The 119416-nt window shown below is 42.2% G+C and overlaps 3 long non-coding RNA genes across 24 annotated transcripts, besides 1 other annotated feature; 1 reads left to right on the forward strand and 2 right to left on the reverse strand.

Moving 5' to 3' along the window:
- Nucleotides 1-9358: 9358 nt before the first annotated feature.
- Gm30515 lies at nucleotides 9359-63912 on the reverse strand. Of its 17 annotated transcripts, none has more exons than XR_001780580.2 (7): nucleotides 63643-63911; nucleotides 48843-49060; nucleotides 27320-43985; nucleotides 26373-26944; nucleotides 18881-19034; nucleotides 18103-18490; nucleotides 9359-10937 (listed from the first exon to the last, which is right to left on the reverse strand). It is a non-coding gene; the product is annotated as a predicted gene, 30515 (long non-coding RNA). The 17 variants fall into 17 exon arrangements; XR_001780587.2 differs by lacking the exon at nucleotides 9359-10937 and having other exon boundaries at nucleotides 14389-18490; nucleotides 27320-27375; nucleotides 34970-43985; nucleotides 63643-63912; XR_001780584.2 differs by lacking the exon at nucleotides 9359-10937 and having other exon boundaries at nucleotides 14389-18490; nucleotides 27320-27375; nucleotides 34762-43985; nucleotides 63643-63912.
- Nucleotides 40440-43465: an enhancer, noted in NCBI's record as "VISTA enhancer mm1609". NCBI's record gives its function as "enhancer in: midbrain (mesencephalon)[3/5]" and the evidence as "EXISTENCE:transgenic organism evidence [ECO:0001131][PMID:17130149]".
- Nucleotides 63913-63915: 3 nt separating the features above from the next.
- On the forward strand, nucleotides 63916-106630 carry Gm30401. Of its 6 annotated transcripts, none has more exons than XR_872605.2 (6): nucleotides 63916-64985; nucleotides 65102-65283; nucleotides 67575-67688; nucleotides 71594-74780; nucleotides 75742-75870; nucleotides 76519-79455. It is a non-coding gene; the product is annotated as a predicted gene, 30401 (long non-coding RNA). The 6 variants fall into 6 exon arrangements; XR_872604.2 differs by having other exon boundaries at nucleotides 63916-64427; XR_872606.2 differs by lacking the exon at nucleotides 71594-74780 and having other exon boundaries at nucleotides 63916-64427; nucleotides 76519-76710.
- Nucleotides 70603-95361, reverse strand: Gm20187 (predicted gene, 20187). The gene is made up of 3 exons (NR_045052.1): nucleotides 94864-95361; nucleotides 77083-77277; nucleotides 70603-71882 (listed from the first exon to the last, which is right to left on the reverse strand). It is a non-coding gene; the product is annotated as a predicted gene, 20187 (long non-coding RNA).
- Nucleotides 106631-119416: the final 12786 nt, after the last annotated feature.

A 119416-nucleotide genomic window follows, 5' to 3' on the forward strand; every position in this document is an offset into this window, starting at 1 on the left:
GCATGTAGATCACTGGGCAGAGTCCAGCTGTCTCCTGATCCCCCTCTCTGGAGCTTGACCTCCTATCCAGGCCAGCCTCAGATGAAGTAGGGAGGCAGCTCAGAGGCAGATGGAGGCAGGGGGACAAAACCTACTCACTGGGGACCTGTGGGGCAGTCCAAGGCAGCCTTGGAACAAGAGAGTCAAGGTCCCTTATCCATAGTAAGCCCCTGTGGGAAATAATCTTGGGTCTGAGCAGCGGGTAATAAAATCAGGAAACTTCCTAATCACACTGCATTTATTGACACAGATCGCAGTCTGTAGCTGGCTGGGCAGTGTTCCCAGAGTCAGGCTCTCCACTCTCACAAGCAGAGTGGGACTACAACAGGGAGAGAAGGAAAACCAAGGTTAAATATGACATGGAACGGAAGCATATGTTAATTTGGCAAATACTAAAGACAAATACATTTCGATAGACTTATATTTTGTCACTATAAAATAAGTTCAACTTCCTTATCACAAAGTCAAGAATAGGAATTATAGAATAGAAAGTACACAGGGAGCAACAACGACAAAAGCAGGAAATCAGAGGTATCATGTTATCTCACACTATTTAAAAACCATGGCTGACATTTTGGTACAGTTACATCTAGTCTTTCCCCCTCTCCCCATACTAAAAGAAACCATATGGGTCATGGAGGGTGCACAGTGTGTGCCATGCTTTTTTTCTTATATCATTAATTTATGAAAAAAACTAATTTATACATTTTCAATATGCATAATTGAGACTATATTTTACTCTACTCTGTCTTTGATGATAACATTTTAACCATTTTAGATTTATCTTAGATTTATCTTTAGATTTCCTCCTGATGACTGTAATTACATGAATATCTCAAGAAATAATATTTGCAGCTTTACCCATAGGATAGCAAACACATTCTGCTATACTTTTCCTGACTTGTAAGTTCGTCCTTGGGAGGCTGTGTCTTCTCCAAAAGGATTGTATCTGATACTGTTCCTGTGATGGGGCAAGTGAAATTTGGAAGTTTACTGTACATGACATTTTTATATTTGTGTGCACAGACTGTAAAATGCTTATATCAGACTAACTGATACACTAGGATGGTTAGCTTTAATTGTGACCTTGTCACAATCAGGAATCACCTTGAAAGAGAACCTCAGTGAAGGATATTTCTACAGTGGGTTGGCTTATAGATATGCCGATGGGGAATTGTGTTCATTTAGTTTATTGATGTGGGAAGACCCAGCCTACTGTGGGTGGCACCATTCTCTAGGCAGGAAGTCCTGACCACTGTAAGAGTGGAGAAATCAAGCTGAACACAAGCAAGCAAGTAAGTATGTGTTCATTCACTCTGCTCTTAACTACAGATGTGGTTGGCCATCTGTCTCAAGATCCTGCAGCTCTGACTTCTCTATGGTGAAGAACTGTATCCCAGAACTGTAAGGCGAACAAACCCCTTCTCTTCTGAGTTGCTTTTATTACAGCAGCAGCGATAGAGTGAGAATCCACATATATCCGTCACATGCTTATTTATTTATTTACTTACTTACTTACTTATTTATTTATTGTACTTTTTGTCTATTCCTTTGTAATCTAGGATGTAATTCGCTATTTTAAGGTCACCTGTCATGGGACCTTTGTCTTAATTGGTTTTCTGTGGTCATAAGCCAATTTCTTTCCCTAGTTGTCTAACACCATTATCTAAACTTTCATGACTTTTATAACAAATATTAATCACATAAGGTAATGCTTTTCTCTGTGACATTTCCATACAATGGCATAACATTTGCTCATACCCACCTCTCTGTCACACTTTATCAATCCCTCTCTCTTCTCTCCCTTTCCACTTTCCCCTTTCAGAGTGAACTTTTATTTCCATGCCTTTCTTTTTTCCCCTCATTTTCACATATGAGACAAAAATGCAGTACTTGTCTCTGTAAGTCTGGCTTATTTTGCTTAATATAGTCTCCAGTTAAATCCACAAACAACAAAAATACACCAGTCTTCTTCATAGCTGAGTAAAAAGAAGTCCATTGTATATACATACATTTTCTTTATCTATACACGGCTGGGCACCTAGTTCTAGAACTTGGCTATCATGAATAGTACAAAGATAATGTGCGCATGCTGATATCTGTTGGTAAGCTGTCATTGACTTTTGGGTATGAATCTCACCATGGTAGAAGATGATCATATGGCAGCTCTAGTTGTAACTGGGTCGTGTCCAGGATGATTTCCACAGTGTCTGGACTAGGAGGCATTCCCAGAAAGAGTTTACAAAGCTCTGTGTTTCTTTCTTTTTTTTCTTTTTTTTTTAATTAGATATTTTCTTTATATACATTTCAAATGCTATCCCTAAAGTTCCCTATACCCCACCCCCGCCCTGCTTCCCTACCCACCCACTCCCACTTCTTGGCCCTGGCATTCCCCTGTCCTGGGGCAGATAAAGGTTGCAATACCAAGAAGGGGCCTCTCTTCCCAGTGTTTCTTTATAACTTTATCATCATCTGTTTGGAATTGTTTCCTGACTTGACAGTTGCCACTTTGCCTGGAGTGAGCAGGAATCTCATCGTACATGTTTCTGGTTTGTACTTCCTGATAGATGATAATTCTGCACACTTTTTCACATGTTTATTTCCTGCTAGTTCTTTCTTTAAAAAAAGTGTCCATTGAGCTCACTGGCTGACTTATCATTTGAATTATTTTATGCATTGATGTTTTAAGCCCTTGCCTTCTTCATGCCATCGCTATCAATCCTTTGATTAGTGAGTAACTAGGAAAGATTCGCTCCCATTTCACAGGTTATGACTTTACTCTGTTGATCGTTTTCTATACAGAAGCTTTTAAATTTAAAATAGTCCTCTGTCGATTCTTATTTTTATTTTCTGAGGAACTATAAACCTTTGCTTGCTCTAGATCTTGATTATCTTTTACATTTTTCCGATAATTTCAAAGTTTTATATCTTGTATTAAGTCATCGTATATATAATTATAATTTTCTTACTAGTGAGAGGTAGTGATCTAGGTTCAGTCACGTATGCGTGAACAGCTAGCTTTCCTAGGACCATCTCTGAAAAGGGTGTCTTTTCATTGCATGCTCTTAGCACCATGTACAGAGTCTGGTGTCTGGGGCTGTGTGAAAGCATTTCTTTGTTCTGCTCTCCTGCATTAACCTATGTGTTTTCATGTCACTTTGTCACTATGGTTGTGTCGTGTGTTTTAAGATTAGCAATGGTGATTCCTCCACCCTCCTGGCTTTTGCTCAGGATCTCCAGTGCAACTGGAACTGCTCCACGAGGGACAGAACCTTAGGAATACTTTTCTGTTTCTAGAAGATGCCAGTAAGATTTGGCACTGACTATGCAGAATAAACATCTTCAGCTCTTCAGGCATTTCAATCTTCACCACACAGACTCATGAACTCTAGGGCTTTTTATCTCCAGGTGACTGCTAAGGGATTGTTGTTGTTGTTGTTTGTTGCTGTTCATTGTTTATTGTTCTGCATTATTCATTGTAGAGGTTACTAGATCTTGAATGAGTTCATCTACCTCTCTGTCCACCTTTTTTTTCAATGTTGTGAGTGGAATTAAATTGCTATCCAAAATGCCTCTCAGCAAGCTTGTTTGGGGGATTTTAGAAGAACTACTGTGTTTTGTGTGTTGTGTTTATATTTTTCTAGTGAGCTTAAAGTATTTCTGAAATCTAAAAGGCTTTTGGGGATTTTTTTTGATCTTTTCACCTGAAAATGTGGATAAGTTCTTCTTTTACTATTTCTACACCTTATGTTCCTCTTTTATGTTTCTGCTATAGCTAAGACGTCAAGAAGCATAAGAACAAGAGTGGCAGGAGTGAAGCCCTCACCTCACTCTTGATTTTCAAGGAAATTCTTGCCATTTCTAACAATTTAATATAGTGCTGACACCAGTGTATAGAGTGTATGGGTATGACCTTTCTAGACCTGCATTTTAAAAATATTTTAAATGGCATATCCACAGTTCTTTAGCTGCAGAAACGGTATCAATATTTTGATGCTTTGATGGAGCCAAGAGGGCCCTGACTGCATGCAGCCCATTGTATTCAATATTCCTCAACTCCGGACAGAATATAGTGAGACACTTTTGTGCCCTAGTTTGATCACCCTACCTTTCCAATGCTGTAATTTCCTTTCCTTCATAACAAGCACTTCCCATGTTGTTCTAAACATTTCTGGTCTTAATAATCACAACATCTAGCAGCTGTACAGTAAGCCATCGGGCACAGAGCCTTCCTTAAATTCAAACAGCCTCTTAAATGGAGGACTTTCACTTCTATTTTACTTTTTCATAATCATTTTTGAGAATTTTATACATGAGCATGCCATCACAACCATCCTCCCTCCTCTGACCTTCTCTTTCCCTCCTCACCCTGCCTCTTAAATTTATTATCTCCTGTTTATAATACTTGAGGCAGCATAATGTAAGAGCACCTACCTTTCCCAGTAAACCACCTGTAGTTCTTCATCTATGGGTAAGGCCAAGCGGATTTTCTTCCCTGATCCTAGTGTGTCAACTGGAGCTATTACTTGTTGGTCTTGTTCATGAAATCTTACCATAAAAATTTCAATGGGATTCTATCTGATAATGTGTCTGTGATGAGCAAGTAAAATTTGGAAGTGTAGTGTACGTGACATTTTGCTATTTGTATGCACAGATCATAACATGCTTAAATCAGACCAATCGATACATGGGGTGATTAGCTTTAATTGTGGTGTGTGTGTGTGTGTGTGTGTGTGTGTGTGTCTGTGTGTGTGTATGCAAACAACTCTTACTAGTGAAATTCAATTAGTGCATATTTCATTTAATAATTTAACAAAATTATAACTATTTTGTTTTAAGTCTCTGCCCTGACCTTGTAGATATACCATTGCCTAGACTCTCTCTCTCTCTCTCTTTCTCTCTCTCTCTCTCTCTCTCTCTCTCCCTCCCTCCCTCCCTCCCTCCCTCCCTCCCCCCTTCCCCCCCCTCTCTGTGTAAACTATGTAGAACCACTATAATTACTGGAATCTTTATTTACTATAAATGATTTTCTAAAGTTAATTTTTAACCCCATATTGGTGTTAGGATTAGTCTCAATAGGACATTAAACATTTATTCAAGATTCAAATCAATTCCATTTGAAGAAGCCAGCTTAAATTTTGCGAACCACAAAACATTCTTGGTCCCTGCCCTGAAGTGTTTCCTTCAAGTATAACAATTACCAACTGATAGTACTATATCCAGCAGAGTTGTACTTTGTAATTGCGAAAAGAAAAACATTCTAATATAAACACAAACTCAGGTTTTTATGATCCCAAATCCAGCACCGGAAAAGATAATTGCAAGGACCCTAGACAATAAAAGAAAAGATAAATACATCCATAAGACCACAAAAAGAATAAATAGCAATTGGACTAAACAAATGAGGATGTGCAAGGTACCAAAAATTCCACCCTAATATCAGTAATTAACATATAACTTTCAATAATAACTATAAATATAAATGGTTTAATTCTCCAACTAAAGGACACAGATTAGTTGAATTAAAAAAAGAGAGAACAGAGTAAAATAAAAACAAAATCCCACAGGACTTACCTATGTATTGTTTTTAAGAAATGCACCTTACAGTCCAAGGTAAACAACCTAGGACAGAAAATACAGAAAGATCCAAGAAAAGGGCACCAGACAAAAAGCAGTTGTAGCTATATTAATAGATTTCAAACATCATTAATCAGAAGATATAAAAAAAGAGGTCATGTCATATTGGTTAAGGGAATCATCTGACAACAGAAAATTACAACCACCAATATATATGTACTGAACACCAAATTTTTAAATTATTTTTAATTAATAGATTTTATGTGCATGGATGTTTTGCCTGCGGTATATATCTTGAGCTGTGTGCATGTCTGTTGCCTGCAGAGGCTAGAAGAGGGATCTGGGCCCATGAAACTGGAATGGCAGATGATCGTGAGGTACTGTGATACTGAAAATAAATTCTCGATCCTTGGTAGGAAAAAACAAAAACAAAAAACAATGGCCTTAAACACTGAGACATCTTTCCAGTTTCAAGTGCACCTTATTTTTAATAAAACAGGCATTATTGGACATAAAAGCACAGGTTGGTTTATACATAATAGTAAGCAACTTCAATAGACCCTTCTCACCAATAGACCAATAGATAGGGCATCCAGACCACCCAAAATTCAACAACAACAACAACAACAGCAACAACAGCAACAACAGCAACAACAAACCATCAGAATTAAATAGCATTCTAGGTCAAAGGGACTCAAGAGAAATCTATAGACAGTCTACCTACTCAAGAAGAGTAATGCACACTCTTCTTGACTGTTCAAAATAGTCTATGAGATACATTTAGGACACTTAATAAAGCTGAACATGGACAAGAAAATCAAAATAATTTTTAGACTCTAGCTGATCACAATGGGGAAGAACTTGAAATCAACACTAAAGGAAACTGCAAAATATAAAATGTCCTGAGATTAAAGAGCATACTTTTGAATAGTAAGTAGCCACTGAATAAATCAAGAATGGATTTTCTAAAATCTTAGAATCAAATTAAAATTCATGTTAGAGTCTGGGGATAGAATGACAGTGATTCTACAAGGGAAGCTTATAGTTGTAAAACGTTAGTTAACAAATCAGAAAAATCTAGGAAATCATTTGATGATGCACACCAAGGTCTGAGAAAAAGAATAAGCTAAATCCCAATTTAGTAGATGGAAAGAAATAATAAAAACCAAAACAAAGCATACAGAAAAGAAACAAATAGGTACAAAGAATTAAGGAAATATAGGTTGTATCTTTGAGAAGAGAAACATGATGCCAAACTCTTCAAAAGAAAGAGAGAAAATCCAAATTAACAAAATAGACTTGCCTTCACTGTTAGAGAGGATGGAGGGGAGTCGGCAAGACGAAAGAGGATGAGAAGACAGGAAAGTTAGATAAAGTTGTGTGTGTGTGGAAGATTAAGATTAATGGAGGAGAATGACGTGGTCAGTTTAAGCAGCTCTGATAGCCACAATGATCATTGACAACATCAAATTTCTGAGCAGCCAAATAGAAAGAGTGAGAGATTGTTGTGCAGAAGTAACAGCCAAAGCCTTTCCAATCCATCAAGCCCTTCCACCACAGGAAAGGAAGTGTTGGACGAAAAAAGACTCCTGCTGGAAGCACAGCATGTCCTTTGATCTTAGAAACATTTTCTGCAACTACACATTTTTTAAAGTTTATTTCTTTTCTTTTGTGTGTGTGTGTGTGAGGGGTTTTCTTTCACACATGTCTGTGTAATGTGTGTGTGTTCCTTGTGACCACAGAAGCCAGAAATGAGCATCTGATCCCCTGGAGCTGAAGGTATAGTTTGAGCCACCACATAGGTGATGGGAATTGAACCTGTGTCCTCTGGAAGAGCAAGCAATGCTATAACTGGTGAGCCATTGCTCCAGCTCCCTTCAATTCTTCTCCCCCCCCCACCCCATCCCCGCTAGAATATGCATAGGATCTTGCTGCTACTTCCCAAGGACTGTTTCTCCCTGAAAGGTGTGTGCCATACTTTGTGAGCTAAACTTGAGAGTATGTGTTGAGCCAAGACAACCTCACAATGGCTCAAAGACATCAGTGAATTCTCAAGCCAGAGTGTGGTTAGCATGCAGTTAACTCAGTAGCATAGAACTACCTCTGCCCCCTGAAATCACAGTGTCACAGAACACAGTAACATGGGAAAAAAGAGAAATTAGCTACAGGAATACTATTAAATGTGTGTCAGTAGAATTTATACTCACCAATAAAAAGAAGGGAACACTGCTGAAGAGATGAGTTAACAGTTAAGAGCATTCATTGCTCTTCCAGATGATGCGAGTTCACTTCCAAGCACACATGCTGGAAGACTAACTATCTGTAATTCTAGCTCCAAGAGATACCACATCCTCTTCTATTCTTAGGCATAAACTCACACATACACATGCACATGCATGTAAAAAGAATTAAAACAAATCTCTTTAAAGTTTTAAGGGAGAAGGGAACACTATACTCACACTATGTACATCCATGCAGGTAGAATCTTGGGTTTGTGAACTTGGTTCTTAGGGATGCCATTTTGAGGAGGAGTGGACACAGTAAACAATCATGCCCACACTCTGCCAAAAGGCAGACACCGGCAACAGGAGTAGTATTTACGGAGACCAGAGAGAAAGCCTCGTGAAGAACATATGAGGCTACAACGCATATCTGGGTTGTTTGTGTCTCTGTAGAAAACACTGGAAAGCACTCTATACTTAGGAAGACAATCATGAAGAAAAAGCCTTGTGAACTTAGGGCTTAATTACTTCTATGTCTCACCCATATACCAAAGTGGTTAGTGTAGGCTCAGGTGAATCCCACTTATTCCCATGTTTGATAGTAACTTAGGGTTGAGATGATGTGAGGGTAGGCAAACACTAAATGGTGATTCAATTAACTTTCAAAACAGCCTTTCGGAGTAGACCAGCAAAGGATCAGCATCGTGCCTGCTGCTCTAACACATTTGTTGTACTTGATCATTTCTGTCACTTACACTTCTTTCCAGGAGGGGTGGGCTTTAGGAATTTGAAGCTGCAGAAGCACTGTGTAATGGATCTGAATCCCATTCATGTTCCTGGCACAAATTCAATTCTAAAGTTTCTAGCTCACCCTTCATTTCCCTTTCTGACACTCACTAATGCCAGGGTTCTTAAAGTATGACTTCACCAAATCCCCAAAATACATGTAAAGCAATAATCTGTGATGTATAAATGTATTAAACAGTAAGTATCTACAAGAGTCTCAAGCCTGCAGCAAATCTGTTTCCCAAGGAAACAGCATGGCTGTTACTTTTGTTCACATCAAATAGTTTCAGATCTAGGTGGGAATGGAAATCCATACACACAAATTAGAAAAAGAAGATGAGAAAGAAAGAAGGAAGGAAAGGGGGAAAGGGAGAAAGAAACAAAGAAAGAAAGATTTAATGTACTTGATTGAAAATCAGCAGTGGGGTATTAGCAAGACACAGACCTCAGCCCCAAGACTTTTAAACTCAAACCTGCCTTTGCTGCTCACGAGCTCTCTGATGTAGTCGAACTTAGAGTCTCAGATTCTCCCCAGAATAAATAGGTCCATTGTGAACGTAAAACCAGTTGGTCCATGTGAAGTCCATCTGAGAGCTTGGCTCACATGCAGAACACTGCTCCATTGTCCATGCCCTTCCCTGGATTTTATACAGGATTTTTAGGCTCCCACACTCCCAATTTCAAACCCAATTTGAGAAAAACAAAACAAAACAAAAAACAAGAAAGAGACCTAGAAATTGAACATCAGGGAATTTATTACAGGTGACCCAATGGACTTGCTAGGCACCAGACATGATAAGCACATGGTCACACTCGGATCTCAGAGTTGCCCCTCAAGAGTCCTCCAATGAGCTAATATCCACTTATCAGTGAGTGCATATCAAGTGACTTCTTTTGTGATTGGGTTACCTCCCTCAGGATGATATCCTCCAGATACATCCATTTGCCCAAGAATTTCATAAATTCATTGTTTTTAATTGTTGAGTAGTACTCCATTGTGTAAATGTACCACATTTTTTGTATCCATTCCTCTGCTGATGGACATCTGGGTTCTTTCCAGCTTCTGGCTATTATAAATAAGGCTGCTATGAACATAGTGGAGCATGTGTCCTTATTACCAGTTGGAACATCTTCTGGGTATATGCCTAGGAGAGGTATTGTGGGATCCTCCGGGGTAGTACTATGTCCAATTTTCTGAGGAATCTCCAGACTGATTTCCAGAGTGGTTGTACAAGCTTGCAATCCCACCAGCAATGGAGGAGTGTTCCACTTTCTCCACATCCTCACCAGCATCTGCTGTCACCTGAATTTTTGATCTTAGCCATTCTGACTGGTGTGAGGTGGAATCTCAGGGTTGCTTTGAGTTGCATTTCCCTGATGATTAAGGATGTTGAACATTTTTTCAGGTGCTTCTCAGCCCTTCAGTATTCCTCAGCTGAGAATTCTTTGTTTAGCTCTGTATCACATATAGCAGAAGATGGCCGAGTTGGCCATCATTGGGAAGAGAGGCCCCTTGGTCTTGCAAAGTTTATATGCCCCAGTACAGAGGAACACTAGGGCCAAGAAGTAGGAGTGGGTGGGTAGGGGAGCAGGGTGGGGGAAGGGTACAGGGAACTTTCAGGATAGCATTTGAAAAGTAAATAAACAAAATATCTAATAAAAAAATAAAAAACAAAGTCCTCCAATGGGAGGTTTGAATCTGTATTGCATCTGTAGGCAGACATGCAGATGTGTCTGAAGGTTTGTCCTATCCTGTCTCTGAAAGAGAAGGCAAACAAAGAGGCTAACTCTGTGCTTGATTGTATAAGTAATTCTCAGAAGTAAAGACAAGAGAAGTTTGTACTTCTTTTCAGAGTGGAAAGAGGAAAGGGTGGAGGAGCCTTGGAGGCCAAGTAGGTAGCAGTCCATGGATCTGGGATGCTGAGATGCTGCGCAAAGTTTCATCCACCATGTGTGTCATTCAAATGGAAATTCTGAGCCAACTTAGCTCAGAGCAGGGCCACTTTGACCTGACTTCTACCTGCTCTACTCTTATAGCTCCCTTGGTATCTCAGCACTCATGCTATTGCTGGCTCCACCCACCCACTGTTCCCTGTGTGTGTCACCCCTCTGCTTTCCATCCTCTGTTCACAGTTAGCCCAATGCGCCTGGAGACTCACTCATGTCCCATCACTCTATCCACTCATCATTTTGTATCTAACCAATTCCCCTCCATTCCTTCAGATTGTAAAAGTGCCTTGGAGTGAAGAAATGGTTCAGAAGATTAAGGGACATGTCATTCAAGTCTGGTCATCTGTATTTGATCTCCAGAATCTAAAAAAAAGATGGAAGAAGAGTATTGACCCCACAACATTGTCTGCTGGTTACCGAATGTGCCCTGTGACATATGTGCTCAACAACAACACAATAATAATAATAATAATAACCTATCCATATTCTATTTTTCTTTACTTCACAATCAAAACTAGTTTAAAATTAATCTGATAACATTATAATTTATTCATAACAGCAGTACAATCCAATGAACCAACATGTATTAAGAGCTGACATTGGGTGTTTTATTAAGTATTTCCTTTTGTGATTTTGTGTTTGAAGTTTTCTTTTAAAAATTTTTTTTAAAAATGGTTTCATGTATCCAGTCTGGTATCAGGATGGATTATCTTATATTTCTGCTCTTCCTGCTTCCACCTCCCAAATTTTGAGATATCGGGCATGTCTGGTTAATATAGCACTGGAGTGGAATGTAGGATTTGATGGATGCTTGGCAAACACTAGAGCAACTGAGATACATTCCCTGCCTCACATGCTAAATATCTGTACACGCGTTATTTCATGGATTCCCCAAACTTACCTAGTGTATTTTGATGTCTGTACTAGGCTCACTAAGGCTTAGAAATGTTACTCCAACCAAGGTCATGGAAGTATGGTCCCTAACTAGACCATAGAAACCATGTACTCTGGGAATAGGGGAACTTGTTTCTGAGTCCCAGCTGGACCTCATTCTTACAAATGAGTTAAACAATTGCTCGAAGGACTGTGGAAACCTTACTTGCATGTCAGGCCCATGACTAAACACCTGTACTATCCAAGAATGCTGGCTAGAAGTGAGGCAACTGGAGATGTACCTTGTAAATTTCTAAGACATTTCCTGTTGAAATCAGCCACTTGGAGCATACTACATATAATACTGTGTTTCCCCATAGTTACTTCTGTGCAATTGAGACAACTGGTATGTTTTGTTTTGTTTTGCATTGTTTGTGTTATGAAATTAGTCTTGTACTCAGCATCAAAATTAGCTAGTTTCAAGTTTGTCAAAAATACAGATTTTTGTGACCCTTGGTTTTCTTAAACTATTTTATTTCTGCCAAAAATGGAAACAAGTTTATCTATACAAAAAAGGGGGAAGTGGCATAAATATTGAGATCACTAATAAACAGTTCTGTATGTGTTTATTGCTCTCATAGAATGATCAGGGAATCAACAAAGAAGAAGGCAAGCAGGAGTCCATCATGATAGGTTTCCACACAGTTCAATGCTGACAAGGGGAGTACAGGGAGGCGTCTCTAAGGGCAGGCTCCACTCAGCTGTAAGACATCCTCTCTATGTTCCAATTTACATCGATAAGGAATGAGTAAATTAATCTTCATTATCAACCCACTAGATAGCAAGACTCAAGCCTGCACCTCCACTACCTGGCTCCCCGGTACAGGAAGGGAACCACCCCCTTCACAGAGTATGGGCTTTCATACAGAGCCAGGTGCACCCCTGACAGTTTTGGCAGGGAGAATGATTTTCAGCCTGCGGGTTGCTTCTGCTTACATTCGCTCACGGCTCTTGACGAGGGGCAACTGCGATTAGACAAATCGCATTGTCTATAATCTGGTCCCCTTCCCCTTAGCCATGATTCATTCTGACAAGGAAAGTTTAAAAGCAACAGGTAAAATATGATAAACAGCATCCATCATGGTACAGGGGAGCCAGGCTAAAAGCTTTCTGTCATTGCTAATAATACTGTTTAGTTTTTCTGCTTCCCCTAGGATTGCATTAGTGCCAAATGGGACCAACTGGGAGTGGTGGACTTTCATAAATGACTACCCATGTGATTTTTGGCTGTAACAGAAACTATTCTTGGTACTGCCTTCATCTTTGAAGCTGCCATGGGTCTGAATAGAGGTCAGGTGTACTGTGAAAACTGATGGATGCAGCAAAGACTGCATTAGTCAGTTTTTATATCTGACTTCTTTTACCTAAGTAGCCCTTGGTGGTGTTCCTGAAAGCTAAACTAAGTCTTCCTGGCACCTGTTCTCACATGGAGTGTCCCCTGGGTCACAAAAGTGACTTTACTTTTCCCTTAGGACATTGATTCCTTCTTTCATCTCTCTCCATGTTCTAGATACCATGGGAAGAATGTTTCACATGGATCAGTAGAAGCTCACCTCTAAGCCCAGCAATGTGGTTTTACAAAGGCAGCAGTAGTTGCAGCCGCCCTTAGACAGAGAATTCTATAGCACATGAACTTTCTGTCTCCAATAAGAAAGGACTTTGCAGGTTATTTACTGAGGCTGTGCTGTCAATCTGCTGAGCATATGGGCTGCCCATTTTTCATTTCTTCATTAAGCAAAATCTCACTTATCATCACCAACAAGCATTTCTATTCTGCAAAGTTCCACTTAATCATCACTTCTGCATACAAGTTACTTTGCTTGCAAAATAATTAACACATAATTACTTGGTCCTATGGAGTGAGGAAATCACATCCAGAGGACAGTGGCCAGGAGTCAGTGCCTTGTCCATCCTAAAGTAATGATGGAAGGTCTGATCCTACCCCACAGCTAAGGACAATTTCCAAGGACCAGCCTATGCTTAGAGAGGGGTTCTGAGAAAAGAGGTTTCTGGGAATGGCGAAACAAATGACTCAAAATCAAATCATGGACAACAAGCTTATGGCCTGTTTTGCTGAAGATCGCTTTCCTGACCCCCCCCCCCCTCTCTCTCTCTCTCTCTCTCTCTCACTTGCTCGCTCAAGACAGATTTCTCTTGCTAGTCTACAAACACTCTGATAGCTCATCACTTGAAGATCAGAAGCCCAGTTTTTTATTTACATTTCAATTCAGTCATTATCCCAGGTTCTCTTATGATTATTCCAGGAACCAGCATCCCATGACCCCAGCCCCTTGATTCTTAGAAAAAAACAAGCATAAGCACATACAATAAAATAGCTTGGTGAGAAATTATCATTTCTATCATGCCTGCGCCTAGATCTCTGTCCCTCTGTCCCCCAGGCTAACACTGAACTCAGAAATCTGCCTGCTTTTATAAACATAAACAATAAAAATTTAGCTGGGTGGGAACTTGCCATGTCATTACCACTCCCTAAATCTCTTTATCTCCTTCCTTAGTGTCTTTCTGACAAGCTGTTCCTAAGCTGTGTAGCTCCTTATACAATTCAAATTGCATCCTTATATTTTGCACATTTGGGAAGTTACATGTTTTTAACTCATGTTTTCAGCATTCTTTTCCACAGCCTTAAGGGCTGTAGTGAAGGTCACAGCTTTCTACCATTTTGCTGAGGCATTAGTCATACCCTCACCTCCCAGATTCATGCTGCCTCTAAGACTCGTGCTGTCTCTGATTATCATGGAGGTATTTATGTTGGCAGAGAGGACAGAAGGATATATATATATATATATATATATATATATATATATATATATATATATATATATATCTTTGATCAAACAAGCCTTATGCCTACAGCAAGCATCGATACTCATGGACGCCCATGCCCTGTTGGCTTTGTTCCAGGGACAGGAACCTTGTCATTCCATCCCTTACACATGGTCAAGCAGGACTCAACAGACACTGAAAACTAAGGTCATAACATCAAGGCTAGTATTTTTTTCGTTCATGTTTTCTCATTTTGCTAATGGAGTCATTGAAGACTAAGACTATGAAATATGCGATATGAGTAAATCTGAGTATTAGAGGATGTCTTCCCACGTAGGAGTTCTGTCCCTCAGGTCTCCTTTCAGGCTGCAGCTTCTTTTTGTTGATTAGTAAGAACATAACACTGGCTCCTTACCACCTCACTTAGTGGTCAGAGAGACAGTTCCTGGCTGCCCTACTTCACTGAGTGTTTTTGTAATTGTTTACTGAAGGAAATAAAATTCCAGGAAACTAGATGTCCATAATGACAGGGGAAAGCATAGTGGGAGGAGCAAGAGACTGCCTATCTCTCTCTCTCTCACACACACACACACACACACACACCTCAACCACACACAGAAAGCAGAGAGCAATCAGGTATGGATGGAAGCTGTGACATCTCAAATCCCACCCTCCAGTGGTAGACTCCTCTAGCACGTTTCCACCTCCAAAGAGTCCCACAATCTCCTCAAAACAGCATCACCAATTGGAGAACAAGTTTTCAAGTGCATGAATCAATGTGGATATTTTTTATTTAAACAACCACAGTCCCCATGTGGTGGTCCTGTTCTGGGAGCTGTTGGAAGCTTCAGGAGATAGACAAGCTGGAAGAAATAGGTCAACAGAAAATGGTCCTTAGGGCCTGTATCTTATTCTTGGGTCTCTCTCTGCCACATATTCTTGCAGCCATGATTTTTGGCTTTGCCATATGCCCCAAACACAGAAACAATTGACCATGGACTGAAAGTACATGCCAAAAAACCAAAACCTTATTGCATTTATTTAATTCTCTGATTGCTTTGATCATTGCTATACAATGTGTGACTAACACACTGTTGCATAAAATAAATATGCTTACATTGTAAACATAGAAGAATGTTTGTGGATTAATCAGATATGGTACTTGTGGTTGTTGTTGTTGTAACACTAGAATTGCCACCAGACACCTCCGTAGGACTCCAGTGTAGAAGCTGCATTGCTCTTAACAGGATTATATGTTTTGTACTATAGTTCCACGGGAGAAAGTGAAAGAGTTAAGATCATTTGACAGCTTGAATGGGCAGGTGCTTCGACTTTTCCTATCTCCAGGAAAATTGATTTCTGTTAATAGCTCTTTCATCTCTCTACCAGCTATGATAGAACCTACGAAAAAATCACCCACAAACTCAGAAGCAAAAACAATAAAGTTATTTCTCACACTTCTCTGGCAGTTACCAGTCTTTCCTGCCTCAGGTTTGGTGTCTGTGGCATGCTTACATGATTTTGGGTTTTTTGGAGAGAAAGGGATGGTTCATGCCACTTCTAACTTTCACATACTAGCCTGAAAGTCTTCCTAAGGTCATTTTTGGGATCCAAATGTAGAAAACTCAGGTAAGTACCAGGAGCAATAAATTCCTAATCACCTTCACCATCACATTTTTTAATGTTCTCTTGGTCAGAGTGAATCAGATCCTGAGCCCCAGTGCAAGGGGCATTGGTAGAGCGGTCACATTTGTTCACAGTCCTAATGCCAGACTACTAAAACACACAAAGAAATACTAAATAGCAAGTGTGAGCTTAAGATCAGGATTGTATAAAATAGCTAGAGTGGTCCATCAAGGTGACTCAGTATGAAAATTGCTGACAAGCCTAGTGACATGAATTCTATCCTAGGGACCCACATGGTAGGAGAGACTCAATTTCTGCAAGTTGTCTTCTCATCTACACACACACATACATGCAAATGAACACACCTACACAAGAGAGAGACAGAGAGAGACACACACACACCATACATGTATGTACAAACATTTGTTCACATATCTACGTGTGTGTGTGTGTGTGTGTGTGTGTGTGTGTGTGTGTGTGTGTGTGTGTGTGTATGTGTGTGTGTTCAGTGTCCCCTCCAAAACTATGTTGCAATTTGTGCTGCGGTCTAACCATATACCTTGTCCCTTTAGATCCTCACAGAGTTCCATGAAGAAAACTCCATCTCCTTTGTGCAAAGGCATCTTGGCAGAAGAGAGGCAGCAGTAGCCAGCTGGAAGCTTGTCTGAGACTCAGAAGAGAAAGAAGCCATCCTTCGAAATAAGAACTGCCAGGATGATGAGGTGGAAGAAATCAGTGTAAAATAAAATCACAGTGAACCACAGTCAGGATCCTCAGCCAGTCTCTTCTGGGCATCTCCTGGGCATACTTGCTGCACTTCAAATGTGGTCAGGGTCTTGGAAATCCATGCATCCCACCAAATAGTGTGAAGGCTGGGAGACTGTTGAAAAGTGCACCAGCCTTGAGATCTTCATTGCCACAACAGAGTTAATGATGCTCTCAGAATGCCAGTTCAATCCTAAGGAAGCCAGCAAGTTCTTGCTTGCTGGACTGGATTAGTTACCAAATGTCTGTCTGTCTGTCTGTCTGTCTGTCTGTCTGTCTCTCTCTCTCTCTCTCTCTCTCTCTCTCTCTCACACACACACACACACACACACACACACACACACACACACATACCTGCACATCTTTGAGACTATGCTATGAGACAGCACACATTCAAAGGCACCTTTCCTGGATTTCTACCTATGGGAATTTTTTCTCTATAAATTACTCACCTTAAATATTCCTCTAAAACCAGAGGAAATGGAGCAGTACTTTCAAATCAAAGACACCTTATCTTTTAATTAAATGAAGGTAATAAAGGACATCATTGTTGAAAGTAATATTATTGAGAAATAAACCATGATGAAGTGATTACATAAGGAATTTTGAGGCTGGCTCTGTCATCCAAAAGGAGTTATGACCCTAGTGACATTGTAAGTCCTAAAGTGCAGAGTAGCAACCACAGTGAATTCCACACACATACTCCTCAAAATGAAATTGTGTGTGTGTGCCTGAATCATTGACTTAACAATGACTTTGGTTCTCCTGTGTGAAACAGAGATGTCTGTTACTGGCCTTTTGTCTCCTAACTTCAGTTATCATTATTCTAATTAAAACTTCTATTTTTTGTTTAGTAGAGGGAGAGACAAAAGTTGGAGTGTAGACAATTTCAGATCAGGACTCTTTGGCTCTAGGTGAAGCAGGCAAGACAAAGCAGCTCACTACGTTACACTGACTTCCAGGCCCTGGATTAGGAAGCAAGATTCCATCTAGTTTATGTAGACCACAGAGGCTATCCACATCCTGCAACACTGACCTGACCTTCCAGAGCTTTGGAGTTTGTGTCTCATAGGAGCACACACTGCTGTCTTCATGTTAGGTTCCTATCACTCAATAAGGCTACAGTTTCAGGCTCACGGGGTGTTTTTCTGCGAGTATCTTTCCATACAAGTAACAAACAAATGTCAAACCCTTTGAAATGGGAATTTGCAGAAGGTAGCTGAAATAAGCTGTTGTCCATCTTTTGTTCCTTATTTAAGTATAAGCCATGAGGAATTGCTTGTAAGTTGGTAATAAGAGGTTCCCTACCAATTTTGTTTGTTTGTTTGGTGTCAAGATGTTCAGTCTGTATCATAGATATTGGTCCCATACTTAACAGTCATCCCACTGTCTTAACCTCCTGAGTTCTGGACTTACATACCTGACTCAAGTTTAAATCCTTTTGAGTTTTACTGTCTGGATTAGACATCTGGGTCTGGGTGGAAGGTAAGGAAAGCCAGGGAATGGTGGTTGAGCTGCACAAGGACAGAAGAAGAAATTCATTTCCTGTGGTCTTGATCCCTATTACAGATTCCCTGGTAGCTGCCTGGCTACCAGTGTAATGCTGTAGGGACTGGAGAGTTTCAGTGCCTGCTGAGGCTGTAACTCTTGACAACCCACACTGACAACTACTGCTTGTTTGGGGGTTGGTCATTTTGGAGGTACACCTCATTCTTGCTTCCAGTGCTTCATGGATTCCTCCTCTTTGGCCTCTTTCCAGCCTGGGGCTCAGCACTCAGGTTCCACCCACGTGTCTGCATTTGAAAACACTGTCAAGTTCAAAGGTACATCAGAGAAGTGAAATGTTGAGGCTTGCTTTGACATTAGGCTTGTGCAATGTTCAAGAAACCATGTCATAGACAGTGTGTGTAATTTAGGAGCTCTGAGGTTTTCACAATGCTGTTCAATCCTCACGCAAATATGAAGTGAAATCAGTGGCCTGTTGACATTCCTGCTCTTTAAGGAAATCACCCCTTGTCTACACAGCAATGACTCAAGGAAGTAAAAGCCCCTTATGGAGACAGAATGGGTTGATGGTATTTTTTTCCCCAGCTGACGGGACACCAGTGTGCTCCTAAGATAGTCATTAGGGCTTTCTCTTAGGCCATTTCCCTCTAAAATGTTAACTTCGTCTAACTGTAAACATGAAGATGACTTACTTGTAGCTCAGTGTCCGCCATCCCAACATGCACATAAAGTCCGTGTCTACCGACTTCTATCAACACATCAGGGATCAGACAGGGAGCAAAGAGTGTTGTGAAGTCCCCCTGCAGCTCCTCGGTGGGATGGACCATGGGGCACCTTAGAGATTCACTGCGGAACAGAGTAGATATTTAGTTGGTACCCCAGAGGGTTGGCAGAGAGTCCTCAAAGATGACAATGAGTTTGCCCTGGAATTGAGAATAGATTTATTAAATTTGAGAAAAATCAGGTAACTCTGTTGGAGGGTACAGAGAATGAAGATTCATAGGTGTAGGAACGAATGGATTTTAGAAGAACAAAAAACTTTGGAATGTAAATGAAGAACATACCTAATTAAAAATTAATTAATTAATTAATTAATTTTTTAAAAACAAACAAACTTTGTGACTACAACCAAAGCTTCTTTGGAAGCAGAGTAAGAAAGGGGTGAGATGGAAATAGAAAAAGAATTCAAAGCCTGTTCTGTCCAGTCATAGAAAGACCTCCGTCTCAGTCTAAGGACTGAAGAGGTTGACTCCTAAAGGTGTGGTAAAGACCTACAATACGAATTTTAATTTGAGGGAATTCTTAACCAGAATTGTGTGAGATTTTAGCATCTGCCTTTGTCAGCAGATTTTGGTTGATGTAAGTGAACATTTCTTGAGAATTGATTGAACAGCTTCCAAAAAATGGGTCTAACTGGGGCAGACAGCCATGGGAGAAGAAAACCCCATATTCTCCTGAGTTGTTCAAAATACTTAATATTTTCTCATTTTCTACTGTTTTGAGACATACTTACGTGCATGTATTGCTTATTTTGTAAATATTGACATCTGACATATTGGTTATGGAATCTGCTTAAGATAAAACGATGCCACAACTGTTGTGGGTGACACTATATTACCAGTCATTTTGCGTATGAGCCACAGTGTGAATAAAAATGTTGCAAGCCTTTCTGTCTAATTGATTATGCACACTGAATAGTCTTACATTGTTGGTTCAGTTTTCCAATAAATTGTACCAGCTTCATGTATAAGTTTATAGTTGTTCAGAACAGGATCTGTAAGCCCACAAAGATGCATATGGATTTGAAGGGCAGATGACAAATTTGGGTGTCATTCCTCACCCTGTCCTGTTCTTTTTTGTTTTGTTTTTTTTAAGTCAGAGTTTCTGGGAAGCCAGGAACTCACAAGTAGGTTGAACTGGCAGGCCAATGAATGAACCACAGGAACGTACATCTGCCCCCACTTCCCCAGGGTTGGGATGCTGTCTAAACAACATCACACCTGGATTTTTTTTCTCTCCTTCCTTTCTCTTTTTAGCATGGACCGTATTCAGGTTCCTAACATTGCAAAGCAAGCTCTTTACTAATGGAGCCATCTCTATCTTCCCTAATATGTAAATGAAAACAAGCTTCCCCCCCCCCTCTAGTGTGGCACATCCCCACATACTTCTCTGCTCATGGGTGTGCTCATGGGTGTGGCCAAGCCCATCAAGGATACCCATCCTTGTCCACACTTGTACCTCTGCGTACCATTTTAACATCTTCATCTCCATTTGCATTAGGCAAGTGGACTGATATCAATAGTGAGGAAAGAGTAGATAAACCGGCAGACTGAGACATTTTCTGAAAATGGGATTATGGTACATTATTTTTATAAAAATATTAAATTCTTTCCATTTTAACCTAATACCACTAAGGCAATTCATAGAATGGGCTACTCTCTCCCAATTTTTTTTTTGTTCAACATATGCCTACAGAACAGACGTTCAGTGTTCTAAACGTGCTTATGTAAAACAGGCAGTGGTTGCCACCGTCACGTTTCAATTTGAATCTTTGTCTCAATTTTACACAGGGTGGGTTTCCAATGTGCTGAACCTAGTGAAGGAAACAGCATTAACACACACCCCTTCCTTGACGCCTGAGGTTGAAGTTATATTTAGTTTGCCCTACATCAAAGTTAAGTTCAGTTAATTTCCCCCCACCCCCCAAAAAAAGCCTCATTCTGGCCATTTCTTTGTTGACTACCATCTTTAGTGGTTATGCTGTGTGGACACCCCTTACCCATATAGTGCTCTCACATGTGGGCCCCACTCTCAGTCTGGGGGAGGATCCTGGGTCTGCTCCCCCCACAGTCTCATAGAGAGTACTTACTCTGTCCTTGAGCAGTACTAAGGAGCCTTCTGTGGGTCATTCTGTCTTTATGGCTAAGTTAAACTTATTAAGCAGAGCTTTTTTTTTTTTTTTCTAAAGAGAACATATGGGGTTTCCTCTACATCCTTTGCGCCCTTCGCCTTTAAGGGGCGTTCTTTTTATAGTAAGAACATTTTTCCCTTGTTGGGTATGTAGTATTCCTGGCTCACTCTTCCTTCCTCTAAGAAATTAGTAGAAATGACTGCATCACCAGACTGCTGGCATCCAGGCACATAGCTAGAAACAAACGTGAAGCAAGACTAATTTCACCATTCTTAGAGAGCTGGAGTTTCCTGCTCAGAGCACTAAAATAATTTTCTTGCCTCCTTTCCTCCCTCTCTCCCTCTTCACTCCCTCTCTCCCTCTTTCCTCCTGTTCTTTCTTCTTTTCTACTTTCTGAATGTCAAGTGCATACACCCAGATTGCAGATTAATCACTGAGGTTCGCAAGAGCACAGGGGTCCACACACAGACCATGTTATTTGTTTGTCAACTTATTTATTTAGAGTCTTTTCATAAGTATGCAGAAGCCTGCCATGAAAAACAGATGCTAGGACTTGGAACACAAGCCAGGTCCCACCATTCCATCTCCTGCTCCTGTGCTTTGCAGTCCCTGTGGAGGCAGCACTCGGGCATCATGCTCACTGTTCTTGGGCGGACTTGCTGGCAGGATTTTAATACATAAATACTTTCATGTGTTTTTATCTTAGTGATCTTAAATTCACAATATATGGCATACACAGCCTTTCAGGATCACTGTGTCTGTTTAAAATGGTATTGCTAAGGTTTAGCTCTATGTCTGTTTATCAATGATATTAACTCAGTTTGAGTGGTACAAAGTGTATTGTGGTTCACTTGTCTTCTTCTTCAAGATTGTTGCCAGGGCATAGCTTGGTGGTAGAGTGTTGGCTGGCATAATGGAAACTCAAGTCAGTAAAAATATGTATATACATATGCGTGTGTGTGTGTGTGTGTGTGTGTGTGTGTGTATAAATCCTTTCCAGATTTTTACATTATTAGAGTCCTGGGGCCAATATACTCTTGTGATCTCTTTACATCGTAATAGAATGGGCAGGATATTTCTGCATCTCTTGACTCAATGTTTTCTTGACCACGACAGACTTGCCTTCTGTCTTTGCAGACTTGTTCAATCTCTCTCGTCTTCTTTAAGATCCCTCTTTGTTGTTCTGTTGAGCTTATGCCTTTCTTATTGGTTTTAGAATTTCCATACAAGCTCTGAATTATTAATTATTTTGTCCACTGCAATTATAGAAAATCTTCCCTCCATGTTGAAACTCAGTTATTCAGCTGTGTGTATCACTTTGAAAGTTCTTTTTTGGGGGTGGGGGTGGTTAGGCTTAGCAAGATGTAGCAAGAAACAGATATAATCAAGGAGGAAACACCAGTTTGTAAAAACAGACTTAAATGAGTAAGAGAAATAGAAATCAAGGCCTTGCAGTGTAAACTTTTATCAAAAGCTTTTACCCTCTTTTCTCTAGAGCTAATATGAAATCTACAGCGAGGCAGTCAATGGGAGAGACAGGCTTACTGAATGGTAGAGCCTGAAAACCCCTTGACTCTGTATACTGGTGTCCATGAGAGTAGATGTTAGAGCTGATGGTGAGGTCTCTAGAAACAGCAGCATCCAGATGTGATCAGTATATGAGCTCCAGCCAAGACATGGAGGTCTGATCATCCCTATCTCTGCCTTGCTATGTTGGCTCTTAGCACCTTGGATGGCGCTCATGTGCATTCTACTGGGATTACAGAATGAAGTATCCATCTCACCAGGAGCGGACACACCCAGAGTAACATTCAGCCAGAGATCTAGACATCCATTACCCATGATGATACATAAAGCTAACCATTACAAACATTAAATAACATGTCTTGTTTTGGGGCTTAGTTTTGTTTTGCTTTGTTTTGTTGAGATAAGGTCTCATGTAACTCAGGCTAGCTTCAAACTCTCTGCATAGCTAATTGACAGTGTCTGATGCTCTAGTACCTTCCAAGTACTGGGGTTACAGGTGACTGTTGTCACAACTAGCATCTACAGCGCAGGAGGCTGAGCCAGGGTGAACACTCCACTCACTGAGATATATTTTCAGCCCACATTCAGTATTTTTTTTCCATTTTTTTGTAGTCTTTTCTCATACAATGCATCCTGATAACGGTTTCCCCTCCTCCACTCTTTCCAGACACCCCCATTTCCCCTCTCTGCTAGATCCACTCCTTCTCCATTTACCTTCAAAAAGAAGCAGGTCTCCCAGTGATATCAAATGAACATGGAATAACCAGGTGTAATAAGACTAGGCACAAATCCTCATATTAAGACTAGATGAGGCAGCATAGTAGGAGAAAGGGGATTCCAAGAGTAGGCAAAAGAGTCAGAGACAACCCAGACTCCCACTGTTTGGAGTCTTACAGAACACCAAACCATACCACAATAACATGAGCAGAGAACCTAGTGTAGGCCCATGCAGGCTCTGTTATTGCTGCTTCCGTCTCTGAGTCCTGATGAGCCCTGCTAAGTTGATTCTGTGGGCCATGTTCTCCTCATGTCCTTGACCCCTCTGACTCTACAATCATTCCTCCCTCTTTTCTGCAAGATTCTCCTAGCTCCACCTAATGTTTGACTATGGGTCTCTTCATCTACTCACATCAGCTGCTGGCAGAAACCTCTTAGATAATGATTGGGCCAGGCACTGATCTATGAGCATGGCAGGATATCTTAGGATTCTTAATATAGTTTTGCAATACAAATACTCAATCCCATGAACACTGAATTTTAAGTTGAACAGAATAATCTGTCTCATCATTTGGTATCAGATTAAAGACTGGGAACAAAGTGATCTGGATAGAGGTATCTGAAGGGACATATAAGAGTGGGCAGCTTTAAGACAGGTTTGCATCTCACATTAACACCTTCCAGAAAATACCTTGAAAGACCAAATCAGCTAAAGGCCCTTTCCAATGCACACAGTTAGTCAAGCCTCCAGTGCCTTCCACATCAGCCCTGACGCATGGGCACATGAACAGAGGGACTGTGAGGGAGCCCATAGCGGTCTAAGGGCTTTGCAACCCAGGACACCTGTCCCAGAACAATCAAGGAATAGGTTAGAATGATTTCCGGCAGACCCTTACACAGGTGACACTGGATTGACAAGCTATGTGTAATCTGGCTAGGCATGAGGCTTGCTTAAATTACTGACAAGCCAGGGCTGTGTGCTATAGCCACCAGCATTGTTGATATAACACAGGGCACTTTGGAGTTCTTCAGCATTGAAATAGACAGATGCTGTTGTACAGTATGCGTAGGGACCTATGAATGCCTTTATGTAGAACATATATAGACTCATGCATGCCTCTGTGTAGCAAGCTTGTAAATCTGTGTATGCCTCTATATTGAACACATGTAGGCTCCTAAATGCTTTTTTATAGTGTGAATGTTGATCCATGTATGCTTTAGATACCATGCATAAAGACCTGTGTGTGCCTTTGGATAGTATGCACATCTGTCCACAGCAAAAAGATGTCACCACTACAGAACTTAGCTCTTGGCAGAAATTTTGACACCTTCCAAAGGGACACAGGATTGCTTCTTGGTTCCTTTCTTCACAAGGTATTAATTAGCCCCTGGGGATCTAAACCACGAAATGGCTTACAGCTTAGGGAAGTCGTGCTTTGACTCTTCCTGTTGGCTAGAGCACTGATAAATGCTTTTAATTAGTCTTATGACTCTCTTATTGAAATATATGTCACTGATACTAAGTACCAATTGTCAGAGAGCCTCCAATTCTCAATGGAAGGCTACTAGGGCACCGAGTTAAGACAAAGCTGCTTAGCCTACCATGCAAAGCCCTCAACTTCCTGCTAATCCCTCTAGCCTCTTCCCTGGTAGACTGATTTCACTTCCATTTCACTCTGGCTGTGCTGACACGGAAACAATTCTTAGGACATGTAGCCCCTACGTTAACAACTCATGACTTTATATTAGTGCTTCTTAACCTCCCTAATGCTGTGACCCTTTAATACAGTTCCTCATGTTGTTGTGACCCCCCCCAACCATAAAATTTATTTTCATTGCTACCTCATAACTGTAAATTTGCTACTGTTATGAATCAGGATATAAATATCTGTCATTTCAATGGCCTTAAGCAAGCCCTGCAAAAGGGTCATTAGACCCCCTCCAAAGGGGTCCCAACTCACATAGGAGAATTGCTTCTCTTATGCTTAGAAGCACATTTCTCCAACACCCCTTTCAGAAAGATGTCCAGTGTCCATCCCTCACCAGGGCATTCCAAAGTTCATAGACAATAGTGACATCACCTTAAGCCTCAGAGAGGCTTACCCCTCATCTGCCCACAGCAAGGCTGTGAGAGTATATTAAAGAACCTACCACTACCTTTTCTTCCAGTCCCCCCATGCAGACCTTGACATCAAGGAAAAGAGGGTCCTAGAAGTTAGGTAGGAAGTTGGTCTAGAACCCAGGACTGGGGTTAAGTTGGACTATTCAGAAGTGTCTTGGAAATCATTCTCTGTCTCCACTTTAGACTACTTCAAGTGTTTATTCTTACTTTTGAGGAGTTTAGAGTAAACCAGTGGTTGGAGTAAACCCAGTGATCCTAACACTCAGGAGCTCCTAAGAGTCAAACTCAGAGCCAGCCTCAGCTTCATAGTGAGAAGGAAGACGAGGAAGGAAGAAGAAGAGAATTAGGTAAGCACTCACATGGAGAAAGTGTAAATATATAGATGTATACATTGACTTGACACAACAATGATAATGATTAGTTGTTATTTATACAACAAAATTAGTTAAGCATCTGACATCTCAGTATCTGCTTTTCTCTTCTTATGATGTTTCTCATGGATGTGCTTAACATTTTAAATGGTATTAAATTATACTTTGGAATTAATACCATAATTTCACAAAGGAAAGGAAGGCTGGCAGGCAGATGGGCTGTAGTTCAGTTGGTAGATTTCTACCCAGCAAGCTCACTTCCCTGAATTCCATCCTCAGTGTGCACAACCTGGTATTGTGGTACACACCTGTAATCTTGGCCCTAGAGAGGTGGAAGCACATATAGCAGGAGTTAAAGGTCATCCTTGGATACATAGCATGATGGAGGCCAGCTTGGGTTACTTGAAACTGTCTAGAAAGCAATGGTATAAGAAAGAAGAAGAGAAGCTAGAGGAGAGAAGTGGGAAGAAGAGAATGGGGGGGTGAGGTGGGGGGAAATACCATGGTTTCTAGAAAGACCTGAATTCTAACCCTACCTTTCTGGATTGTCAGTTTGGGGTCTTTGAAGCATAATCCAAGTCTCTGGTTTGGTTGCTTTTTGCTTTATCATCTTTAGAGAGATTAAGGTCCTGTGCTTAAGCTGGGAAGAGCAAGTGACCAATCAAGACGCATCCCACCTGATCACCGGGAGTAGGCACTGTTAAACAACATATTCCTACTTGTGCTCTTGCATGGGTCACATTGTGCGTGCGTGGGCGCACACACACACACACACACACACACACACACACAAGCCATCAGTCATGCTTAGCCTTCCATTTGTTCCCAGTGTGTCCTGTTTCAGTACCTTGCTCCAACCATGGAACTCCCACTACATGTATCTTTGCTACCTTTATTTGCAAACTCCCAACCCTTCATCATCCTAGCCCAACCTTTTCAGAAGGCTCTTATGTAGTAGTTACCAGTTCAAGTTAATTTTTCTATTGGCACATCTGTACTCTGGGTGTAGGCAATTTAGAGCAACTGGGACTTAACTCATGGCTCTGGAGTCTCAGAAGTCAGAGGTCTATTTGGCATCTCACTGTGCTGTGTCCAGACAGAGGCTGCCCTGTGACAAGACAAGACAGACACACAACCTTTACTTTGAGACAGGATCTCCTGAGTCCTAAGCTTGTCTGGGTAGCCAGGAATAGTAGTAGAATTTTGATCCTCCTGCTCTAACTTCCTGGGTTCTGGAATTATGGGTTTACTGGAGCTCAAACTTGGGGTTTCCTACAAGGAAGGTGAATACTCTATCAACTGAGTCACATGTCCAACCCCACTGCTCTTCTTAAAAGCCACAGATGCTGTCATGTTCACTACCTGTAGGACCCCATCTAAACCCCATTTCCTCCCAGTGGTCCCTCTCTAAATACCTTGAACATTTGACAGTGGGGCGTGATAACAACACATAATCTTTGGGGGTACACCTTGAAACCGTTACCTTTCTCTGCTTTTAGTTTCCCTGAAACATAAAAGACGTTTGCATGTAATTCCTTCCTGGAGTGGAGAGAAACATTTAATGAATCTCAGTTCTCAGAATCTTCCCATCTCCTTTTGGTGCAAGCTCCCATCTCGATGCCTGTTGGGAGTAAATAGGCACAGAGGCGGTCATCTTGTTTTCACACAAAACCCTTCGATGAGGAGAGAGCTGAGTGAAGGTTACCCAGTGAGGAATGGCAAGTCGAAATTAACGTTGAAGGCTTTGTTTTATTCGGGGTTTTGTTTGTGCTTGACTGGCCCAGCTAGTCGGGATACATTTTGGAATGGGAACTTCACTGGAAGGAAATACAGTTTAGCACAGAGAAGTATTTGCTCACCTTCATCCTCCACAAAGCTTGCCCCAAGCTGTGATCCCTCTGTAGGCAATCTCATGTCGATACATATGCAGCAAAGTAAGTACCACCCGTGGGGGGGAGAGAGATTTCATTCCCTAGGGAAGCTGGCAGGAAGCTGAGCTGGGTAAACATTAGACCTCTTTTTTTTTTCCATTATTATCTGAGGAAATGTCACCAAGAAATACTCCCCCGCCCCCACTCCTCTGGACTGTTTCATGTTTTTACTCTGCTGTTTTGTACTTTATGTCTTTTATTTTTATTATTTTATCCTCATTTTATACGTTGGAGATCAGATTGCAGCAACAATAAGAAAATCTATTTATTTGATCCTGGAGGCAAAATTCTGAATATATTTTCTTCCTTAGCAGACCCTAACCATATTGGTTCTTCCCACTACCGGTTTGATTAGATTTCTTGGAAGGAAGCAGCAAAGATCTGCTGAATTATGTCTCTAAACTCAAGAGCAGACAGAGAAGTCATGTGCTTACAGAGGATGTATGCATGCAAAGACTCCATTTAATATACTTCCTGAGACCACCTCAAACCACATTCAAAACGACAAGTCCAACAGAAAGCTCTGGAATATCTTAACCACTTGTTTGTATCTCTAGAATATATCAAATATTAACAGGGCATACGTTCAGACAGACACGCATGTGCCTACTTTTATCAGTCTCCTGGGAAAACCTTAGATAGGAAGGTCCTCAGACTCACAGAGCTCAGGAATATGTGCACTTCTTCTCAGTCGCAGCTGTGCCATATGTAAGTGTCTGATACAACACTGGGTTGGGGGATTCTGGATCTATGAGGTTCTTGGGGATTCTGTCTGTCTGTTTGTCTGTCTGTCTGTCTGTCTGTCTGTCTGTGTGTCTGTCTGTCTGTTTGTTTGTTTTGCTATACAGTCCAAAAGTAGTCACATTGGAAATCTTTCTGGAAGTCCTTGAAGATTTGACCTAATTTTTTAAAAAAGAAGATTTCCTTTTGTGTGAATTTCTAAATACCCACGTGGTAGCTAATATTGATCAGCAACCTCATGGGATATGCTATCTCCTCCTTGACAAACATCTCGGCCTCTGAAGAAATGTCAAGGCTGAGTCAGCACTGATTGAAAAACTCAGTTCACATAGACACCATCCTGTGGGCTGGGGTGCCAGCATGCCCCTTTCTCTGGAATATGAATGCAACATGATCAGCTTTTTCACATGCCTCTCCTGCCCCTCCCCTCCCCCTCCACAATGAACTACATCCTCAAACCGTGAGTCAGAGCAAGCCCCTCTCTCCTTGTTCCCTAAGTTGCTTTCAGACATTTTCTGCTACAGCATTGGAAACGACAAACCTAACAAATGCATATACTTCAAGGCCTTCTTTGAGCATACCCTGTTTAAGTGGATTGTCATAAAACTGTTTGCATCACTAAGGCCATTATACTCTTACTATTCCCCAATAACACCATACCAAATGTCTCAACTTTCACCAACCTCTTCAGTAATTGCCCTCAGCCTGTCTTGGGCTGAATGACTGTGGAGGGATGTTGGGAAGTAAGTGACGTGAGGCACTCTAACATGGACACTTATAATTCAGTGGACAAAAGGAGACCCTGACTTCAGCTAAGCCATTTGATTTCCTTTCTGTCATCTCTGAAGATGTTCCCTGTGGAAATGGAATCAGGTAAAACTAAAAATGGGGGAGGAGCTTGTGTCTTTACTATGGGTTGATTGTGATGACCTCCTTTCAAAAGCCTTCTCCATCCACCCATGTGCAAAAGAACCCAGAGACTTTCTGTAGGAAGCTGTACTCGGACTCTGCTGGCTAATGCTACCAACCACTTGCTGTCTCACTCATGGAAGACTGAGCAGAGGATACCAGGAGACAGGCAACAAAAAAGAAGCTGCTCTGAGCAAAACACATAGGCCCTTACCTTGAGAAGCAGCCATCTCAGCTCCTCTTTAACAGAGAACCTCTTCAGATACCACTTTTAATGTGCTGCCTTCTCCCAAGGACCCCTTTCCTCCCTTCAGAATCAATAGTGGTACACACAAATGGGCTCCTACCACAACCTAACGGTCTTAGCTATGAGTCCAGCAGGGTCCTGCCGTTTCCCACCAACCCCACCTTAACATCAACCCTCATAACATTTGGGGTACAGCAGGGTTGGCCTCAGGAGCCATCTGAATGCAACAGTAGAATACTGAGCCCAAGTAAGCCTTGAACACCTGGTCAGATACAGACACTACAACTCCTTCCTTGCTCTGTCTCTTCACAGTTTCCATATTGTTCTTTGTAGAATTTTTTCTATATATACCCCAAATTGCAGTACTGTGTATCTGTTTGGGATACTGCAACTGTAAGTGAATTTCTTAGGTCAAAAATAAGTTAATGAAGATAAATCAATTACTATAAAAGTAATCATTATCTGCTATGGTAGTCTGTTGGCTCTCTAAGGACATTGGTATTGTAGTCAATGGAATGAAGCTCTGTGATGATTCGGCAGCTGCCCGAGGAGTAACAGGATGTCTCAGCACAGCACCAGGACGTTGTCTTGACCCATTGTTTCTGCTTGGTGTTTTGTTATGTTTTGTTTTGTTCTGTTTTTTTCCCCTCTGCTGGTTTCTGTAATTAATTGATTTCATATTTTCTGCCTGTGTGTACCTGTGTCCCCATGGGTTTAGGATGCAGAGCCCAACAATCTGTCCTCTATAACACTCTGCTATTCCTCTAACAGGAATAACCATTGGGAAGATGTATGAAAATCTCCTTTGCCACCTACTGTGGCCCTCTGAACTGGAGGAAGACTCAGAAGAGGCAGGAACCTTCTAGACGAGCTGCTGCTTGGTTTGTTCGTCGGATGTCACGCAAGACACCCCTACTGCACACATCACCATTTGCCACATGGCTTACACCATAGTCCTTCTGAGATCCATTCCATAAATCTAGACCAATATGCCCACTCTCCTAGGATGACATGACTTTCCCACACTGTACTGGAAGGCTTGGGGGCCCACCACTATGCAACATTATACTGTGGGCTCTGGGACATTTTTGTATCTTTGCCAAGAGTCTTCCTCACACTTGGAAGACGATGTTGCCCATGTCCTCAGCCAGAGGGTCTCAGCTCCCCTGGAGCGGCCTGGGCTACAGACCACACACACAGAGCTAATGCTTCCCGGAGTAAGGAGAGGAGGCAGTGGAGGTCAAGACAACTCTGGATAGCCACTATGCTTCCCCAAGGCCTCATGTCCACTGGGGTCCGTTGACTTGCTCTTTCTCTAGTCTCAGCTCTCACTCATATACCCATATTTCCTGAGCTTACCTGGAAGGGATTCCTTTCTCTAGACCCCTTCATTGTGCTCCGTTGGAGTAAGCCCTGGGAAGATAGGCCTACTCTGTGAGATTCCAGCATATAAAGTGTGCATATATTGGTGAGCTACATGTAGAGATGAAACATTCTAGACTGATTCATGTTTCACAGTTCTGTGCAAACTAAATTTCCAATATAGGCAATTTTAAATAATAAAATTAAAAGTATTTGAAAACCTTATTGAATTCATTACCTTCAGATAGAAACCATGCACTTCCTTAGTTGATATTAAAATAAGAATTCCTGGAAAATTGCCATGGTGATTTAATGAGGGGAAAAATTCATTCTTCGAACACATGTTCCTGGAACAGGTGGAAAAAAATAACCTCCACCCTTTCTTCCATTCCAATTGGCTCAGGGGTATAAATAGGACAGTTGAAATGAGAAAGCTTGGAGGCAAACTGAATGAGTCTTCGTCATTTGAAGGGGAAGAGAGGAGAGAAAAGGGCAGAGACAGAAGGATAGCACATCTTAGGGAAAACCATCAAGTCATGCATGGACGGGAGTACCGTGGTTCGTATTTTTTGTAGCCTTTTGCTATAAAAGAAGAAAATTACATGTCTTTTAAGTATATGTTCACAATGCATGATTTACATTTATTAAAATACTCAGGCTAACTCACATTTTTAGAACTCTTGAGAAACAGGCACAAAAGACCAATAGCATGAGTCCTCTTTGATCTGAGCCCTACCCAGTTCCTCAATATGTTACCATCTGCTGGGTGTGTTTTCCACAACAGTCACATCCAGATGCAAGCTGAACACCATGAGCACTAAGTACAAGGACCACATGGAGTAAGGGCTTAATATGTGTTAAACTGTAATGTATTGCTGTGAATAGCCATTCCCATAATAGAATTTTAGAGTTGGAAACAATTAGGAAGATGTTGGCAAGTATTAAATTTTTGTCCAGGTTCAGTTGGGTAGAAGAATGTGGCTTCAGGGAAATAGTATTTAGGAAAAGTGTTTGGAGGAAAAATTATAGAGAAATATGGGCTTCCATAAATACAAAGTATTATTTCACCATTATTCACAAGGTTGAAAACTGTTCATAATGGCCAATATATGAAAACAACTCTCATACAAGAAGGAGTGGCAAGGTCATGGAGTGAAGACATGCAGTTAAGTATTAGTCACCCTTAAAGAAGGCAGGAAAGTTGCCATCTGCAAGAACATGCATCAGCATAGAGGGTCTCTTTATTAAGTGCAATGAACCACACACAGATTGCAAAGACTAGATTGAGATGCATATGGGATATCAACATCCATCATTACATACATTAAAATAGAGAGAATGTCAGCTACAAAGCTAGGATTAGAAGAAGATGGGAAGATGGTGTCTTGTTGCCGCTGGGTCAAATGGCCAAGCCTAGACTGATAGCTTCTAGCATATGAACTGTAGCTATTGACAAATCATCAAATACTGTGCATTCCTGTGACTCATGGGTACAACAGGAGACCAAGTAATAGTACAGGCATCTCTAGTGCTTGCTTGTCCTAGTGATTTCTATATGTATTTCAAAAGACCACCCTATCTAACTCAAACATCCACAAAAATAAAAATGACTTTTAGAACCAAAAACACATGCTCAGGGATACAGACCATCCCTGGATGGAGTAACGTGTAAAAGCTAGGACACTCTTTCAGTTCCAGAGTCTGAGCATGTTGTTATCAACCATAATTGGGAACTAGAAGAAGTGGGAGATCAGTGGACTATGGATATTGTCCATTTCTTCTTACCACTATATCAGAAATGTTACTGAAAGCTAGCTCTATGTAAAGCACTATGTCATAGTAAGGGTTTCTAGTGATGCAAGGAAACACCATGACCAAAAAGCAAGTGGGGAGGAAAGTGCTTATTTGGCTTAATGCTTCCAAATCACTGTTCATCACCAAAGGAAGTCAGGACAGGAACTCACACAGGGCAGGAATCGGGAGGCAGGAGCTGATGCAGAGCCATGGAGGGGTGCTGCTTATTGGCTTGCTCCCCATGCTCCCTATTGTCTGCTCAGTCTGCCTTCTTATAGAAGCCAGGACCACCAGCCCAGGGGTGGCCCCATCCATAATGGGCTGGTCCCTCTCTCATTAATAACTAAGAAAATACCTTACAGCTGAATCATGTGTAGGCATTTTTCTCAATTAAGTTTCACTCCTTCCAGATTACTCTGCGTGTCAAGTTCACATAAGACTAGCCAGCACACTCTACTAATGACTAAAATTGCTGTGTTTACATATTTATCAGAAATTGAAAGGCCTGTGCCCTTTTGTACTAGGAACACCAGTTATTTAGCTCACAGCCTTATGAAGTTCCTGCTTTAGACTCTGATAGGGAGAGCTGTAGTCATCTAATAATGTATGTGTTAAAAAGATGTGAGAACAAATATTCTGTCCAGACATCCCACTGGGCATATGTGCATGGGAGACCTGAGGAAATGTCGTGTACTCTAGAGATGGCTGCTGAGCCTCACACTTCAGGCTTGTGCCCTGGGTGGTTAGATAAGGGAGTCATTTCTTGTATAGGTAGGCAGGTGTCCTCAAGACCTGTCATGGTGGGAAAAGCATGAACTTCTCTGGTTTTGTGCTGTTTGGGGGCCAGGTGTTGTACCAGAAGATTTGTATGTACATGCTAACTGAATACTTACTTTATTCCTAAAAATATCTTACAAAACTAGTAACCTTTTTGTGTAAGAAAAAAAAGTTCAGGGTATATGTGGTTTAAATACATATTCTCTCATGATTCCCCTACCAAGAACTGGTATTTGGGTTTGAATGTGGACATATCCTCAATTTCTGTGCAAAGTTCCTTTCATGAACTAAAAACCCATTTACATGAATGTTGGGACCATGGACTCAGACTCGGGGAGGCCCAGTGGAAAAAAAATGTAGAAATAAAAATTAGCAAAGAGATAAACTATAGAGTGTGCAGGTCCTCAGGAAAGCTCATGTCTAAATTCTTAAGACTGAGAAGTTTAGGAGTTTAGGTTGGATTATACAGAGAAAATTGGGGGTCTATTATATTTTAGTGTGTGTGTCTGTGTGTGTGTGTGTGTAGTGTGTGGTGTGTGCTTGCTGCCATGTGTGTATGTATAGATTCATGCATGTAGGGGAGTGTGCTGGGGGGAGGGTGTTCCTGTTCATCTGTAGATTCACATGTGTAGCAGATAAAAGACAACTTTGAGTGATATATATATCTCAGAGTTTAAGTTTGTTGCCCTCGTTTTTTATCACCCCCTGAGACAGAGTCTCTCTGTGTCCTAGAATTCATCAAGTTTAGGCTGACTGGCCAGTGAGACCCAGACAGCAGCTGGCCTGTCTCCATCTCCTTGGAGCTGAGGTTGCAAGTGCCCACTTGGAGCATTTACTGGGAGTTCTGGGCACTGAACTCAGATCTTCATGTTTGTAAGACCAGCCCTTTACCATCTGAGCTGATTCTCCAGCCATAGCTGAAGTTCCTAACTCAGAAGAGTTACAAAGTGACCAAGCCAAAGCCATTAAGCAGAGCTGAGTCAGCTACCTCATGCTCTTTCTTAGTTTAATAGAGAAGGAATCTTCCAGCAATTAGCTAAGTGCTTCCCATTCTACCTTAAGTGAACCCGAGGGGAAACTGCTCCTGGAGTCACAAGTCCAATCCTCATAGAGTGTCCTCCTGATAATGGGGGTTTCTTAAAAGGAAAGGGTTTACCAGCAGACCTTTGACTCAGCCATGAGTGGACAGTCATTCGTTGCTGGTGGATGTGGCTCCATCACAATGGGTCACTTTGCAGACTCTCAGTAGGAAATCCAGCCTTCTCAGGTCAGAGAGAAATCTTCCAGATTGCTGGTGGCTCAGCAGGCTGAGCAAAGCATCTCACCCCAGCTGTCGGTCCAGGGAAGACGAGAGTTAGGAACCAATACGTACCCCAAGAGTGTGTTCTCCATTAGCCAGATGGAGCTTCAAGCTGCTGCAGACTCTTGCTGTCTTACACATGATGCTTGCTAGACAAAGAAATATTCATCACCAGTCTAGCTCTTGAAGGTTGAACAGATCTACTGGTGTTGGCACACTACATATTCCAGGAAAGGAGGGAGGTCTGGAGAAGGGCTCCTGAGACCATGACTAGGGCTTGTATCTTACATCCTTCACAGTCATCAGAACTCCTAAGAGGGCTGCAGGGCACATGGCACTCATGACCACGGAGGAGCACACTGGCTCTGGCATTAGTGGTGTGCTGGCAGCAGGAAGATGCAGGGGCAACCTCTGGATAGAAACCCAGCCAAAGAAAATGCAACTGCCTTACATAAAGGCAGTAAGGTGAATGGTGTGGCTCTTATTATATGGAAAGCACTGGCTCCTTAATGGAGCCACTCCAGAAAGGGCTGTTCCTCTGCCTTCCTGGTCAGAGGACCCACCTCACGCTATAGCTGCAGCACCCTTTTACCAGGTAGACCCGGAGTTGTTCTGGCTTCCAGTACATATAGAACAAAGGCTGCTGAGGTTTCCAAGTGCCCCTCAGGACAGTCACATATCAGTGTGTGACTTTATTTTAAGCTTTAAAAAAAGTTTGCAGAACATAGAATTGCTACAAATTATTTAACAAGACAGGGGTGTCCAACCCTCTTCGATCTGTTGCTTTAGTATCTCTCCATTTGTCTGTCTCTGTCTTTACACACATACACATACATATATACCACATACACACATACACACACACACACACACATACACACACACACACACCTGAGCTTTTCAAAGGTAACGTTCAGAGAAAGCACCCCTTTATCAGTAAAGCCTCACTCTGAAATGTGACCATACAACACATAAAGAGTTCTTTGTCATAAATACTGCCTAGGTAGCAGAACTAGAGAATCAGTGGTAATTCTATTATACAGTCGAGAGACCTTGATCTGATTTCACCAGCAGGCCAACTATTTATAGAGTCATACACAATCTGACTTTGCCTCCTTTCTCCCTGGGATGATGAAAGAGATTTGTTGTTGAACGGGCAGGAATACAGACTACACAAATGCATCATTCCTTCTGCATGCTACAGGGAGTCACATGTCCCCACCTAATTGTATCACTAAAGATCGGAACTTTGCTCTTAACTTCCTTTGCCTGAGAGTAGCAGGTAACACCTTCGAAATTATCCTTCAAACACCTAAGCCAGTCAAAGGCAGTATCCTGTCACTACCACCCAGGGACAGCCCTAGGACAGTCACAGCTTCTCCTTATACGGTGCCCATGGGCTTCTCTTCTACTTGTTTGTTGGTTTAATGTGCTTTGCATCAGCGAACATTTTGACTGCTCACAGATCATCAATAGCTAGATGGAGGAGGCATAAATCAAACAGGTACTTATTCATTTTCTACAGCGGACACCCCACGTCTTCCTTCTGCAGTCTTCTGTAGCCTCATCCCTCTCCACAGGGGTTTGCCCTCATTCTAAGACCCATTCCAAAAGGCCCTGCCATCCTTCAGGCTCAAGTTATTCTCTCTGCCTGGAGTCTATTCACTTTTCATGGAGTAGCACAACTGTGAAGTCTCCTCTAAGGCTGCCCTAACTCCACAGGAAGAGTTAGTTTCTCTCAACTGTAATAGTTTGCATGTAGAGCAGAGTGTGCAATCCACAGCACATAGCTAGGTGTCTTCTCAGCAAGGAGGCTGCATGCTTTAAATACCTGGAAAAACAGGAAATGCTTCCTACCTGATTACCCAAGATGCTTAGTGCATGACCTGCATGGTACCAGGCCAAGAACCTACTTTGAGCTTGGAATGGAAACTCCTTGACCTCAGATCCACCTGCACAATATCTGTCCATTCTGCCACCAAAAAGAAAATTCCAGATAAGTCACTTTCTGGCTTAAAGAGTGCTATTTATTTTGAGCAAAGGTGCTAATGGACTTAGCAGTACATTTGCCTTTCATCAGGAACCAAATGCTAACACCAAACAATGTTAGCAGGGCACCATTAGGAGGGGAGAGAAACTAACTTAAAAAAAATACAGAAAACAGAAAAAGACAAAAAGCAACCAAAGAACACCATCTATGCAGCGTCCTGCTGAACTCAGAAAAAAATTGAGCCATCATCTCCTCTGTCTGACTTTTCTAATGATAAAAGTACAATAAAATGAAACAAGGTAGGCACAAATAGATATGATAAATCATGTCACCACACTGTACCCTATGGTACTCTGCTCATCTTTGTCACCAATGACAAGAAAATCCTAGGAGAAGTCAGTCTGTTTGTCTTGCCTCTACTAGGAGGACCAGGGAGAGATCTGACTGCATGCTAGATCACCATGTGTTAGAATGGCGGGTCACGACTCAACAGCACACTAGGCCAAGGCAGTTCCATGTGGAAGAGGTTTTATTGGGGAAAGAGAGAGGAGATAGTTGCAGAAAGAGAAAAGGGGGATAGAGAGAGACAGAGAGAGAGAGACAGAGAGAGAAAGAGAGACAGAGAGAAAGACAGAGAGAGAGAGAAAGACAGAGAGAGAGAGAGAGAGAGAGAGAGAGAGAGAGAGAAGGGTGTTCTCCTTATTTATATGGAGAATGATGTAACGCAGATAAAGGTGAGAGGTGAACCAAGTGAATGTTAGGAATATGGTACCTATTGCCTTGGCAACAAGTCTGCAGGTTGCAGGTAGTGCTGTCACCTATGTGATGTCATAGGTTTGGGAGATCCTAATGCCAACAGATGGAGGGAGAAGGGGGAGGATATCTCAAGTTGAAAAATTGAACACATGCAGACACAAGATGTCATTGACCCTTATGTGGGCTAGGTCTATCTACTGTCAACCTGACATACCTTAGCAAGCCTTCCTGTTGATGGAGATTTGTTTCATCAACTAGTTCTGTGGAAGGACCCTCCCAGGGACAGATGCATGTGACAATCCGATTGCCTACCATGCCTGTGTATCTCTGTAGTCTAATGTTGCAGATCTTTGATAACTGTAAGCTGGAGATGCATTGCCTTGTCGTAGGAGAACAGAACAGAACTGAATGTTTTTGGCACCATGTAAAACCTGTTAGAATATTAAAATAGAATCTGCCAGCTGTGTGAGAATGGAGAAACAGAGGAGAAGTGAGAGTCAAGCTACAGACAACTAAGATGAATAAAGTACAGGCAACCTGGCTCACACCTACAGACCCTCTTATGAAAGGGGTAGGGGAAGGGAAGAAAGGGAGAGAGAAATGAGAGGGAAGGGCAAGGGGAAGAGAGAGGCAGACAGACAGACAGACAGACAGACAGAGACAGAGAATATTACAACTGTTATCTGTAACTTGGTATGGCTCTCCATCCCATCTGGGGACTCAGTCGAGCATGCAAATATGTTTGGATAATTAAAAAGTATGTTCTTTCTTGTTGGTTTATTGTAACTGGAGGTGAACTGAGCAAAGTTCCCCTAATCCCGTCAAGCCCTCTGCAGGAAGGGTCAGAGGTCAGCAACTGCTCCTAAAAAATGCTGTGTGATTGAATCCTTCAGCCCCTGAGCAGCTGATTAGAGATAATCTGGGGGTCTGTCCCCCTGACATCAGGGGCTGGCAACTACCTCCTGAATAGACTTGATCACCTACCAGGCTCCAGAATGCTAGGACATACAGTCACTTTGAAACCAAAGTGAGAATTCAATTTCCAATGGAATTTAAATTCTTCACAAGCATGAAGAAATTTTCATTTCATTGTCATGCAAAGGAGTGGGGAATTTAAAACTGGTTAGTCCAGATACTGTTGTTTTAAAGAAAATTATGGATGTGGTTTCTAATGCAAGGGAAATTGTGTGGCTTGACAAACACAGGCATGAGATGAAAGGTTTCACAGACTGTCCTTCCAGAGGGCAAGGAGAGAGAATGTTGACCTTGTGGTCACATGAGGATGCTGAGCAGGTGTGCGCAAATCCAGCCTCACACTGGAGAGAGTATTGCGTGTTCGTTGCACATTGGAGAACAACTCTTCATAGAACTCTGTCCAAACGTATATCAAACTTCAGTGCCCGCCTGAGTTGGGTCTAGTTGTTTAGAATCTGTTCAGATAGATATGAACTGTGCTCTGTATACACATGTGAACACGTGTGTGCCCAGAGACCAGGAACAGATGGAGGAGTCTGACCTTCCTGGCTGATGGGACAGCAGAGAAGCAAGAAGCTCCAGGGCCCTACACCCATCCATGTGGTTGGGGGAGGGGCCAGAAACTAGTTACAACTCCAAGGGGACTTATTTCAATTAGCCAATACCCAAGATAAAAAAATTGTAAACAAATAGAATGCAAGTTTCGCTTCTATATTTAAAGAGAGTGTGACAGTATGCAATCCAGGCTGGCCTCAAACTTGTGAGTCTTCTGTCTTAGACTCCCAAGTGCTAAGATTATGAGAGTGTACTACCATACTCAGTACTCAAAATCTTAATTTGTGTTGTTGTTGTTGTTGTTGCTTTCTATGCTTCTTTTCTATCCAGAAATAACTGCTTCATTCTTGGGTTCTATTGCTGCCTCTTTAACAGTGTCTCTCCTCTCTCTGCCCACCCTGCACTGTTAGGGATGATCCCAGAACAATGAAACAAGAAAGCCCACGCCTACCCACTTTATGGAGATACACCCTCTACAAACATTTGACCACAAAGGGCATTGCTGATTTATTGTTTATCCAATCCTGTTTTCCAAAATATTTATTTTAAATTGACATTATTGTTTTCCCTTTAAGTGATAAATGAAAACAAGCATTCATTTTTCTTTAGAAAAATACTAAGTTTTATGCAACACATCACAGATGCACTGCCCTGACTCTTTCTGGGCATTTCCTGTCTCTGAATATTTAATACTAAAAATAACCCAAGCTTCATAGCATCTTTGAGTAGTATATGGTGAATTTTCTAGATCATTCTTGGGTGGAAATCGTTCCTGGAAAGATAGATACAACATGTGATTGGGAGAGGAAATATGGCTGGAATAATTGACAAGCTTTGATCATGGATTGTCATGCGACAGTCACTAGCACTGATAATTAACTTTCTGAATTGGAAAGTCCAGTGATAGGAAAGCATGCTTCTGTACTTGGGGAAAGATAAAGATTCATATTGTCTTCAGGATACTATCAAAGTGTTTAAGGCGACAGGGAGGACCACAAACACTCAAAGAGACTGGTGGAAAATGCCCCTGGATCTGAGGGTACTCTGGTGAGGTTTGTATTTTTCTAGAACTCTTCAGCAAGTTTAAAATTATATTTAAAAAAAATTAACTAAAAGGATACTAAAAAGAAAGTCTATTTGACTATTGATATTTAATTTTGATGGAGGACAGGCTACATCCTTCCATTTCCAAATCATGTTTAAAACTTAAATGAAATGGAGGGCCCTGGCCTTTGTGCCCTGGAACGGGGCTCAGGGTGAGCAGCGCCTCTAGAGGGAGAGCTGGTACTGCAGGTGTTTCTCAGTTAAGTTCCAGACGTGACCTTCAAACACCCCCTCAATGAAACATCTCTTCTTCCTTTATTAAATGCACTAATTAAATTATATACTCCTCATTTAAAATGTGCTTTCTTTAGTACTCAAAATCTCCACATGTCACGTTTCTCAGGGGAGGAAATGCTAGGTGGCATTTGCTACAATGAGCCCTTATGAGGAATACACGTCCCCAGCCTCTGCATTGGAAGGGAATGCTGGAGCAAGCTCGTCTGGCAGACCCCATACCCCAGCACACCAGGAAAATGCTTTCTCTTTTTTGACAGTTTCACAGGCGCAAGGAAACCTTGGTCTCTTAGGCCTACTGGATTCAGGCTGTGCGTAAATTGGATTTTCTGTGTGGTATTATTCAGAAAAAAAAAAAACAAACAAAAAACTAAAACACAAAAGCTAGTCAACCTACTTGCAGAAAAAAATTCAGAACACCCGGGCTCTTCCCAACCTGCAGATCCTTTCCCTGTCTGTGTGTGTAGTTTTACTGTCCGGCATGACATCTAAACAGAATCTCTCTCAGAAATCACAGAGCAGACTTCTCTGGAAGCCAAGAGGGGCCCGGAGGGAGGGGCAATATGGAAAATAGAGTCCCGTGTTTGCTTTCTTTTCTTTGCCTTCCCCGGACCCGATCCCCACTTTTTTAAAGAAATCCACCTGTTCTGCTTCAGTTTCAAATCATTTTAAGTCCAAGAGGGCTTCTCTTCCTTGCACACCCTGGATATTTCAAAGCGAGCCCATCTTCACTGCAGGAGAGAGTTTATTCAGGTGTTATGAATCAGACAAGGGCTCAGGGATGCAAACTGGGGCTGAGACAGGGCCCCCGCGAGTCTGGTCCCCTCCCCGATAAAAGAAACATAACAAACCCCTAGAAAACAGTCCTCCAGTAATCTCCCTGCCTGCGCCAGGAATAGGGGTGACGGAAAACTGCCCTCTCATTATAGTCCTGGTCTCAAGGTTAGAATTAGACCCTTAGGGTAAGGAGCTGTCAATTAGAGATAACTCCAGCCTGCTGTCTGCAGCCGGGCTTATCTCCTAGCAACTCTCCTCATTCAGGCCACAGCCCTTGGCTCTGCCTGCAGCTCAAGAGCCATCTTGAAGACAACAAAATAACCTCCTCATTTTGAGCAGATGCATAAAGAATTCTTCTCTGGGTCCTTGATGGAGTCTCGTCCTTGATGAAGCCCGGGTGACATTCGACTAGCAACGGGGCTGGGGAGATCTGCAAAGAATTATGATTGGGCTCCCGTCCAGCTGCAGATGTTTCCATGGGAAGAGCACATGGAAGGGTCTGGCCAAGCAATCAGAGCATCTAAATTCAATCTGAGACTGGGTGCCTCCTTCTTCCAGATCAGAGCCTGGCATGTTTATGCAGGAGCCAGCATAGTCTTTCTCCTGCCTACTTTCTGCTTAGGAAGAATTTGCCCGCAGTTGGGAGTGCAGTGGCTCTGGTTGCCACGGGAACTCGGCCTCTCCTTTATTCACCATGGCAGGGCATATAGAGAGAGCCAACAAGCATAAATCGTATTAAGCGATGCACGGGGTTATCCACCATGGATGTAGGCAACATCACAGAATTTACTACTGGACCCTATACTTGGTGTGCAGAGAAAATGCAGGCTACAAATTCCTTGGAGCTGTCTACTCATTAGAGCTAGGAATCGTGCTGTTGACTTTTCTAATCGCAAGCAGAGTTAAGGGTGGCAAAATGCTGGAAGACTCTTAGGGGCTGGGGGAGAGGCAAGCCTTTGATTTTTTCACTGGAGTGGAAAATGATAACAAAGGGATATCTAAGAAATGTTGTAAAAAAAAAAAAAAAGATGAGAAATACCCAGTGTGCTGTGGGTGTAAATTAGATAGATGGTGTTCTTAGAATTGAAGATTTGACTTAACAAAACTCTCCTGGAGGACAACATCAAGGAGGTACACAGACAAGGAGCAGGGGCCATTTTTTTACCGAAGCGGTTCTCCTTTTGCCCCTCCCCCACTGCTCCCCACTCGGTGTTACGCGCGGCTCTGCAGCACTGGCTCTCCTATCCAGCCTTCCAATCTCCCCTCCTCTTCATCAATGGAGAGACTATCTGTTTTGTTCGGCTGCTTTTATGTTTGTGAAGAACCCAGCACAATTTTTTATCAAGCTAGTTGGGTCAGAGGAAAGAGCTGTGTACAGGGGCAGAGGAGACAGAAGGAGAACGCCAGGCAGCTGCCATGCCGGCTGCTAGGCACTGTGGACACAGAGCTTGGTTTAGCTTTGCCGTGGCTTTCCTCCTGCCCTCCCTCACACTCAGTGCAGGGCTCATTAAGCTCCCCTGCTAGGTTTCCTATTAGGGCTTGTCAATATCCCAAGCTGCAGCATAGCTTCTGAAACAGGGGAGAGAAGGCTTGGGCAACTTTGAATAAATCTTTTCTGTGCTTGTCTGAGTGGGACATACACACAATTTTGTTTCAAAATGGAGACTCTAGATTTTAATTTTAAAAAGCAGACGGATACATCACAGGATATTCAGCATCTTAAAATTAAACGACATGCAGCTTGCAGAAATTAATATTTTCAGGTTGCTGAAGAAGAAACTGGGAAACTGAGCTCTGTTATGTTCTGAATTGTTCTCACTAAGCAAATACACCTTAGGAGCTTTCTTTGATGTTATTTTCTTATGCAATCCAATCAGTTGTGAATATGCACAGTGCCCTGCATCTTTTAAAATAACATTTCTAATGGGCCATTCTTTACAGGGTAGAGGCTACCCCTGCACATAGAGCATGCTGGTTGGCATTACATTTGAATATAGTAACGAAAAAATGACTTATAAAAAGAAGAAATATCTCTAGCAATCAAAGTTTACTTTATTAAACAGCAGATTGGCAATGTCTCCAGGATTCTTATGTGGACTGCCATTGCTGGTTGCCTAGGAGATGAGGGAACTTAACTGCTTCACTGCCACTGGACTGCATGGATTCTTGCAGCGTGGTCTAGAAGCTCACAGAACAGTCCCCGGCTCGGGAACATGCACCCACAGGCAGCACTTGCAAAGGCTTTTGGCCAATAAAAAGATTCCAAGATAGGGTTGCATCTTAAAAAAATTGACTTTTTCTTCTGTTTCTGAATATTTTCATTGCTGAGTTTTATTTGATTTTTGTATATATGAAATGGAGCTATGCTAATTACCTTCAGTGTTTGGTTATTCTTCCCTATGGAGTGATTTTTGAAGAACTATGGGTGTCCTTATTTACTCCAAATCTGGGTTTAAGAAAAGCAGGGATTGATTTTGTGTGTGTGTCATATTTCTGGGTTTTTTTTTTAAATGATGCTTTGAAATAATGTGAATTATTATCATATGTGCCATAGGATTGTCCTCCAGCACCATCCTATCTGGCGTAGGGAAAACTGCATTTCAGCCAAGCATGGATCTTGGGGGAGAGGAGGCCAGCCCTGGTCCTGTGGGCTGAGTGACCTTGGTAAATCACACATTCCTGGGCCTAGGTTTCTGCCTGTGGGGGAAGAAAGGAAGCACAATCAAATATTCAAATACAAATCCTGACATGCAAATATGGCTCTTTCTTGCTATACGTCCATGTGCATTTGGTGAGGCATTAGGAACTGTGCAACTGATCTCATTCAATAGAACTGCCAGTCTTCCGAAAGCACCAAATACAGTACGTAGTTGGCTTTACCGCTTGAAGGTTTATATCTGACTGTTCTTGTGTTTCCATCCAGCAAATCTAAAAGCAGCCATTATTGAAATAATTCTCTAATTTTGCAGGCTGACTTTTTTTTATGCCCTGTAGATGATTCTAACTACAGGAAAGTGCCTGAGATTAAGAACATTATCTCATAGGGAAAAAGAATCCTTCCTTTAAAAATATTTTGTTTACTTAAAACCACAGATCTCAGGCCTTTTTCTCATCATCTTTGATAACACTTTTTTCTCAACCATGTTAGTAACATTCTCTTAACCTTGAAAAAGAGGTCCCAAGCCTGAGAAACTATAGTCACAGCCAGAAAGGGGATCTGGGGTGTGACAAGATTCAATGAGCCAGGAAAACACAGCAAAGGAGGACACTTGACCTCAAAGTATGGCTTAGACTTTGTTCCCCTTTCTAATTTCTCATTTAGAGAGAATTCTGTTCAGAAGATGTTTCCTCTATTCAAGACATGGAAGGAATAGAAAATACAGTTTAAGGAATTGCACTGAGTAGATGGCTATTCTCTTGGGAGGCGTACAAAAGCTATATAATCAAAACAGCAGCAACTTCAACTTATTCTTTATTTCTAGGAAAGGACTTGTGTTGAAGTCTTGCATACATACATAAGTGCATACATACATATACATGCATACATCTATACATATACACATATACATATACAGACATATACAAACACATATACATACACAGACATACATACATATTCACATATACATACACGTACATACATACACACATATACACATGCACACATCGTATACAATACACACACACACACACACACAGTGGGAGGGGGAGAGCAGCAAGCAGATTAGCTGATCCTAACAATATCAACATTTCTTGAAAGTAGATATCCAGACTCTGTCGAGGCTCTGTGAAATGAAATTTTACATATCTCACCTAAATACACACCAAGCTCTAATTTTCCCTCACATCACATGACTCAATGATAGAGTATCCCTAAACAGATCCAAAACGAAGCTTTTGATTCTGACTCAATGCACTAAAGCATGTGTGTGATCAGAGAGGAAGTCTAGAAATAGTGACCAGGCTGCTTCTCTAGTTTAACAAGGCTTCTGCTGACGACGGATCGATGGAGCCAAGCCACCAAAGAACATCTCAGCCTTATACCGTCGATGCTTTGGACTTACCATCGCATCAGAGACTTCTCTGTGAAGATCAATCTTGGTTTTGAATTCAGTGTGGGTGAGGGGGGGCTGCTGACTCAGGGAGCCTGAGGGAACCAGGGCCTGCTGCTAAACAACAGCCCGTCCCCAGCAGGACAAACACACAGAAGGCAGAATGAATGGCCTCATCTACACGCCAGCTATTTGATATGCAGATCGGGCCGCAGGCCTCTTCAATAGCTGAGCACTCCATAGGCAGCAGGTGCAGCCCAAGTGAGTGGCCTTCCCTCCTTGAAAGAGCTGGGCTGCCTCCCTCTCTCCCTCCAGCCCTTAACTGTTTCTGGAGCGCTATGATCTTCACCCCTTTTAAATGTAGACGATCCTTTTACAGGCTGGATAGACCTTCTACTTTTCACTCTGCCCCTATCCGTAAGCCTGGGCATGAAGCCACGGAGCGACAAAGGAAGAAAATCTGCCAGGCTCTTGTTAATGATGGTACAGCAAGGCAGGAGAGCTGGGAGGTCAAGCCACCAGGCAGTTACCAGCCTCCATCACCCACAGCCTGTGCCCATGTCTCCTGGACAATAGATAAAGACTCTTATATCAGAGTTTTCTTCGCCATTTGTGCTGGAACTAGAAATCCATGTTAAAGGTGTGTGTGTGTGTGTGTGTGTGTGTGTGTGTGTGTGTGTGTGTGTGTGTGTGTGTGTGTGTGTGTGTTTGACAGAGACAGTGATACAGAGACAGAGAGACCAATTGCACAAATACCTGAGTGATCCACTGTAAAACCTTCAGTGTGTTTCCTCAGGAGCCGACTGCCTTTGTTTTTGTGTTAGGGTCTCTGAATAACACACTGCACCCTGGCTTCTAGATTAGAGAAGTCTAGCTGGTCATTGAGCCCTGGAGATGCCCTGGTTTCTGCATTTCACCTGCTGGGATTACACACAGGCATGTACTGGTGCCCTCAGCATCTTGATCTGGGCTCTGGGGATAAACTCCGCTCTAACACATTCAGAGCAAGCACTTTACCAACAGAGACACCTTCCAGACTCACCTACCTGCCCTCAGTACAGAGTCAGTGCCTGCCGCCTCCACCCAGGGTGACTGATTGGAACCTAGGGTGAAACTGTGTTGCGGTTTGCCCAATGCACCATTGACTTGCTGGACTCTGCCCATCTCAACTTGCTTTGCTGTTGTGTGCACATTATTATTATTCAAGCTGTCTGCATTGCAGGTTATGTTCTGAGAGTCAGCTATGCAGCTTTATAGCTGCTCTACAGCTATTAGCTAAATGAAAGAGTTGATCATTTCAGATCTGGAATCTATAGAGCGCCTTAGCCTAAATTCTGTAGGATCTATTAGTGTAGAATACATGAAGATATTAAAAGGTGAAAAATTAAATATACTAGATCTTGGTAGTGGGCTAGAGGGAATCAAACCTACCCTATGGTGTAAGAGTGGTAGCAAAAAGTCTACAACCAGACTTCCTTCCTCCCTCCCTCCCTCCCTCCCTCCCTCCCTCCCTCCCTCCCTCCTTCACTCCCTCCTTCACTCCCTCCTTCCTTCCTTCCTTCCTTCCTTCCTTCCTTCCTTCCTTCCTTTCTTCCTTTTCTGCTTGTTTGTTTGTTTGTTTGAGGTAGATTCTCATGTAACCCAGGCAAGTCCAGAACTTTCTATAGAGCACAGGATGGCCTTGAACTGCTGATCCTCAACATCCCGCTGCCTTTGCTAGCCTAACAGAAGTGCACTACCACACATAGTTCATGTGCTGCTGAGCATGCTAAAGGAGCAGTCTATCAACTGAGAAATGGTTCATTTTTGGAGGGAGCGTGTCACAGGTCTGGACCTAGACAGCCCTCTACCAACTTCAGAACTGGAACTGTGCCACCTTAGGCGTTGCTCTGTTGGGGTTGGGTGTGTGGGTTGTGGACTAAGTAAAGGGAGGATGCGCTCAGTCTGGCATATTTTAGCAAGTGTTCTACACATGTAGAGATACACAGAATGACACAGAGAGAGGCAGGCCTGTGGAATGAGAGGAATGCTGAGTGTATGGCTTTAGCTGCAGGTTCCTCAGCTCAGCCCTTGGAAACCTGTTTCCGTTCTGATTGTTAATGCATTTGCTTATTTCAATGCTTATGTTTTTTGCAATTTTAAAATGAAATATATATGTAAAAAATCCCAGCCTTACACTGAGGCTTCTGGGCTTGGGGGTCATGTTCAGTATAATGACATGAGGTGCTTTTTCTAATCTTCATTTGTTTTAGAGAATATTTACCATTATTGAAAGCCACTGTTAGGGGAATATCTGCTATAGGAACCCTAACCTCCAGGGTGGACTTAGGGATAGAAAAGGCCTCTAAGAGGAAGTAGTTATGATTTCTTTGCTCTAAAGACTGCTGTCCTGACCACCATCCCTTTAGGAAGACCTGCTGGAGAGTTCCCCTTCTCCTGCCACACTATGTTCTTCCACCAGAAAGAGGCTGTGTGAGAACATCAGGAGCGCCCATGTCCACATATTAGCTGTCTCCCAGGCTCAAGTGCTAGAAATGATTTTCCATTGAACCTGATGCTTTTACATGCAGCTCCAGATACCCCAGAGGGATTCTGAGGCAAGAGGATTCCTTGAGTCTCGAGTTTGGGATAATCTAAGCAAACAGCTGGACAGTATGACCCTAAGTTAAACATACTAGGATTAGTTTGCCTTAAAAAACCAAAACAAACAAACACCACCAACAACAACAACAAATCCAGTGCTGTCTAAAAGAAGTGTGAAGAAGGTCTTGGAGTCCAAATATCTGACCACTGAGTTGATTTTTTTTAAATAAATAGGAGCAAATATTAAAGAAGAGGAAATAAAGTCAGGGTGAATGCCAATGTGTTCCTGATACAAACATGTAATCTTATTACTCTAACATGTACAGTTACACTTCTAAATGAAGATTGCTTTTTCCATTTTTATAGTTAAGTTCAATATTTATTCACCCATGTAAAATGTTGTCATGTAAAATTATTCATACATAATTACTCAGTAATACTGGAGAAAGGGGACTGTCAGGTAGCTCAATGGGTAAAGGCCCTTGCTGCCAGGCTTAAGACCCTGAGTTCAATCCTTCGAACAGGGTGAAAGGAGAGAATCAACTTCTCTAGTTGTTCTCTAACTTCCACATGTATACAAAACCTCTGCATGACAAGTGTACACATGTGTCTACACAGACATGCACGTGTAGGTACATGAGTGTGTGTGTGAGCACACTCAAAATATAAAAATCAACAAGAACAACAACAACAAAAAAAGAACCTGAGTTTGGTTCTCAACACCTATGGGAGAGAACTTAACTCCAGCTCCAGGAAATTTAAATTCTTTCTCCTGGCTTACATGGGCACATACACTCATGTAGCACATATTTAAAGAGACACCCACACACAAATACATATCTATAAAAATAAAATGAACCTTAGAAACAAGCAGATAAACAAACAAAACCTGAAGGGGTCATGGCCTAAATCACTTTACCATCCCATGTGGCACCTGTTGGCTGCTCAGAATGTGGTGAAGCCTGGGACCGGAGAGTCCCTATTAGTCATGGACTGATCGACTTTGGTTCCTCTGTCTGGTTGAATCATTACAAGGCTACAGAGAGCATTAAACCACCAGCAATGAAAAAAATCTGTGGACAGCATCCATGAACTGGCTTGTCAGAAGTGGAGTAGGCAGGGGGGCTCCATCAGCTTCTGAAAATACAGGAATCCAGAAAGAGCAAATTAGAAACAACATGTTTCCCGGTTTTTTGGGTGAAGCAGGCCAAGTACCTTGTTCCTAGGGAAAGCAGGGGTAGGGTTTGCACACATGGGAGGCTCTATTCCCTTAACTTTCTGTCTTCTTATTTTTGCATTTGTCCTTGAGAGGCTGCAGTCCTCTGAGTGAAGTTGCAGCCCAAACATCCAAACCCACAGCAGGCTCATAGCACCTTGAAAGTCACGACAGCAGGGAATGCAAGCATGGCTGGAGCAAGGTGGCAGACTTTAGGGCAGAAGCCAGGGCTCTTCTCTGTGAGCTGCATACCTGCTTTCACTATGTCCTCTGTGTTCAAGGGAGGTACAGAGAAAGCTTTGCTGAGCAAGTGTTGGAGGACCTGAGTATGGGGCCAACAGGGACAGATTTCCTCTGAGCAGACAGGTTGCATCTGTGGAAATCTGAGATCTTCCTGCTTTGAAGGAATCTGATGATGTGGTCAGATTAGGAGATGGCCAGTAATCCCTGGTAAAGAAAACTACCATTGACTTATTTAAACTAAAGAAGAAAACTACCATTGATTTATTTAAACTGAACCTGTGTTCGTCATGGGCAACACACTGAAATCAAAACAGTGAACATGGTTTCTAATTTGACTGCAAACACACAACTATGTCCTAAAAATCACACCTCAGTGCATGTAATTCATTTAAAATGGCTGCATGAACCCAGAACCAAACTGTTTTAGATAATTATACTTATTTGGACAATATTACCATGAGGTTAAAACCAAGGAAGGGAGTGTATGTTCCTACATTCATCATGCCAGGGGAGAACATTGAAACAAACAGTAGAAAAATGAGCAATGGAGCTTAGACCTGTAAACTAGCACGTGGGAGGTGGAGTCGGGAGGATCAGGCTCAAGCATATCCTTGCCTATTTAGTGAATTTGCTTGAAGCCAGAAGGGGAGCTATGAGACCCTGTCTATAAAATAAAACAGAACAGTGGAGCAGAGAGTGGGATGTCTCCTTGAATCCACATCCTAGAAAAATCATTTAAGTCATTTTTGTTGAATCCAACATCTACGATATGTTCACTTCTTCATTTCCTCACTACTGGGAAAGTTCAGGCTGAAATAAACCAAGGGCCCATGTTTTCAGATGTGCAGCACACTATCCAGCAGGAGTATCAGATGGTGAGAATCCCACTTTGAGGGGTACAGTAGCCAGCTCCAGGTGAAAGCCTTCCAGGGTCTGAAGGGTCAAAGTGAGATCTGCTGGCCAGGTCCACCTCTCCTCCTCCCAAGAAGATGAGGCAGTTTTTGTGCTGTCCCTTAATCCAAACTCTTCTGACAAATTTGGCATAATATCAAAGCATATGTTTTGCCAACAGTTCTTTTTGTCTCTTTTCCTCAAAATCAATGCTGGTGAACTTTAATCAAGTCCACATACTCTCCTCATTTCTGATACTTTACTTCTCCTCTCTGTTCTCCCTGTGGTTTGCTAGCTCTCTCTAGGTACAGATTATAGCTTGAATGCTGATTTGTGGGAATGGTTCAAGACTGGATTGAAATTTTACACATGTCCATTTTATTATTTTATTCTCCAAAAAACCTGCTGAATCTAATCAGTGCTTAAGCACATGGATGTATAGCCACCATGTTGTGCAGGTTTGGTATAAGCAACCACTGCTACTGTGAATTCATGACAGAGTTCAGTCCTGGAGACACTGTCTTGCCCAGTTCCCTGACCTCTGCTTACAGTCTTTCTGTCCCCTCTTCCTCAATGTTCCATGAGGCAGAGAAAGAACAAAAGAATGAAAAAAGAAAGAAAGAAAGAAAGAAAGAAAGAAAGAAAGAAAGAAAGAAAGAAAGAAAGAGAGAGAGAGAGAGAGAGAAGAGAGGGAGGGAGGGAGGGAGGGAGGGAGAAAAGGAAGGAGGGAGGGGAGGAGAGGGGAGGGGAGGAGAGAAGGGAGGGGAGGGCAGGGAAGGAGAGGAGAGGAGAGGAGAGGAGAGAAATGTTGTTATTGTGGCACTTGTTTGTAATCCTAGTATTTAGGAGACTGAGGCAGGGGGACTGTGAGTTCAAGACCAACCGGATCTATGTAGCAAGAACATGTACCCCAACCCCCAAATAGATAAGAAAAATGTTTTATTTGAAGGAACTATAGGAACTAATTCTGTAGTAGAGGGTTGTAAGGTTCTTCCCTCACGTCCTGAGGTAATATAATAACCAGGATGGGACTCATGCAAGCCTATGACTGGCAGTTGCTACACTCTATACCATGAAAATCCCTATCAGACATGATAAAGAAAGAGTTCATCCATCTCCATTCTCTAGTGGTCTCACAGACAAGACAAAAAAAAGAAAAGACCTGAAATGACAGTTCACATGAGCCCTTTCACTTCACGGGCCACACTCCTCTGCCTGATATGGGAAGACATCACCCCGTCATCACGTCATGCCCACATAACTAAGACAATACAAATACAATGTGTGAAAAATCTCCATTCCAGAATATTCCAGGGGAAAACTTTGCTTTTCTCTGAAGAGGGTCTCATACCACCTCCATTTTGCCAGGACACCTCTGATATTCTAACAAGTAATATATACCTGAGTAACTTGATACCTGGATCAATAGACTGGCAGAATCCTGGAGACAGAACCCCAAAGATTGAGACAGGCAAATTAGGCCCCTGCCTTTCTTAGAAAATTTGGTGGATGGTCTACATAGTTGCTATTGAGAAGATGTTGAAATGCTCTATATGGTATCTGCTACAATACCCCCACGTCCTTCTCTGCCTAGGGATCGTAATGATTATTCTCCAGACACTTGTGCTTGAGAGCAGCACAGGTAACATGTAGTGAGATGTTACAATGTTGGAGAACCTGATGCCACGTGGACACAATGAGCTGGGGATGACGTCAGAGAATGTTTACTCTCCCCACTCTCTCCTGGGTTGATGGAATTAAGAAGGCCATTGGGAAAATCATCACCGAACTCCAAAGCTTGCAGAAATCTCTTAGTGTATTAGTGTTTCTTCAAATCCTTTGAAGATTCATAGAGCTGTACCTCTTGCAGGACACCTTATTTTAAGGACTTTGTGAGTTTCTGGTTCTCATCTCAAAAGTTTAATGGGGTCCCATGAGGGACAAAGCCAATCCTGAACAGGGAAGAAGACCTGAGTTGATCTTCTTGCCTCTCAGCTGTACACAGGGAATTAAACAGGCTCATGGCATAAGGACAGGCTCCTGACGACATCATGTGACTGTATCAGTATAGAAGCCACAGATATCCTAGATTCAGTATTTATGCCTCAGAAGTGACTAGCACACACTCATGTGTGATTACTACATGTGTTGGTTAATATACTTTTTGAGTGTGACAGGATCTAGAATCACCATGGCAACAATCTCTGGGCATGTCTGTGGGAGGTTTCCTAGATTAGGTTAATTGATGTGGTAATACCCACCTTAAATGAGAATGGCACCACACCTTGAGCTGTGGTCCTGGACTTGATAAGAGAAAGAATGAGCCCAACGTCAGCACCTACCATCTTCTGCTTCCCCAATATGTGGACAGATTCCTGACAGTGGTATTTGTGCCTATGGGAACCTGCATTTAGGTTCATCCAGGTTGGCCCAACTCCAGCTCCTCTGTGACTGCTCCTCTCCCTGCTCCAGGGATTTGAACTGGAATCAGCAGGAAAGAGTGTATGTACATGTTCGGCATCAAGAGAATTCATGAATTGCTTGGATCTGTGCTTCCAGTGAACGTTCTAATCACCCACGTGCTGTGTTTCAAATGCGACAGTGATTTGTGTAGGTTGGTTTACATAGGAGTGACTTTCAATAAGGGAAATGTATTCCTCGCTCTTTGATTTGCTTAACAAGCAGCTTTCAACTTCCAGTTTTATTAATTGCTCTGAAAACCTACAATTTAGGTAAAACTAATTACATTTGATTTTACTCAGTTGGTTAGCTCTTTTTTGTTGTAAATGGGACTGAAAACAATCACTTTTATCTATATGTTCTGTATATGATATGACAATGGAAAATGTAGGGAGACATCCAACAACTCCCTCAGAATCAGATTCAACTTGATTTCTAATGAAGGGTTTGTTCTTGCAAAAAAATTTACCTTGACAAGTCTTTTCTTCCAGGAATCAATATTTTTTCCCTTGTTTCTTTTTAAAAGCACATTTATTTGCCTTCTGTTAGCTTTTTTCTTTTTAAATCTTCTAAGCAGTGACCATTTTTAATTATACTATGGATGTGTAGTTTGATCACGAGCAGTCTTGTTACCCACAGGAGATGACAAGGCTTGGTAGAGACCACTGTTGATTTGAGAGGATTCACCTAATTTGAGCGGTTCTAGCAAGGAACCAATGTTAGCTCAGCGCCATGACAAGGCATTCTGGACCCTACTTGTTGGAAGACACAATCAGCGAGAGCAAAGTCTGCACATTTTCGGTCAAATCCTAAAACTGAAAGAAGAATGAAGTGAAGTGGAGTGAAGGGAAGGGAAGAGGTCAGCTACAGGGAAGTTCCTTGAATTTTGAGCAGGGTGGCTTTTGTTGGCCTGCTGGATTACAGAAGCTTGCTTCATGAGGTAGCACAAAAACTGCAGTGTCTCTGGTCACTGGTTATTAATTGTGAGTGCATACTACCTGATCAGACAATTTAATGATACAATGTAATATCTTCCTACCCCACACCTATTTGGAGATAGCATTCAACTACATTTATGGGGTAAAGAACAGTTATATCTACCATCACAACTGGAACTATAAGAAACCCAGCCTTACTTAAGGCTGTAGTGAACCACCATCATGAGCCACCACGAGAGCTCAAATGTCTTTTGAGTCATTTGCAGTCATGTCTTCAAGACAATGTCCCATCCCTTTGCACAGCAAGTTGCATAAGGCACTGGCTAGTATGTCTTAAATATGGGTGATTATTTCTTTAAAAGAGTTTAAAGAGGGGGCTGGAGAGATGGCTCAGCAGTTAAGAGCACTGACTGCTCATCCAGAGGTCCTGAGTTCAATTCCCAGCAACCATGTGGTATCTCACAACCATCTGTAACGGAATCTGATGCCCTCTTCTGGTGTGTCTGAAGATAGCTACAGTGTACTCATGTAAATAAAATAAATAAATCTTTAAAAAAAAAAGTTTAAAGAGACTAACCTGCTGTATAACACATACATAAATATCAATAGATATATTTTCTTCCTTTATCTCTTTGAGGATTTTATTTCCAAAAAATATGTCCAAATCCTAGAGAACTGGAGAAGAAGGAAACCAGCTATTTCCGTGCTGCCTGCCTCTCTGACTGAACAGAAAGCTGTATCTTGTGATGTTCTGGCTTGTGTGCCTGTAGCATCATCATCTGACTCTAGTGCAGGATACTCTTGGTCAGATATGACCATCTGCAGAGCACAGCCTTTCTCTACTCTAAGTATCGGAGACCTTATAGGAATCAAGACTTAAATTTCCACTGGCAAGACTTGAGTTAGTTGCTCTTCTCGTGTCTGTGAACAATCCCTGACAGGGATCAGCTCAAGAGAGGAAGGGCTTACCGTCTGTGGTGCACATGTCAAATCATGGTGAGAACGGTGGTACGTCTATAGAAGTGTAAAGCAGCTCCCCACATTGTGTTTGAACTCAAGACTCAGAGACAAATAGTGGTGCTCTGCTCATTTTACCTTTCGTTAACCCAGCTGGTAGAATAGTGTCACCCACAGTTAGGGTGGGTTGTCCTGCCTAAATTAAGCTAATTGAGAAAAAACCTTCACAGAGACACTCGTGATTTGTCTTTCCTAGATGATTTTAGGTCATATTGACAACCAACATTATTCATCAAAAGGTGACTTACATTGAATTTGAAGAAAAAAAGTTTGTCTTAATTCTCTGATAGCATTATATTTATTCCTTCCAATGACTCCATTCAGCCTGCAGAATCACACACACACACACACACACACACACACACACACACACACACACACACACACGTCCACACCTTCTTGCTGGAAGCCTATGCACAGGTCTGAGATATCTTTTCAATGACAAGTAGTCCTCAGTTACTGTGGCTTCACATGCATACACAAGCATCTTAGACTCTGCTGGAAAAGGGCATCTTATGAAATATAGTGGTCACATGGTATCCACCATCAGCAACGGAAAGAGATAAATGCTTGCAGCTGCTCAGCTCCCTGTCTCAACTTACACAGTCCAGGATTCCACAGGGAATGGTATCACCCACAGTGTGCAGCCTTCCCACCATGATTATACAACAAAAGCAATTTTCCTCTGGCACATCCACAGACTTATCTTCCAAGTGATTCTAGGTTCTTCCAAGTTGGCAACACTGACCCACACAGTTGTTCCTAGGGCCTGTTTAACTAACAATATTGTAAGTAAGAACTGTGTGTGTATACTGGGGAGTATGTGTTGATGTGTATATATTCATGTGCTTGCTTGTGTGTGTTGTATGTGTGTGTGTGAATGTGTTGATATTTGTGTTTTGGTGTGTATGTTGTAGTGTGTGTTTTGGGGTATCTATACATGTGTGCATTGTTATATGTGTATGTAAAGGTGTTGGTGTATGTGTGAGTTGAGTTGTGTGTGTACATGCATGTATGTGCTGGGATGTCTATATATGTATGGAAGGCTGTTAGTGTGTTGTGATTGTTTGTATGTATATGTACATGTGTATATGTTGGAATATATATATATTTCTGTGTTTTGTGTGTATACTGTGCTGTGTGTGCATAAATGTGTTGGGGTATATATTTGGGTATATTTGTTCATGTGTAAGTATTGTGTATGTGTGAAAATGAATGTATGTATTGGTGTGTATGTACATTTGTATGTCTCTATGTGTTGGGATGTGTGTGCTTGTGCATGTGTTTGAGTGTGTGTATTTGTATGTGTGTGTGTTTGAATGTGTATGTGTATATGTTTATGTGTGTTATGTGTGTGTGTTGAGGGTATGTCCAGAAATAAGCTCTGGTATTATTCCTTAGATGCCTTCCATTTTGATTTTAAGACAAAGTCTTTCACTGATATGACTCTTTCTGGTTTGTCTAGGTTGGCTGGCCAGCATACCTAAAGTATCTGCTAATCAGATACTTGCTATTGCAAGTCTGTTCGACCATACCTGGCTTTTCACGAGGATTCTGGGTGCGAAGTGAGCATCTCCAACCTTAACAGTTGGTGGTTTTGTGGAGGTAGTAAACCTATCATGGAATATTTAAATATTCTCATTTCCACCAACACTCCTGTGACAGAAAATGTGCAGAAATAGATGTTAATAAAGAGTTAAAATATATAAGCAAGAACTGATAGAGACCTTGCAACTTGGTTAAGACTACATTGGCCTCATCCACCCTCAACACTCTTAGGACCTAGCACGTCTGCATCACTCACAGTTGTGGCTCAGATAGGCCCATTTACAGTCAAACCACATAGAAAAGCCAAAGGCAAGAGTCAATGCAATTAACCCGAAGTGAAATTCTGCTTCTAAAAAATTCTCCCACTCCATTCTTGGATGTATAGTACACGGTTTTCACTGTAATGGCTCTTGTAAATTAATTGCAGACACAGCCGTCCATGGGCATTCTCAGAATAAGTGGCAAGTAGTTAATTGCACCCCAAATTAGCCAATTCTGCCCATAATTAACCATTTGAAGACAATTAATTGAATGCATAATATTTGCACCTGCAACTAATTGGAGACCCGTGTATTGTTCCTTGAAGAAATAAATAAATAAATAAATAGTAACAACAACAAAAGAACCAGTGGCTACTCTTAAAACATAGCCTTTTATAGTCCCAGGTTCTAGAGAGCTGGGGAGAGGACAGAGCTCCGGAAGTGCTCCACTAGCTGCAGCTGCCTGAGTAGAAAAGCAATTTTAAGCTAGAAGGTAAGAACTGTGTGTGTTTCTGACACACAACATAATGCTTCCTCTAACTCACACAGACATTATGCAAGGGCTAATGAAGGTAATTACATCATGCTTTACAAAGACCAGCAAGGTTTGCAAGAGAGCCTGATTTTTAACTGTTTTCCCTTTCTTTCCACTATTAATGCAAACTACCTATAGGTAAAAATTTTAAAGCATCATTTTTCATTTAAGTTAAAGACATTCAACTTTTACTTTTGTCAATATTAAGACGCTTCTGAATTTTGACGTATAGTGTTATTCTATAGTAAAGGTCCATCACTTTGATTCTACTGCTATCTCAACCCATTGGTACTGAATGTGTTTATGAATGTAAAAAGCAAATGTGTCCTGATGTTTACCTGACATTAGAGGACTCACTACTTTGGTGTCATTGTTTCGGATGCAGCAGGATCCTGCATTGATGTTAGTCTCTCTCTGCTCTCTTCACAAAACAAACGGTTAATAATAACAAGGAGAATAATACTGATGTGATGGTAGTGTAAATCACTTTTCATTTAACAAACATAACCTAACTTACATGGTCACATTTTAATGCCTGCTTTACTGGTAAGAAAACTGTCCACAGAAACTATACTAACCTCCGTGTTTTACTTAAACAATAAGCCTTGAAAATATAATCTAAATTTAGATAATAAAATCCACTGGAGGTGAGCAGCACAAAACTCAAGATTCAGTGACTGTTGCACTAAGATCAGGCACCAGACACTTCCATCAGGTCAAATCCTGTTGACTCCCTTGGAAGAGTACTGAAGATGAGTGAATGACACTGCAGATAGAGTGTGTCACGTGACTTATGTCTTAGTGCTCTAGGATCCCCATCCCCAGGAGCTCCATCTTCAAATAGAAAGAAGCCATTAGCATCTTTATTTTACAGGTGAGACAATTAGGGCAAAGCAATGTAAATGAACTTGCTTAAGAATATGAATACGGCAAAAGGTCACGTCACAGAAGAATCCTGTATACTTACAATTCCAGTCAACTGCCTTTGGTACAGGAACCAAGGAAGGACACACCCCAGTGGACCACGGTGTGGTGTAAAAAGTCGATACCCACATGCAAGACACAAGACTTTGGATCCTTATCTCACACCATAGATAGGAGCCATCTCAAAACTGATTAGAGACATGAAGGTAAGAACTGAAGTTGTAAAAAATCTGGAGGACCACACAGATATTACTTTCATGCCTTTGGTCTTTAAAATCATATTTTGGATAGAATAACAAAGCATGAGCAACAAAATAAAAATTAAGAGTTGAGACTGTCCTAAATGAAAATACTTGTAAACTACAAAGCAAACAAACAAACCCCGGAACAACACCAACACAAAGAAGAAGCAACAGCCGAGATAAGCTAACTATAAGAAAGAAGACAGGGTTCCCAAGTTCCCAGTGGCATCAAGTGTGTAAAGATGAGCTCTTCCACAGTGCTGGGAAGATGGGAATCAAAGGCACTGTGAGCTGTAACCTCAGAGCCAATACGATGGCTGTTATCAAAAAGTCAAAAGATCACTCCTGGGCATATACCCAAAAGATGCTCTAACATCCCACAAAGACACTTGCTCATCCATGTTCATAGCAGCTTTATTCATAATAGCCAGAAACTGGAAACAACCTAGATGCCCCTGAACTGGAGACTGGATAAAGAAAATGTTGTCCATCTACACAGTGGAATACTATTCAGCTATCAAAAACAAAGATATCATGCATTTGTCAGGAAAATGGATGGAACTTGAGAACATCATCCTGAGTGAGGGAACCCAGTCCCAAAAGGACATACATGGTATGTACTCACATATAAGTGGATATTAGCCATAAAGTACAGGATACCCACTATACACTCCAAAGACCCAAAGAAACTAAATAAGAAGGATTGCACGAGCAAGGATGCTTGAATCTTACTTACAAGGGATAATAAAATAGTCATAAGAAGCCAAAGGAAAGAGGAAACTGGAAGGAAAGTGTATGGGGAGGAAAATGAGGGCGTTAGGATCAGGTGTGGGGAAGAACAGGAGAGATGGCTAGATGGCCATGAAAATGAATGGAAATGAGCAACTGACTGGTGTGAGGAGGTGAGGTGCATCTCCAGGATGAAAAAGAGACCTGGGATAAGGGAAATGCTCAAGAATCAATGGGGTGACTTAAGCTGTAAGTGACAACACTGGGGATATGGAACCTGAAGAAGCCACCTCCTGTAGTCAGACAGGAACCTTGGTGGAATGATAAAGACACAAACCAACCCACAAAACTTTCAACCCAAAATTTATCCTGTCTACAACAGATGCAGACAGACACAGGGGATGGAGCAGAGACTGAAAGAATGACAACTAATATCCGACCCAACTTGAAACCCTTCCCATGGCCAAGCAACAATTCCTGACAAGATTTAACGGTACTGTGTTATGCTTGCAGCCAGGAGTCTAGCAGGACTGTCCTCTGAAAGCCCACCCAGCAGTTGACTCATACAGATACAGACACCCAGATTCAAACAGTGGATAGAGCTTGAGGACTCTTATGGAAGAATAGGAGGAAGAATTGCAGGCCCCAAAGGGGACAGGAACTCCACAGAAAGACCAACAGAGTCAACTAACTTGGACCCTTGCTTGGAGGCTGTCAGAGTCTGAACCAACAACCAAAGAACATACAGGGCTGGACCTAGGCATCCCTGCTTATATGTATGTAGCAGATGTGCAGCTTGGTCTTCATGTGTATCCTGAACAATTGGAGCAGGGACTGTCCCCAAAGCTGTTGCCTGTATGTGGGATATGTTCTTCTAGCTGGGCTGCCTTGTCTGGACTTAGTGGGAGAGGATGTGCTTAGCCCCACAGAAACTTAATATGCAGGGGTTGGGGGATACCCAGGGTATCCCCACCCACTCATAAGAGAAATGGAGGAGAGAAGCAAGGATTGTAGGAGGGAATGACCGGGAAGAGGGCGGGGAGCAGGATATGAAGTGGAAAAGAATAAAGTAAAATCATAAAAAAAAAACAAAGGCAAAAGGGGAGAAAGGATGTGAGAAAAGAGCCTTAAGCAGTTGGTGGGATTGAGAAGATGTAGAGCCACTGTTGGCAGACAGTTACAAAGGAACAAAAGTAGCAACTCCCACAGGCTCTGGCACACCTGTTTCCCAGCATGCTTTCAGAGAAAATGGAATCAGGATCTCAAAATGTAAAAGTCTATAAGCACATGTCTTTTGCAGCGTTTCTTACAATGGCCAAGATTTAGAAACTCAGGTACTCATTGGTGACGGATAGGGAAAGAAACCGGACCCATACACCACAGAAGGAATACTCTATTGCTATTCTGCCTTCAGAAAGAAAACCATTGCACCCTTTGTGATGAATGGGGGTTTGGAATACACTATAACACATTTTAAAATAAGTTCAAGGGAAAGCAAACTATTTAGAATCTCAATTATGTGGAATCTAAACAAACTCAAAGTTAAAAAGACCACAGTGGTGTTTCCCAGGATCATTCTGTATGGTCCTGAGAATGATAGCAACATCTTTGACTGCAAGTGAGTGAGTTTTTAAAGAGGTTATAGAGTGAGCATCAAGGAACAGACAGAAACAGCAGAGGGACAGTAGAACATTGTCAGAGGAGGAGGTAGCAGCACCCAACAGCAATGACTGGAGAAGCCCAAGGGGTAGAATCAACAGAGGTGATAGCATCAAAGCTGGGCCTTACATCATCTAAAAGACCGGCTGTGAAAGAAGGATGCTGTGTTCCTGACTCAGAATCTCCTCAATGGTGAGCCCCCCCATTCGTTCCCACAGCAGGGGTCTCTAAACCCCAGGATAAGCAACAGTTACCCCTGTTGGAAATGGTTCTTCTTCCAGCTGTTCTCAAGGGCACAGTGCTTTCAACCCTGTTAGCTACTTGCTGGGTTTTTTGTTTTGGTTTGGTTTTTTGTTTTTGTTTTTTTTCCTCTCACCCTGTTACAGAGCCTTAGAGGCAGCCTGGTGCAGGACAGAAGTCTTGTTTTAGACTTACTTATTTTGTGTGAGTGTTTTTCCTACGTGCACGTGTGCACCCTACATAGCATTCTTGGAGTCCAAGGATGTTGGAAGAGGGCATAGTATCCCCTGGAACTGAATTTACAGATCATTGTGAGCTGCCAAGTGGGTGCCAGGAATGGAACCCTAAGAACTCTGCAAAAACAGTAAGTGCTCTTAACGGCTGAAGCGAGAGAAAGATATTAACGGTTAGAAGCTAGTCCTGGAAGTAACATTACCAGTGGCTCCAAAAGCCACCGAACCATCAAGAAAAACGTACAAGAAATGGCAAGAGACCTGTGGTGGTAGGAGCTAGAGCTGGAAAGCTAGGGCCAATTTCTCTACTAAGGAGTCTAGTCTGTGACGGCAGCAGAAGTTGGGGTCTGTGCAAGCAAGCCATACAGGGCAGAAAGGCTGCAATCACTTCTGTAGTAGAGGGTAGGAGGGCTCCACCATATTCAGATAAGTCCTTGTCATCAGAAGCTGGGTTCCTAGTAAATGTGAGTGAAAGTAACTTGGTTTCATTGGCACAGACCGTCCCTATATCACAAACTGAAAAATGCCCAGGGTGGGTTTCCTAAAGAGCTTCAGGTATAACAAACTACGAGAAACATTTCAGAATGGGGAGAAGATGTGGATTTTATCAGGTGTCGGTAATAAAGGCTAAAAGCACCAAGAATTTATAGTCCTTTTCCCCCAAGGAGTCAACCTGAAGCGTGGCATTGTCAAGCAAGCCACTGATAACAACTGTGGACAGGACCAAACACACACAATGCCCTGGGGCACTTGCCCAGCTAGCTTCATCATCTGGCGGACTTGAAGGCATTAATCAAAATATGCAGAGGAAGGATTTACTACGGAGACAAGAGTGGCTTCCAAGGCTTCATGTCTGCACCTAGTCTCTAGTGCTCACCCAGGCGAGGCCCTGTGGAGAGGCAGCACACGCACCCACACCTCTCTCCTTGGTGCTCAGAGGCTCACACCCCTCCCAACTAGCGCAACTCCTAATCAACAATCTCTCATTACGTAGTCAAGGTTGGCCTCAAACTCTCAGCCATCCTCCTGCCTCAGATTACTTAGTCCCGAGATTACAATTGCGTTCTACCATGCTCAGTTTAACAAAAAGACAACTCTGGGTTTAGTCTATGTTCTTCAGAAACATCACACGTGGTAAATAATTCTCTCTCTCTCTCTCTCTCTCTCTCTCTCTCTCTCTCTCTCTCTCTCTCTCTCTCTGTCTCTCTCTCTCCTTTTTCAGACTGTCTGCTTAACCAATCATACTAAATTACTGGCTTTTTTGCCTCCAGAGATTATAAAAGCATGATTTTGATTTGATTTGATTTTCCTCTGCTGTGTAAGAGAAAAGCTGGTCCTGTAGTATCTGAAGGGCTTATATAGTAACTGGGTTTATTCCCCAGGAAGAAAGTCCTTTGGCATCTCTGGGAAGGGAAGAATATCCTGAGGACACGGTATGAGCTCCTCCCTCCAAGGCCTACCTCCCAGAGACAGACAGGACTCTCCACATCCTGCCCCACCTACTGACCCTTTCCCAGAGCTTGATGCAGAGCCTCCCCCGCTGGAAGGATTTGCACATTTCTCTGTGACTCCACTCAGGAGTCCAGCTAATTCATAGATGTTCTAGGAGCAACTAACATTCTTTATAATATTAGATTGTGGCATCCATCTTGGGAACTGCAATGGCTGTCTAGAGCTGCAGCCATGGACAGCAACATCTTCAGCTTGCTCCAAGGCAGGGACAACTTTAGATCTACAATTACAACTACATTGACTTGTTAATAACCTCTTTCCTTCCCAACTGCTAAGGGTCCATTCTGTCCCCCGGGAGAATCTCAGCACAACACAGCTTTGTATGCTGTATTAATGATTGACATCAAGGTTTTGCTGTGGTACCCTTTTCTATATGTACCAAAACTTGACTGTATACCCAGTTTATACTGATGCTTGTCCCTGTCCCTCCAGTCAGCCACAGTGAGGGGCAGTGGGTGGGCAAAAAAGAAGGGTTTGAAGCAGACAGGGGAAATGGGGAAGAGCGAAGACACATGACTCAGCTTAGGTCTGGCTTCCAGTCTCTCTAAGAGTCAGGCTTTCCCCTGAGATTCCTCTGTTCATATGCATTCTCATTCTTCACAGAAGCCTCCCGGATTCCCAGCCTTCCCTCAGTCGGCCCCTCCCCCCTTCCCTCCTCCTCTTCCCCCACAAAGGCACATCTTGCCTCCCGCACACCACGTGAGCAGGGACTCACAGATGCATAATTTATACAGACACATATTGGCTGACGGATGCCACTCCTTTCAGCGTGTACAAAAGCAATGAAGAGAGTCACTCCTAGAATATGAGGCGAAAATCAGATGGCGGTGCCCCCCCTCTGCCCCCCCCAGAATATGAGGCGAAAATCAGATGGCGGTGCCCCCCCTCTGCCCCCCCCCCCCCGTATTGTGGAGCATGTGCTGCCCCTAATATTGCTGAAAATCTCTCCACAGCCTCTGTGAGGCTCACCGAACAGACACCAGCGTCTCGGCCTGCCTCCTGTCTCTTCAGAGCCCAAGCCGAGGCAGACTCTTTCCTCACTCTTTCCTCACATTATTTGCAAGTTGCTCACCTTGGGCTGACTTCAAACATGACGTCATTGCCACCTGCCAGGCAGAGGATGGGTGTAAAATGCTACCCTATTATGTGGAAGATGGTGTGAACCCTGGAAGCCTCCTGTCCCAACAGCCAGCCTGAAAGGAGCAGACGGGGAGGAGGGGGTGGGGTGGGGAAATGGACAGAGAAAGAGCGGAGGATTCCTTTCTCATTCATTAGCAGGCCTCCTCACCCCACCACACATTGAAAGGAAGACAGAAAAGAAAGAAAGAGAGAGAGGAAGAAAGAAAGAAAGAAAGAAAGAAAGAAAGAAAGAAAGAAAGAAAGAAAGAAAGAAAGAAAGAAAGAAAGAAAGAAAGAAAGAAAGAAAGAAAGAAAGAGGCAACCCAGCTATTTTTAAAAATGACAAGGAGCAAAATTTTTCAAGCTTATCAGGCAAACAGCAAATGAATCCCAGACTCAGAGGCCTTCCTGCTCTGGGAGGGGTTTAGGAATAATTTTTCAACATGTGAGCTCTATCTTGTCTTCACGACTTCCCCTCCATTATGGCTGGGCTTGGGAGAGAGTCACTCACTGAAGACACACTTAATCAATGTCACACTCTTCCCCCCACCAAGGCTCCTGCTGCTTGGGCCTTAGTGATGAAATATTAATGAAAAGGGGAGGGGACAAAGAAATGTGTGCTGAGTGGGCTGAAGATTTTTCTTCTGAGAGTGTCACTGGGAGGGGTGGGAAAGGACAAATACTTCCTAGAGTGTCACTGGGAGGGGTGAAGGACAAATAGCCCTAAACTGTGAAATGGTAAGAAGTTACATTTTTATATAAGGACAAGGTAACGGGATGCCTAATGGATTAAAAGCAGTGTTTTATTTTACTTGCAAGAAAGGGCTGGCAAAGTGGCTCATTTGGATCCTCAGAACCCACTGTAGTTAGTGCCTGCATTCCCAGTGCTGGGAGACTGAGTTGGGGGACTCCCGAGGCTTTGCTAGCCAGAGAGTCACTCCAAATGAGTGAGCCCAGGTCCAGCAAGAAGCCCTGTCTTAGAAGATAAGATGGTGACTCAGAGAATAGGAACTCTTACTGCTTCTCCGGAGGGCACTTTGGACTGCTCACACCTGCCTGTATCTCCAATTTCAGGGCCACTGAAACCTCTGGTCTCCAGGGGAGGTGGATTCATGTGCAACACACACACACACACACACACACACACACACACACACACACACACACACACACACACACACACAAATCTTAAGAGAATGAGATAGAAAGCAATTGAGGACCCTTGATGAGGACCTCTAACTTCATACCAATCTCACCCCTGTGCCCATCCCCAAGTCACACTCCACAATGAGTCAGGTACGCAATTCCAAATGCTGCATGGTTCTTTTCGGGGGGCGGAGGGGGGATAACAAATCAAGCAGACTACTAATGTCTATTTAATATAATGTGTGCTCATGTTTTGTGTCATACAGTAAATTTCTGCCAATGAGACTTGAGCTCTGGAGTCCTGCCTGACATCTGTGAAAATTTACCACAGGAGCCTACTGGTGAGAGCTGAGTGTGGGACTCAGCTGGAGGAAGCTTGCCCATGGCCCTGGGTTCCGCTCCCAGAACCAGCAAAAGAAATTGTCAGCCTTCTGCTTGCAAATACTAGGTAATTCAGTGACTCAACTGACTTTTACAGACAGGGTATGGGTGATCACTTATAAAAACAAGTGGGTATTTCTAACTTTAAAAGAAGTTACATGCTGAAAAATGCACATCATTTTTTTTTCTGGCTTTCTTATAAGAATAGCTTATGTCAATTTTGTTCTATATCTGATTTGTAAAATGTCTGTATTTTATGAGCTTACTTGTGTTCAGCTATAAAATGTCTAGGGCATGGGTTAAAGTAGTTATAGGGCATAGCAGTGTTACCTGTGGAGGTGATTTGATTCAGTGACCACTTGGTGCGAGAAGCCTACAGTAGACATTGGGAGAATTATAAAATTAACATTCTGGCTCCTCATCCTTTGTGGGCCATTGTCAGTACTCATTGTGAAAGCAGTGTGGAGCTGTGTGCTCCCTTCCCAGGGCGGGAGCTCTCATTGCCACTGAATCTTGGGAAACATCTAATGGATTTATCAAAAGAATTTATCAAAACACAAGGGTCAGAATAGGCAGCCAGCTCTTCAGTTTCTGAGACCAGGTGTCTGAGATCTTTGTTCCCTATATATCTTCAGACTCGGCTGAAATGCTCAGCACCAGGAGTGCCCTCAGATAGGCTGATGCAGTCAGAGAACTAGGAGTCTCTCTTCTTTTCCAGAAACTTCCCTCTCACTAGAGGAGAGAATGTGCCAGAAAACTTTTATTTTCTCATTCATTCATTCATTCATTCATTCATTTGTTGAAAATTTCATACACAAGTACTGGTTTTGCACCATTTCCACCCCTATCTTCCTTCCTACCCCCACATGTCCCCCAATTCCATCTCAAGTTCATGATTCTTCTTTGCTGCAACCGATTATAGAGAAGGTGACTCCTGGCTCCTGCAAGGATTCCCATCTGAGCACATGGGCCTAGCACAGGGTCCACATTGGCCTCTGGGGGATGAAGAGCTTCAGTTGGGTCAGGCAAGCTTCAAGAAGGCCATTCGATACTGAGGGGAGGACAAGGAGCTACTCTTTCTCCTCTCCACAGTTTCCCTTTTCTGTAGGCACAGAAGGCCACCTTCTCCCATGTGGTATCTGTCAGGTAAGTTTCAGAGAAGCTTTTTCAGTGTGAAAGGCAAATTATAGGACATGGGAAGGAGCCCTGCAGATGATTGCCACAGAGGAAGGTTTTTATTGGCTCAAAACAAACAACCTTTGTTCCCAAAGTAATATGATTAGCCACTAAATGAGGCAGGCGCCCTTAGGGGCAAACTCCTATGGTAATGTGCCTTCAAATTTCCTTTCCTTTTTTTTTTTCAGTAAAACTTTATGACAAAGACATAGAATGCCCAGAGGTAGTCTTATCCACTATCCATATGACAAAAAATAACCATGCCCAAATGTCTTTCTTTCCACTATTTTTAACGTTTTAAAACATGTGATTCTTGACTTGGGGCTAAGCATGCCCCCAAATTTGAATGTTACCTACCTACCTTTCTTTCTTTCTTTCTTTCTTTCTTTCTTTCTTTCTTTCTTTCTTTCTTTCTTTCTTTCTTTCTTTCTCTCTCTCTCTCTCTCTCTCTCTCTCTCTTTCTTTTCTTTCTTTCTTCCCATCTATTCATTTTGTGAATATGTGTGAGAGCATGTGATTATGGGTTTGTGAGTGGGTGACTGTGTGTGTATGTGTGTTTGCACACACACACATGCTACAGCACACTTTCCAAAGAATCAGAGGACAAGTTGTGGCCATTGCTTCTGTCTTCCCATCCTGTGGGTCCTGGGTGGTCAAACTCCGGATGTTGGCGCCACCTTTCCTTCTGGAGGATTGTCTAACAATGTGCAGGCTTAAGGGTGTGTTCCCCTGCAAAACACGTTCTGGGATCAGTGCGTACAGAATCCCTCACTTCCTCTGTTGGAGAAGGGCCTTGCTGTGGACATGATGCCTGAGCTTCCTTGCCTGCTGCAGGTGAGAAATCTTCCTCTGCTTGGGCTTCTTGATTCATGCACCACAAGTGTGGCACCGCTAGACCCAGTTAGAATATGTCCATCTGGGAAGTTAGAAGATCCAGCAGGCCCATCCAGTTAGTTTCATAAGCCACAACTTCAGATTTATTCTCACTGTTGTTTGTTTCATTTATTTTATCCATCCCCACGGTGGAAGGATTACTTTTCCAGAGACCTTACAGAAAGGACACCTAGGGCCCAGCTGTTTGAGGCAACTCACCCAGATTTTCACTTTGTGTGTCATTTGTGACACACCAGTAGACAGGGTTTGAGAGGATCATGATATCTGATGTTGACTTCTTATGCCTAGTGACATAGAGGGTGGTGCTGAAGGTGATGGAGAGGAGCAGGCAAGAGGAGACAGAAGTGCCAGAAGGAGTCTCCGGGAAGCCTCCACTCATACTCTGCAGACTAAAGGCCTAAGGTAGGCTATCTCCATCCTCTGGCAGGATGTGGTCCCAGCCCATTGGCTCACACACTGCCCAGGCTGGGTCAACAATTTCAGTTACTTAGAGTGGAGGGGTTGCAGCCTAAGCCTAGCAGCTTGAAAAAGCAACAATATTTGCCATCTGCATCTTTGTATAACACATTTGCAGAGGCCTGATGATATGCAATGGGCAGCTGTTAAGTCTTAGCTTCCATAAATATTGTGCAATTAACAAAACAGGCCTGGAAGCAGAGGATAATTTTCAAGATCTTTAAAACTCTCCCAGGTCAGTTCTTTGGAGTTTCTCTGGTTTTTGTTTGTTTTTTTTTTGTTTTGTTTTTTGGTTTTTTTTTTTGTTTTTGTGGAAATTGTTTACTCACTAGGTAAGATGGTACACTCCCTGTAATCCCACCATGTGGAAGATTCTGAGTTTATGGGAAGCCTGGATTACATAGTAAGTCCTAGGTCAGGCTGGAAGGGCATAGAGAGGCTCTATAAATAAGTAAGAAAGAAATAAAATTGCTTGTTTAATTAAGGGAGTTAAAGCATATTTCTTAGTTAGTGGAGTATTTTTTTCCTTGACCAACACAATCAATTTCCTTCAATAGGTTTCCATTTGTGATCCTTTATGAAATTCTTCTCAGAGATGTGACTGGAATGTGAGAAACAATTGAGTCAGAAATAGAATGCTCAATTCTTTTGACATGCTGCCTTCGCCTTTACGTTCAAATTGTCAACTAGGACTTTATGTTGTTTAAGAAGGTCTCTTCTATATCTTAACCCCACCCCACCCCAAGCGTGAGCACAGAAGTATTCCGAGGTCTTTGGATTGTGCTTAGGGTGTGAATTTCCCCCAAAGGCACAAATCTTTAAGCACTTAATTCCAAGCTAGTGGCACTCTTTTGGAAGCTTGTAGAACTTTTAGGAAGTGGGGCCTTGTTAGAGAATGTGGGTCATAGGAGGTAGATCTTGAGACTTCTTATCTTGACTTCACCTCCTGTTCATACTCTACTTCCTGACTGCCTATGTAAGGGGGGCAGCTGCCATAAGTTCATTACATCATGCCTTCCCCACGTGATAGAATGATCCCTTTGAAATATGTGCCCAAGTAAGCCCTTTCTCCCTGATGTTGCTTTTGTATCATATTTTATTACAGCAACAAGGAAAATAACTAACAGTTATAAAGCAAATACTATCGGGCTTCACAGTATGAGAATGCTTGCCAGCTATCCATGTAGCATTGACTTGAACTCACAGAGAGCTACGCCTGACTCTTGAAATGAGAAGCTTGTTCCTCCATCAAAGAGCTCACGACTACGCTTGACATAAATAGAATTAGACTTAGCCAAAGGGTTTCCTTTGCCTCTTGGGTTTAGAGAGATCTTGTCCCTTTACTTGGAACTGAGAATTCAACGGCTGTCCATGGTTAGAACAAAGACAAGCAAGGAGAAAAGAATCTGAACATGGGATGTCCTTGGTTCTCCTTTACAACAATCAGCCTTGTTTCCCTTTTCACCTTGCCTAGGGGACCCTGATGAGCCCTGCTTGAATCCATCCACCAGGAAGTAAATGGGTGAATCCAGTAGGAACCACAGTCTCTGTCTCCTGTAGAATGATCTATCCAGCCCACATAGACACCTTGAACAGTGTTACGGTTTTCAGCTCTGGTTCAAACCGGGGTTCAAAGGAACCTGAATCTTCTGTCTTCCCTAGCTCAGTCCTGATGCAAATTGCTTCTAATTGGCGAATGTCTACTAGGTTAGTTTAGTTGTGGCTCACCCCTTTATTTTCCTACTTCAGAGTTGTAGGCTTGTCTCCTATTTGCTGTTGTCTGACCTTGCAAGGCTTTGTATTTATAGGTGGTGATATAAAAGCTGACCATGCTGTCATTTTAGTATGGTAACAAAACAGGGGTCCCGTTAAATCTGCCACATTCAAGGTCAACTTTGTACCTTGGTTTTTGCTTTGACTTTTGTGGAAGGAGAATGGATGGGGTAACCATGGAGACTTTCTCTTCTTTTGATCTTGCTTCCTGCCAGTCTGTTCAGCACCATCTCTAATCCATCAGCAGGTGTCCCTCTGACCAGCCCAACTGGTCCATGAAGGGAACTGAAAGCAGCCACTGGAGGAGCCTCTCTCACCTTCAATGGATAGGGACCAGGCTGGATGCAAGCAATTGAACTGTTCTCTTTCAAAGAAATAAAGGACTTTGAGGATGAGATTATTTTTTTTAACAAAAGCAGGCCTTTATAGTCATTATAACTGTATTAAAATTCAAACTCTGTTATGTGCTTACTATGTAGTCTTTCAAGAGTCTCTGAAGCCTCAATGTTTTTACCTATACAAAGAGGATTTATGAAAATCAATGGAAATGAAAATGTAGAAAGCCTAGAACTATGTTTGGCAAGTAGGAACTCCTAAAAAGAAAAGTATTCGGTTCTTCCTTGCAGTAGCATATTCTCCTGCCCTCCCTCCTAAAGAGAAAGAATTTATACTAAGAGAAAATATTATGTTCTGTTGGAATTAAAATTCAAATAGTTATATCTGATTTTTTTTTTTAGCAACGCAGACTTTGAATTCTGTGTTTGTTGATTCCCTAATTGGTGTGAGGAAATACCTGGTAGAAATGATGACAAGGGAAAAGATTTATTTCAGCTAAATATCTTGGCAAGGAAGCTGTGAAGTTTGTGGTGACAGTGTCATTACAAACCCTTTCTTCCTAGAGTAGGAAATAGCAGGAGGCTGATGAGACTAAAAACAGGTACCATCTTGTCAAAAGCCTGCATGGTGGGTCTGCTTCTGTTAGATGAACCACAAGTCCCCAAAATGGCTCTACCTACTGTGACACTGGTGTTTAAACACAAGAGCCCATGGAGGACATCCCACAACCAAACCACAACAGACGCAAATAGAGAAAGTTTGTATTTATTCATGCAGTAAATAAAACAGATATGTCAAGCAAGGAACTAAATCTAACACTCCATTCTTGTTTTGAAGGCCATTTTGGTCATGAAGATCCAGAGAAGTCAAGAAAAACAAGGTTTTCAAAAATGTCCAATTCTAGGACAAGGCATAGGGAAACACTCATCTGAAAAAGACCAAGATTTTTTTTTCTTTTTGCTTTTATAACATTTACTTATTTGTTGTATGTGTGATAGTTGGGGTGTGGAGGTCAGTGGGCAGTTTTTAAGACTCAGTTCTTCCTGCCTGTCATATAGGTTTAGGGCTCAACCTCAGATAGTCAGACTTGGCAGCAAGCACCTTTACCACCCTCTATTATCCTTCCAACCCCAAAATCATTTCTGAAGCAATTTGAGGACCAAAAATAATCACCCACTAATAAACATAAATCCATAAATCCAAAGCATTAAGAATATATGTCTGTAGCATTAATAGATGCTCTGGCTTGAAGTCAAACTTTCAATGCTAAGTGAAGCTGAGTGCAAAGAATGCTAACCTATAAGTCATTCCATTTCTCAACCACCAAAGTGAATGCCATTTCTGGGATTGATCATTAATTGATTTTCAACTGGTGACGTTAATTTAATAGGAACAGAATATCTGTGTGCCCTTGAGGGGTCTCCCAGAGCTGTTAAAATAGAAAATAGATCAGTAAGTAGGTAAAGGTGCTTGCTGCCAAGGCTGAGATGCAAGTTCAATCCCTGGAACCCACATGGTAGAAGGAGAGAACTGATTTCTCTCTCTCTTTTTCACACACACACACATACACACACACACACACACACACACACACATATACACTGAGAGACAGAGAGAGAGAGAGACAGAGACAGAGACAGAGACAGAGAGAGGAGATGCACATACATGGCTGGAGTGGGAGACAGGGAGACAGATAGAATAATATTTTTTAAAAGCCTTTTAAAAATTTTGTCTCTTCACAGATTGCTTTGTTAGTTGGGAAGAAAAGCTATCAGCATTCAGCTGGGAACATCAGAAGCCATCTTGACATTGATGAGGATATGGGTCACATTGCTCTTAGTACAAGTCCCTGTCACAAACCTATGGTCACCTCTGCCACGGTGTAGTCAGAATGCATAAACCACTTACCCTCAAGAAGTGACACCCGCCAAGCCCCAAGGAGCTAACTCTCTACTAGTATCTTAAAAGTGTCTTATTCCTCTGAATTGTCAGTGTCATAAAAGTCAAAGGCGGCCATGTAAATCTTCTGAACTGAAAAAAAAGATTAAAGAGACAAAATACAAACAAATGCTATATGAGGCCCCAGACAGGAAAAATGACAAAGACAAAAACATCAGTTCGGTTGCTAGAATTGCAATAAAAATGATAGTTTAGATAAATGTATTACATAAATATTGTTTGTTGTAGCCGGGATGCGATTATGTAAAGCATAAAGTAAGACATAAGAGAATCATTAAGATAGATAACGTCTATTTCTAGGTGGTTTAAAATATATCGCAATACCTATGTGTGTTTCTATAAACATTGATATACATAATACATACTTATATATGAGGAAAAGAGAGCGTTCATTCCAATGTGGTAAGGTATAAAAAATGGCTGAGTCTAACTGGGGTGCACAGTTGTACTCTGCTGCTTCCTCACAAGCTTAACTCTTTCCAAATATCAAGTTTTAGAGTAGCCTTTATTTTCCCTTAAGAGGAGAGTGAGCCTGAAAGCAGGGCGTGGCTTAGCCATGGGTATTCAGCTTGGCCAGCACTGGGTTACTCATCTCTTCTTCCCTATCCTGAGCTCAGTGTGATCTTTACTATAAGCTCATACTCACTTGAGTTTCCTCCCACAAACTTAACTGAGGTCCCTTCATGTGACCAATCCCCAGTAGTAGGTGCCACAACTCTCCCCTCAGATTCTGTCTGAACACAGTGCAACAGAGTAAGGACCTTATTCCTCAGCTCTGGACACTGGGATCCCAAGGACGCAGGCTGCCTCTGCTTGACTTTGTGGTATCTCCTGGCCTTTCTTAGGAGAGCTTGCACCCACAGTGTCCATTTCCTTATCAACAAGGACACACAATTCTGTTGGATTGTGGTCCCACTGCTGGGTAGCCTCATTCAACAAGGGTGTTCCTGTCACAGGACATGTCTTCTGATGGTCACTTTAGGCTTCAACATAGGAACTTGGGGATCAAATGGTTAAATCCTAACGGGAGAGTCTGGTAATCATCACAGAAATTGGGGGGGGGGGGGGCAAGGCTGGGTCTTATACCTCAAGAAAATGATTTACTGAGTGCACAGTACATAGAATTCACTCAATACATATCACAGTCATTTCCTAGCAAATTCTGTTTTCACAAAAGCATAAGTGGTGTATGGGGACTCAGAACTATTTCTCTTGTCTATTCATGTAAGATTTTTCTAAAAATCATTGTCAAGCAGCGGGTCAAACATAGACGGGGCACCATGGAGATCAGCACCACTGAGCATCTCCTTCAGTCATCTACTCTGCTGCTCTCACGACCCTCACAGGGTGGGCTGTCTGAAGAAGGCACCACAAAGTAGAAGCAGAAACCCCCGACAGAAAGATGTGCATAGAAAATGTGACTTTGTGGTGGAAGTGATCTGACCCCAGCCCTGCAGGTGGGTCACTGAAGACCCACCCCTGGATACCAGGGCTATGCCTGGAAGTAACTTCTCTTATTTTTTTCATGTTTCCCTATTAATCATTTGAGTAGATATGAGAAGCAATATCAGGCTTCATTAAGAGGGAGGCCAGTGACTTAGAAGCACAGTGTAGCATTAAGGCCAAGTTTATCATGAGCTCCCTGCTTCCTGTTCCTAAGGAACAGAGCACTCTTGCTATGATCCAGCCCTTCTTCTGCATGAGATGAGCATTCTTACGTGCAGAAACTCAGTCCATTCATGAATAGTGAATGCATAGTGCAATCATGAATAGCCAGAAGGCATCATGCAAGTATAAGAAAGGGGACCTGATCATTTGTCTTAGGTGGATGGCAGGGCTAAGAAAGAGAGTAAAACTTATTCAAGTTAGTGGTACCTTCAAAGAATAAGCCACCTTTAAAAATATACTTTAATTAATTCTTTGAGATTTTCAGTGTATTTTGATCATATTCCCTCACAGTGTCCCCCACTAGCTCCTGCCAGATCCACCCCACCGACTTTCCCCCAACTTTGTGTCTTTTTTATTTTATTTAATAACTCATATTATTATATAATAACTCAGTTCATGCTATCCACATACTTGTTCATACATGTACTGCAGTTTAGCTGACTTAACAGGAGCCACACTCATAAGGAAAATGGAGTCTTCCTCCCCGAGAAGCCACAACTGCTCACAGATAGTAAGAGGTGGGACTGATAAACCCCTTTTCACTTTACGACAGACTGTTGACAGGCCCAATGTGGTATGGCAGACAGCCACACCTGGGATGACTTCATGAGTGTCATGGGCCTGTCATCTCCAGAAGATATTGTTTGCTTGAGTCCTCCCCAGCCTCTGGCTCTTACCACCTTTCTGCTGTCTCATCCACAATGGTCCCTGAGACTTTAACCTATGTGTGAGTGTGTGTATGCACAGGGGTAGTAAGACAGATTTCCCATTTGTGGCTGGATTCCACAGTTATTTTTGTCTGCACTTTGATCAGTTATAAAATTCTGCATTAACTGCCAACCACTGCACAAAGAAACATCTCTGCTGGAATCTGAGAGCTGTACTAATCTATGGGTACAGAAATGTGTGTCTAGAAGGTTGTTTGGCATTATGTTCACTTAGCAAAGTAATAATAATAATTAATTCATCCCCCAAACCCTATGAGCACCCCAATCATGCTAGATTTACAGCAGCAAACATGTGTTTCACACTGGAGGAATTAAATCCAAGTAGAAATAGTTGGTTACCCAGATGACATTCATGCCACTATTGCATCTGTAATCCTATCTGGTCATTATTACAGTTCACAGGTTCATAGCTAAATAATATTTCTGATGATCTATTGCCTTCAGCAGCCTAGACAGCACTGATCAAAACTATGAATGCTAGACAGAAGGGAGGAAGCTTCCTCATAAGTCTTGACTTGACTTCCTCATGCCCAGTGAAGCCACCACTTTAAATCCTTTTTCAAATTTGTTGCAGGTTAACATTGCTTTGTTTTTTCAGTAATAACAAAAATTTGAATGGGCAGGGTGGTATAGTTTTTGCTTTCGGGTCTTTAACCCATAATATGTCTAAATTTTAGTTACTTGAAAACAAATTCTCACCAGACCTATTACAGACTATATACATATGACATAAAGTATATATAATATGTTGTTGAAAATATTTAATCTCAATTAGGGACTTCTACTCAGTCTTTGATTGTTCAATTCTCAGATAAAAGGCACATTCAACCTTTAATTTATAATAAGCCTTTACCAGCACTAAAGTTGGGCAGATATCTACCCTGTATGCTATTAGAATCTACTTTCCTATTGATAACCCCAAGTTATTACTTATTGTGTTCCATCTGGGCTGCTCTTAACTCTAATTGGCTAGCCCTCATGGCCATGATTTTAAGAATCTTACTTCATGGTGTCCTTTCTTCCCTCCATCTTTCTCTCTCCTCATGGTCTCCCTGGACCCCAAGCCCTGGAACCCCCAAACCTGCCTATGTCTCTTCTGCTCAGCTAGTCACTGTGGGCATCTTCATTTAACCAATAGTTTTAAATCAAGGAGCAAGGTCACATAGCATGTGCGGATTCTCTCATTCCTGGTAGCAATCTGGCCTTGAGGGGCAGTACTTACCATTATAATACATATCAAAAGATCACACCTCAACAACAATAAATATGAATTATAAATGAATTATCTGCAAAATTTCCATAGTTTGTGAAAAGTGTCCCATGGTGAAAGAGGTTTCATTAAAATGCATTGAATTTTTCTCATGCTATTTGTTATATGCTAAGTATAGGAAACACGGATGGTCAAATGGGTTATCTGCCTTTAATTCACTCCAAGAGCAAAGAAAGGAAAAAAGATATGTGAAACTGAAAATTCTCTTTGCCCTAATTAGCTCTCTTTCCAAATTGATTTTCTTTGTAATTCACTGTTCCTACAGACAGCTACCTACTCATCAAGCCTTGTATCTCTAAAACCACAATCGTCTTTGCTTTCCTTTGTGTGATTTGAGGTTAATCACAAAACACAACTGTACCCCTCAAGGACCAATAGGAGGAATTTCTGTGAGGTAAATTGATAATTAGCATTTTTTTAAAGGAATCTCTTAACTTCTTCCTCTGCCCGGACTAACCCTGCCCAGGAGCCTCTGGCCACCAGGAGCCTCTGGCCACCACGCCCTGTGGGAAAGTGACAGAAGCTTCTGAGTCTTTGTTCAGAGCTGGCTATCAGGTCTGAACTCCCTGCTCACAGTTAAAAAGAACTGAGTAGACTCTAATTAAATACCATATTTCTTAGATAACTCCATTGAGTAAACTGACACTGATGTTATCAGCGGTCTGCTGTCACGTTTGATCAAGACTTCTGCCCAGCTCCATAACCTCTCGTAAACCTAGGAGTATGGCTGGGTTTGGAGAAAACTTTGAAGGGGTTTGTCCTAGTCAAATCAGTGGCGGGGGTGGGGGTGGGGGGGTGGGGGAGTGGGGTGGGGAGGGAAGTAGGGGAGAAGGTGGGGTGAATTAGGTCCATGCTCTTCTTAATTAAATGTAAGAAGTTCAGAAATGTTTTTCAATGGCGGGGGAGATAAAAGCTCTTCAAACTCAGGCCAGAAAACAGCAAAAAAACCAGATTTTACTAACAGACATTGAAGCACTTCAGGTTGTATATTTTCAAGTTAAGATTTGTCTGATAACTGCAACTTACTTTCTTCTCTACCCAGTATCCTCCGGGGCATCTGCTTTGATGCTTGTTACAAAGCTCACCTTAGGGCTGTGGACATTGAGAGTTGGGGCAAATGTGTCCATGCACCACTGAGGCAGAGGAGAAGAGGAGAGACTGTGGGCTCAAATAAAGCCCTTCTTTGTCCTAGACATTGGTGGATGTGCTGATGAATATTAGGGGGAGACAGCAAGAAAAGTCAGGAAGAATTATAGACGTCAATGTGGTTGAAGACACTGGGGATGATGGCAGCAAATCTCAAACCAAGCTTGAGATTTGTTGAGGAAAGGTGAAAGGAGAGATTCTTCACTGGGAACATCTATATGGGCCTGCCAAGGCCTCTGTGTTAAGGAGAACAAGATACTTCAGAACGGCCAGATAAGGGGCCTGCAGAACAGGGTCATGACTGACCCGTCCTATTTCAATCACAGGCCCAACCATACCAAGGACTGGGCCTTTTGTACGTCTCAAGATGACACAATAACACACCAATCTCTTGGATGGGCAGAGGCCAGGGCAGAACCTAAATCTACTCTCTCATCTCACCTGTAGCCTTTGGACTTACCAGGTGAGTTCCAGCCCCTCTGGTTTGGCGTCTCCTGCCCTGTGGCTCCTACTTCACACATTACTCTTCTGTCCTTTGGACTTATTTGAGTTGGGCCAAGTGACTGAGGAAAGAGAGACTTCTGTCTCGGTGGCAGTTCCTGTAGAGCTTAGTCTGGATGGAGCCTATGGAAGCAGGCAGATGAATTCAACCTGCCTAGAGGAACAAGACAAGGTCATTGGCATTTGAGGTCACCATATCCCACCTGGATTAGGCTGAACACTTGTACACCGTCCTGACATCTATTTTCTCCTAGTTTTGGAGCCTCAAACATTCCTACATTGCCTCATAGTTTAACTCTAGTGGACATGTGTCCTAAACAGATCTAACAGGCACTCATGTGATATATGCCTTTCCCTTTAATTTACCCATCCATCTATTTAGAAGTTGCCCATTAAACTATTGCAACAAAACTATATTAACTTTCATTTTAAGATTTAATTTTACTATTTTTGATTATGTGTGTGTGTGTGTGTGTGTGTGTGTGTATGCATGTGTGTGTCTGCATGTGAGTGTGTGTACATGAATATATGGTGTCTCAAAGGCCAGAGACATCAAATCTCCTGGAGCTATTGTTACCAGTGGTTGTGAGCCACCTGATGTGGGTACTTGGAACTGAACTCTGGCCTTCCAGAAGTGCAGCAAGTGTTGCTAACCAATGCACCATCTTTCTAGCAACCAGTACTAATTTTCTGTATACACAGAGATAATGAATATACAGTCTGTCTTAAGTATGGTTACATACTCTACAGAGAATGTACAAATACCATAAATAATTTCCTTCACTTTACAATGTGCCAGAGCCTACAGGGTGACATTTACACAACGTGCTGAGTGATGATACAAAGGTTTTTGTCTTCAGTCTTTGAATCAGAAGCTCTTGATTTTTACACCTCTCTAGTGGAAATGATGTAGACTCATCTTCCCAGAAATATAGAACTTGGCCTGGTTGCTCTGAAAACCCAGAAGTGACCCCAGATCAACACTGCCCCCACTAGACGCTCTGCTGGCTCTCAGAGGTCGTAGTGTGGTATGTTTACAAGTCTGAGGTCTCCAGAAAAATAGTCCAGTCACAGCCCACTGTGCCTCCTGCTTTCATCTGTGGTGACCAGACCAGGTTGCTGAGTCTGTACTGTGTACAGGCAGGATGACTTCCTGTGAGACACAGAGCTAAGGAGCCACCCACTCTATGGCACAGTCATTCTGAGGAGATATACCATTATACTTGTGTGAAAATGGTAATGGCAACAGTCATCCTGAGTGGATTCACCATTCTACTTGTGTGGAAACAGTAAGTAACAACCACAACAGCTATCCTGACTGGAGGGCAGGAGGAACACATTATTACAAGAACAATTAAATGCTATTCATGGCAATTGCTAATTCACAGTCGTTAAAATGCAAAGTTTTTCATAAGAACAGACACAAACCAATGTCCTAGCTGAAATCGTCACTGATGTGGTAAAAGGCAGCCTAGCCTCTAGATGAGTTGGCAGCATATGAGATAAGGTTCACATTCTTGGGAGTAAAGAGTGGCTGTGGGACTTGGGGGAAACTCTTTAATGTTGCAAAATATCTGAGGACATTCACATGCACACGATAAGGTTATAATGGCCCTTGGGATTTCCACTGAACAAAAGGTCCCATCCAGCAGCAGGTGAATAGAGCAGGCTATGGCTGAAAAGGGTGTTTTATTCCTGCCTTTGGATGGAACTATTTTGATGCAATGAAGGCTTATGAGTAAGTTTTAAAATCCAAGTTTAATTTAATGTTATCAAACAAAATTGTGGGACCTTTCCCCCATGCTTTGCCAATACTCCGAGCATCATATTGATTTCAGACTCCATTTATGAGCCAGGAAGACCCCGGGGGAAATATCCGTACTGGGAGGATGCTGAGTCTGATCAGAGAAGTGTTTGCACTTGCTTCTTGAGAGGCCTCAGATCTTCTCCCCTTTCACACAGGAGACAGCCTATCCCCTTTTAGATCAAAAGCAGTTTGAATATGACTTAATGGGGCTGGGGTTGTTTGTGAAGCTGAGATCACTGGTTTAATTCTTGTTTAATAATTCTTATTTATGATATCCATGAAAGTGTTTACACTTTAATGAGTCTCTGCCTGCTTGTCCTCAAAACAGGCTATAGGGACATCACAAGACATACATGATAACAGCTAATACTACATACCAGCAGAAAGTTGATAAGATTCTGTCTTCATCATTGTCCCTGATAAGGATATAACCTGAACAGTACATCGCTCTGTCTGACCCACAGTGATGAGTCATGTGCCATGAACAAATAAGCTCTTGTCTAATGTCAATGGGATTAAACTGAATTAAAGAGAAATAGGTGATGGAGACATTTTATAAGATGTTTATTTAATAGTGATATTTAATATTTTTGTTTCTTATATATAGATCAGTGCACATGAATCTGTATTATTACTTTATTTATAACCCAGAGTCCACAAAGCTCAATTTCTTTATCATTGACTTATTTTTTTCTACCTCACATCAGTCCAAAGAATGCATTAGCAATAGAACATAATTTGAAGTGAAAACTGTATTTAGATTTTCTGGATTTCATGAAATGAGAGAAGACCATAATTACTAAGAGGCATATGAACAACTGACACTGGAGGTAACACTGCTACCATTCCCAGACACGGTTCCTAGTGTATGAATTGCAAAACTATTTCTTAACTCGCAGAGGTTAAAATATCATCCAATCAAAAATTGTGTCTAAGGAGATGAGGGTTGAACTTGGAGGATCTGGAGAGCATGAAGGGTGAATGTAATAAAAATACACCGTTTACATGTGTACAATGCTTAAAACAGAAAGAGAGAAAGAAAGAAAGAAAGAAAGAAAGAAAGAAAGAAAGAAAGAGAGAGAGAGAGAGAGAGAGAGAGAGAGAGAGAGAGAGAGAGGGAGGGAGGGAGGGAGGGAGGGAGGGAGGGAGGGAGGGAGGGAGGAAGAAAAGAAAAGAAAAGAAAAGAAAAGAAAAGAAGGAAGGAAGAAAGAAAGGAAGAAAGGAAGAAAGAAAGGAAAAGAAAGAAGGAAGAAAGAAAGGAAGAAAGGAAGGAAGGAAGGAAGGGAGAAAGCAAGCAAGCAAGCAAGCAAGCAAGAAAGAAAGAAAGAGAAAGAGAGAAAGAAATTACTGTAAAAGTCTTAAACCCCCAACTATCACAGACTAGTGTTAATTCTATTGCTTACCCTCCACAATTTGATGGTGAACTCTATTGCTGAAGTTATTGTTTACATCATCAAACAGAGAAACTGAGCAGTGACTGACTAGAAGCTTCATGGTGCTGAAAGGTATTCTGCACACTACAGAAAACTAAAGTAATTATCATCTTCTAGCTATAAATCTTGTGGCCTGCAATAGAGAACATCCTACAAAATATACTGGTGTAATAGTGGTGCAAATGTTATGGAGTGACCAGCCACTACTTGTATGTAAGTGTCGCTCCATGAGATGTAACTCACACATGACACTGCTAAAGTGGCTAAGAACTTGAGACTGGATAGATCATGGGCCTATGGGGAAACCCACTATGATTATTTTTTGAAGGAACATAGCAATAAAATAACTCCGAATGATATATTACTATACTGATAGACATCACTCAGCTCTCATCAGAGAAGCTCCTTCTTACAACATGTGCTAATCAACACAGAGACCTACAACTGAACAATGTGTAGAGAGTGAACAACTTTGAAGTACTCAGTCCTAAACAGGATGCTTTATCAAAGGCTCAAGGATCTCTACAGAAGAGGAGGTGAAAACAAAAAACAAAAACCATAAAAAACAAACAAACAAACAAACAAACAAAAACTGTAGGAGCCAGAGAGGACAGATGACTCCAAGGCAAGCATGTCATCTAGATTCAACAAGCCTGATACACATATAAACTCACAGAGACTGTAACAGCATAAACAAGGCCTTTGGAGGTTCAAGCTAGATGAGAACCCAGCACTGAGAAGGGGGAAATGAACACTGAGTTCCACCCCTACCCAGCAAGTTATCTGCAATCGTTACCTGTTGGGAAAAAGAAATACTGTTTTCTCCAATGGAGTGTCATTGGGTGTATCAACCTAATGCATCCCCTGCATGGCCTGGAGTAGTCACCCAACACAAAACATACCCCATAGAGTTTTTGTTTGTTTTGGTTATTTGGTTTGGTTTGTTATTGCCACTGCTCTTTAGTAGGCTTTCTGTTACACGTTCTTTTTTTGGCATTCTTGTCTTTTGTTTTGCTTTTGAGGTTTCTAGAAGGAGAGAAAGAACATGAAACTGAGTGGATAGGGAGATGGGGAAGATCTGGGGGGAGTTAAGCAAAGGGAAGGATATATTGCATGAAAAATTTAATCAGAGTATCTTCAATGAATTCAATACATACTTTGCCCCCAGAAAAATAAATTTCATCATAGGATTTGAATGATGCAATAAGGGTTATGACTGCTGTTTCCTAATTCTGAAACTTATAGAATCATCTTCTAGCTATAAATCTTGTGGCCTGCAATAGAGAACATCCTACAAAATATACTGGTGTAATAGTGGTGCAAATGTTTTTTTTGTTTTTTTGTTTTTTTATTTTTAGGCACAGATAGTATTTAATGAGAAACTGAGGTTGAAGGCAATATACATTTGGCCCTACTGGTCTATTTTTATGTGAAATGGTGTCTGTTGACTGTTTCTCCTTTGTATTTTCATGCTGTGAATAGGTGGAGTCAAATCCCAGAGGTTCTCTAGCCAGCCAATGAAGCTTACTACTAAGTTATAGGCCAGGGAGAGACCTTGTCTCAAAATAAGTTAGAATTCTAATGAATTTTGTGAATTCTAATGAGAGTGTGAGTTATGTTAGGAAAAGAATGAAACTATACAGTTCTTAAGTACTTCTGTGTGAGTTTTAGAACTTGTTTCTGAATGTATTCCAGTCTTTTTGATCCACCCGTTTGCTTCAGATTTTGAAGTTGAGGAGATCTGTACAGTGGCCTTCCCATGAATGAAGTAGTAAATGTCCTAGAGTCATTGTCTACCACATTTCTGTGGATTCCTCTTGGCATGACAAGTTTTGGTGCCAAGGCATGTTGCACTTCAGCTTTTTATCTGACTCCATGACATTTTACCTGTTTCTGTAGGAAGAGATAGTGATTATTCCATAGATCTGAGTTAACAGAGGGAGGAGAGGGGCAGCAAGCTAATAGAACTCAAAGGTTTTGTCACCTGCAAAGAACATGTGGCACCATAGAATGCTGTGGTAGATGCTTTAGTGGGGTCTTGTGATACCTGACTAAGATGAATTCTAAACTTTAGACAGCTGAGCCATTCCATACATTCTATCATGCTCCCTTGGACATCCAGGTTGCTTCCTACAACAGCCCACATACTGGGTCTGATCACATCTCTGCTGCCCTCGTGCCTTAGACACAGGCATCTTGTGCATCTATGCCATATTCTTCTATCCTCTACTGTTGGAACCCTACACATGCTCCACTTCTCCACTTTCCATCATATATACTCACCTCGCTGCAATATCTTCTCCTCAATGTATCCCAATGGTATCTCGGCAGCCTCTGCTTACCCAGGGATACCCATGTCTACTTCCCTTATGAAACTGGGCTGCTGTGTTGTATACATAGTTACAACCCATAGGCTTATATGTAGACTTGGTCAATATTTGCTGCTTAATTCGGTTTTGAATAATACAGGAGACATACTTGTCATTTGGATCTGAAAGGGAGAATTAATGGATGTCAAGCAGCAATGGTTGAGACAGAAAACAAAACAAAGCAAAACCAATGTTACCTTGGCTGTCACCTTCCCCTGCCAACTAGTGCTCTGTGTACTGGCACACCTCACAGAAAAAGCAAAGTAACAAAGCTCAAACAAGTAATAAAAGAGAGATGGTTAGAGCTACACCCTTGGTACCACTGACATGGCATGGTGAATGAGGTGACTTTCCATCATGTGGGGCTGCACTTACTCTATGAGATGTCTCTCAGCATCTTGTCTCTATCCACTAAATGGATATGACAGTCACCACATCTTGACAATCAAAAAATTCTATTATCATTTGGGGGAGAATTAGATATTTAGTCCAAAGCAAGTTTTCACTATAATTTAAAATATGGCCTTCTCAGGCAAGTTTAAGAATTTCAAATATACTACAGCACAATGTGTGAAGCCCAGGCTAGAGTTACTAATAACCCATGCAAAAGCCATCTTGACAAAGTCTGGCAGGTCCATGTAAGTGGGCAAGGCTACAATGGACTGTTGATGGCCACAGCCAATCATCCAAGCTCAGCAACTTACATGGCACACAGTGGCTAAGGTTCAGGGGTAACTGTGGCTATAGGTCTTTCCTGACAATTTCTCAAGTAGTTGGATGTTACAAATCTAGAAATCTGGATTCGGGACAAATTTGTATGTCTGGAGGCTAGAAGGATTAGTGGATGGAATGGTGAACCTTTACGTAAGGCTGCAGGCTACCTACAAGCCAAGAGAAGAGAGAACTCAAGCATTAAAGGACTTGCTGGTTCAAGTACAAGGATTTATGAGACTTAATCTCCAGCTCTCACATAAAAAGCCAGAAGCAATGGCATAGTCCTTCAACCCCAGCCCTAGAGAGGCAATGGAATAGATCTCTGAGGCCAGGCTAGCCAAATTGTCATGTCCTAGGTTCAGGGAGATAGTCTGTTTCCAAAACTTATAAGGAGAAGAGATCAGGAGAGCACTTGATGTTGACCTCTGGCTTCCACCTGCATGAGCACACTCATGCACACAACACTCATAGAAGAGCAAAGGAGATACTAAAAAGAGAGCTGACTAGAGAGATGAGACTGAGGGAAGCAGCAGGAAGTCAGTGAGTGAGCTGTAGTGTGGACAAGCAAGTGTGAGGAGGGTGAGCTAGATGCTGGGAAGAAAGCTAGGGGAACGCCGGGTACAGCTGTCTCCCACTGGTACATACTTGGAGGGAGGGCCGGAGCCCATCTACAACAGCATGAGGCCATATACATACAGCAAAAAAGCTTTGGAGGTGGAGGTAATTAGTTCTGCCTGTACTCGTGCATACCAGGTATGTGAACCACTGAGTGCTTCTTTTGGAAGCTTTAGTGATATTTTAGTTGTCCAACCTTTTTTTTTTTTTAATTTTCTTCTTGTCAAACAGTTGCAGAGCCAAGCTTCCAACTTACAATAGTTCTTAACTTTCTTAATGCTGCTACCCTTTAATAGAGTCCCCTTATGTTAGGTGGCCCTCAACCATAAAATTATTTTTGTTGCTACTTCATAATTGTAATTTTGCTGTTATGAATTCTAATGTAGATATCTGACATGTAGATGATCTTTGGTGACCCCCTGTGACAAGGTCATTTGATCGTCCCTCAATGGAGTCATGACTGCAGGTAGAAAACCACTGGAATAAAGTCACCTCTCTCCTGTCTTAAAGAGGTTGAAGAGAAGCAGTGGTGTTGCCTCTTTCAACAATCTGAGTGTTCTCAGGTCTTGGATAAGCCTTGGATACCTTTGTTCCAAAGGTGTAGGATGTTCACCAACTTGTTCTCCAAAAGCTGCTGTGTCTGCAACTGAAATGACATCTTCCCTTTTCTTCTCAATGCTAAGAACACTGATGGTCATGAACCATGATGAGCAGACAGACACATACCATCTCTAGGATCTCAAAAGAAGCCCTGAAACTCACTTAATTTTCTTTTATTTGACTGTAGAGACAAGAAAATGTGGTATAGTTTTTCTTCCTCCTCTGTAGCAGGCCAAAAGGAAGTTTTGCAATTTAATAACTTCAGACTCTTTATAGTTGAAACACCTGAGATCCAGGCCTCTGTTGTCAATGTTTGTCAAAAAGATGGGTGACTTTAACAGGTAAATGTCAGGACTTAAGTCCTGGGCACTGAGCTGGCCCAGGTAGGAAGGGAGTACCAAAAGCCTGCCCGATCCTTGCAGTGGGTTCCTTTCTGACTTGCCAGGTGTGTTCTTTGGTTGGTGTTTGCTAGTTCTACAGCATCCTTCCTGTACATGCTGATGCTAATCTGCAGTTGCCATGGGTTCCCGCCTCTACCAGGACCGGGTGGGAAAAATAAAAAACAGTTTTAACTTTGTTAGTTAATTAGTTGACGTCCCATATATTAAACTGACTGCCTTTGTATTATCTTCTGCCAAGTCACTCAAGACTAGGAGGGCACATTGTGAAATTTTTTTGCTAATTATGTCTCACCATGGATCTGTGCTGTACCCATAAAAGGTACCAGATTATGTCTGTCTTACAAGTGGACCTGCTTACCCAGCATTCTACCCAACTCTGCTCTCAGAGGGTTCTTGGAGGCTGAATGTTATGCCAGAAACAGAGCTCTGTTCAAATGTGCTGGCCTGTGCTGTCTGCAGAGGAGTGGAAATCCCAGAAGCCTATATTTGGATCGTCTTCATTCCTCAACAGAAATTTAAAAAACAATAGGATGTGCCCGGTCCAATTTGCCGCCTGGATCCTGACACGGTTCTCTTTTATGCCATTGGTTTCTTAGATTGTAGAAAAACGTGTTTCAGCAAAGGAGGCCAATTTTCAAAACCACTCATTTGGCAAATGCACGAGCTCTCCAGCTGGAAAGAGCCGCTTCTGTTCCTTGCGGTTACCTAATCCCAAAGCAGCGGTAATCATGTTTAAAGAAATTACCAGCTCTGCCAATAGCCTTGGGCTGCACAGGGAGGGCTGGAGACAGCCACTGCTGATGCTATGGAAACCCACTATGCAGATCAGGAAAGCCTGTTTAAAGAGCTACCTGGGCACAAATTTTACCACATCCTTCCCAGTGCAAAGGTCTACTACCTTCACTTTCCTGGGATCAGCTTCTCTAATGTTTGGCTAAATAACCCATGTATTGAAATAGGGATGTCTGGACAATTGTGTTTTCCAAGATGTACTATTTGATCAGGCCATAAGCAGCATATCTCCCTTTATCACTATCACGTCCAGGTTAATCTTGCACCGTTGTTGAATGGAGTGGTCAGAGTGAAGAACCTAGTAGAATATCACCACTGTTGAAGTGGGCTGACATTGCACATCTGCTGCCTTCTATGTAAGTCAGATTTCCAGTTTTGGAAATGACACAAACTCTAACCTAACGCAGCCTGCTCCTTTCCTGATATTGAAAGGCATGTCCTTCCATGAACAGGTTTCCACAAGAGAGGAAAAACTTGAAAAGAGGATCTTGCTAAGGCTGTTTGTCTTCTAATCTAACCATTTGCAAGAGACTGACTAATGAAAGCACACAGTGGGTCCTTGTTCATCAGAAATGTAGGGTTAGGTAATCTGACCTCATATACTGATGCTAGATGTGGGCAATTTTCCAAAGAACACTCCTGGGGTATCACAATATAATCTTTCCTTTTGGTATTTGATGTGTAGAGGGAAGCATAGCCTTTTCCACTCTATTGTCAAACCTATGCTTAGTATAGAGTGGTCAGAGAAGAATGCACAGAGTCAGTGTGGACCAGATTCCAAGGCTGATGCTCATGGATGTCTGCCTGGTGGCTCTCTAGGACATCCGAACACAGGACCACACTCGGAATGACTTGAAACAAGATAAAGTTGTTGTCTCTCAGCTCTAAATCCTAGAAGTGAAAGGTCCAGGTGTCAGCAGAACTGGAATTTTGAAAATGAGAAAACCCAGCTCCACCCCTCCCAGTGCCATGGCTCATAGCTTCATCCCTGAAGGCTCTACATCTGTTCCTATGCCGTTCTTCTCTCCAGGTTTCTCTTTATAAGGATGCTTGCTGTGTTAGCAGACAGGCATCTCTACCCCATTATAGCCTTGTCTTAACCAACATTTTCAAGGACCCTGATTTCCATATTAGGTCACCATCTGAGCTATGAAATTCAGGACTCCCATATGTCTATAGGGGACATAATTCAATGTATAGTAGATAGAATCTCTCCTGAGAACCAAATATGATTGCATCTAGCCTCTGTGAACCAGATATGTTTGTAGTTGTCAGATGATATCTTTGAACAATGGGCAAAGATGTCTCAGCAAGTCAGTTCCAAAGAGTAAGTCACTGTACCTTCCCATTCAGCCCAGCATGCTAGGTTACTTCCATAAGCTCTATAGTGGAAATAAAAACTAATGACCCTGGATACCTGCAAAAGATGTTCTCAATGAGATCAGACTGATGAACCTATCATGATCCAGACTTCTGTACCCAGAGATCTATTCTTACCTCAATGCTCAGAAATGATATTCTCCAAAGGGATTAAATAACATAGACTCAATTCCTAATGACTGAAACACAATGTCAGTATATGCTAATGTATGAGAAATCTGTGTCAGACAGTCAAAAATGTTCCTTTTAGTGTGAATGTGAATTCATTTCTGTGGGCTGAACTACAGAGGAAGCAAAATCAGAAAGCACCTTAGAGAGAAAGGACGAGTCAGCTGGTGATTCAATTATTGCATTACTTATAATGGTTGGCTTTAACTGTCACGTTGACACAATCTAGAATCACCTAGGGAGTCTAGAAGGATTGTGTAGATGAGGTTGGCTTACTGGCATGTCTGCAGGCTATTATGTTGCTTATAACCATTGGGGTGGGAATATCTGCCCACTGTGGGTGTCACCATTCCCTGGATAGAGGATTCTATACCATGCAGAGAAGGCAAGCTAAGCACAGGAATGCATGCATCCATTCATTGCTCTCTACACTTGACTGTGACTCTTACTACCTGTTTCAAATTCCTGACACCTAATGTAATCAAAAACTGTAAGATGAATAAACTTTTTTCTACTTCTGTTGTTTCTACTGAAGTATTTTTATTATGGCATGAGGAAAGGAAAGAAAAGGAAAGGAAAGGAAAGGAAAGGAAAGGAAAGGAAAGGAAAGGAAAGGAAAGGAAAGGAAAGGAAAGGAAAGGAAAGGAAAGGAAAAGAAGGCATTAACCAAGGCTTACACTACCATTTTCTTAGACTTACTTAATGTAAAAACACATGATATTTGATTATAGATGACAATTATGAAGACACTTCTTGTTAGACATTACACTAAATATATCGGACATTATTTTCCCAGCAATGCTGTGCAGAAGGAGATGGCTTTACTCTCCATTCACAGATGACGATAAATAAAGATAAGTTCTTTGCCAACATTATAGTTAGTGAGTGGCAGGACCAGTGAGAATTCTCATTGGCTGGTCCCAGGAGTCGAGTTATTCAAGTATGTGTTATAATGTCCACAGGGAATCTGGGACCAAGCAGCAGTGTACCAACTACCTGTTTTTTTCTTATTTTTTTTCTCCCTGTTTCTACCATTTCTACAAGCCTTCCTTGACAAGTATTCATTGCTTAACAGCCATATTTGAATAAGGTTTGGACCTATTATAATTGTTGCAAACTTAAAAGACATTTTGTTTTAATCTCTATGCATTGCACAAAATATGATGTTTTCCTCAATAGGAGGTATCCATACATTCTAGAAAAGAAATCCAACAAGGTCAGAAGCTCCAGTATGAAGCAGGCAATGATATCAAATAGGATGGTAACTCAGGCGACATCTGAGAAGAAATGAGAGGAGATTCACGAAAAATGATAGACAAGCAGCAACACTGCCACACAACACAGGAAAGACTTATGGGTAGTGAAGGATAAAGAAACCTCAGTACAGGGGAACGCCAGGGCCAAGAGGTGGGAGTGGGTGGGTGTGGGAATGGGTGTGGGAGGGTGTGTGGGACTTTTGGGATAGCATTGGAAATGTAAATGAAATAAATACCCAATAATAAAAAAAAAGAAAAAAACCCAGCTCATATATACATGTGTGTGTGTGTGTGTATATATATATATATGTATATATATATATATGTATATATATATATATACATTATATATATATATATACATGTATATATGAGTTTCATGAGATAACTTTTATGTTTATAAACTACAAATAATAAATCATCTTGGACATATTTTTAAAAAGAACAAAAAAAAGATACCTCTGGAGCCACATCCTTTGTCCTGTATTCTAGTCAGGATTTTCCACTCACCCTAAGAGGTCAGGTTAGAAGAAGGGTTTTACATGAAGCCATCACTTTGACTTGCTCATAAATGGAAATTGAAATGACCCTAAAAGGTGCCTGACCTAGTCAGTGCATGTCAGGAGTGAATCCAGCAAACCTAGTCAGGTCCAGCTACTGCAAGCTTTCCCCTTTCCTCACCTCTACTCTTGCTACCGAGCACTGTGGAAGCTCTAGACCCAAGGGAGCTAGAACCACACAAAAGACAATGGCTAGAGACAGAGGAATGGTATTCCCCTGAGTTAGTGTGTGTTCTGGGTAGGTAGGTGAGTGTGCTGTGTTCTGCCAACAGCAGAATCAGCACATAGAAAAGAGCCAAGACAAAGCCCCTGCCTTAGTAGATGGCTCCTCTTTTTGACTCTGGCTAGTCTGTTCATCCCTGAGAATCATCCCTAACTGTGACAAACCCAGGTCCCTCTTCCCAGTTAAAACATAATTTCACCTGTGGGCAAGTAATCAGTATTGATACTTAACTCAAATCTGGGCTGGCACAGTATGAGATCCCATTGAGAAGAAGACCGTATACCCATTCACCTAATCTTTATAATGAATAAAATAATTAGTATTTAGTGGGCATACACTCTATGGCAGGAATTATTAGGCAGGAATTATATGTACCACATATATTAACTCACTTAGAAGCCACTGTGAAGTCAATCAGATGGTACACTTAAGTATTCCATGAGGAAGGAACTGATTGCACAAAGGTCATGCCCTTGACCATACGGTGGATTAGTGTCTGTTCTTGCATTAAAGCCCTGTCATCTTGTGTTACTAGCAGCACAATTTGACTGAAGGTAGCCTTTCAACTTGGATGTTAAATAGGCAGTGGTCAAATCCAGGCAGTGGATTCATGGGTAAGCTGGAAGAACTAAACAGAGGCAGTTATTCTTGGAAACAAGAATGTGGAGGAATGTGTATTTTGAATGTGTAAGGCATGTAATGGGAGCCCCATTAGGATCTAGCCCACAGATAAGCCACATGGAATATGGGCTGCTGAGCATTTATTTGTGTTATTTATAGTTATTTGTATTGCATCAATACTATCATTCTGCACCCTGGCCTTGAATCACTATTCAGTGAAGACCTACAACGTGGGCACTGCATCCAGGTATGATTGTCTTTTGTCTGCATATAGCCCCATTTGGACCTAGAGCTTCCACCCTACCCTATGGTTAGCCTTCAGTTCTGCTTCAACAACTACATAGCAGAAGCTAAGTAAGAGCTGGTGGAGTAAAGAGTGATGCTGTTGAGAAACCACTGAGAGATAGATGTACTTGCCCCTGGATGTTGTGCATGGTCTATTAAGCCTATTGAAAAATACCGGCAAGGAAGCAGACAAAATCTCCCACCTTTATATAACCACATTTTAAGGAGAAGCTAGTCACTAAGATAATGCTAATATTGATGGCAGGAAAATAATAAATAAGAAAAGAGAATCAAGAATCCAAGATGGAGGGACCTTGCACTTAAGTTTCTATAAAGACTTCTGAGTTCATAAAAGAAAAAGAGCTTATCACATGGCTGTCAAGCAAAAGAACCCTCTAAACTACTGCATTGATAGGACACATCTGGGCTCAGATTGAGCATGAAGCTGAAAGGGCAGAGTGAAGACACCATTGTCCAAAGAAGGCAGGGGATAATTGAAGAAGCAGTCTAAGAATAAGTTCCTTACACACCAGGAAAGGTACCTGGCTTTGTTCTCATTGTGTGCTCACAGTGCAGTAACTAGGAAGGCAGATTAATATGATCAAAATGTGAGTTCTATAGAATCACTCTGCTTATTGTATGAGCAAATGATATAGGGGATGAGGCTGGAGAAAAACCATAACATGTCACTTATACAAGTCTACACATAGGAATCTCCATCAAGAAAGAAAAGGAAAGAAAAGAGAAGAGAAGAGAAGAGAAGAGAAGAGAAGAAAAGAAAAGAAAAGAAAAGAAAAGAAAAGAAAAGAAAAGAAAAGAAAAGAAAAGAAAAGAGAAAGAAGCTAGACCTGGTGGCACTCAGGAGATGGAGGCAGGATGATTAGCCAACTCCAGCTATAGAACAAGTTAGAGGCCAAACTAGGATACATGAGAGCCTGCCTCAGAAGTAAGGACAAATCTGTTTCAAACTCCTTCCTTGTGATTCAAACGTAACCACCTAATGAGGTAATTTACAAAAACAGTAAACTGGGATTTTAGTTCACAAACATCATCTGTATGATAGTAGCTCATAGGAAGAGTTCAAAGTGGAGCTTCAGACACAATCTTGTACATATAAACAGAAGTTAATACCAATGTGAATTGACTACTATAAATTACAGTGTTGATTGGTAATCCCAGCACTATCTCCAAGATGATTCAAGATTATAAAGGAAATTATATGAGAATTAGAACATTCCATGAATAATATATATTTACCACAAAAGAGTAAAGAAGACATATAAGAATTAAATGTCAAAATTCAGACATAAATCCCACCTTGTCCGTAATTATGTTTAATATAAATGGTTTAAACATTCCAGTGAAAGACAGAGAATGGCACAGTGGATCAATTTGAAAGATAAATGACCTGGTAATTATTGTGCCCATTTATCTCCAGTCTCACTTTCTTTGTTTCAGCCTACCATGCTTAAACACAGTCCAAATTCACTAAATGAAAATGTACTGAAATAAGTAATGTATACATTCTAAGTTCCTAAATTTCAAACCACAGTGTTCTTGCCAAATATGTTTTCCCTAGGATCCAAACCACCAGCTGATCCAGCGTATCCACACCCTACGTACTACCTGCCCACGGGCTACTTACTCAACTCAGTAACCCCAGTACTTGTGTTTAGGTAACTGTGTTATTCTGCTCATCATCAACCCAAAGCACAGGAGTAATGATGCTGAAACGATTGGCCAAAGAGAAGTCATAAAGGGCTTGGTTTACACTCGTACTCACTACTTCATAAGGAAAGAAACACAACTGAGAGTGGATCTTGGTGAGACCTTGGTTAAGAATAAATCTATTTGTGAGACTGTAAGTAAAGATAAAACGAAACTATACTACTTTTGCTGTTGTGCCTCAGACTATAAAAATTGCAGCCACAGGAAGTGGCAACCTCTAGTTATTCAAGTCAGTTCATGACACTACAGGATACTGTACTGCCCCATGCCATGAGATGGGTAGGTAGAGTACTACTGGATGTGTTAAGAGAGATTGCATTAACAAAACTGATTATGGTCTATTGTTATCATTATTCCATTATATGTCCAACATATTTTCATTAATCTCTTCCTGTGCCTGGTATATAAGTTAAACTTTACATGAATGCTTGAGTGAGGAAAATTATAGGTTTCATGTCAGATAGCTAATAGGGTGTTGGAGTGTATCTATTATATGTTTAGGAGGTTTGCTGTGCATGCAGCTTACGATGAGTATCTGGGAACTGTCTCTTATCCAAGGACTTGAGAATGCTGGAAGGAAAGTGCACATGCCAGTGCACAGCACCTTCAGGGGAATAAAGCGGGTGCACCATTTTCCATGACTCCAGGGCAGAACTTGTGAGGCAAATCAAGTGAAGATGCCTTATTGTGAAGCAGCTATCTTCAGGAAAGCATGCCATGACAAGTGCCTGTACTTGTACCAGGATGCCCCAGAATACCAGGGACAATTATGCTTCATTCAAAGAATAAATCCACATCCAAAAAAAAAAAAAAAAACCCTACTGTAGAATCAACACCCTCTTCAATGATGGGTAGAATTAGACAGGAGATAGAGGGGGGATCAATCCTCAAATAGTACCATAAACCAGTTAGGCCTGGCCAGTGCAAAGCAGAACACACTGTGCTGTCCATGCTATAGCACATGTGGTTCTGTAAAAGAAGCGCCACTAGCCAGGAAAGGATGAAACCACACAAAGAATTGCGTGCTAATCACACTGGAATGAAATTAGATAGAAATCAGTGGTGAAATGGTAAAATGTGCAAATACATGAAAACAGAACAGTCCTTAATAACCTGCTTAATAAGAACATGGTTCACAGGGAAAAACCACAAATCAAATTAGCACACACGCTGTAAGACCAATGACAACCTGTAGCATCTTAACTCTTCCCTTAAGAAGCCAGGGCAAAAAGGAAGCAAACAGAGGAAAGAGAGTGGGCAAGCCAACAGGACCGAGCTAAAACTGAAAGGATCAACTGATCTGGCTGATCTGGGCAACCAGAGAGAAAAGGCTGTTGGTTCCATTAAAGTGAAGAGACTGAATCATCAGACAATTTTAAAAAAGAAAGAGAGAGAGAACTTCCTACTAAGGAAAATCTAGACCTAGGTACTCTCTGGGTGATTTCTGGCAAAGGTTTAAAGAGCAATGAACTCTGACTCTTTACATACCAAACACAGACAGGGAGAGAGAGATAACACACGTAAACACACACATGCAAACATACATACATGGACACACATGCATTTCGACATACACATATACACAGAGAGATGGAAGAGAGAGAGATGCACACATATACATACATACATGCAAACATACACATATGTACACACATGCATTTAGACATACACACACACAGACAGAGGAGCAATGCATACATACATACATACATACAAACAAACATACATACATATACACACCTACACACAGAGATACACAATATATAACACAGATAAACAGATGTACATATATAAACACACAACATATATACATGTACAAACACATACATACACATGTACCTGCACAAACATGCACACACTAAGTAAATGAACTTTTTAAGTAGTTAAACTAGAAATACATATAGACTGTATAATCCCATTCATATGAGATTCCATAGATCAGGCAATGCTAGGAGGAGAACACTGATACTTTGTGAAGGGTGAGTAGCAGGTGCCATGGGTTCAAATTTCTTTGGGAATGATAAGAATATCCTAATTATAGGTATGAGCATGTTGGTGAATGTAATATTTTCAAAATACTCCATTTTACAGTTTAAAATAAAGGAATTTACATATCAATATAACTTACTACTTTTTAAAAAACACATCATTAACATGTATTAGCTTGCCCTCTGTTAGTCCAGACAGAACATGGCTCTGTTCTCTGCTCACGGCCTCCTAAGACCAAGATCAAGGTACAGGTATTCTTGTGGGCTCTTGGAAGTCTCTGATAGGCTCACTCTTTCCATTGCAATAATGAGGTTTCTTATGGAGGAATAGGGTTGTGGTAACTGTTGGTTTTCTTACTACCACCTGTGACCCCTCTCTATCCTAGGAGGTTCCCACCATCCCTGCATTTTGGCTAAACTATCTCAGAGTCAACAGTGGAGAATCTTTAGGTAAAGCCTAGCATTAGTTAGACGTATGAATTCAGGATGACTTTCATCCCCAGGCAGCAAAGCTTACCTTATCCTGTCAACCCTCATTCAGTCTTCCTTTTATAAAGCCACCAAGATGTGCAACTCATACCCTGTCGCGTCCGCTCTCGACCAGCAAGAAGGACACGACCACCAGTCCTTCTAACAGCAGTTTATTCAGCAAACTTCCGTCTTCATCTCTCTCGCTTCAACTTTATCTCTCTCAACTTTATCCCTCTCTTCATCTTTTTCCTCATCTATTTCCCCCGAACCCCGGGCCTCTCACTCTTATATACTCTCAGTCCCCATCCACTCACAGCAGGCTACATCACCTCACCAGGCACGCAGCTTCAGCCAATCAGGGCAGCAGGGGTGCGTCTCCACCAAATATGGACTTGTTTAAACCGCCAGCATCATGGTGCACCTGCGCAGCTCTCACAATGGTCATGGCTTATTTTCAGGTGTATGAGGAAGTCAGGTGCAAGTCATAAGACTTAGCTGCAGTCCCTGGCGCCTTCTTGGGACTGCTGCCACACCCTCTCCTCACAATACCCATCATGGTAGTGATGGTATATACATGGTCACAGTCCCATGGAAGCCTGCTGTACACCTTGCAGATTATACAGCCCATCTTATCATTGACCTGCCACATAGCCTTTTTGCTTTAAATCCCCTAGGTTGGTTGCCAATCTCACCAAATTTTTTTCTTTTGGTTTGCTCTGTGGTTGTGGCATTTTTGTTGCTTTGCTTCTGATTTAGGTTGAGTCTTGATGTGTTGCCTAAGCTACCTTTGAACCCTCAATCTTCTTGCCTCCATCTCCCAAGTTCTGGGTGCATAGGTGTGCACTGCTGAGCCTGACCTCACATGTTTGAATGTTATCACGTCCCCCAGCTCAGACCAGAAAGATTAAGAGTGCTGTAAAAGCACTGTTAGGCTGAAGCCCTGGGAATTGGAAGCCAAAAGTGGGGGAGGTGCAGGTCAGCACACGAGGGACCTACAGCAGAGTGAGCACAATGTCAACCGCCAAAGGTTAGAATGGTCCTCTGATTGTTCTAGAGATTGTTTCTCATATTTGGACTGCAAACCCAGGTCATGTGTTTGTGTGTGTGCAGCAGGAAGACCGTGTGGGTGGGTGAGAAAGGCCGATGTGAGTGACAGAGTGCTGCTTTATTGCTGCTATTGCTTCAAGCTATTCTGCTCAAAAATAGGAAATAACATGAAAATCAATAGGACATGATAAAAGTCATTGCTGAAGTGGAGAAGAGTGAGGTCGGCCGCATGTTCCTTGGACGCCAGGAAGCCCTTTTCCTCTTTTTCTCTCTGCTCCCCCATCTTCCCATAGCGTGGATTTATCCACAATGTGCCCAGATTCCGAGCGCCTGCAGGGAAGGAGCCTAATTGCAGCCACATGAAGTCTTGAATGACTTGGCTTATTGACATGGCCTCCCTGCAAGAGCAGAGGCCCTGGCCAGGTGATGATAATTGTCCTAGACAGAACTCTCAGACATGTGAGCTTTGCAAAGGGTTTGTGTCCATCAGCCAGAATCAGAGACAAAAACCATGGCTGCATGACTTGCCTTTGAAGAAAGGGTCTCACCTGTTTGGCAGAAACACACAAACTGTGCCCCCACCCACATAATATGGGAAGATAAAATTCACCCCAGTTTCTCTCTGTCAAAATTGAAGAGTTGTATATTGTATAAACTATACATTTATGGGCATGTGAATCCGATTTTTAATAAAGGAAAAATAACATTTCTACATATTTAAAACTGGATTGTTTTGTGCTAGTGAGGGATTGATCTGTGATGTGCCATGCCAATCCTAAAACATCTCCCTGAGATACACTACACCCCACTATTTTGCAGATGGGACTGCAGATGTAGAAACAACATTGTCATTTGGAGACAGACAGGAGCCTGAGCTGTGTGGTCTTCACCTGGCACGGGCTGGTCCTTTCTCTTCTGGAACCATAGTTTGCTTTGCTCTAAGAGGGACCTTTGACCAAAGTCTCCTTCTGGAACCCCAGCCTTTGCTTTCTCACGTATTTTAATAAGACAGTGCTGCTGGTTTGTGTTTGTTTTGTCTTGTTTTTAGGGGGAAATTAAGCCTCTCATTTTTGCTATCCTTTTCAAGAGGGAATGCCATTTATAACAACATTAAGTAGCAGCGAGTGCTAAATGCACTGACTGAGCTCTTTAACTAATGAAATTATCGAGTTGCACCAGTAATTACATTTGCTTCCCAAAGAAAATCAGAAGGTTTTTCAGACCAGTGTCTTCTAGTCACTAAGAACCCAGCTGACAACCACCTTACTTTGCAGAAATTCTGAATGGGCAGACACCAAGGCACCACCAGTTTGTTCCCAGCACAGAGTAGGGAGAGCACTGAGGAGATCATGTCCCCTCAGAGAGTGACACCCTCATGGTCACTTCACTGGCAATGTCTAAACAACATGGTGAGGGGCAGGGCATACAATACCACTCATGTCCCTCTGAGATGGCTGTTTCCTCTCACACGAGCCTCTGCTTCCAGACTTTAGAGCAGGGAGAAGGAGTGAAAAAACAAGACTCTCGGGAGACATTCTGGAGGAGAGGAGATGAGTGTGCAGAGAACAGGCACAGTGACCTATTTACCTCACAGTGGCCAAACCCGCATTTGTGATCTGGACACGAGAGCATCTCAGCCTTGTGTGGAGGAATCTAGCATTACCCAGACACAGCATGAGATGGAAGAATGTAAGTTGCCCCACCCAGCCTTTCACCAAAGCATTGAGTCAGTCATGAACTGTGGCTAGGGATCATTTCAATTGTGAGGTAAAATGGCTAGCTCATACCATAGTAGAACTTTCAATAACAGAAAATGAGATTTTTTTTCCTACTATCTAAACATGACCAAAAGAATCAAAAAAAAAAAAAAAAAAACCAACCTGCCTGTTCTGGAATTCAAAAACAAACGAGCAAAGCAAGCAATAATAAGAGTTCAAAGATAACAATTAGAGGAACATAAACTACTTCATAAATTGCCTGTCAAGTTCAGCCCAGCCCCCCTCACAGACAACTAAGAATGCATTGGAATGTGTCTACACAGAGAATGCTATAACCGAAAAGTAGATGAAGACAGCCCTTGAAAGGTTGGGGTTTATTTTAAAAAGCCAACATCATTTTGATCTGCAACTACTCTTAATGTTTGTTCTCTTTGGCATTTACCCCTGTCATCTTCAACATCCCCTTTCATTGCCCTGTGTTTAGCCCAGGTTACCACTGAACCCTGCTGTGTGTTCAGCTTCAAGTTACTCAAGGCAGAGAGACGCGAAGGCAGGTGCAATGAGTGTGAATGGGAACAGGTTGCTAAATCAAAACACATGATCGTCTAACTAGATGAAATGGTCAAGGACTTTGACTGCAAGATAAAGACCCACCAATTCTTGAAAATAGTGTAAAGCAGGACTTGGGACACATGCCTGTGACTCAGTTGTGGGTAGAAAAGGGTGATGCTGATCAACAAATTTAGGTGAATTAGTGTGCTTCTGGTTGAGTGAAAGTCCTTGTCCCAAGAGATCAAGTTGGCAAGAGTGTGATGAAGACATGACATCAACATCTGGCCTCCAAGGCATGTACCCATACAGGTACATATAGGTACATATAGGCACATGCTCACCTGCATGCGCGTGCACACACACACACACACACACACACACCTGAACACATAGGAATACACAAATATACACACAGACATGTAGCATACTATTCCATATAGAAATTTTATTGATCAAATATTTGAGTGGATGGCTAATAGATGACCAGAAACAACCACGAAGAAAACTAGAAAATCCATCGCAAAGCACGCACTCTGTTCTGCCTCTACTCCTTTATTTAAGTAGTTAAGTCTGTGCATTAAAGCAATAAAGTAAACTCTGGAATGTAAAGCCTCTGAGTTTTGACCTTAGCTCTGCCTTTGATATCTATCTGATCGCAAGTAATCATCTTAACACCTGTTAGAATCCATCCCCCTCTGAACATTCCGCTTGGAACTGAGCATCCATCTGCAGGGTTTCAAAGTCAACACAGCAGTGAGACTTCCTCTCAGTAAACTTAATGTCCACATTGAGTCTTTGTGCTGGTGGTTCCAGAAGGTGAACAGATTTGCTCACTTCATGTTTCCTGCTGGGTTTCTTTTTTCCCAAAATACAAACTAGATTTTAGTGTAACAGATGTTTGCTTATTATGGGAAGACAGCTCACTGAAACTCTGATGCTTGTTGAGTTTATTTCCAGGAGCAAGAATCTAGGACATTCTGAAGGTTTGCAAGGTAGCAGGGTCCTGACTGATAAAACATGGCCGGTGTCTACTATTTCATCTGCTTGGCATGTGATCAGCACAGTAATGGTCACTTAGGGGAAGTCAGATTTAATAATGACTATCTGAAGGGCAATTGCCACTGTCAAAATTCGGCCGATCTCAGTGAAACAGAATCTCCTTGTTTGAAGCTGCTTCTATCAGCTGGTGACTGACTATTTCGTCTTGTCACACTCTGGGATGTGCAGGTGAGGTAGCGAAGATCAAATGTGATTGGCATGCAGGGCCCCTTAAAACTGTCAGGCCACCTTGCAATTGGGCATGATGCCACCCGAGCAGATGGCTTGGGTGATGCTAGGCAGCCAGGGCAGGCATCAGCGCTGAGTATCCATATCTCTCACAGAAAGTAAAGTGCAGGTGTAGGGCAGCTCAATGTTTGAACATATTGAATTATTAGTATACTGTAGAGATGTTGTCTTTTAAATATGAGGAGCTAGAGGACCAAAGAATAAAAGATTCTGGGATTCTCAAGGTGAAGAGGCATGATAAAGGCATTGCCTATCATCCTATACCTGTTCCCTGCTTCACTCAGCCATCCAGTAAGTTCTGATCACCCACAATGGGGGGGGGATGGGGGGGTAACACCTACCTAGATCTGAGCAGACAGGTGTGCTTGCTATCACAAGTCCCTGTTCATCTACTTCTGTTATAGAAAATTTGCCCCACAAATGAGCAGTCCCCACTGAATACCTAACTTAGAATACACCCAGGTCCACTATTTGACATGGAATCCTTTCTAAGACATAGGTAGCAGAGTAACCATCATGACTTCAGGTAGAATTGAAAAAAAAATGGATAATATTTCCTCTAGAAACAGAAATATTTCTTATAGCTTGAGATAACCATCTCCTAACTCCATCCAACTTTATAAAATATAATCACCTGTGCAACTCTGAAAAATGAACAAAATGTGTGATGCATATATCTCTGTTGTGACTGCATCCTTTGTGGCTAGAGGGAATGCTGTTTAACTGTCAGATACAGCTCAGATTCCAAAACATCAATTTAGTGTTTTAGGAGGTTCTGCGACCTCAGCTAAAAGTGGAGACATGACTGGAGCCATAAAAATTTGGAGTTATAACAGATTGATACCACACATTGTTACAGAGTCCTGGAAAATAAACTTGACTGTCTGACATGATACACAGTAAATAGTTACAGAAGGAAGGAGAAACTTTAAACAACACTCCTGGAAGTAGCCTAGTAATCGAGTACAGGCTTGTGTATCTATGAGAATGCTACATATCTAATGGGAAAGACATTGGAAGAAAACTCACCCCCTCCCCCCAAAAAAAGAAAAAAGAAGAATTGGGGCTTATATATTGAGACTGTTGAATACAAGCATGACTTGGCTCTGCCTTACACAGGAGAACTTATAAACAACAGAAAGGATAACTCACAGATCTAGAAGCTGGGAAGGTGCTGTGTCTGGTCCTTAGGGATAATTCTTTGTGTATTTCCTGACACAACCTTCCTTCAGTTTCTTCTCTGAGGTCACTATTTTTATAAATGCTGACTTTATGACTTCAACTTCCCACAAGGCTTCCTCAGAGCATCAAGGGGAAGATTGCACTAGAATCTCTGGGATGAGTGTGCACTCTGTGTATTGTACTACCTGTACCTCTTGGCATCCTTTCTCAACAGTCTATTAGTATCCATATTTCCCAGCACAATGATGCCCTTGGCTTTGTCTTCCTGGTACCTCTGTGTAAAGCCAGGGTGAGAATATTGAAGTAAGCAGGAGTCTCCTAAATGGTCCTAGGGGCCAATCCCTTAAATATCATAATGGCTCTTATACAAGAAAGATGATCCAAGGTTATGCCTAAGTTCAAGAGACTTCCTCATGTGGCCTGGAGAGCAGACCATTTGGAACCTAACACTGCACCAGGCTTTCATGTGCAGACAGTGACACCATTAGAATAAGCACCAGACATGGCAGGTAGATGTGAATGTAGATGGATGTCATGAGCAATGGTGGCGACATTTTCAGCATATGCTGTTGGTGATGACATCGTGCCTGTCTTTTTTAATACTTGTGTATTCGTTAGCCTTGGATGGTGGCTTGGAATGGATTATCTTTCCTAAAAGAATCATGTGTTGACTTCCTAATTTCCATCCTTCACTTGTGTTTGGATCTGGAAAGTGGACCATTGAAGGTGTGATTGGTTAAGAGGCAGGCTTGGATCCCTAACCCAAGTCATGTATTCTTACAGAAGGAGCATCACACTGAAGTGAAGACAGGGGACTTCAGAGGTGGAGTCAAGACACTAAAAGCTAGAATGGGGCATGGTAAACATTCTCCTCCCCGAGCCATCAGAGAAGCCACTTCTACCACCCTAGATCTCAGGTCCCATCCTCCAAAACCGTGAGATGAGTCCCTGTTGCTCGAGTCACTAGGGTTTGAGTTCTTTGACAGCAGCTGAGACATTGATGGACAAGCAAACATTGCTGTAATGAATAACATAAGGTGAGAGGAGACAGGTTCTCCTGACAACTGTGAAATCTCATCCTGTGACTAGGTGACTTTTTTGATTGGACAAGAGAATGGAAGTCATGACACCTGAGAGACTTCAGCCCTCTGACTGGAGTATAGATGAACCCAAGAGGAAGAGCATAACTAATTTTTAACCCCGGGTACCAGTTGCTTTGCCTGATATTTTGTCAAGCATGTTTATGCCGTTTTCCTTGGTGGTCACAAGAGGCAGGCCTTTCCTTTCTCCTGCTGCCCTGCCAGCATCCAAAGCTCAGCCCATCTGATATCCTAATAGCTCAGGGGTTAGACCTGCTCTCTCTCCTCCTGGTCCTGCATCTTGGAGGATGTTACTATGTCTTGCTTTGACTGAACTGAAACTGTGATCTAATATGTCTCCCTAAAGTCCATCTCTTGCCTCCTCCTGTCTGACACTCCATATCAAAGCACAGCAAGGCAAGGGTGAAGGCTTCATCAGTCACATGGAGTAAAGGCCAGTCTCTAGTAATGTAGACCTCACCTTTCTAGAAGACATATTGGCTAGGAAGACAGGCCACGGGCATGGACCTGCTCTCCATACTTTTCGATTTTGTGGCCTTAGACCCTGTTTGTAACCACCAGACCTTAGCTTTATCATTATACAATCAAATAGGAGCAATCTTCTAGGACTGATGGCAAATGCACTGACCATTGAGGAGCTGAGAAAGAATCATTTAAGAAAGATGCTTTAAGCCGGGTGTGATGGCGCATGCCTTTAATCCCAGCACTCGGGAGGCAGAGGCAGGCAGATTTCTGAGTTTGAGGCCAGCCTGGTCTACAGAGTGAGTTCCAGGACAGCCAGGACTAAACAGAGAAGCCCTGTCTCAAAACCAAACCAAACCAAAACCAAAACCAAAACCAAAACCAAAACCAAAACCAAAACCAAAACCAAAACCAAAACCAAAACCAAAAACAAAAACAAAAACAAAAACAAAAACAAAAACAAAAAAAAGAAAGATGCTTTAAAAGCAACATGGAATTCATAGAGGTCTTGTGTTCAAATGTCTTCCCTTTATTCTAATTCTGAAATGCTTAAACTCTTCCAAAATGCTGAGCAGTACTGATAGAGACATCTTAATCCATGGAATGTTTGCCTGATCCTCAGAGCCCATATAAAAAAAGCTTATGCCTATAATCACAGCACCGAGGAGGTAAAGATAGGAGGACACCAGGTACTCAGTGGTAGCCAGCCTCACCTAATCAGAGTTCTAGGTTCAATGAGAGGCTGTATATCAAAACAAACAAAGTAAATGGCTTCAGAAGGATAGGGACTTGACTTCTGACACCCACAGACTGGCACACAAATGTGATATACATACATATGCATGTACACACATATGTATGCATGGCCAAACATACATAAGCACACACAAAAAAATTACAAAAAGCAAAGTAAAAACAAAGCAGTGTTGTTTTTCCGACTTCAGACCTGGGTTTGATAGAACCCTATTTGTTTTAAAATGTCTCCTTTTAATGTCTAGTTTCTCTTTTCAAATGTCCCCGTGGTTGCCTGCCTCTCTCTCTCTCTCTCTCTCTCTCTCTCTCCCTCTCTCTCTCTCTCTCTCTCTCTCTCTCTCTCTCTCTCTCTCTCTCTCTGTCACACACACACACACACATGAGACCTCACATAGTCAGTGTTGCCCTGAATCTTGCTGTGTAGGCCAAGATAACCTTGAACTAACTTGTGATCTTCCTGTGTCCACCACTTGAGCACCGGTATCACAGGCTTATACTACCACATCCAATGCATGCGGTGCTAGGAATTAAACCCAGGTTTTGAGTGTGTTAGGCAATCACTCTACTTCCTGAACCACATCCCCAGCCCATCTCCATCTTACAGAGCCTTTCCTGGGCTCTAGGCAGAATTGATCACATCCTCTTTGTGCTTCAGTGTATCTTCATAGAATTCTTTCATGGCATGCAAAAATCTTCATAGAATTCTTTCATGGCAACAAACCACTGAAGATCAAATAGAGATCGAGAACTTCTATTTTTTTATTGTACCTGAGTAACTCAAACTAAAATTTGATCCTCAACTCTTCATCATGCGTTCAACTTCTTTCCATATTCCCAGTCAACTAAGGATTAGGCACTGGGAAGGCATAGACACTAAGGACAATAATCTCAGATCTGAGGACTCATGGTCACCGTGTCAAATGGTACATCTCATCAATTTAATGAGACATTAAGTTATTTTCTAAGTATTAAAATACTTAGTTTTTATTCTCTTATTTTATTACCTTTAAAATGCCTGTTTGCATAGTAATGAGAAAGAAAGACAGGGTGTGGATTTGGGTGAGTGGGGAAGTGAGGAGGATGTAGGAGAAGTTGGGGGAGAGGAAGCCATAATTAAAATAAATTGTATAAAAGAATCTCTTTTAACTTTAAATAAAAGAAAGAAAAGGACTAGTAAACTATAACCCCAAACAGCCAAGCAGTGGCGAGTGTGTATGCTTTTGTGTTCACATATGAACAGTTGCCACAAATGGAATGTTGCTTACGGAACAGTATGGAGATATCCTGGCCACAGGGAATGTTTCACTGCTTCAGTCCTTTCCTCATAGCTAAACATCCAAATGTCCCCTCCTCAGTGCTTTCTTCCCAACCCCTTTCCTTGCCTTTGGGTACAACACTTGTCCAAAGCCTTCAGGCTTGATGAAGTGAGAGTACTACGCCATCATATGGGGCTCATGCCCACTCTGAGGCAAATCAACATTTGTTCCAATGATGAGCTTCAATGAGGTTCTTTAAAAATAAAACCCAGGAATTGCCTGCAGCTTCTCTGCATTGAGCAGGATATGTTCCGATTCAAACACCATGAATGTAGCTTGTTCCCACTGATGGGGATGGATTTGGTGGCTTTGAAATTGTCTCAAAAGATGACTTTTGAGCCTCAGGATGAAGCATCTGAATTTTGAAAACAGTATCTGCTATTTTATATATCACAATTTTATATATCACAAGCATCTGAATTTTGAAAACAGTATCTGCTATTTTATATATCACAATTCTAAAGGTGTTGTCCATTTCAAGGAAGAAAGACAATTTTCTTATTTTTGAATGCTTTTTCCAACTTTTATCTAACATGTACATGAACACACTTGCATACATGTGTCATACTTATACACATTTATTACACGTATGTAATCTCTCTTTCTCATGTGTATTACATTTTCTTAATTCACTGACCTGCTAATAGACACATGAGTTGATTCCATATCTTTGCAATTGTGAATAGTCTGACAGAAGAGGGAGGCAAACTATGTTTAAGATCCCCTTGTAGGTTTTGTGGGTATGTACTCAGAAGCAGGGTCTGTGGTTTGTGAATCACCATGCTATTTTCCTTGGTGATTGTAGCAATGTAAATTCCAACCAGTAAATGGGGAGGTGTTGGACACAAGATAAAAAACCTCGAGCAAGCAGGGCAATTATAAAAGTTAAGTGAATAATATGGCAGCTGGAGTTGAGGCTATTATATTTTGCACTTGAAATGTGTTATGAATAAAGGAAGATGGAGAAGAAAGGAGGGAGAGAGGGAGAAAGGGGAAGAAGAAGGAGGAGGAGAGGAGAAGAAGGAGAAGGAGAAGAAGAAGAGCAGAAGCAGTAGCAGCACCAGAAGAAGAGGAAGACGAGAAGGAGGAAGAAGAGGCAGAGCAGAGGAAGAGGACGAAATGCGAAAAAGAGGAAAGAAAAGTCTAAAACAAGCAAGGGAAGTGGGAGGAAGAAGGGAAGAATGGGATGCAGGATGGGAAGGGAGAAGATGATGTGAGAACATGCCCACTTCTCACCACATCCACATAGGGAAACATCTCTAAGTGTGTTAATTATAGAGTGCTCCTATCTGATAAAGATATCGTACTAAAGGTAAAAGCAGAGGCATGGGAGAAATTTTCTGAGAACATGGAGTATTTTCAGTCAACTTGGCAAAGAAGGGAAAAACCAAAGTTTTGCGACAAAAACTAGGGATGTCTAGATGTCCATGGAGAAGAATGGCTTTTCAATAGAGTTGAGGCAGGGCTCTGGGGTTGGGACAGGGCTCAGCTTATAAAATGATCAGTAATCAGGAGGTCTAAAGTTGAACCGATAGAAACAGCCTTAAGGAAGTTAAACACTATGGTGCATCCTGTAAAACCAGCACTGGGAAGAGACCGGACAGGTCCCGGGGACTCACTAGCCAGATCGTATATCTATTAGCAAGCTATAGACCAATAAGAGAGCCCGTTTCAAAACATTTAAAAAAAAAGAGTGGATAGCACACACATGCACATGCACACGCACATGCACATGTACACCGATGGTGACCCTGATTTCCAAAGCAGAAACAGTTTGATTGCACCAAGAGGCTACTATAAAAACCCCTCAGATGCATGTCTTTGTATGCATGTTCATTAACCAGTGAGCATCACCTGTCCTTCATGAATTTCCACTCACTTTCATGTTGCTGTTGTACCAACCCAGATGTTTTATACAAGCCCAAAGGTAGTCTTATCTCACCTGGCAAGGCCAGTGTAATAACAGGACAGAGATAATGGGTCATATTATTGATATTTCCTTATTTTACAAAATAGGCAAAACTATATTCATTAGTATACTAAGAAATATTGTTCTAAGTAAGCAAAATTGAATTATCCTTGTCAAAACAAAGGAACACTGTACACCCCATGATTTGGTGTCCCTAATTCTTTTAATTATGCTTTTTCTGTTTGCTAATTTGTGGAATTTGCTAACCCACAATGGTCCCCTCTGTCGCTAATGATAGTGAACCTGAGTTGCCTGTGGTGCAAAGAGGTTTGCATACTTGGCTCCTGGCATTCTGAATCTTGGGCACCATGTAGACTAATCAATTGGTTCTTTTTCTCTCTTCAGGCTACTTCAAGCTCTGAATGAATTAACAACTTTGAGATCAGCCATTACCAGAGGGATGTTCTCTAGAAGGAAGAGCTCACTCACCATGCTCTGAACTTGGAGAACCCAGTGAAGTGCCACAACAGCTCTTACACTCTCTTAGCCTTAGTGTTACACCTTTAGTGATGGCTATAAAAACCACACTGGAGATAGTTTTAACATTGTTGCTCTCCTTGTCCACGTCCATCCTCAGATGTACAAGTTGTGTTAGCCTGGAGTCACCTAGCAGGGCTGTAAGTCTGAGAAATAGTCACAGGGCAACTGGTGGTACCTGTGGTTTCTGTTGTTGTGATGAGACATCACAATCAAGGCAAATTATAAAAGAAAACAGCTTATCAGGCTTACAGTTTCAGGGTTTTAGAGATGATGGAACAAAGGCATGGTGGCAGGAACAGCTGAGAGCTCGCATCTCAAACCACAAGGAAGAGTCAGAGAATCACACTGGCAATAGTGTTAGTTTAATTCTGCTTATACTTACAGGTCACAGTCCACCACTAAGTCAGGGAAGGAACACTTCTTACTATTTTGCTATCTGGCTTATGCTAGCTAACTTTCTTACACAGTACAAAAGTTTGCCTTCCTAAGGATAGTACCACCCACAGTGGACCGAGCACGTCTTAAACAGTCCTTCATCAAAACAGTCATGGCCACAGCCTAATATTATTGAAGTAATTCTTCAGTGGAGGCTCTCCATTCCCAAGTGACTCTAACCTGTGTCAAGTTAACAGTGAAACCTACTCTGGACAACAACCACCCTGGATGACAACTGGTCTTTCTTCCCTATTAACTTTACACACTGAGGCGAGGAATCTTGTCTTTGGGTTGGCAGTAGCCTGGGTATCCTCTCAGGATCCTAGCACACTATCCATCAAAACTGCATGTTTGCTGTGACTTAACAAATAAATCAATGATACCATTTCCCACACCCACAGTAGAACACTGTGCTGAAAGAATGAGCCCTTTCCCCATGAGCCACATGGACAGGGCTCCTAATCTTAGGCTTGCACGGTGCATTTGGCTCTGCATTGAGCCCAGTAGCATCTTCAACCAGGCAGCACCTGGCACCAGAAAGCAGAAAAAAAAAAAACAGCATAAGAACAAGAAACAAAACCCTGGCTGGTGCTCGGGCAGCCTCCTTGCACATCCCCTCTTGGGTTTGCTCTCCCACCATTTAACACTTGAACTTTCAGCTGCTGAGATTTGGAATGGGGGAGCTTAATTAGTCAACAAGACGTGACAACATTCTGTTACAGTGAGATTACATACACCTACGGGGTGTTAGGAGACACACAGCAAAACCCGGCAACTTCAGAGACCCGAGAAGAGTGTTATCTTCCAGCAGCACATGGGGGTGTTCCTACAGATAAAGCACACAAGACAAATGGCGTCTCTAATTGAAATGCAGTAGAAGAATGGAGCTGCAGAATTCGAAGTATGCTTCCTTTCTCAGTGTTCCTACCCCAGTGTGGTGAACGGACTGACAAAAGAATGGTGAATATTTTTAAGGAGAAAACAGAATGCATATGTCTAGAGGGGCTCCGTGCAAGAGCCATAAAATCTTACACACGTTGCCAGCCTGAATGTTAATTTCTACAACATCTCTGATTTACTCCACTCCTCAATAAGAATGCAAAATGCATATGTCTTTATTTGTTGGGGGTTGGGGTACTGTGGGCCCACTAGAATCCCTCTCCATATAACAATGCTGCTGATTATGACAAGGTTTGTGAATAACAGAAAACTGAAGCTCTGTGGACTTAGAATCACACTCCGTTGGCCTTGTGGAAGCAGCGGGAGACCAGCCTGACCGAGATGATCAGGGTTTCTTCATCACTCTGTCACCTTCCTGTCACTGCTTTCCTTCAGACAGGCCGTGTAGATTTGTTTGATTTTCAGTTTTTAAGTTTTGCTGGTTTGCATCTAGGCTACTCTCTTCACTTAGCTACTAACCAGCACCGCTCAGGGAGACTGCAGGGAAGTCTTGAGAGCTGCCTTGCAGGTTGACAGAGAACATAAGGGGTAGAAGTGGAGGGAGAGTGTGGCTGTATCAGATGGACAGAGACTGTCTCTCAAGAACAGTGAAGCAAATACAGAAGGAGCATGTACCACTCGAAGTCTACACCCTTCCAGTATCTCAGCTTTGCCAGGGAACTGGCCTGCCCAAAAGATGGGGATTCAATCAAAATATATGTCTCTGATTTTGTCTCTCTGTCTCTATCTCCGTCTCTTTCCCTCCTTCCCTCTCACCCCCATCTCTAGTGTTGGTTGTTCTATCTCCTTTCTTCTTTACTCCCTCCTGCATTTTTCTTCCTTTTCCAATACTTTTCCTCTTCGTTGACCTGTCTTTCCTATTTCCGCCCCCCTCTCTCCTTCCCTCCCTCCCTCCATCATGACTTCTCCTTTTGTTTTTGCTCCATCTCTTTTGTTCCCTCTCTCTAGTCTTCCCTGTGTATTACTTTTCTCTTTTTGTCAGTCTGTCTCTGGCTTCTGCCCCAAATTTAGGAACCTCCTTTAGAAAAATACTGCAACTGTGACAATTTACCAGGTGTAAGCCTGGATATTAAGAAAGTATGCTTTAGAGCCCGGTGGTGGGTTAGCACATGTCTTTAATCCCAGCACTCAGGAAGCAGAGGCAGGCAGAACTCTGAGTTCAAGGCCAGTCTGATCTATAAAGGTAATTCCAGGACAGAGAAGCCCTGTCTCAAAAAAACAATAAAAAATAATAAAAAGGGGGTACTTTAAATGATTCAATCTCTTCTCACTGGATGTGGTAATACTGTTATCTCAGCATTCTGAAGACAGGGAGAATGGTTTAGAGTTTTTTTCTGAGTTTGAGGCTAGCCTGCTCTATTGCTGTGAAGAGACACCATGACCAAGGCAATTGTTATAAGAGAACACATTTAATTGGGACCTGCTTAAAGTTTCAGAGGTTGGGGCTGGAGAGATGGCTCAGCAGTTCAGAGCAGTGATTGCTCTTCCAGAAGTCTTGAGTTCAATTCCCAGCAACCACATGGTGGCTCACCATCATCTGTAATTCAATTCAATGTCCTCTTCTGGTGTGCCTGAAGACAGCCACAGTATACTCATACACACAAAATAAATAAGTACATCTAAAAAAATTTTTTTTCTGATGCTTAGTCCATTATCATCATGGCAAGAAACATGGTGGTATGCAGGCAGACATTGTGCTGAAGAAGTAGCTAAGAATTCTATGTCAGGATCTACAGTCAGAAGGAAGAGACTCTGGACTTGAAGTGGGATATTTTTAAAACCTCAAAGCCCACTCCCAGTGACACACGTCCACTAACAAAGCCATACCTACTCTAAAATGGCCATACCTCCTAATTCCTGTGAAGTAGTGCCATTCACTGTATTTCAATCTCTGTATCTGCATCTGTCAACATATGGAGGCCATCCTTATTCAAACCATCACAGGTGGATTAGTAAATCCTTATCTCAAAAATAATCAAAACAAAACCCAATAAAATGGTAGTTAATTAATTTTTAAAATTCTCTTCTCTGTGTAGAGCCCAAATTTCAAGTTGAAGTCAAAGAAACTATACTTTTAAACATAAAGTGAAACAGAACACATATTTTTCTCACTGGGGGCTGGTCTTCTTTTGTATTGGAACAACCCTGTGGTTCAGTCTTAGATATCACCATTTAAGTTTGTTTGTTTTTAATCAAGGGAAATCAAAATAATAGTTTGCCATTCTAATTGCTATTATTCCACTTGTCCAGGTACAGAGGTTCAACCAGGTACAGCAAAGTCATCTTGGTCCTTACAAGGTACTTGTCACGGGGGGAGGGGGTGGTAGTGCACCCTTCCCCTTCACCCAACACTTCAGCTTTAGGTTGCTGAAGCAAGAGGATCAGAGTTCAAAGTTAGCCTGGGCTAAAGAGGGAAATGCTCAGAAAAAATAAAAACTAAAACAAACTTCCATTTTTCTTGGGTGGTGGGAAGGAAACATAGTGAAGAGTCGGGTTAGGTGTTCCCTGTAACCTAAGGGGCTGACTCGTTAAACAGCTGTCAGGTACTGGTGATTCCTACTGTGACCCAGGACACATATAGGCAGTCATGACCGGATGATATTCTTATCCTGAATGAACACACATGGAGAGTCAGCACAGCCTTTTCTATACTCCACCTGGTCTACCTAGTAGAATCCACTTCTAATCAGCTACTTTACTGTATAACAAACAGGGACTGGTTTCATAGTTCTGGGGATGTCCCTTGAGATTAGAATTAAAGTACTCTTTTCTCAGTTAAGAGTGTGAGATAAATTACAAAGGCCGCCATCTGGATCTATCCTTAGAGCTCACCAAGAATGTAGATCCAGAATAAATAGCTCATTATTTCTGCAAGTGTTGCCTCTCTTCCATTTCTGTCCTTTGGTTTTCATACTTAAAGAGATATTCGTCTGATGGGGTGGGGCCATCTAAATAGTGACATCAGCTAGCCTCCTTTATGCTCCTTTTACTACTGGTGGAACACAGTATTCAAGTCTGTCTCCTATTCTACTAATTGTCTTGTCATGTGGGCTACCCATGCTGATTATCTCTATCTTTTGTTGATTTCACACATACTCATTCTAAATAAGTCCTATGGTTAGAGAGGTGACTTATGTAGAATTCATTTTTCTGGAGTGAATTTGCTTTGGTCAAGGGTCCAGAGCTGGGGTATCTTGATTCACTCTCTGAGTGGGTGGCCTTTTATGAGTCAGCGTCATCATTGCAATCATTTTGGGAAAGCAGAAAGCCTTCTCATCTAGTTTTATTTAAACCCCAAGTTAAGTGGACCCAGCCAAGTATTCTTTTCCATGATCCAAACTCACAGAAGTTCTCCCTGGCAGAATTAGCAGAATTCTCACCATGGGTTAAGCCTCCTCCTGATTCACACCAAGAAAAAAAGGTGAGAGAAGGTTTTATGTAGAACTCAAGTAGATTCAAAGTCTCAACTCTGGCCCCTATGACAAATAAACTGGAAAGCATTCCACCAAGCCTTATTTCTGAGTCAATCCAATATGTGCTCACATCTTTGGCTGCTACTTATGTTCCTAACTAACCTGATAACCCAGCTATGCAGCTATGAAATATTTTCCTACAGAAATGCTATTACAAGTTTCAGAAGTAGAGTTTTGAGACATCTTGTCTATCACAAGTTGTGGGTAAAGTTAATAGATTACAATTATTTTCCAAAGGGCTTCTTTCAAAGTTCTTAATGGTAGAAAAACATTGATTTTATGTTGATTTCAAACAAAATATAACAACAAACTAATTTCATAATGGGCTATATTTTCATTTGTGTGTTGCTAAACTTCTATATGATACTTGCTCTCTCAAAGAAAGGGCAGTCTTCAGTTTTTGGGAATATGAATAGAGATTCTTTCACTTAATGATTTACTTGATCAACTGATTTAGTAAATCCTGAAAGTACACCTTGAGGAGTATTTTGTTTGCTGGCAATTTTTTAAGAAAACTAAATATCAAAATAAAAACTGAACAGTTGTTTCAAAAGTCATGAAGTTCAAAACAGGCAATGTTGAATATAAGCCCAGATTTGCCTCAATCTATAGTTCTTGCTATACTAGCAATTGCTCAGAGGTGGTTGTGTCCTCCCTTGAGAACTCTGTGATCTCCAGGGATCTCCTCACCACTGTGAATCCACCTACATGCTCAGTCTCAGCTCTAGAAACAAGAGTGCTCCGTTTGCCAACAAGCCTTCCCTGTGATCATTTTTAATCTAGTCAGAGGAATTCCATGTTATGTCAGCTAAAATTGTTGTTCTATTCAGGGGACAAATAAGAATGTCATCAAGTCCCCTGGAAAATGTCAACTCTGACTATAACATATTACTTAGGTGAAGAAAAGGCAAACAAGCATATACTTAGTAGTATACATTAACCTGTTGCTAACAGAGCAGAGGTGTCTTGGCTTAGAAGCATGCTGTTTCCAGCCTTAAGTGAATCCACGGATGCTGTCCTTTGAGCTCCTGCCACCCACATCTCCTAAAACATCACTTACAGGCCTGTCAGTTTCTCAAGATTTGGAATTGAAAAGTGTGCCAAGAGCTGAGTGGAGGTGAGAGAGAGGGTAAAAGCTCAAGTGTCTGGAGAGCCAGATGGAAGTGAGGAGTGTCTGAAGAAAGCGTGTGTGGATAGAGGGAGGCTGAAGGGGAGGTGGAGCTACTCCAAGTTGGCTCTGTAGACAGGAGCTTTCGGCTTTGAAGGCTGGCTTGAAAAGTGACCAAATCTTTTGGAATCATTACTTCATTTGTCTAATGAGAATAAAAATTACTGACTTGCATGAGAAATGGGTGGAAGTGCTTAGGAAAGAATGTATAATGATAACAATTGTGTCATTGTAGCTAAACATGCACAGCTTGCTACTGATCGAATAGGACACTCTTGTCAGTTAGTCCAGGATGAGATTAGAAGAGAAGAAGGTTCTGGGACACCAGTCAAGGAGGTTTCTTGGACAGTTTGTCCATTAGCCTACATTCTGCAGAAGGGCAGAGATCCTAGAGAGATGCTTCAAGGGACTTATGAAGATTCTGGCCTATCCACTGATTACATACACTGGGTAGCATGTAGTATGGGTCATGTAGCATAGACAGCACTTAAAGACACTTAAAGGAGACATTATATCAACATGTGTAGGGAAGATATTACTAGGGCATCTAGAGGAGGGGTAGAGGTGCTGAAGAAAAGAGAAGACTGGGCATCTAAACAGGTGTGAGAGACAGCTTTCTCTGTGAAATGACTTCTATTTGGATACTACTTAACTGGTTTACATGTGAGTACATGCATGCACATGCACATATGTGTATGTGCATACATGTCTGTGTATCATGTAAAAATGAGTTTCTGACTTTACACTCAAGTATTATAGAGCCAAGAAGACCTATTTTCAGTAGTGAACAGGCTCAGACCCACTGTGTCTATGTTCTGACTTCATGAGGTATTGGAGCATTTGAAAAGCCAGATCTTTCCTTGGCAAATATGGTTGGTTGGTTGTTTCTCTGTTTTTCCAGCTACCGGAACTGATTTCACTCTAGGTCACAGTCTTCTCTTTTCTTCTCCCTCTCCCTCTCCCTCTCCCTCTCCCTCTCCCTCTCCCTCTCCCTCTCCCTCTCCCTCTCCCTCTCCCTCTCCCTCTCCCTCTCCCTCTCCCTCTCCCTCTCCTCTCCCTCCCCCTCTCAAATGAGTGAAGAATGTGGGACATCCATGGGGTCCCTGAGCAAGCTGAGCCACTGACTGAACAACAGAAGGTGATGTCAAGGGCAATGTCAGGCAGAGTGTGCAGAGATATCCCATGAAGGGTTGCAGTGATGGGGGTAGGGCATGGAGCACAGCATGGATACAGACAGAAGGCCCACAAGCCCAGTTGTGTAGGAGCAGGAGGCAGTTTTCTGGAGGAGGGGAAAACTCTGCTACTGCTCCATCTACAGCTTAGGGCTCCATCATTTTTCACAATAAGCCTCCCAGACAAGGATGTCTGGCATACATTTCTTTGTATCCTGCACACATCATGAGTAGTTTCTTTAGTAGCCTTACTCAGAGCAGAGCAACCCTCCAGCCAGGCGCCCTGTGAGAGAGGTACTGGTTCCTGTCAGCAAGCTACTCTGATTTGGCTGCTTTGAGCCACATGGGGCAGTGTTAGTACCTGGTCCAGACTGGGCCCCCACAGCATCTCTCCTGAAAACACAGTATCATCCCAGGAAGGAGAATGCAGAGGTATCCTCTCTCCAGGCCTGGAAACAATAGCAGTCTCAGGAGAACAGATGGGCAGGGTTCATGTCCCCACAGCTCATGCAAACTGGGCTAGCTTGAAGAAAACACTGAACACTGTGCATGAAATACCCACCAACATCAAACTGACTGGCTATAGAGGAAATGAAACCCATGATGCTGGCTCTCCATGTTTGCTGGGAGCTGCTACCTAAATTGCATGTCTCCTGCAGAGAATAGTACTATTCCACCCTCCAGGCACAGAAGCAGTTGGGGGAGTGAAGTGGGAACTGGGCCAGTTAGAGGCCCCTAGCTTTCACTCATAGGTTGGGCCAACCATGTGTATAGTGCTGTTGGGACAGGATACTACTTATGGTTTTAGTCTTTATAAGTGATTGCTTTGTTCAAGGCTTTTTAAAATTAATAAATTATTTTATTTATTTACATCCCAAATGCTGTCCCCCTCCCAGTACCCTCTCAGAGTTCTTGCCCCCATCTTCCCTCCCCTTCACCTCTGAGAGGGTGCCCCATCCCCAGGTATCTCTAAGGTGACTGCTATAGAGTCTTTCAGAAGCAGAAGGAAAGGGGGTGGGTTGAGTCTGAAGCTACCTCTCTGCAGAAATCACCATGGACCCCAAAAAAACTCAGAGTGACAGTGTGGTGTCATGCTGGGGCTGAATGTGCCCCAGGGCAGGTAGAAAGTCGATATTTTCCCTGTAGGATGAGCTCAGAAAGAAAAGTTAAAGAACAAGCTCACAACTTCTAAAAGATCTTATACTGCCACTGTGTGTTTGGATGTTTCTCCCTCCACAGACTCTTTAGCTCTTTCTGTGGTAATTATTGACCTGCCCACAGCCCAGAGCAACAAGGCTGAGCTATTATTTCCCTGTGGATATATGGCTTAGCTAGCTGACACTCAGGTCAATAGACTCTGGTTGAAATGACTCTCAAGCCCAGACCTCAGCTGCTGTCTACCTGGCTTGTCTCTTGTTGTCCTTGGGCCCAGCCTTTTGATCAGCCTGCTCCTGCTGTCTGCACAACTTGCTTCCCTCCACTGATCCCAAAGGACAAGGCTTCCTTTAGTCACCCCACCGGGTCATGCTGTCATGGTCTTTCCTAATGGAGAGCTAGGGAGGAGACCTGGGTAGGGGGGGGGATAATGCAGTTGACAGTGTACATTCTTAGCACTCATAGAAAAAGTGATATGATATAGCCTATGCCTGAAAGCCCTGTGCTGGGACCACAGAGACAGGAGAGTCCCTGAGTCCCATGGACCAGGCAGTCTAGACAAATCAACAAAGTCCAGATTGAATGAGAGACCCTGTCTCAAAATTAATGGAGGTGAGCAATGGAGAAAGACACCTGATATCAATCTTTGGTCTCCACATACACATGCACAATCAGACACATGAGGGTATACGAGCACACTCATGCACAGGCACACACACATGTGCACACACATACACACACACACACACACACACACACACACACACACACACACTGGAATCAGCCTTTGAGTTTACTTAGAATCTACTGGAGTCTCTGAACTCCACTTCCTTCCACTTCTCTCCAGCCTGCCTGGTTGTGCTGTCTAGTTGATCTGATTGTGCTTATGACAGTGTGACGCTGAAAGGGTCTCCCCTGCTCCAGGACCTGTTTTCTATAGAATGGACTTCAGAATCATAGGAGAGTCAATACAGACAACTGGTCTATGGCAAGGGGAAGGAGCTAGCTTGGGGGAGGAGAGCCGGGCTTGGGCCCTCACTTCTTCCCCTCTCTTCCCTGTAGATGTAGTAGAGACCTAGTAGCTTATAGGCCTGGTTGGGGGGGGGGCACACTCTAGAACAGCCTGAGAACAGACTCAGCATCAGAACAACTGGTGGGGCACACTCTAGGAGGACAGCCCGAGAACAGACTCAGCATCAGAACAACTGGTTTCTTGGCCACACTGCACCGAGGAGCAGGGCACTGCCTCTTCTGCCCCTCCCAACCCCTACGCACACCTGTAGGGCAAACCACATATAAAAAGGAGTTAAGATTTCAATTCATACAATTCTCTCAAAACCCACACCCCCTACCCAGAGTCTCTGCTCAAGTAGCTTCCATATTCTGCTGAGGATTTCAGGGCTATGTCTAATGTCACTCTGTTTACAATGAAAGACCCAGGGAGTCTAATTTGTCTGAGACATTGAATGGTGGTAAAGCTAAGAAGTTGTCTTATCTGTATTTTAAATCGGCTGCAATTATGGCCATTTAATGCTTAATCCAGAAGAATATCCTTGCTTTACATAATAGAAAAGGCATGACACCAAGTAACAGTCAGTCTGCCTTCTGTTTTCACTGGGGATTAGTTCTCAGAACCTCAACAGATGCCAACATCTGCAGATGCTCAAGTGCTTATATAAAATGGTGTGACACTCGCATGTAACCTATCGCATTCTCTCGTGTGCTTTAAACTCTCTCTCCACGGCTTACCACACCTAAAGCTGTGTAAAAGCTCTGCAAATGAGCCTTACACTGGGCTTCTCTGGCAAAGGGAAACAGATCTGTATGTGTTCAGTACAGAGGAACTTTTTTTCCCCTGAATATTTTCAATCTGACATCGTTAAATCCACAGTTGTGAAAGCAGCGGCACAGAAGGCTGCTGTGCACACCCCGGACAGGAAATCGCTGCTGTTTCTTAAGCTTCTGTGTGTGCTGCAGGATTTTCCTGCCAAACAGCATTCCTCGCTCTAGTTCTGTAAGGAAGCTTTGCAACTCTACAGATGAAGAGTCTCCCATCCAGGATGGGATGTGGCTCAGTGGGTAAAGTGCCTATGGTACAAGCCTGAGGCTCTGCATTCTGGTTCCTAGTACCCTGTAAAAAGCTGGGGCCGCTAATGTTTGTCTATGACTCCAGCACCGGGGGGGCAGGGGACAGGGACATGAGAGTACCTAGAGCTCATTGAGATAGCTTAGTTAAGTTCATGAGTTCTAAGTTCACTGAGAAATTCTGTCGTTAAAATTCTAGTGGAAAGCTGTCTTGAGAAAACATCTGGTGTTTTCCTGTGGCCTCCATGGACACTCCATCCTATGCCTAAGTGCAAGCAAAGATTATCTCAGCAGATTCACCTTTCTTAACGCAAAGAGTAATAGGAAAATGTATATAGTATGAAGTATATACAAAGAAAATTGGAGAGTGTTGGGCTAAGACCCATTGCTAGAATGTTCTAGCCTTTCTTCCAACTCAAGCAAGGCTCCCACCTTGACAAGTTTTCCCAGGAAAGAGCTCTCAGCCTCTCTACATCAAGTTACACACTGTGGACACAGAAGGACAGATCCAGCTCTTAATGTCATAGTCAGTGTTCAAGGGAGAATAATGGGGAGAGGACCATTTGCTGTTGGCCTTTAAGTTATCACTGTGGTTGTTTACCTCTCTCTGTCCTGCACCCTCCTATTTATACACAAGCAAAGTTTGCATAAAATCCTTTACTATCCAAATGGCATCTGAGGCTCTCTGTGTCATTACTCTCAGCATCTTGGCTTCTGGCCCCTCTGTGTAGACACAGTGTAGACAGCAGGCTAGCAACCTCAAATAGCCTGCACCTGCAATTTGTCTATGCTTATACGCGCATACATGTCCTGTCTCCAGTTATCTTGCCCCAAGAATAAATATCTACATTTCTTCCTAGTTATGTTTTATCAGGAATGATGTTATTGTAGTAACAGGGTTACAAACTGCATTGTTTATCATCATGGCAGTCCATGTGTTTAGCATATTCCTGTACACATCTGTGTAGGTGCTTGAGCCCTTGCACGGACGTAAAGAGGCTGAGGAGGAATGTCAGGTGTTCTGCTTTACACTAACTGCCTACTTCCTTGAGAGAGGATCTTTGATTGAACCCAGCACTCACTGCCATTCAGCAGGGATGATGGCCAGCAACCCCCCAGCAATCATTCTGACCCTCCTTCCGGGTTTCTAGGTATGGGCAGCAACACCCAGGTTTTATGTGGGTTTGGGGATCTGAAACCTGACCTTCCTGCTTACTCAGGAAACTCTCTTACTCACAGAAACACCTCCCCAGCCTAGTCCTTGCTTTCATGAATAGGGCTGTGACAGCTTGCAAAATTTTCACTCCAGTCTCCCATCTTTATTAAATACCAGCTGTGTGCTTGTGCCTGATGGATTTTTCAGCATACATGTAATTCCTTCTTTACACGTGTGTGTGTGTGTGTGTGTGTGTGTGTGTGTGTGTGTGTGTGTGAGGCTCAGCCTCCTTTCAGAATTCTGAAAGTGGAAGCAACCTTCAGTTGGGAACATGTAAAAATGAAGATTTGTTCCAAGTGAACCCTGTTGAAGACAAGAGTGGTGCACTACTCAGTCAGTCCCTATATTCCTTCTGTCTCAAGTCCTTGGTGGGGTAAAGTTCCAAGAATGGAGACCAGCTACTTCTATGAGAATCTCCCCCAACACTTTCTTTCAAAGGGATCCTCCAGAGTGCCCTCAGTCATCACAATGCAGACAGTGACTGATGGTCTCCCTTCTAGAGCAAAGCTTTCGAAGCATTCTTCATGGTCCAGAGAAAGACTTGAAGAAAGTGAGGCCAGAAAGTGTTCATCATAGCTTGGTGGATATTGATCTTGGTCATATTTGAGCATACCCCAAAGCATAAAAATGACATGTAAAAAAAAAAATCAAGTTTTCCAATGGCTGGAAGAAAAGAGAGGAGGAGACAGAAGAAGAATGTGTGCTGAAAAAGGCTTCTACCATCAGTTTCCACTCTGAGGTAATCCACTAGATGCCCCTCCTCCGGGTGCCCAAGTGGAGGCAGTTGCCAATAACCCTTTATTCCCAGAAAATAAAAACCAGTTTGCAAATGTCAAGGTGAAAAGTGAAATCAGCTGAATAAGCAAACAGCCATCAGGGGCCACTCAGCCTCCGAAGCCCCGGGTGCAATCCACAGCTCTCTGGAACGGTGCATCACTCCTCTGCTTGGAGAGCCCAGCCATCTCCAGGAGAGTCAAATCGATTAGAGGCCACCTTTTGTGAAAGCGATGTTATCATTGAGGCCGTAATTTATGCAAAGAAATTCTGTGGCTAGGGATGATTAAATTAGAGTCTACAATGCAGGGATTTCTACAGCATGGTCCCCCTCGGGGGTTCTCACTTTTATCTACATTGAGATCAAGTCTGTGAAAATTTGGTGCATATGGTTCGGGATCTGAAAAAAAAAATTAGAATGCTTCCACATGTCCCTGTGTATTTTTGAAGTGGAGAGAACACCACCATGGCTCGGAGAGCCAACACAGCTTTGGAGGCGAAGGCATCGCCTTTCCAAAAGCAAAAAAATTAAAAAATTAAAAAATAAGGAAAAAAGAAAACAGCTAGAAAAGGGCTTT

Source organism: Mus musculus, chromosome 12 (genome assembly GCF_000001635.26).
Source record: "Mus musculus strain C57BL/6J chromosome 12, GRCm38.p6 C57BL/6J".
NCBI lineage: Eukaryota > Metazoa > Chordata > Mammalia > Rodentia > Muridae > Mus > Mus musculus.